The sequence below is a fragment of the Lygodium microphyllum genome, chromosome 15, assembly GCF_053477565.2.
Source record: "Lygodium microphyllum isolate KBCC chromosome 15, Lygodium_microphyllum_v1.1.10, whole genome shotgun sequence".
NCBI classification, from domain to species: Eukaryota; Viridiplantae; Streptophyta; class Polypodiopsida; order Schizaeales; family Lygodiaceae; genus Lygodium; species Lygodium microphyllum.
In genome coordinates this window covers 47,710,666-47,854,844 of record NC_141149.1, presented here as the reverse complement: position 1 = coordinate 47,854,844, position 144,179 = coordinate 47,710,666, and the positions used below count along the sequence as shown (strand labels likewise).

General features: G+C 40.4%; 1 protein-coding gene, 1 non-coding gene and 1 pseudogene across 6 annotated transcripts; 2 read left to right on the top strand and 1 right to left on the bottom strand.

The window, feature by feature from the left end:
• Nucleotides 1-32,252: 32,252 nt before the first annotated feature.
• On the bottom strand, nt 32,253-114,228 carry LOC148024492 (Mitochondrial substrate carrier family protein). 5 transcript variants are annotated; one of them, XM_087694140.1, is made up of 8 exons: nt 114,011-114,228; nt 113,397-113,778; nt 79,054-79,250; nt 60,996-61,143; nt 48,521-48,674; nt 32,894-32,972; nt 32,737-32,791; nt 32,253-32,656 (listed from the first exon to the last, which is right to left on the bottom strand). In XM_087694140.1, the coding sequence occupies exons 1-6, from the start codon at nt 114,064-114,066 to the stop codon at nt 32,950-32,952; spliced, it is 960 nt and encodes a 319-aa protein (XP_087550266.1). In that variant the 5' UTR covers nt 114,067-114,228; the 3' UTR covers nt 32,253-32,656; nt 32,737-32,791; nt 32,894-32,949. The 5 variants fall into 5 exon arrangements, with proteins under 5 accessions (XP_087550266.1, XP_087550268.1, XP_087550265.1 ...); XM_087694142.1 differs by having other exon boundaries at nt 32,253-32,649; nt 48,554-48,674; XM_087694139.1 differs by having other exon boundaries at nt 32,254-32,649.
• LOC148024494 (uncharacterized) lies at nt 50,975-52,417 on the top strand (annotated as a pseudogene).
• On the top strand, nt 62,738-62,842 carry LOC148024493 (U6 spliceosomal RNA). Its single transcript, XR_015693456.1, has one exon. It is a non-coding gene; the product is annotated as a U6 spliceosomal RNA (small nuclear RNA).
• Nucleotides 114,229-144,179: the final 29,951 nt, after the last annotated feature.

The window sequence follows — 144,179 nt, the reverse complement described above, 5'->3', positions numbered from 1 at the left end:
TTGAAGGGCTATTCTCAAGCTAGGAATGAAAAACTCTACTGATAGAATTTCCTCAGTCCCATAGGTCAACCTAAATGGAGTCTGGCCGATAGCCGTTTTATAAGCTGTACGGTAAGCCCACAAGGTTGCCATCAGCTTGTTATTCCAATCTCTATGTGAAGCATATACTACTTTGGTCAGGACGTTTACAATGATCTTATTTGTGGATTGTGCCTACTCATTTTCTTAAGGGTAGTATGGAGAGGATTTTCAATGGATAATTAGAAAGGTGGATAGAAGATGTGCTATCACTTCATTGATGAAGTGCGCACCTTGGTCACTGACTAGTTCAATGGGGCAGCCGAATCGTGAGATCACCTACTCCCATAAGAACTTGGCAGTCATTCTAGCATCATTCTTTCGTGTGCTCTCATTTCTACCCATTTCATTAGGTAGTCTGTGGCCACAATGATATATTTGGCATGCGAATACTGTGTCGTAGAACTAATGGGTCCTATGAAGTCGATCCCCTATTTTTCGAAGGGCTTTCATGCAATGATTGGGGTCAACTACATTTAATCCTTGCAAATCAGGACCTTTGTCTGCTGACACTCGTCACAATGCTTGACGAATCGTGCTACATCGCGAAAAAGTGTGGCCCACCACAATTGAGACTGCAGCACCTTGCGGGCTATCGTGTCTCCACTAAAGTGTCCTCCAGCAATTTCGTTGTGCACCTATGCGGAGCACATTATGCATCTCATGCTCACTTACATATCTACGCAACAACCCGTCTTGCCCTAGCCTATATATAGTTGGCCTGCTATCAACTAATAGGGTTGGATTTGGAGGATAAGTCGTGTAAGTCATGCTTTTTCTATCGGTCGCTCAGGCAGTCCGTGCTCCAGCACTTGGACGATGTCATCTGCCCAATATGGCGTTAGATCAGCCTTGAATAAATCTCTCTCACTGGAAAGGTTAAACAAATGGGCGTCTGGCAATTCATCGATAATGCCTTGTCCAGCGGCCTCTCAAGTGGGGATGCATGACATGTGGTCAGTCATGTAGTGTTGTTTTCCCTTCCGTATAACCACAGAGAAGGCGAATTCTAAAAGCAGAAGGAGCCATCGAGCTATGCGTCCAATAGCGCAGGGTTTTTTTACTAAATATAGCAAGGCCTGATGGTCCACAAAGAAAGTAAAAGGCATAGCCAACAGATAATGCCGAAACTTCTTTAGAGAAAATACCATGGCTAAACCCTCTCTCTCAGTCATCGAGTAATTCATTTCAGTCTCAGTGAGTTGTCTACTAGCAAAGCTCACTGGATAGTCGAGGTTGTGTTCACTAGGTTGGCACAACCGTGCCCCCACAGTGAATTTCAAAGCATTAATATGCACGTGGAAGGTAATGGTCCAATCTGGGGCTCGTAGAATCGATGCAGTAGTTAGAGCCTTCTTTAATTCCTCATACGCTCGTTGGCATACTTCAGTCTACTTGAAGATGATCAACATCTTGTACAAAGGTTTGGCAATCAATGCATAGTTCAGCACAAACCATTGATAGTATCCCTTATGGCCTAAGAAGCATTCAACTCCCTTATAGTTGATTGGGGGAGGAAAATCAACAATAACCCTGACTTTTGAGAAGTCAGTGGCAATGCCATTCTTCGACACCACGTGCCCTAGGATGCATCCATGTTTCACCCAAAACTAGCACTTTAAGGGGTTCAAGGAGAGACGATATAGGTAACACCGCTCAAAGACTGCTTCAAGTTTGTCTAAGTGTTCTCTCCAGGTCGAGTGAACACGTCATCCATGAAGACTTCCAATTCCTTGCGAAGCATGTCTTTAAATATGGTGCACATGAGGCATTGAAAGGTGCCTGGGGCATTAGTCAACCCAAAGGGCATGACTATGTAAGCAAAGACGCCCCACTCAATGGTGAAGGCAGTCTTATGTCTGTCAGCAAGATGCACTTGCACTTGATTATATCCAAAGAAGCCGTCCAGAAAGTTGTAGGCCTCTTTGCTCACCACTCTTTTGAGCATGTCCTCGGTGTATGGCAATGGGTAGTTGTCTCTCTTAGTGGCAGTGTTCACCTTCTTGTAATTGACGCACACTTTAATCTTTCCAATCTCTTCGGCAGATCCTGTGGCTTTCTTCGCTCTTCTGTTTACATGTCCCTACGCTATTTTGTCCTTTCTTCCTTCAACCGTCTCTGCCTTAGGTGGACGGATAGATCCCCCTTGGTGTGTCTAGGCTTGGATGGTCTAGGTATTTCTGGGTCACTATCTGAGGTTACTTCCAAATCAAAATCGAACTCGCCATTTTCACTAGAAAATGTGGTTTCTCCTAGCAGTCGCAGCTCAGAGGGTGACTCTGTTCTAAGTACTGGTGTCATACTTGGTTGTGTTAGTCTTGTTATTCAAAATCTATGGCTCCTATGTGTTCCAACCAAGTGCGGTCACAATCCATGCACATGACCCCTTGCTCTATCTTAAAGACACTCCTTTTCTGTGGCTTGGAGTCTGCTCTGTCAAGATTTTGGGAGAGAAGGAAGGAGTCTCACTTGTAGCTTTCTTGCTTACACAATGGGGGAATACACACACAGGTGGAGGCTGAAAACAGTTTTCCTCTTCTTAGTTGTGTAAGTCAAAAGAACTCAAGTACATAGAAATAGAAGAACCCTATATATGGGTCTCAAAACAAACTCAACTAACTAAGGTGGCATACTAACTGAGCCACGAACTAGAGTAGATAAGGATAGCTGTCATCTAGCTATTATTCATGGGCGGTGTACCAACCGCATCTGCAATTGACAAGTCCGTGACATAAATGCACAACAGTCACCTTGGCATATCACAAGTGCAGCTTGATATCTCAACACTCCCCCTTGAGCTCAATCCCAATTCCTGCACACCAAGCAGGTCTCTGAACTTCCGCAGCTTCTTTGCACCCAATGCCTTCGTAAATATGTTAGCTACCTAATCCTCTGTGCTGACATAAACTAGATCAATAAGACCTAGTAAAACCCTCTCCCACACATAGTGATAATGCACCTCAATGTGCTTTGTTCTAGCATGATAGACTGGGTTATTTGCCAAGTGTATACTGCTCATTTTTTCACAATAAATGACAACTGGTCCATCTGTAGGCTGATGCATATCATAAAGTAGCTTATGCAACCAAACTACCTCACATGCAGCCATTGATGCATCCCTGTACTCAGCCTCTGTGCTCGACAAGGCAACTGTAGGCTATTTCTTGTTGCTCCAAGTGACTACAGCACTCCCAAAAGAGAACACATATCCACTGGTAGATCGTCTATCAGAAACACTACCAGCCCAATCAACATCAGTGTATCCATGCAACTGTATCTGAACCCTAGTCTCATAAAGTAGTCCATACTGCAATGTGGACTTCACATACCTGAGTATGCATCTAGCCGCATCCAAATGCGGTTTCCTTGGAGCATGCATAAACTAACTTACCAATCCAATGGCATAGCTCAAATCTGGCCTGGTAATAGTCATATAAATCAAACTTCCCACTATGCGTATGTACATAGTAGGATCTGCCAGAAGCTCACCTACATCTGCGCGCTCAGCTTCACATTCTGCTCCAAAGGAACTGAAATAGGCTTATAGCCTGTCATCCCATATTTGGACAGCATGTCCAATCCATACTGCCTCTGCAAGAGTCGTATCCCACTTGGTGATCTAATCACCTCAATGCCCAAGAAATAACGCACCTCTCCCAAATCCTTCATCTCAAACTTTTGCTTCAATAGCATTTTCACATGAAGGATATCTTCATCACTATCACCTGTGATAATCAAATCATCAACATAAATGACAAGTAGCATAATACTTTTCTCTGTTTTTCTCACATCAAGTGAGAAATCTGCCTTGGAAATTTAAAAGCCAATAGTGACAAGATAATGTCCTATCTTGTCAAACCATGCTCTAGGTTCTTGCTTCAAGCCATACAAGGCTTTCTTCAACCTGCAAACAAACTCAGGATGAACAGCATGCACATAACCTGGTGGCTACTCCATATAGACCTCTTCTTGCAAATCACCATGCAAGAAGGCATTCTTTACATCCATCTGATGTAAAGACCATTGCTTTGATGCAGCCATAGCAATGACTGCTCTTACGGTTGCCATCCTTGCAACCGAACTGAATGTTTCTTCATAATCAATGCCATATGTTTGTGCATACCCCTTGACTACTAATCTTGCCTCGTATCTATTCACAGAACCATCTACATTGTGCTTCACCTTATAAACCCACTTACAGCCAATTGCATTCTTACCTTTAGGCAAAGGTACCAATTCCCATGTAGCATTTGCTTCCAAGGCATCCATTTCTTCATCCATGGCTTTCTCCCATTTTTCTTTTCCCATGGCTTGCTCAAAAGAAGTGGGTTCTGGTTCCTGTATCACTTTGACCATATATGCATAGTGAATGGCTGTAAATCCATCGTATTTCAACCTATCCACACGATACCTAGCTCTGGTAGACCTAGTGGCTGCTCCAAAACATCCCTGGCTGTAAATCCATCGTATTTCAACCTATCCACATGATACCTAACCTAGTGGCTGCTCCATATAGACCTCTTCTTACAAATCACCATGCAAGAAGGCATTCTTTACATCCATCTGATGTAAAGAACATCCCTTTGATGCACCCATAGCAATGCCTGCTCTTACGGTTGCCATCCTTGCAACCGAACTGAATGTTACTTCATAATCAATGCCATATGTTTGTGCATACCCCTTGACTACTAATCTTGCCTTGTATCTGTTCATAGAACCATCTGCATTGTGCTTCACCTTATAAACCCACTTACAGCCAATTGCATTCTTACCTTTAGGTAAAGGTACAATTCCCATGTAGCATTTGCTTCCAAGGCATCCATTTCTTCATCCATGGCTTTCTCCCATTTTTCTTTTCCCATGGCTTGCTCAAAAGAAGTGGGTTCTGGTTCTTGTATCACTTTGACCATATATGCATAGTGAATGGCTGTAAATCCATCATATTTCAACCTATCCACAAGATACCTAGCTCTGGTAGACCTGCGCAAAGTAGGTTCACTCCCAGGTGCTCTCAAAACATCCCTGGTCTTTCTTACTCCAGGTATAACAATAGAAGGAACACCCAACTCATCATCAATGCTCTGTTCTAAGCCACTGGATTCACTATCCACATAAGAGTGACCTGCATTCACATCAAACATGGGCTTATCTACCTTCTCTTTTCCTTTTTATGATACCTGCATACCACTATCTGCATTGCTTTGAGAAGATTCTCCTGATCTCAATCTGGCTGTCCATGGCGAAGAATGTGAACCACTGCTAGAGGTCGCTCCAGGTCCACTAATATTTTCTGGCTGCTACTGTGAATTCTGTGCAGCATTACCATTTTGTGCATCTACATCATCAATCACATTTACTGGTTTATACCAGCTACTCATCTCATCAAAAACAACATCTCTGCTCACTGTAAACCTACGAGTAGAAGGGTTATAGCATCTATACCCTTTCAACTGCAGAGAGTAACCAATAAAGATGCACTTCTCAGCTTTTGGATCCAACTTGGATCTCAACTCATTTGGCACATGAACATAGGCAATGCAACCAAAAATCTTCAAATGAGAAATATCTGGTTTCCTACTAGTATACCTCTCCTCTGGAGTCATCCCATGTATTGCTGCAGTGGGAGTCATGGTCATTATGTAGACTGCTGTAGCAATTGCCTCAGCCCAATAAAAATCTGGCAAGTCTTTGTCATTGAGCATGGCACGAGATACCTCTCCAATATGCCTATTTTTCCTTTCTGCAATTCCATTTTGTTGTGGGGTATGACTGCATGAATATTGCTGCTTTATGCCATGCTCCTGCAGGAACCTTGCAAACTCATTTGAGAGGTACACTCCCCCTCCATCTGACCTTAGGCATTTTATTTGCAGGCCTGTTTCTTTTTCAACCATAGCTTTAAGAGTTTTGAAATGCCCAAAAACTTCACTTTTCTTTTTCATAAAATACACCCAAACTTTTCTGCTATAGTCATCAATAAAAGTGACAAAATAATGACAGCCTCCAAGAGATGTAGCTTTAGTAGTCCACACATCAGAGTGGATTAGTTCCAATGGCTTCTTACTCTCTTGAACATGTCTAGGAAATGGTTTTCTTGCATGTTTTCCAAATTGACAGGCTTCACATACCTTATGCATTTTTGCAACCTTGAATTTAGGCAATCATGCAACAATATTTTGGACCTGCATTGATTTAAGTCGCTGTACATTAACATGACCAATGCATTTATGCCAGATATCAATATCTGCAACTACGCCGGTCCCATGTGCAAACATTGCTGCACTCAATTCAGGCATGTCGGCATCCAATGTAAACATTCTTCCCTTCTTCTTTCATTTTGCTATTAAGCGACCTTTATTTTTCATATCCTCAACAAAGCATCCATGAGGATTAAATCTGACCTGCAAGCCTTGCTCAACCATTTGACCAACAGAAACAAGATTCTTGGTGATATTCGGGACATGAAATACATCCGACATATATTTCTTTTTCCCATCCTGCATAGACAAATGAATTTTTCCAATCTGCACAATAGGATGTGTAGTAGTATCATCACCAGTTTCCACAAATCCTGGTTTTTCCATTTTCCTTACATCCTCCATCCATTCTGCATGACCTGTCATGTGGTTTGATGCACCTGAGTCAACATACCGCACTTCGTTGCTTTCTTCTACACTTGTCACAAAATTGTTCATGTGTTGCACCATAAACAAATGCTCATTTCTGTCATCACCCTGTCTACTAGAATATGCATAATTCCCTTGTTGCAATTTTCCATTCATGATATCATTCTGCTTTTTATAGCAGTCTTTAGCCATATGACCCATTTTACCACAGTACTAGCATTCAACATTACTGTTTGCATTTTGGCCTCTTTGCCATCCACCATGACCTCTTTGGCTCCCCCTGTCTTTAGAGTTACCACGTCCTCCTCCAAAGGACTGGTTTTCTTGAGTTTGCTGCATATTCTGATTTCTACCACGGCCTCCAGATCGGCCTCCTCTACCTCTACCTCTACCTCTTCCAGCATTTGAGTAGAAGATAGCTTCTTTTGAAGTTCCTCCTGAAGAAGAAGCACCACCATTTCTCTATTCCTCAGAAATTAGAAGAGCAATCAACTCCTCAAAATCAGGAAATCTTTCACGGACGGAAATGGATGTTCGGAACTGTGCATAATCCTTTCCTAGACCATTCAAAGTCACAGAAACTAAATCATCATCTTCCATTGGCGACCCAATGGAAGCAAGTGCATCTGCAATCTTCTTCACCTTCATGTGGTAGTCATTGATGCTCATATTTTCTCTTTGCACATTGTGCAACTCTTGCTTGAGCTGCATTTTCTTGGGCTGCATATTTGTGCTATACATTTTTGACAAAGTATCCCATGCCTCCTTTGGCGTACTTGCATCTTGAATATGCACAATCATAGAGTCTGAAATGCCGATAGACAGCCAGTACATAACTTTCCTGGCTCTCTCATGCCTCGCTTTAAATGCCTGCATTTGCTATTGATTGGGAACATCAGGAAGAACTAGTTCTTCTTCATTTCCTGCAACGAATTTCCAATATCCTTTTCCCATAAGGAAATTCGTCATTCTAAACTTCCATGCTTGGAAGTTGTTCTTGTCAAGCTTTTCAGTGACAATCTGTGAAAGAGAATCAGACACCATTATAGAACACTGCAAAAAATTCTGTCACTGCAAAGAACACAGCTTCAGCCTCACAATGGCAAATCTGCAAAACTGACGAAAGTGGTATTTGACCACACAGTCACTTCCTAGTGACAATTTTTCATCAACAGGCAACAAGGATGATTCTGTAACTCCCAGTGTCTCTGCGCACAGGCATACGATGCGATTTCTATAGTAACTTTTCACCGACTTGTAGAACAATGGTCGCACAGCATAAAACTAGGCCTTTTCCTGAGTGCGTGCAGAAAACTTCCGCCTCCAAAATAGGCCCCGACATGGCCTCAAATCAAAAAAACAGAGCAAGTGAGGGCTAAAGCCCCACTCCCGTAGCATATACTGCCCTCTTGCTACACTACGAAGGGTGTCTCAATCTGAGACAATGCACTCTTGCACTTTTCGGCTGTGCTACCTGCAGAGACTTGCTCCCAAAACAGAAAAATGAAAGCAACACTGGTCCTCTTACCAGAACACCGTGAACTTGGCCTCTGATACCATGTCAAGATTGTGGGAGAGAAGGAAGGAGTCTCACTTGTAACTTTCTTGCTTGCACAATGGGGGAATACACACATAGGTGGAGGCTGAAAATAGTTTTCCTCTTCTTAGTTGTGTAAGCCAAAAGAACTCAAGTACATAGAAATAGAAGAACCCTATATATGGGTCTCAAACCAAACTCAACTAACTAAGGTAGCATACTAACTAAGCCACAAACTAGAGTAGATAAGGATAGCTATCATCTAGCTATTATTCATGGGCGGCGTACTAACCGCATCTGCAACTGACAAGTCGGTGACATAAATGCACAACAGTCACCCTGGCATATCACGAGTGGAGCTCGATATCTCAACATGCTCATATTTGTTTTATTCCTCGTCCCTCAATGTCGTATTCCACCGTGTCTATCTCACCCTCACTTTTGTCACACTGAAAGAACGACAATCTTCATACTCGTCATTGGAGTCATCTTTTTCTGACTACTCATCGTCTCCTAGGTTTTGGTATATGTCTTGTCTTTGATCGGGGACTATGGCCCAATTGTACATGAGGTTTAAGTCATGCACCCCGGTCCATTGCCACCTTGGTTCATCTAACAGGTCTTGGAGTGGCTTGAAGTTTGCTGTTGGATTTCCAGCTAGCTTGCCAGTCAAATACTCTAGAATCTCTTGGAGTTCCCTCTTTTCATTTGGCACTTGGAATATGACAGGTTTAGATCACCCACGAAGGGTTCCTGCCATCATGCAGATTAGTACGGAGGATGTGTCTTTTGACTTGCCAACTGTCTTGATGGCTTGCTCGTATGCCTCATAATCCAAGAATGGCAAGTCGATCGTAGCAAGGACATGCATCTAGTCTCGCTCATCCTCCGGGCATGGGATATACTTGGTCAAGGGCCCATAGGACTTCTTGACCTGAGCGCTACCTTTAAGCATCGCGGAGATGGCATCCAAGTCGACTAGTGAGGTCTTCCAAGTGTCCATCTCTATCCTCACAGCTTTCGTTCTATTGCCAAGGAAGATTAAGCCATCACCCCAATCTTCGATGACTCTGGCATTGCGCATCTAGGGTCGGTCTAATAGGATATCCTAGTGCACTCACTTCATGACAATAAAGTCAACCGAGAACTGGACACCTGTAATTTTCACCAGCCAATTTTTAAGTACCCCGAATGGTTTCACTCTCATACCATTTGCTAGTGTGACATTGAACCTGGCGGTCTCGACAGGTAGGTTTCCCCAAGTCTGAAGCACTACATGGCTTAGTATACTAACCCCCGCTCTTGTGTCTACAATCCCCTTTCTCGTTGTGTCTCCTAGGACTAAGACAGGTAAGACTGCATGCATCTCGGTGCCTTCCCAGAAAGCATTGACATGCAAGGACTTAGGCACAGAGTGCAGCGTCAGACTCGATATTTGTGTCTCTGCATCATGGTCATGCAAGTCTACAGCAGCTTGCTCTCGTGATCCTTCAACCCACTACTTTAGGTCTTGCCATAGGGTGGAATGCTGCCTAAGCAAGTCTTCCAGGATTAGCGTCAAAAGGGTGTTCACTAGTGTGGTAAGGAGGTCATTGGCTACTCGTCTTTCTCCTATTTTGGATTGTCCTGGCCAATGGCCGTGACTGATTTGTTGGCCTATAGCATCAATGCTTTGCCTAAGCGGTACCACTTACGGTGCAATCACATCTCTCGATTTTCATCGAGGGGGTGAGATTGGCGTGCTTATGCTGGAGAGATCTTCGATCTCATCCTCTAGGATGCGCTCAGCATCTTTTAGGTGCTCTTACGCCTCTTTTACCCATTCTTTCACTTTCTCGATAGCCTCTAGTTGGCGCTTCGGATGCGGGTATTGCCCTACCTTAGCACTTCCCTTTTCGGGCGTCCTAGGAGTTGAGGTTTCTGCCTCTGCATCAGTGACCTTCTTTCCAATAGGCAGAGTCATGGCACTCTTAGTTTTCAGCGTGATCTTAGCTTTGCGTTTCTTCTTTCTCCATCTACGGCTCTTCTTCATGATCAAGGCTACATCGAGGTTGCTAGGACGTGGCAACGATATGTCGGCCTGCTTCATCTGTGCTCGGGTCATGACACGCAATGGGATAGGTGTAGCCTCCCCATCAAGGTTCTCGATGTCAAACAACCCCAATAGGACAAATGGCACATTGGTTGAACTTAAGGATGGTTTTCTCTTGGGACAGTCAATGAACAGATGAGTGATTTTGCACTCAAGGCACCTTAGGTTTGCCTTGTCTCTATTTGGTTGCTCCCTTTCAGGACAACGTGATGAGACATGCCTTGGATGACCATACAACATATGATTGGATCATAAGTCTACCTCCTAGGACTCTACCTCGGCCTCTTCCTAACACCATCACCGGTACTAGTTGATAGTCCATAAGGACTGCATTGCCCTCGTCGTCGTGCGAGATGTATGGGTATACATAAGTCTCTTCCTCATTTGGCTCCTCCACGTAGTGGACAAGAGCATCACTCGATGGATGGGTCATGTAGAGACCAAGCGGTCTAGGTATGCCTGTAGGTTTATGTCCATTCTAGGAATAGCCAGTTTAACATTGTTAGACGCAAGAAGGCTCAATGAGGCTCCCCTTATGAAGAATTGTTGGGGTGTGCTCACTAGATATCAATGGCCGTATGGTTGTGAGTACGAAAGTCAACACGGTAATCTTTAGTGCACGACGTTGTGACTGAATCTACCGCAATTAGCGTAAGGTCGTGACCTAGGGTCTTGACACTCATCCAGCAAGTGGTTTCTGCCACATTACATGCATTGGACGTGTGGGCGCATTGGTCATCTCAACATATCCTACAATTTTGCTATCTCCATTTTTACCTCAACCAAGTCTTGGTTTTTCTCAATGGCTTTCCCTTTGTCATGTGCTGCTAGACTTGATTGTTCATTAGAGGCTAATGCTCTCTCTAAACTTCGTGAGTTGGTCTCTTCTGAATTTGATCTCCTAGTTCTCTGCTCTTTCAGCTGGTTGTCTACTCTAATGGCCTCTTCAAACACCCTAGCTAGCGAGTCTTACTGCAAGCTCGAGTTGCCTGCCAAGGCCTTATACAACTTCTCACTTCATATTCCGCTCATAAACATGGTAGACACTTCTCTTTCAGTAGGTCGTTCGCCCATGGGGATTCTCTTGAAGAGGCTCCTCACCAGGGTGACATAGTCGCTAAAGTCCTCTTTCTCTTTTTGCTTGACATTCATCATTCTTACTAGTAGATTGTCAGAGTATTCCGGCTCGGAGAATCTCTTGATGAAGAGGTCTTTGAGGCCGTTAAATTCCACTCCTTCTCGGGCATCTAGACTCATGTACCAAGTCCTACCCTTGTCGCCTAAGCAAAGCCCGAGTACTTGAGAGCATTGAGTCAAGTCGATAAGGCCATTGGCCTCGCAGTCTTGCTCAAATTACTCTACAAAGCTATATGGATCGTTGTGGGGTTGGTACTTCTCAAGTTGCTTTGCAACAATTGGGATTTTATACTAGCCCTTAGAGCCTTGGTTTGCTCCTAATCCTACTAGTAATGATGTCACTACTGCTACAGCACTCTGCTCCGCTACTATGTTGTCGAGCAGTCGCTTCATGAGAAGCTCACTCAATGTCAAGTCTCCTTCTGGACTCTCTCATAGTCGGTCCGATTCCCACCTGCTAGGTTTAGCACCTATTGTACCTAACGCAATTCTGTGTTCTGCCTTCAGCTCCTAGCACGCTAGTCTTGGTTGTATTTCACTATGCCTTGTAGCGCCCTGTGGGCTAGCTTCCGTTACTCTTCCAAGTCTGTTATGATGGCCTCTGTGGTTCTTCCGCAGTGCTCATACCGAGCGTGCATATATTGTAGCCTCTCACTAGCTGTTGAATTGCCTCTGGAAAAACTCCTAAGTCGAGTTCCTCATTCGGCCTGCGGTCTAAGCTTTCCTCTATCATGATCACGCTCTCGTACTCCACCAAGCTGTCGATCATGTTAAGCAAGCTGGTTAGATCCACTTCTCTAGTGCCACTTGCTTGGTCCTACTCTATGCTTTGGTCGTCCGTCTATGTCTTGGGATCTTCTCCTATTGGTGGGTTCCTTGAGGTGTTTATCTGAGTGAGTTCCTTGACGTATTGCATCCAATCCTCAATTTATCTCTTCCCAATGTGTGTGTTCTTTCCCGTGCACTTGTGCTCAATTAGGCTTTCAGCTATCCATAAGTGTACTTCAAGTGCAGAAATTCAGAGTGAGTGAACAAGTATCCAAGCGGCTTATGCACTCTTTCTTCGTTTTAGGCCTGATAGGCTTGTTGACCCACTTATGGCCGTCTTGTCAGGTTTTAGGGTTTCTCACTACGTTGTGTTACCCGTTTTAGGTTTGTTCAGGGTCTTTGGCTCAACTAGCTATCGCTAGGACTCTAGGTCTCGCAATAGCCTACTCAAGCTGCTAAGTGGCTGCGTCCTATGAATTTGCCTATTCCCTGCGCCAGAATCGAGTTCCGCGCATCAGGAGGACTCATGAAAGTTTATGCAACCGCGAACTCTAGCCAAGTTTGGTCTAATTTCCTAAAAATTTGGAAAAATCTTGACTCGACCCAACTCATCTGAATTGCAGGGGCTGAGTGATGGATTCAGACGGGCCGAGGGTCGAATGGAAATGGTGGGCTGAGTGTGTCGCTCGGATAGGCCGAGTTGTCGTGGCCGAGGGCCGAATGGGAAGCCCGGACAAGGTGACTCGGACGGGGTGATTTTGACGGGCCAAGGAGATTAACTCGACGGGCCGAGGGGGTCTATTCGAATGGACCAAGGGCCGACTTGCGAGTGGGCCGAGTGATATGCTCGGACGGGCCAAATTGACTAGTGGGTCGGGTGTGTCGCTCGGATAGACCAAATTGACTAATGGGCTGAGTTGGCCAAGAGTAAGTGGGCCGAGGGCCAATTTTGGGACTTGGCCCAAGAACCGGCCACTCGAACGGGCCAAACGACGCACGACGATAGCAGCGAAGGTACTAATTTTCTCAAATCTTGTGACACATGCAATCATATCATACAAGAGCTTCCAGATCAGTACCAAGGCATAAGGGGAAGGACTTGATATACCTAGAATGTGTGGTAGACTCCATGGCGGCAAGATCGAATAGAATTTCCAAGAGCATTCTCTCTCTCTCTCTCTCTCTCTCTCTCTCTCTCTCTCTCTCTCTCTCTCTCTCTCTCTCTCTCTCTCTCTCTCTCTCTCTCTCTCTCTCTCTCTCTCTCTCTCTCTCTCTCTCTCTCTCTCTCTCTCTCTCTCTCTCTCTCTCTCTCTCTCTCTCTCTCTCTCTCAATGTTGAGGTATGAAATGAGCTCTTCCTTGACCTCTTAGCTCTTAAACCCCTTCTCGGGTAAGGTTTTGATGTCCCCAATCACTCATTTGCCAATATTAAACATCCCAAGCACTCTTTTTTCCATTTTTGCATGATTTGGGCCCTATTTTGACCTAATTTACAATAGCAAAACCTATGCTTTTCCGATCCAATGTCCTAACCCTAACCTATGCTAAATGCAACAAAGATCGATGGCAAAAAACTGAAATGATTTCTCCATCTTTTCCAATCATCAAACCAACAAAATAACCCAAAATACTTACTTGTTTTGAAGATCCAGAAACCCAAACTTCCTACCTATCTCAAGCTCCATTTTGGGGATAAATCCCTTACTTCGATGCTCGATATGAGGCGCACAAGTGCTCAAGCTTGAATCCGTTGGTCTTGACCAAAATGTAGTGGGAGCTCACACTCAATCACTAAGACCCACGGACTGCTTATTGTTTCAAGCGTCTCAAGTAAGCTCTCATGGCTATGTCTCACCTAGCTGATGCGCGGTCGATCCCCTTGGGGTTTAGTGAGCTTACCTTGATGCTGAAATGAGTTGCCTCCTCTCTCGCACATGCTGGTAGCTCCACGATCCTAGATGCTAGCTCAAGCATCCTTAAGCCTTCTCCATCTCCAAGCTCCATCCACCATAGCCACGCGCACGAGGAAAGAGAAGAGAAGAGAAGAGAGAAGAAGAGAGAAGAGGAGATTGTGAAGAACTTCACCCTCTTGATCCCTCACTCCCACACACTCACTCACTCCCTCACACTCTCACACTCCCTCTCTCAAGAGCACACACACAAGCAAGGTGAAGAGAAGAAGAGAAGAAGAGAGGACTCTTGTTAGACACACACCAAAGAATAAGCTTCTCATTCACTTTTCAGCTTTATAAACAAAACCCTAAAATCCCATGGGCACCCATCCCTTTTTACATGACCGGCCATTGTGGCAAGGTCCCTTTTTCTAAGTCCCTCTTCTTGCTTCATGCTCTAAGCCTATACCCATCTGTTCTTTTACAAATGGCACAGGAGGGAGCCTGGCTCTCTTTTACAAGAGTTTTTAGAGTTTTTTTAGGTGCCTTTCATTTAAAATTGCGCTTTTTGCCTCAGCTTAGCTTTAGAGACCGCCTCTACGCCTTTGCTATTTTTCAATCCTTTTTTTGCTTTTTCCTTCATTTTTTCGCCATCTCGAATTGAGGTTAACAAATGAGGAAAAGAGCTTGAAAATTGGTCTTAGAAATTGTGAGTATTATGTGTGAAAAAGAAACTAAGATAATAACTCATAGGCTTATCGATCTCTAGATGAAGTATGTTTTCCAAACGTGCATTTAATCTATAAATCCTACTACTTTAATTTGGAAAAGGGTGCATGGCATGCCTCTTGGCTCAAGGCTCTTTACCTCTTGAATGTTTGGATTCACAAAAATGAAAAATGGCTAAGGGTCTCCTTACATGTAGAATGCATGGATGAGCAAAAATGCAACTCTTCTCCATAGTGATATGTGAATGGAAGAATGACATAGTTCTATCTTGTCACTACCTCACACAAGTGAGAGATCCCTAAAGTGATGGGGTCAATGATATTAAAAGCATGTGCACTTTTTGAAGGCATGTATTTGTCATTGATGTGCAAAAAAGAATGACCCATGTTAAATCATTAGACCTAACCTTTGCATGATGTGACACCTTGATGTGATAGGTGAGTAGGAAATTGTTATTTGACTTTAAAAGGGGCTACCCATTTTTGCACGAAACTACAATTTAATGGATAGATAATGGCATGTGAAGAAGGTGCTCGTGGTTTCAAGTCTTGGGTCCATTGTGTGTGGGTTTCAAGGGTTGCACAATCTGGATGACCACTTTTGTGTGGGTTACTAGATTGCCTCAAGATGCACACACCACTCTTGACCATTGACCCCATCTCTCTCATGTGTATGAGATAGTGATGAGATGATGAGAATAGTCCTCTAGGTGCAAGTTGAAATCCAAAGTTGAACTAATATACTTTAAAAAGGGCAAGGACACATGAAGAGAACCTTCAAGCAACACCTACTAGGTAGTAGAAATGTTCATGAATTTCCAAAGGAAGGCCCCACTTAGGAAGAAAAGGCAATGTAGATCCTCATACAGACTAGGCCATCATACCTTCATTTTACTTTCTAACTCTTTTCTTAAATGCAAAAGTATACATATGTATATATTGAATAAAATATATATGTCATCTATAATGAGATGCAACCAGTTGAGAAAGTTTCTCGCACCTTAAAGGTGGATGTCTTCTTACTTATAATAGACCCAAAACTAATAAAGGGCATCATTCATGTTTTGCCTTTGTCTTCTATAAGTGTTGGCTTCTAGTTGATGCCATTGTATGAGCCAATTTTGTCCATTGAATTCATCCCACAAACTTCCAGCACTTCCTTGTTTCTTTGGAGCCCCACATTATATGCCTAACTATTTCATCCTCTCTTTTGCAAAACAAACAAGATGGAACCACCTTCATCACATTGACATTAACAGATAGAGTAGATGTCCAAATCCTTTTGAACCTCTTATTCCAAATTTTTAGAGAACCTCTAGCCTCATATATTTTCATGCTTCTTGGGTCTTTTCATACCAAAGAGCATTAGTGGCAAAGAAATCCTTATGATTCTACAATAAGCTAGCGCCTTACTTTAGGGAGCAATCATGTACCTCAAGACTCCACCACCCGGTGAATGAAATGCACTAGACCATGCATCTTTCTTTTTTACTTTCTAATTTAAAGAAAAAACTTTGTAACACACTCCCCTTTAAGAAATGGTCATAAAGCTATCCAAAGGTGCACAAGGTTTATAATGAATATAGCTAGGTTATTTAAATTCTAAAGGGCCAAAATATGTAAGGATCGTATGAATTATTAAAAGATGCAACATGCTATGATCATTGCATGGATACAAGAGAGTGATTATCAAGTAAATCATATTAAGTGAGTCATGCATCTAAAACAAAGTGCAAAAGAAAGCAAAAAGAATTGGAAGTGATGTGAACCTTTTTTTTTGAACGTTTGGTTGGGGAAAAGCCATTTTCAAAGAAGTGATGGCTTGATTGGAAAAGCTAAATAAAATTGGTATGTTCAACCTCATTGTAGCTCTAAAAAGCCCCTACACCAACTCCCATATATATATATATATATATATATATTCTTGATTAATATGTATTACTTTTCTACATTTAAAAAAAGGAAGTTCTATATTGTTTGTTAAAGGATTTTTCCAATCCCAAGCACTAAAGCTTTTCTAGTATTCCTATCTCTTTCTCCCACTTCCTATAGAACCACTCATGATAGAGAGAGACCACTTCCTGTAGATCCACTCATGATAGAGAGAGAGGGAGAGAGAGGTCCATGTTCAAAAATATTTAGAGCACCAATATTTGAAAAGGTTCCATTTTAACTAGATTGGGCATGTAAATAATTGAAAGAAGTAGTGATAATGTATCCACATAGCACCCTCACATGTGAGAGGTCTTAATATTGGTGGTCCAAAGTAGTCAAAGAAGAAAAAAGATTATTTCACCATTTAGCTTTCAAGTGCACGTGCTTGATCTTCTTCATAAAGTGCATATTCAAGTGCAAAGGTCTCTCTAATTAGAGTAGACACACACACTTTGTCAACACATGCATCATCATTGTCTTATTAAAAAATTTCCAATGCAAAAGTCAATCTAATGTGATGCAAATAGCTTTGCTTTTATTTTTAAAAAATTCAATAGCTAAATTGATATTTATATTAGGAGAATATTTGCAACTACATCATATAGATGCATCAAGTAGTAAAGCCCAAAAATCAATTAGATACACTCTCTTTTTAAGAGTTTGTGACTAACTTTAAACACAAGATTTTCTTTTTTGAGGGTAGAAGTAGAAGTCCATGGTACATGCTACAAAGATTCCTACTGATGCTAGATTTTTGGTACATATTAATAAGATATCCATGGTACATGCTACAAACATTCCTACTTTTCTAATTCATACAAAAATGGAAAAGCATTCAAACTTGCTTTGACATCGACATGAGTAAGACATAGGCAAGAAGGCTAACAAGGGAATTTATGGCCTCCCACCATTTCCCTTTTCTTATTAGTTGGATTGTCAACAATAACACCTCACAAGATACTCCATGTGTCCCTTTTTTACTATATTGTTTGCAATCCTAAGAAAATTCATGTGTGTAATCAATCTAAGGCTTTAAAGTAAAAGAATGAAAATAAAACTAAATTTGCTAATATTTCAAACATTATTATTTTTACTCCACCAAAGAATTATAGAATTGCCTTTTTGATCAAACAATTAGTAAGAACATGTGACTTATTTATTAGTAATCGATATCATTGTGCATTTTTAAATAATTTGTAATGTATGGAATAGATCATTATCTACTTTCATACAAATGCATTAAACATTTGCAAGCTAATCTAAAAAATGTTGTGGATGAATTCAACCAAGGTTTAAATTCTTTCTTCTTTTTTACAAGACAATTGTAATTTATATTTGAAAAAGAACCGAACCAATTACTTACTAAATGCTTCTTAATAGCCTAATATAAGATATTTAATAGCTTATTAAGTTGTCAAAAGATCGAGCAAGAAATGGTGTTTGACCTTGAATCAAATGAGAAAAACTAATAGTGTTGTATCAAAAGTGGCCTTAATTTTGTCTACCCAAATTTGTCAACAAACCACAACCCTTAAGAGTCAAATCTCTACTCTATAAACAAGAGACTTAGTTGGATCAATTCTACTTCATAAGGGAAGTATGGGATGATCACCCCTAACAATATTCTAATACCCACCTAATCACTTTGCAAGCAATCAAAGGTGAGAGTAGACACTTGATTCAAAGAGAGTAGAGCTATCTCTTTTAGACTTTTATGGCCATTAAGACTACTACTCAATCACACTTCTATCCTTAAAATGGTGTTGAGCTAGTTCTAGCCAACTGAATCTTAGGGAGATCAGAGTCATGACCTAGTAGCTCTATGTAGTGTCTAGGAAAGTCATTTGACTTATCAAATCTATCTAGCCAAAGACTGGTAGTTGTCTAGATTGAGGCATGCTACTTTCCTCGACGGGATTGGTTTAATTATCTAATTAAGCAAGGTCATCATGTGAACGTATGAAAACAACTTTCTTTTATTAATCATTTACATAGGGTTCATTAACAAAAAATTTAAGTACATGAACGAAAACTTCAAAAAATAGTAATAAATTATTTCAAAAGTTTATTACAAAACCATCACTCCCACAAGAGTGGCCAAAATTGTCCCACCTAGAATAAGACCTTTCAACCCTACAAGATTTGGCCATATGTGATTTTCCTGCTTCCATCATTGGAGGGGATTTATGAGCTTTGTGTGACATATTCTCCCCTAGCCAAAAGCCAAGGGGAGAGGATATTTGATAGTTGCTCAAACACCTTTTTGATAGCATCATTTGAACCCCTTTGGATTTACAAACTTAGTTAGTCATATGACTTTTGGGTCTACTTCATATGCACAATTTCATTGCCTTGACCCACTAGGATTAATTTGAGGAACCTATGACCTATCAAACTCTATCAACAATCTAGTGTCCAGTAGAAAAATGTCACTTTGCCATTGAACCCCAATTGAGAGCAAACTAATCTCCCCCTTGGTTCAAAATAGAGCGAGAAACGAAAGAGCATTGAGCTCAACCCATAATGCATAATTTGACTCAAATCCCACTAAAATGGTACTTAGTTGGGATCTGAGACCTTTACCCTAGGTAGTCATTGTTTAGCTCTATTCCTATTTCCTTTATTCAGAAAGCATATGACTTCTTGAGTCCACCCAACTATTGAATGCTCCCATCTAGGGAGGTTCTCACTTTCTTTCATATATATACATGGCATAATTTAATTATGTAAATGAGGAATACTATACACACAATGTAACATGTATATCTAACTTTATTAATTAAAGCTTAGCACATGGTTCATTACACTTTTGTTCGGTGCGTATACACAAAAGCAAGTAAAGGTTATTTACCAAACACTTTTTCTATATGTATACAATCATAGTTTTTCTGAAAAATCTAGATGTATACAATCACAGTTCTTCTCATAAAGAGCAATAGATACAAAAAGATCCATCCTACTAGACAGTTATCACATTGCCCATAGCTAATATTAGGTTGCTAATGCTCATCATATCATACTCATGTGGATTTCTACCTGCTCTAGCATAAGGGGGAACCTTCCACAAGATGACCCCCTATCTAGATATTGATCAAACACCCGTATATAGGCAAAGACCAACTCAAGGTGATGGAGTTTGGTGAAGCCCTTAGGGAGATGTAACATTGATCAATCTAGTCCAACATCTCAAGCACATACTTTATTAGAATGTCTATTGATAGAAAATACATGTAACAGTGATCACTATAGTCCAAAATTTGGAGCACATACTTTAATTAGAATGTTTATTGATAGAAAATATAACAATTATTCTATGCTATGCTAGCAATCATTCATTCTAAGACAAGTTAATACAATGATGGTACTACTTTATTCAATAAAAACATCTCAATTGAATTTAGAAATAGTCACTCCCTAGTTAAATTGCTCAATTGAATCCATAAATAACTACTCAATAAAAAAACACCTTAAATTGGATCCAAAAATAATTATTCTTTAATTAAATTTCTATTTTACTCAACTCTTGTTTAAATTAGCCTTGGGTTCAATGGGTTTTGATTTTTACCTATTCTTAGAGTTTCTAATCTATTTTTCTAGGTCTCAATTATTTACATATGTTTAAACTTTTGTTTGTCAAGTCTTTACAAAATCCTACTGCATTCTATTTCTTTTTTCAAGGACACCCTTATTTCTATCTTAACCATCTAACTAAGTTTTTCCTATCCTAATTCTCATGTTTTTCTAATAGCAAATTCCTACCATGTTGAACTCTTGCCATTTTTTTGAAAAGGTTATTTAGTTTTCTAATAAAATTATTGTTGCATTTTAGTTAAATTATTGTTGTAATCTCATTATATGTATCCCTTTTTTCTATTTCCCATTCGTAGTGCTTGCTAATGTTTTCAAAAGATTTTTTTCTCGTGCTATAATTTTTATTATTTTTGCTACAATTTCACCCCTCATTGATTTATAACATTATCGATGATTTTCGCAATTAGGAAAAGTAATATGATTGTTGTGCCTTATTCTAATGATTTTCATTTCTATTTTGATTTTGCTACAATTTTGGACAACATTTCACCTAACTATTGGTGTTTTTTTAAAAACATTCATGATAATTTTTCTAACATTTTGCCTAGTTACTATTATTTATATCGTAAATTTACTAGTCTTTGGCACCTAATTCTTGTTTAATCATTTATAGTAATTTATTTTAAAATAAAATTAACTATTAAATTTTTAAAGTTAATATGATAGTTTTTCATTTGCTTAGATATAACTATAAACACTTCTATTTAAATTACCTGCCTAATTAATCAATTAGTATTTTTCTTTTGAGATTCTTTTATTGATTCATTCAATATCCTAATTACATTTTTTTCTATCTATTTAACAAAATTAAGTTTTAACCCTTCCAACTTATTACTTAATTTAATGAGAGGAGCATGGAGTGCATTTGGGGCATCTGTGTGCTTCCTTGCATTGTTTGTGATGGATGACAAAACCACAATAGTTGATGGACCCATGTCCACGTAATGGTTCCAAAATATCCACACACTTTCTCAATAGCATTTTAAGTCTTGGTAGTGAAGGATTAGAAAGATAGAGGGATTGGACTCCTAGTGAGATCCTAGTATGTGTGCTTCAATGAAAAAGAGTCTCATTTTCATAGACTTTGCTCCTCTCTCTCTCTCTCTCTCTCTCTCTCTCTCTCTCTCTCTCTCTCTCTCTCTCTCTCTCTCTCTCTCTCTCTCTCTCACCAACCTATATACACACAAACATACATGTACTTTATAGTTTAGAAACTATCATCCAGTACTTACATACTCTTTGTAAAGTTTTTCCCTCTTGATCCTTTAAGCGACTTAGCTCCTTCCCACTCTTTGTGGTACTACCTAATTAGTAGGGATTGTTATTCTACTCATCACACAAGCCTTACAGTCACACACACACACACATCATCATCGTGTTGTATCTAAGAAATATACACACATATGCATACATATACACACACATATACATAGATTAATACTTTACTAATTTTGTTGCCCCTTGATTTGTCCATATAGCCATACCATTATTTGCATTTATTGATATTTTGAGGGTCCAACCCTAGTCCCTAGCTCACACTCTATCGATATCGGGTTGTTCTTACTTAAGTAACCACACACATGTGCACATTAAGTGAGTTATCTTTGATTCCTTTCTACTTGCACTTTCTTAGATAGATATTAGGGCCATCATTGCCAAATGCTTAGACCAACTTTGTAAGGATGGAGGGAATTTGTTTCAGGATTTATGCCTTGAGAGACATCCTCACAAATTGTTTATACACATGTTTCTTTTAACTTTTACATCAGGTACTAGTACCTGACACACAATACTTTCAACCCATAACACCATGGGATGTGTATGTTATGACCTTATGCAATGTATACTTAACACTAAAATTTATAACTTGTTGAATGATCAACTATGTAAACAAGTATGACTCCTGGTTATTGTCTTTAATAGATTCCTATGATGCATTTCTAGGTGTATGTATTTTGGATTATCTTCTCTTGCACATGGGTCTTTCATTTATATCATCTCATGTCCTTCCTACCACTAAGACATGATAAAAAATGGAAATTTTTGTAATTTTTCACCTCCCAAAATAATGTTGAGGTCAATTGATTTCACCCCATAGTGAGTTACTTCTTCCTCAACCATGATACCCATGAGCTACCAAGTATAAAGTAAAAACACTTGTGGATATATGAGTATCATACAATCACATGGTGGATGCACATGGTTAAAACTACGTGTTTGTTGCTATGTAGACCAATATATTATGCGCTACATCATGTATAACACCTGATATATGGCCTACGAACTGATATTCGTTGCTTATAAGAGGCTAATTTGGGCCACCTAATCTTTCACTTTCCCCACTTGTCAAGTAAAGATCTTGATATGCTAAACTAACCTTGAATCATGCCTTGGATCTAGGGATACCTAGAAGTGGCATCTTCTTTTTATGCACCAACATCCACCTCACATCTCTCAACTAGGTATAATGATAGTATAGAAACTTATAAGGACACTAGTCATACAGATAGTCTCACATAATTTTCCATATGGAGATTAATCAAGCCTTAAGGGGGGTGGTAGACTGTGAAGCATCTCTTGCATGATATTACACAAACCATGAGATGAGGTACTTTCAACATCGACACAATCAACTATGTTTGGCCTATGTAATAGCGATAAGAACTTTGATGGTGGGATGATTCTTTGATTTTTTCCATGGAAGGAATATGATTTTGTTTTGTGTTGTCTCTATCTTGGCTACACAAGAAAAAGCCTATGAAATGTCGTACGATTTTTTCATTGATTCTAAGTATGTACTGAAGTATAAAGTTTTTGTTTGCATACAATTGGTCTACTTGCCAATCATTTCTTGATTGATAGGGTGTATGCAAGTAAGTACTCACAAGGTCAGTTTTGCGATGATACCAAAGAAAGATAAGTTGAAATTGCATCACATACTTGAAGGTGTTAATGGAGTGGCATGTTTCAAGAAATATAAGTTGAAACTGCATCACATACTTGAAGGTGCTAATGGAGTGGCATGTTGCCCTAGACTAAGATAAAAGGCAAGTATCCTATTAGTACGCATGGATTTTGGCTTACCAAGCTCGCCTATTTTAGTGTACGCTTAGCGCGATCGTGCTATATGCTTTTTTGGGACATGCAAAATGTCAATCTTCTTTGGATCATCTCAAATGGTTAGTCTCATCATTTTAATGAATAAAAGTTGACATATGACTTCATTTGCATCATATTATCCCTATTGTTATATTGAGATATAAAATCGGCATGGATATATGACAACATACACTATATACAAATGTGTATACTATAGAGCTAGACCCCACAAAATGAGTAGCATATATTACCTAGTGGTTATGAAGCCATATAATGTATTCTATATGACAATCAATTGATGCTCTAATGTCATCCATATAGTAGGTCCACTTGCATGCACACGTGCATGCGCACCTATGCATGCACACATGCGCACGCACACACACACACACACACATACACACACATCTAGGAGCAACATATATAAGACATGCACACTGTAGAGTATAATTCTTAGTCTTGAGAGTTGACCAATTGCAGTTGCATCCCTGTAATCATTTACAAGTTTACCGCTCTTTCACACTCTCAATATGTCTTAAATGGGTTCCTTAGTCAATCTAAAAATCGCATAGATAGCTATAGCTAGTGGATTGGTGTGGATATTACCCTCTTTTACACTATGTAAAATGTTTAGATATTGATTAGAAACTAATATCCAATCAATCACATCTATACTGGTACTCAATTTCACAATACTAGATTCAAATAGTCATAAGTAAAATATTCATGCACCTAAATTACTATTGTTTGATGGCCTTCTACCCTGTTTAACTCATGGCTCTTATATCAACTTATTATGCACATAGTTGCACCTTGAACAATAGCTACCTCCTTGATATGTATGCCAATTGTGATTTACACATGTATAGTATAATTGAGATACAATATTGTATCAATAGGTACACACTGATATGTATGCCAATTGTGATTTACACATGTATAGTATAATTGAGATACAATATTGCATCAATAGGTACACACTGATTAACTCCAATGCAATAGTATCCATGAGTGGCTATTAATTAATAGTATTTCCTTGAGTTCCCTTGGATAAATGGACTTTTCAGTATCATGAAATGATTAGTTTTGGAGATATACTTATCATAAAGTAATTTAGCCCTTTAGTATGGTATAGCATTACTCCTTCTTAATTCCAAAATTTAAAAATTCTAACCCACCTACACATTTTCGAGTTATCATACATTAGTACTTGGGTTGGCCCTTGCATAATACTAGCTTACACATTCCTATTTATCATGCATTAGTACTTGGGTTGGCCTTTGCATAGTTCTAGTTTATCTGTTTTCTACTTACACACTTCTATGTGGTTGGTCTTTCTTAGAATAAGGTCTATGAGATAGCTATATATACTCAAGATATTCTCTTACATGGCTTCATGTGTACATTTTGGTATATCCATAAGTAGCTATGATCTTCAAGTTATAGAAACTTAGTTAGCTGTGATAGATACACTTGATTAGAAGTTGTATAGATTCTACAATATGATTTAAATTGATGTTTTGGTACCTTAATTTCCATTTTCCATAGCAAAGCTGGCATAAATCCTTAGGATTGGCTTTCTAATGTCTTTATAGGTGCGATCAAGATAACAACCAGGTCCCACATCAACACCTGCAATACACATTAGGTGGTCAGGTTCAACTAGACCCTTCACCCACTCATGCCTAGAAAGACTACTCGCAAGGACAACCATTGACAAAATGCAACAATTTTACATCCTTATATTTATTTTAGCGAAAATGTACTCTTTATCTAGATTGTACCCAAAGGGTCTTTATGAGATTGTAATTTTTAATTAATTTTTTATCTCCATTTTTAGTTTTAACTTTTTATCTATTTTTAATCTATATGGCATTCAATATGTTTGCTATGGTTACTTAATGTTATCTTTAATAATTGTTTAAGCTTCTAAATTACACTTTTTATTGTATCCAAATATATACTAACCATTATAATTCTATATTCAACTTAATCATATTAATTATAGTTTTATTTTTGTGTTATTTTCTCATAATATTATAGATGTATTAATTAGTTTATTTTCATAATATTATAGATGTATTAATTAGTTTATTCTTTTGATTTAGTCGATAATTTATTAATTTTTAAATAATATATATTATTCAAGTTTTGTTGAAGAGAAATGTTACCTAAAGACACACTTTCGCTATCCTTACTAACCCTTGACCATATTAGTATCATATAGGTAATTGAAAATTTAATAAATTATATCAACACATAAAACTCCCAATCTAGCTTTTATACTAACCAACTAGTTTTTGCAAAAGCCATGGTCCTTTTAGATCTAAGCTATTCAAAGCATTACTATTATATTTACATAAGTAACCTAAATTCTAGCTTTGCATTAGCCAAGAGGTTCTTATGGATTCTATGGGCCTTCTAGATCCTAATTTTTGAAGGGTTATTATTATTATTTTAGTTTAGTGTCATTCTTCTTCTGTCTCGTAATTTGTAGGTGTATTATGAAAAATTTCATAGTAAAATTCCTTAGCATATGATGAGGTACTTTTTCTAATCCTATACTCATTCTAATCAGCATTGGATTTAATGTGCTATATGATATGACACCTTGACACATCAAACATAAGGATACACATATTCATCTACTATTGATCCACTTCTAATTTACTATTGGAATGGGGTGGGACACACACACACACAAACAATCACTTTGACTATGTCTATTTTATTAATTGTTATCCTTAATTAATACACACTTTAGTCCCTAGGATGTGAAAACATATAGACACTCTCTCCCACATGGATATAGTGCTCTCTCTCTCTCTCTCTCTCTCTCTCTCTCTCTCTCTCTCTCTCTCTCTCTCTCTCTCTCTCTCTCTCTCTCTCTCTCTCTCTCTCTCTCTCTCTCTCTCTCTCTCTCTCTCTCTCTCTCTCTCTCTCTCTCTCTCCTACACACATGTACTTTATAGTTTAGAAACTATTGTTTTGTACTTACGTATTCTTTGTAAAGTTTTCCTCTCTTGATCCTTTAAACATGTTAACTCCTTCCCACTCTTAGTGGTACTACCTCACTACTATGAATTGTGATTTTACTCATCACACAAGCCTTAGAACCATAAACATAAACACACACATACACATGTAGTCTTAGAGCCATAAGCACACACACATCATTGTGTTGTATCTAAGACATATGCACACATATACATACATATACACACACAAATACATAGATTAATACTAATTTCATTGCCCCTTTGGCTTATCCATGTAGCCATATCATTATTTGTATCTATTGATATTTCATCTCACATGCTCATGCCATATCAAAATCAAGTTGTTCTTGCTTAAGCACACGCATCCGCACACACACACTAAGTGGGTTATCTATGATTCTTGTATTAAGTGGGTTATCTATTATTCTTTTTACTTGTACTTTTTTATATAGATATTAGGGATATCATTGCCAAATGCTTGCACCAACTTTGTAAGGATAGAGGGAATTATTTAAGGAGTTATCCCATGAGACATCTTCACAATTGCTCATACATCTGCCTTCTTAGTTAGGCCTTTATAGCGCGCGCGCGCGCGCGCACACACACACACACACACACACATAGTGCCTACCTTTACAAGAACCCTAGAGGGTAATATAATCCTCCCTAGCCACCCTAAAGTTATTATTCAAATCCCCTATTCAAGAGCTATTTAATAGGGCATTAGCCTTTACACACATTCCTCTTATACATCTTCACTTTCACTATTAGAGGGGCATTAATTGTGATGCAACACATGCACACACATGTTTTCTTTAACTTTTACATTAGGTACTAGTGCCTAACATGCAATACTTTCAACCCATAACACCATGGGATGTTTATGTTTTGACATTATGTGATGTATACTTAACAATAGAATGTATACATTGCTGAATGGTCAATTGTGTAAAGAAGTATGACTCTTAGTTATTATCTCGAATAGATTCCTATGATGCATTTTTGGGTGTATGTATTTTGGATCAACCTCTCTTGCACATGTGTCTTTCTTGACATTTATATTATCTCTTATCCTTTGTACCACTAAGACATGATAAAAAAGGCAAAAATTTGTACTTTTGCACAAGACATGATAAAAAATGTAAAAATTTGCAATTTTGCACCTTTCAAAATAATATTGATGTGGATAGTGGATACACATTGTTAGAACTACATGTTTCTTGCTATATAGATGAATATCTTACGTGTTACATCATGTATAACACCTAATATTTATGTTGCATGATATCCATAGCTTACAAGAGGTTAATTAAGTCCACCTAATCTTTCACATTCCCCACCTGTCAAGTAAAGATCGCAATAGGCTAAATTAACCTTGAATCACACCTTGGATCAAGGGATACCTAAAAGTGGCATCTTCTTTTTATGCACCAACTTCCATCGTTGCATCTATTAAACAAGTATAATGAGAGTATAGCAACTTATAAGGACACTAGACACATAGATAGTATCACATAGTTGTCCATACAAAGACCAATCATTCCTTAAGGGCAGTGATAGACTATGAAGCATCTCTTCCATGATATTACACAAACCATGAGATAAGGTGCTTTCAACATTGACACAATCAACTATGTTTGGCCTATGTGATAGCAATAGAAATTTTGATGGTGGGATGATTCTCTCATTTTGTCCACACTAGTATCTCTTATGTTAGGAAGGAATACGATTTTCTTTCATATTTTCTCTATCTTGACTACACAAGAAGCATCCTATGAAATATCATAGGATTATGTCTCTAATTCTATGTACTAGGATAAAGCTGTTTTGCATAGAATTCGCCTACTTGCCAATTTTTTATTGATTGATAGGATGTATGCAAGTAAGTCCTTGCAATGTCAATTTTGTGATGATACATATATGTATGTATGTGCACACATACATACACACACACGTGTGTGTGTGTGTACATACATATATATATCCTTTCTTCCTCTCCCTTTGTCTCCCTATCTATATTCTCTCTCTAACTTAAATGAATTTAAATCATAGTGATGAAGTGTGCCAAATATTCTTAGTAGTTCACATCAGCCATGCACTCTCTAAACTTCAACAAGAGAGATTGATTCATGCTTATTTTGGATTGAATTTATAACCTATCTTTACTATACAATGGAAGACAGTGGTGTGAAAGACAGTGGATGCGTAAAGGCATATACCGCGTTATCAACACTAATCATCTTGCTTACATCCAAACAAAAAAAAAAAAAAAAAGCAAAACCACTGGATGGAAAGTCTTGAGGTTATCTACTTATTTATTTTTGAAGAATCTAAATCAAACCCAAGTTGCTCCTACCATGAAAATTATTATAAAGAAGGCTATCTAGACATTCCTTCCAAATATAGAATGTTGTAAGTCTTTTGTTAAGCCTTCTTGCTATCATACTATTAATGTATCAGACTTCCATGGATAAATCTTCATGATGTAATGCCTTTGGCTACTAAAAATAATTTAAATAAAAGATTATTTTCTCTCTCTAATGTGTACAAAAACTAAAATCCTTAAAGAAATCTTAAGTTAAAACATGGGTAAGCTTTATGACACATATTAAACTAGCTAACCTTCGGAATTTGATGGGAAAAGAAAAGAGGTGAAAACTAATATAGAAGTTTGGATTGAGTCTATGGAATACTATTTCCGAGTTGTAGGAACAAGTACCCCAAACCAAGCCATGATGGCCAAACTAAAGCTAATAAGAAAAGTGTGTGTTTGGTGGAAACAGTGGTACAAAGACATTAGAGTCTCAAACAATGTTGCTACATGGGAACTCATAAAAGAAGCTATGAATGGAAGGTATCTTCCACCTTCCTATCGCACCTTGAAAATGAACAAGGTTTCCGAGCTTTACTAGCTTAAACTGAGCCTGAGCCTAGATGCATATTCGCCCATAACTCTTGAGAAGTATACTCCGACTATGGATATCACCCAACATGTGGCGAAGTTTTGCCAAAGGTTAAATTCTCCCTTGGATACTCAATTGAAATTTATGTGACCGAAGGATCCCCAAGACACTCTTCTTAGAGCCAAAGCTTTGGTTTATTCAAATAAAAGTCAACCCCTTAGAGATAGCTATATCTCAATGTGCTTCGAGGAAGAATCAAATGATCCAAAGTACTATGGAAAGAGGTGCCAAAGTGCAGAGAGTTAGACCACATCCTAAGAAAATGCCCTATTCATGATGTTTCCATTGCAATGAGCTAGGACATATCTAAGCTAATTGCCTTGAATTGGATCAAGAAGATAAGAAACCAATAAAGAAGCAAAGCTATACGAGTTTAGTAGTTAGTATATTATAAAATTTAGATAATGATGAAGACCTCGAGCCCATTATACCCTCTGAAAATTAGTAACCCTAGAAAGATCCTTATATGATGCATTAAGACTTAGATTTGAAACGGACCCTACTTTTCTAATGAATTTAGTCACAAGATATTGCTATAAACCTATATTTAAATTCATAGTATCATTTTGAAGTTAAGTGTGTGTAGTACAATGAAAGCATAGTGGGTCCTAACCCATAGGTCCTACAATATAACTTATCACAGAGAAACGACAATCCCAATTCTCTCGAGATGAGGACATCTTGATTCCTCTAAGGGAAAGAAGATGTGATGACCTTAATACACATGTTTTGACTTTTAAAAAGAGAAAAGAAAAATGTTGCCACATGCAAAAATGCACCATGATGTCATTGTCCTCATGCTTCATCAATGTCATTAAGCATTGCTTTATCTCCGTCATCTTTCTCGTCATCGTGATCACGAAGGATGGCTATCATCCGCATTCGCTAAGCCTACATAAAGGTTTAATCGATGGAAAAGGCATTGCACGTGGCCCATAAAGGGCACTATGTAATTGAGGAGAGAGATGAGAGCTAAAGACTATAAAAGACTTAAGCCCATATGCCTTAGTGACTATTCATTACTCAATTATTTTTATGCATTTACGTTGGCGCACACGCACACACGCGCACACACACAGAGGTAAGCTAGTAAGTGGGAGATAGAGGGATAGAGAGAGAGATAGTAGGATGAGAGTGAAATAGAGAGAAAGATAATGGTACAGAAGAAGATAGAGAGAAAGATAATAAGACAACAAGAGAGAAAGAGATAGTGCAAGGGAGAGATAATAGAAAGAAAGGGGAAGATAGTGAGAGGGAAGAACATAGAGAACGATATAGTGAGAAAGAGATAAAGAGAAAAAGAAGGATCAAAAAAAGAAAAGACCTAGAAAGACCACCAAATTCCAAGAATCAACTTACTCATAAGAATCCATTCTCACAAGCAATATCAATTTGTTTTCTCTTGGATATCCACTATCATTACGTTCATGATTATCCTCTTCTCCTAGCCAAGATACTCCCTTGCTTTACTAGACTCTAAGTATCCCATTGTATCTTGCCAAGCTTTACTTCAAAGATATAGAAGTTTGGACATACTACAAGGGTCTAAGAAGGATAGAGCAAAGAATGTGTTCAAAAAAGTTTGCTTACTACGATGACTCCAAAGAGGTGGAGAGTTGGAGTGGGATAAAAGGTTGCACATGTGAATGAAGTCCCATCTATAACAACTTCTATTTGTACCATTAGATAGATTTAAAGTAATTTTGATTAAGTAGATTGATTGGTTAGTTGGCTATTATTACTACTTGCAACAATGAAGGGTAAATAGTAGTTTCTATCTATCTATCCTTAAATTATTGTGCATTTAAGAGGAAATGAATAATCTATTAGAAACTAATCATGACTATTCCTTAAAGGATGTAACCACTAAGCATAAAGTTCGACGCCTTGCTTACACATGCTAATGCGATGTGTGCTATCACATTGCATCATTTAGATGAAAGCTTATGACATTTGAAAAGTATAAAGAGAATTTGAGACATCGCATCCTAAACACTATGATTGCACTATTAAGGAAAAATACGTTGTGGATTGTATATTCTCTATTTTGGTTTCGATGAAATGCTATAAAACATGCTTATTGCTTTGAAAGGAGACGATTTCCTAGTTAGAATAGACTGATTGCCTTGTTTATGGATTTTGAAAAATGAATATTGTGTCTACAAGGACAGATTCTTGGATATGTTCTAGCCCCCTCCTAAGGCTAGTGGCAGAGTCCTTCACCAAGGGGAGGGATTTGTCCACAACAAGTACTAGGACTAGCCCCAGATGCAATAGGTCTCTCCATAGGAAGAACATTAAGCTAGGAGGTGACTTACGGTTGCTATAAGGGCTCTTGCTATAAATTCCTTGGGTGTCCAAGACTAGCCAATTCCTTGCAAACCCGAGATGGTCTTCCAAGAAGACCCTATTTCTAAATAAGAACAAATTGGTGGATTATACTCGTGCATACGCATCCAAGTACGTTGAATACAAGTCCTGATGTAAGGAGCAAAATATGGACACAACATTGTATCTTGAAGATGTGAATAAATATTCTATCGATAGAACACTACACATGGTTCAACCCTAGTATAGTCCCATTGTATAGTTATTTTCAGTATTGTATGTTATCTTTACCTTACTGATGAGATGACATTAGACATGGATGTACTCTTGATTTTGTCTCATAGGCCACATTGGCCTTATGTAGACGTTAATATTTCTTTCTTTCTTTTCTCTCTCTCTCTCTCTGTGCCTAAAAAAACCAACAAAAAAAAATCCAAAAAGGAAAAAACAAAAAAACATCCTATTTTTTCTTTAGCCAACTGAAGATCACATCAAGGAAATAGGAAATTAATCATATAGATGTGAATATACCATGACAGGAAGCCCTGTAAATGAGGAATCCAAGAAACATCAGTTGCGTCTCACCTATAGCCCAAATCTCTTGGGTTGGTAAAATCATATTTGCCCATTAGAAAAAATAATATGACCAATTGTGCATTATCTAGCATTAAACAGGCTTCACGATCCGCACAAGTAATCATGGCATGTTAACTGCTGAGTAGCCAAGAATCTCCTTGAATCAAGAATTTGTTCCAAGGGTTCTGAGAATGACCTCCAAACCTTTGTTTTGAGGGTTTTCTTAAACAGCTGTCTGATGTATGTGCAGAGAATTCTCAAAGACAGATCCTTTAATTCAAGGTTTTTTCAGGCTCAAATCCTGCAAGCTTCCAGGAAGTGAAAAAAATAAGATAGGCTACCAAATATAGGTGCAAAAATCCTTTGCTACATTAGAAAATACGGTTACCTATGGATTGAATGGCTTGACCAAACTGTCCTCCATAATAAAATAGTAGCAAAGACTGCAAAATTTGTTGAAATTGCCTCAAGTCCATATATGTGGCTTCATGTCCATATCCACTAACTACTCCACAGTAAAAATAGATTTGAATCTAAAATGTTACCAAATATCGGAAGATTGCTTCCATGTATCATTTACATTTGCATTACTTCAAGCCCCTCACTGCTTTGCTGACAAACGCTCTGTAGAAATGTATGCAAAATCCGAAGTCAGACAAGAAGATAGCCATATTAGTTTACAAGAAAACATTAAAATGAAGCATAAAATTAATCGTGGTTTAGAAAGCTTTTCCACGACAGTTTCTTTGCTGTGCACAGTTCTCTAGAAAACAATAGAGTCCTTCCAAACCAGCAGCCCTTTTAGAATTTTTTCAAAAGTTAGTATATCAAGAGGCCAAAGTTCACTACTTCATTAAAGAGGTGATGGCTGCTTTTTCATATGTCGTATACATCACTTCAGCTTCTTTCTTTTTTTCTAACAAGGTTAGTGTCAAAAAGGCAAACCTTTTTTCTGCCAACAGACTGCAATTGCTCTTAGTGCTTTTTAATATAAGAAATAGGAATGTCATGAAAAAGTTACATGGAGGCTTCAAGTTAAGCCATAGCCTTTCAGGCTAAAAACAAGCTACACACATTCCTAGAATATGAACTCATTAGAATAAGCTATGAGACTCACCAATTTAAGGATATGCAATGCCAACAAAGGACCTCATCAAAAGGTATTTTCCAATTACATTTTACGATTTTAAAACATTTCATTTGGTATGTATCAATGCTCTAACTTGTAGATCCAAGTAAATCCTTTATTAATTAAGTAGATGATAGTGATTGTTCCTTCAGGTAGCAAATTCATCATCTCCTACTTTTGAGCCATACACTGAGTTGGTAAGGAACACTAGAAACTGTGTTCAGTAGGGTTGTCCACCTCCAATGGACAGGATAGATAGTCCAATAGGGCCCATTCCATCCAGCTCGTCCAATGCTGACCACACTTGTCCAATGGGTTCCCTGTCCAACTATTGTGCAGGTCAAAAGTGCCTATGGGAGATCAAAACTAACTGTTTTGAGACTTTTTCACCTCCCTCCACATGGTCATCCAAAAGTGACCGTTTTGGAGACTCTTTTTCATCTCCCTTCCACATGGTCATCCAAACATCTCTCTTTTCAACCTCACAAACAATACATCCATCATCTCTCTCTCCATGAAGGATTTTGAATGAATGAATAGAAGTATCTATAAAGGGCCTTCTCACCAACTAAGGGACTTAGAGACAGTTAGGTAACAATACATCCATCATCTCTCTCTCTCTCTCGGATTTTGAATGAATGAATGAATAGAAGTATCTATAAAGGGCCTTCTTACCAAGTAAGGGACTAAGAGACAGGTAGGAAACAACACAGGAAGCCAAAAGTTTATAAAAACATATGCCTGCAGTAACAACAGAAGACAATCATATGTGAGCACATGCGGGGTGGTGCAGATAATTTCCATCCACAAAACAACCACCTCTTCAAGGATCACACTAGTAGAAACCATGGAACTACCTTCCCACAATACTAGTCCTGGAACATGGTCGACATGTTCAAGAAAATGAAACATTGGACCTATCTCAACCAGGCAACAAATAAAGGGAAAATCTCTCATGCATAGCATCTCTCTCTAACATAATGTTAATGTACCTCAATGTGTTTCGTGCGAGCACGAAACACAGGATTTCATGCTTCTGCAATAGCACTGTAACTATCAACAAAAAGAATGGGTGTAGGACCCTCCAATGGTAAATGTAGATCAACCAACAATCTATGCAACCATACACATTCCACTGTTGCGGTGAAGGCTGCCTTGTACTCAGTCTCACAAGACGATGTAGCCACTATAGGTTGTTTTTTGCTTAGCCATAAAATGCATGAATGGTCCAAAAAGAAACAATGCCCACTAGTAGAATGCCTAGTGTCTACATCAGCAGCCCGGTCTGAATCACTGTAAGCCTATAAGTATAAGTCTCCCCCCCTAAAAAATAGAAATGCATATGATTGAATACCTTGCAATTATCTGAAGATCCACTTAACAGCTTGCCAATGTGTGGTTTGTGGGCTATGCATATATCTACTCACTTGAGATACCACATACTCAATGTCAAGACATATGTTGCAAAGGTCAATAAGGCAGCCAACAGCCTGGCTGTAAATTGCAACGCCATGTATCTCTTCGACATCATGAATAGACAGCTTTAGGCCTGGCTCCATAAGAGTGCACATAGGTTTGCATTCTTGCATATTAAGCCTATGTAACAACTTATCCACTTACTACAACTGTGACATGATGATACAATGGTAATTTTGTTTGAACTGAATTCCCAAATAGTAGCGAAGACAGCCTATGTTTGACATAGCAAATGCATGTTTTAAATCAGCCTTAAAATCTGCAATTTTTCCCTCTATAGGTCCAATGAGTAGCATGTCATCCACATAAAGAATGATAATCAGCAAGTTCCCCCCAAACCCCCCCCCCCCCGGTTTCATTCTTAATGTATAGAGTGGAAGTAGTTGGACTATTGTTGAACTCTTTGCTAGTCAAGTGTGCATCAATTTTTTAGTACGATGCATGAGAAGCCTGTTTAACACCATAAAGACCTTTATACAACTTGTATACCATGTGCTCTTTCCCTTTAATCTCAAACCCTAAAGGTTGGGACACACAAACATCCTCATGCAAATCCCCATTCAAGAATGTTGTTTTAATATCTAACTAGTGTACTTTCCAACAAAAATGTGCAGCCATCACAATCACATATCTCACCATACTCATATGGGATGTAGAAGCAGAAGCTTCCTTATAATCTATATCTTTCGTCTGTGCATAGCCTTTTGCTACCAATTGTGCCTTATCCCTATCAATTGTACCATTAGCTTTATGTTTGAGTTTGAAAACCCACTTTGTGCCAATGGCCTTTTTGCCACGTGGTAGATCCACAAGATCCCATATAGACTTAGTAGCAATGGAGTCTAACTCCTCTTGCATAGCCTACATCCAATGTACATCTGCTGAGCTTCGTCCAAGGAAGTAGGCTCATCCTCATCCAACAATGAGCTCATAAACACATGCTCATCACAATCATCTACTTCCATTATATCAGCCAAATGTGCCCCCCTGCATCATGTGCTGCATGCCTATCAGCCCTTCTAAGTACACTAAGGTGATGGGACATCCATTTTACTTCTTGGAGAGTTTGTAACAGCCATCAAAAGATTGTTTTTGCTGCATTTACAGCAGTCCTTTCATGCTGAACTACTGCCTCCACTACATGTGGCAAACTCTCATCAATACCCTACTGTTCGGGAGTATGTGGAGCAGCCACTGCTTGCTGTAACAGATCTGTCCTGCCATTTACAGCAGGCATGAACTCCTAAGAAAGTGGTTAAAGGCCTTCAAAAACATCACCATTGTCATCTGTGGCTAGCATTTGAAATTGGTCGTGAGAAAATGCTGCATTTTCAACAAATATGACATCCCTGCTAACAAACACCTTCTTCATGTGGGGGTCATACATGCATTTTACAACCTTATCATCAAGCTTCCCACAAAGGTATTCCGGAGCATGTGCGTAGGCTATGCAACCACATACCTGAAAGTAGTCAACTTTGGGTTTCTTACCATGCCAAGCCTTGAATAGTGTGATTGTCTTCAAAGCCTTTGTAGGTGCCCCATTCAATACATGATTGGCACCATAAAGCCCTTCTAACCAAAATTTACGTGGCAACCCCTTGCTTTTTAACAACATACAAGTCATTTCCATGAGAGTACAATTCTTCCTTTCAGCAACTCCATTTAAATGAGGAGTCATTCTAACAGTGGCTGGATGCATAGTGCCACAATCCAACAAATATGTCTCAAATGCACAAGACACAACCTCCCCCCCTCTATCAGTGTGAAGTGTCTGCACTTTTAAACTAGTTTCAGCCTCAAGCTTTGCCACAAGATGTTTAAAATGCATGAATACATCAGATTTAGCTTTCACGTCATACACCCATGTATACCTCGAGCAGCATCAATAAACGTAACAAAATAAAGGTGATCCCCAAGTACAAATGTCCTCAAAGAACCACAAACATCAAATTGAATAAACTTCAGTTTTCAGACAGCATGCATTGCACCATCCTTTTTTAAGGCAAACCTATGCATCTTGCCCAAAATACACCCCTAGCATGCATGAGGAGCTAGAGCCTCCACTTGAGGCAATACATCTACCATATGATACCTCGTAAGGGTCATCAAACTCCCAAAGCTCCCATATGATACCTCGTAAAGATCATCAAACTCCCAAAGCTCATATGTTCATAAAGGGCATGCCAAAGCTCCACATTCTGCATAGCAAGTGAAAGACTAGTGACTGCCAAAACATCATGAGACTGTCGGTCAAAAGATTCTAACAAGAATAAACCTTGTACAAGGTACCGAACAGCCTAAGTGCATAGTTCATCTCTCTGTCTCTGACAAGACATTTGTCATCCTCAAAGATGACCTGAAAGCCATGCTTATTGAAGGCTAAAATAGACAAGTTCTTTGTAATGCCAGGAACAAATAATACATGTAGAAGTATGAAGTTTAAACCATCTATAGCATCAATGGTGATTGTCCCAATGCCACAAACATCATTGTTGTTGTTCGCGCATGTGGCACACTTTCCAATAGGGGCTAAATGCAAAGAAGTAAACAAACACTTCCTAGAAGTAATGTGCTTTGAAGAACCACTGTCAAAATACCATGTTTGTTGTATTTCAACAGCACTAAATGCTGAATCAGCCATAGAAGAATCATAACTACATGTGAAAAATGCATAATCCTCCTCTACCAAGTTGACTGAAGCATCACCATATGCTGATTTGTTGGCTGATGCATCTTAGACAACCAAATTGGAGTCTCTCTTCTTCTCCTTGGCTAATCTCTTTCAGCACTCATCAATACAATGGCATGGCTTCTTGCAATAATGACATTTTCCTTTCTTTTTAGACTTACCTAAGTCTTGGACAGCCTTGTTTGATGTCTGCCTAGCATCACCCTTTTGCTGATTTTTTGTATTTTGCTTAGCTTTACTCTTGCCTTTAAACTTGGAAAGCATAACCACATCACCTAAATGCAATGCAACATTCTTCGAAGCCTGCTCCTCTTGCAACAAGAGACCTTCCAACTCCACAAATGTAAGGGGCTGTCCCCCCCCCTTCCCCCCAACTGACCATCAAAAATGTGTGAAAACCAAGATATGACTGTAGAAGAGAGTTCACCAATTCAGCATCCTAAATAATCTCATCAACATTGAGCAACTGCTCATGCAATCTTGTATATAAGTAAAGTGATCTGCCATGCTATCACCCTAATTCATGTTTACATTTGCCAACTCTCTACAAAGATACGAGACCCTAGCCTCATTGTGGGCAGCAAACATACGCTCAAGTATGTCCCACGCTGATTTTGAGATCTTGCAAGACCGAATGTGCAAAATGATGGCTCTTTTCATTGACAATGCTATCAAAGAAGATACCTGAGCATCCTTCAAATCCTATTTTATTTGATCCTCCATAGGATGGGAAGGAGAGGCAACACCAACAGCACCAATTACTTGTCCTCAAGTGTGACACTAAGGTATCCGAGGTGCGAAACCTCCTGGTCACTGCAAGTCACCTGTAACATAGTCCCACAAGTCCTTTGCGACAAGAAGGTTGCAAACCATAAAACTCCACAATGGGTAGTTGGAGCCATCAAGCTTGTCCTCCTGAGTGAGGACACCAAAATGCTGCTCTAATCATTGTTGCCATGACATGCCATGCTATCAAGAATGAGTAAGAAATCTACAGCCAAAAACTTTGATGCTGAAGTATAGTGTGTGTACTCCTCAGAGTACTAGAAATCCCTCTGGATTATCAAACAAGTGCCAAATTGTCACACAAATGCCAAAGTGTGCACAATGTCACCCAAAATAGCACTCTACCACAATAATAACAGCAATGCATTGTTGTATACTGCTGTAATACACCTGCCTCATAAAGCGTGCCCAAAACATTACAAATTCCAGCAATTTAAATGCTAATTCCCACCAAAATTTCTGAATTTCCCTCAAATTTACTATTCAATCTAACTGTAACAGCAATTAAATGCTGTTGTACCACTGATTTTCTATCTTAGGATGTGTGTACAAAACTTGGGACCCTTTGGGTCAAATTTGATGGCAAGTAGGGTGTTGCAAGCAATGCTATTTGTTACAAAGGAGGTGCTGGAGACAATGGTGACATGGGTAGATTACCAGGGCGGTAGCGCGCTGTAGGAGCAAGCCACAAACAGTGGTGGAAGGAATATGCAGGTGGTGCAATAGCTTAGGTGGTGACAAGCAAGCAGCGTCACTCTACAGGAGTAGGTGCCAAGCGGGTGGCACAATCCACAGTAGGCGGCTCACAAGGCGCAAGGGCGCAAGGCAGACAAAGAAGAGAGTGGCAATTGAGTAGGCACAGGCACACATGGTGCAAGCGGAAGATCTTGGCGAAGCAGCACTAGCTGACAGTGGTTGTTCTATGTGTAGAAGTTGCTCTGATACAAGCTATGAGAACAAGACCAGCAATGGAGAAGAGAGAAACAAGACAGTGATAGTGAGTGAGCTACAAGAAGAACATACAGTATACTTGTTGAACTAAACTCAAAGAGTGAAAGTACAACCTAGTTTAGGTCATGAGTTAGCTAACCAGCCTTCCACCAACTAACTAGAGTTAGGCTAACTTACTCTAGTTCCTAGTGTCACTAAATGTCTAAAGACACTAGGTACCTGGTACACACACTACATTGACACTTATATAGGTGCCCACACCAACGGAAATCATTGAGCATTGGCCAAAATTACCAAATTTTGGCACATATGCCTTGCCATTCATCATGTTTGAAGCCAAGTGAAAGCTTGCATGCTAGAAGACTTAGATGTGAATGAAGGCCATAGGTAGATCATGTGAAGCTAAAGTGCATCTAAGGGCGAAATAGATAGATTGCTTAAGTGAATCTTGCAGATTTGAAGTCTTCTAAAGAGGACGAAGCCTGCACGCAAATGGTCTTGTCAACTCTTAGACATGGTGGGAGTGTAAAGATAGATTGCTTAAGTGAATCTTGCAGATTTGAAGTCTTCTAAAGAGGCCGAAGCCTGCAAGCAAATGGTCTTTTCAACTCTTAGACATGGTGGGAGTATAAAGAAAGCAGGCGATAGATTGAAGAACATTAACAAAGCAGGGAGACGTCCACATGGGCAAGAGACCCCACTCCAAGACGAAGGTGAGATGGAAAGGAAGAAGCAAATATATCTAGCAACAAAGTAAAACGGTTGCTTTGCCTTGAATTGTGACGCTGCACCATCTGAGCAAACCCAATGTTTTGTAAAGCTGAGTCCCTGGTGTCTCAGCCATTGAGCACGTACAAGAAAAACATGGTGCACAAATAATGTATCATGTTGTTTATCGTGTGAGATAAAAAAGTGCATAGTCTTCTTTATTGCACCTAATGCAATGCAAAAATAAGTGTCTTCTTTATTGCACCCGATGCAATGCAAAAATAAGTAATCATGACAAAAATAGTGACATGCTTAGTGTACTAATGCATTGACCGAGTCACATTTTTCTCCTTGAAGTAGTTCTCTGTGAAGTCCACAATAGAGACCACCATCTTATTCAGAAACAAAGAAATCCAATCGATGGAGGAGTGGAATGAGCAAGGAGATACTTGAGTGGGCTAGAGTCCCATTACACAACTCATGTGGGTTACCACCCAACATGCCAATGATTTGAGCAAGGAGACACTCGTGTGGGCAAGTCTCCCACTAATGATGAAGAAGCAAAGAAGTGATGGAGCGGATCCAACACAAAGCTATCCACATGGACTAGAGTGGGCTAGAGTCCCATTACACAACTCATGTGGGCTACCACCTAACATGCACGAGTATAAATAAGGCGAGTAAGGCGGGCCAAGGGAATGTAGACTCATCATTCATGGACTTGGAATAAGTGTAAACAAGGCAAGCCACAGCCCTTGGAAGGTGACTCCTTGTTGTCCCCTACCCGCGAAGGCCCCCATATGGCTGTCTTCTGCAGCAAATTGATGTTCTCTCATCAAAAAATGGACCAATAGCTCTCTCTCTCTCTCTCTCTCTCTCTCTCTCTCTCTCTCTCCGCCATAGTCCACACACAGACAAGGAGTACTAATTGATTGAGCCGTTCAACTTAGCCGATCCAGACGTCCTAGGCCTCGACACAGACACCGACGACACCTTCATAGGCGGATACAGGGGATTATTGCTTGGGCTAGAGCTAGGCCCTCCAACCCACATGAGATTGTACCATTTGGAGCTCATTGTTACTAGATAGAGCTCTATGTTTTACACATAGCCATAGTTTCCTTTCTTATTTTGCTTTGTGTTATATATTTTGCCCAGACAGTTGTACCATCATACACATGATTGTAACTCATGGTCTCATAGATCATTTTGGCCTTTTGTAGACATTAATATATCATCTCTCTCTTTTTTTCGTAAATAATATATCATCTCTCTCTCTCTCTCTCTCTCTCTCTCTCTCTCTCTCTCTCTCTCTCAAGTTGTAAACTGATTGAATGGCTGAGACCCAGCCCCCAAAAACGTTTTCTCAGTTTGTATGGGCATTTTTGCTGAGTGGCAATCTTCTAAACCCATTTTTCAGCATTATCCTACCATTTAATCAATTTTCAGAATTAAATAATCCTGAAAATTAATTTCACTCCTAACCCTACCCAAAATTAAATGTGCCCATTCGTAATTAAATTAGCTAGGCCATTTGCAACCTAGAGTGGTCCACAACCTCTATTGACCTTAAACTGGCATTATATAATTAATTAATGCTAGACCCTAGTGTCACCACCGACCCTTTTTGGCGAAACCACTACCCTAGGGCCCAATCTGATACCAACCAACCAACAGAAACCAATCGTCATAGCTTATCACAACTTTTGCTTTTGACACCACTGCATCCTTGAGGTCCTTAGCCTTTTACTATGGAATAACTACCATGTACATCACGTGTGCTAAACGACCATGCATATTTGATTAATAACTTCATCAAATGTGATCAGGTTGTTTTTTACAATCCACGGCAAGAGGTGAAAAGCATTTTCAGTGAAGATCACATCTCAGTTGACAATAACCTTACTTGTAGAGGACTGACAAAGGTAGTATCCTTTGCGTTCAGCACTATATCCAGTAAATATATAGCGAATGGCCTTATCATCCAACTTGTACCTTTTCTAAGAAGGCACATGAGCATACGCTAATAATCCAAAAATCCTCATATGGGAGAGAGAAGTCTTTGAGCCAATCCATGCCTCATAAGGAGTGATGGTACATAAAGCTTGTGGAACACCTATTCAAAACATAAGTGGCCCATAGAATAGCATCAAACCAAAAAGAATTAGGTAAATTCTTACTCTTCAACATGCATCTTGCCATCTCCATGAGCAACCTATTCTTTGTTTTGGTACTCCATTTTGTTGCGGGGAGTAAGGGACAATGCATTGATTATGGATATCTCAAGATGCAAGATACTCTAAAAACTATTTGGAAAGATATTCACACCCCTGTTGGTGTGAAGGGTCCGATTGTGAAAGCTACTTTGGTTCTCCACCATGGGAATAAAAGACTTGAAGCAACAAAAGACTTCAGGCTTAGATTTCAGCCCATACACCCAAGTGAATCGGGATTTGTTATCAACAAATGTGACAAAATCTAGTAATCCACCAATGGATTTGGTTCACATAGAAACACAGAGATCACTTTAAAGAAGATGCAAAATAGATGGAGAATGAACATGAGAGTCCTTAGGAAAGGGAAATCGATGCATCTTACCAAGTAAACATCCTTCACAAATGTGATTCAATGACAAGTGAATTTTTGGAAGATCCTTGACCATATCCTCTGACTGAAGCTTCATCAATGCTCGATAGTTTTATGTGGCCAAGCCTCTAATGCCATAAATGTGTATCATGAAAAGATTCCTTTGCTAATAAGGCACTATCAATAGGATTTTCAGCAAGTTGTTGATCATACATATCAAGACGATAGAAACCAGGATTGTCACGCTCGATGGCGTCCGATTAATACCATCCAATACTAGTACGGTACTAATCAGACTAATAAATCTTGGACCTACGTCCGATGCTACATCTGATGAAAAAAATTGTACGTATAAATTTAATACCTAAACTGAATGTTGAGACTCAAAAGTAATACACTTTAAACATTTAGAGACTTTATACTAGAAGAGCTTGAGAATAAAGAGGATGGCCGATGGAGAGCTTGAAAAGTGGAGGCAAAGTGTAGATATGGCGAAGGAGAGCTTAAGGGAGTGGGGTTAGAGAGCTTGAGGAGAGAGAGTTTGAGAATAGAGAGCTTAAAAGTTGAGATTGAAGTTTCAATTTGAAATTAGAAAGGGAAAGAGAGAGAGAGAGAGAGAAAAGAAGGAAATATTGCTAGAAGGGACGCGAGAGAGAGAGAGAGAGAGGGGTATGTACAAGTGTGTTGTGGAGAGGAAGCGTAAAAGACACCTACAATTTTCCCCAAAAGTGACCCCAAATGGTCACAAACATGCACTTGAAATAGTCGGACCATTTCCATCGGACGTGATCGATGTGTCATGTTGAGCGGATAGCAAAGCGAAGGGCACGGCTAAGAGAAATGGAGGTTGAGCAAGCGTGAGCGAGAGAGAGTGTGATAGCTGAAGAGTGAGTGAGCGGAGTGAAAGTACGAAATCGATAAGAGTGTACCAACAATGTGTTGGTACACAAAGAATAAATTGTATTTATACTTACGGCATGTAAAGGGTGCATTCACATGTACTTTACACCGGGGGGGTTAAAACCGGGATGTGAACCTCTAGCTAACCAACTCCCACTACTCGAATGCAATGCTCGTACTGAGCTTTACCTAGACTTCTAGTGAGAACATCTGCAAGGTTATCTTGTGTTTTAATCTTAGTCAATGTGATTTGACCATCTTCCAAAATTTGTCTGATGAAGTGATATCGCACATCTATATGCTTTGTGCGTAAATGATACATAGCATTCTTAGCCAGATACACAGCACTTTGTCCATCACATCCCAAAACTGCAGTACCCATAGACATGCCAAGATCATCTGCAAGTCTGCTCAACCAGATAGCTTCCTTAGAAGCTTGAGTAGCTGATATGTATTCAACTTCAGTGGTACTCAATGCAGCAATGTTCTGCAACTTCGAACACCAAGAAACAGCTCCATCAGCAACTGTAAAGACATAACCGATGGTGGACCTACGAGTGTCCAAGTCACCTGCCATGTCTGCATCACAATAACCCTACAAACTAAGTGCACCCTGCCCATAGCAAATACTTTTTCTTTGTGTACCCTTAAGCTATCGAAGAATACACTTGACAGCCTCCCAATGCGCTTTGCCAGGATTTGACATAAACCTGCTAACAACTCCCACTGCATGAGCAATGTCTAGACAAGTAGCAACCATAGCATACATAAGAAAGCCACAAGCTGATACATAAGAAACTCCCTTCATAGCATTTGCTTCCACGTCATCTTTCGGCCTGTTGGCTTTGCTAAGCTTGAGATAAAGAGGTAAGGGTACCCCAAAAGGCTTAGCTTCAACCATGTTAAATATGTCCAGTACTTTTCCAATGTACTTTTCTTGAGATAAAAACAGCAATTTCTGCATTCTATCCCTACGAATCCTCATGCCCAAAATGTGCTCTACATTCCCCAAATCTTTCATGGAGAAAGCTGATTTCAGCTGATTTTTTAGAGCATCCAAGCTAGTCTTTCTTTTCTCGGCTAGCAACATATCATCCACATACAAAACAAGTATGATGGGGCTACCATCTGTATCCTTTTTCATGTACAAGCAATGATCTGCATGGCTGCGTGTAAACTCATGACACAGCATAAAAGTGTCTAACCTTTTGTACCACTGCCATGGTGCTTACTTCAGCCCATACAAGCTGCGTTTTAGCTTAGCCACCATCTGCTCTTTTCCATGAACTACAAAGCCCGCGGGCTGTTTCATGTAGATTTCCTCATTAATGCCACCATGCAAGAAAGTTATTTTTACATCCATTTGATACAGCTCTTAATCCAAAACAACAATAAAAGCAAAAAACACACGTAAAGTGGTCATCTTCACAATGGGTGAGAAGACCTCTTGGAAGTCAATCCCTTTCTTCTGTGCATACCCTTTGGCAACCGGTCTTGCCTTGTACTTGGGTTTCCCATCAACTGTCTTTACTTTGTACACCCATTTGTTTGGAAGTGGCTTCCTTCCCTTGGGCAATGACACAAGATCCCAAGAATCATTTGCATATAGAGATTTAATCTCTTCCTACATAGCTAACTCCCACTTACTGACTTGGCCTCTTTGTATGTAAGAGGCTCACCCTCATCTATAAGCATCACATAATGAAAGGAGGGGTCAAACCTATGTGGTAGCCTTCTTACGCATGTAGACCTGTGTACCCAATGATCAACATTTTCAAAAATTGGGTCTACATCTGGAGGTATATTACTTTCAGCATTTATTGGCTACTGTAAGCCATTTTCAGCATGCTGTTCATGCTGTACAGCACCTTCATTTTCATTTCCAGCCCTTACATTTTCATGTTCAGCAAGCCTATCTTGCTGTCCATGACCTCCTTCTCCTTCTATTTGCTGTCCATCATCATTTGGCTCAAAAATAACCGGCTGATCATCAGTTTCAGCCTGTGGTATAACACCATGAGACTCATTTTCTAAACTAATAGGTGGCTGCAAACTTTGAAACTTCACCTTTTCCAGATCTTCATTAGAGGCTAAAGTGCCTTTCAGCAATTTTGCCTCATTAAACACAACATTACGGCTGCAAATAATTTTCTTGGACTGAGGTAACCACACTCTATAACCAAATTCACCCTCATCACCATAGCCCATGAAAATGCCTTTGGTGGATCTTGGGTCAAGTTTATTCCTCATCTCATCCCTAACATGCACAAAAGCATCACAGCCAAATATGCATAAATGGTCATATGAGGCCAATTTGCAGGCCAAACCTCCTCAAGGATGCCATTATTTAAGGACCTATTTGGAGAGCGGTTGCAAATGTGAACCACGGTTTTGAGTGCTTCTCCCCAAAATGCACGAGGGAGATTAGCAACGGATAGCATGCATCGCACTCTTTCACATAAAGTCCTATTATATCTTTCAGTCACCCCATTTGAAGAAGGGTTGTAAGGGGCTATAAGCTCCCTCTTAATACCATGTAAGTCACAAAAGAACTTGAATTCAATTGATGTGAACTCACCCCCATTATCAGTTCTCAAGCATTTCAGCTTTCTACCTGTCTGAGTGGTCACAAATGCATGAAAAGTTTTAAAAGCAGTAAACACTTCACTTTTCTTTTTCAACAAGTACACCCAAATCTTCTTGGAACAATCATCAATAAAGGAGACAAAATATGCATCACCACCCAACGATTTCACGGGTATACTACATACATTAGAATGCACTAAGTCCAAGACATTGGACTTACGAGAGACACCAAAGTAAAATGAATTTTTATTTACTTTTCAAACTAACACTCATTACAAAAGTAAAGTTTAGAGCCTTTTCCATCAACCCTCTTCAGAGAGGTAAGGACATTGTCCATTTTGGCTTATATGGCCTAATCTCTTACGCCATAACTCCAAGTGGCTGCAAATTTCAGCAACTGCAAGAAATTTGTCATTCAAGGCTTTACAAAGCAAACAATACAAAGTGTCCTTCTTGGTTCCTTTTGCAATCAGCATGGACCCCTTTTCACTTTCCACAAACCACCACCAAATAGTGTGGTATAGCCATGCAAGTCAAGCTGACCAACAAATAGTAAACTCTTTCTAATGCCAGGCACATATCTGACATCTTTTAGCACAAGCTCTTGACTATTGTCTAAAGACAAGTGTATTGTGTCAATCCCATCAATGCTACAAGCAGGTTATTTCCAAGATACACCTTTCCATAACTGCTTGCATTGAACATAGCAAAACACTCCAAGCAAGGAGTGTTTTACATAGAAAGAGGCACCAGAGTCTACAATCCAAGTCTGAGTGACATCATCATCAACCGACAAGAGTGCATCAATCACATCAGCCTTGGTAATCTACATATCTTGCATGTGACATACAAGGGCAGCATAATCAGCTGCACATAATACATCAGCCTCTGTATCTGAAAGCTCCTCTATGACCACACTAGAGGCCACATTGGCCTTTTCTTTGCCTTTGGTTGTCTCCGATGCATCTGTCTTTTCTTCCTTCTCTTTATCTCCTGCATTCTTCTCTCTCTCTTGTTCCTTCTTGTAATACCTGCAATCATCCTTCATCGAACAAATGTATCTCTTCTAGAAGTTAGGAGTTGGTGCCTGTATTACTCCAGAATATTGTACAGCCAAGGGGTGAATATCTATATGTCCATGCAAAAATTTACCCAGATTCCATACCATTATTTAACAATTGCCAAATTATATGTATGTTGTTATCAAGGATTTTCCTTCAAGGAGCCAAACTATACTAACAAGAGTATCAGCCCTGACATAATAATGTTACTGGCCAACTTGGCTTCATGAATTATCAGGCAGCTCGCATCATCCTTCATCTAACAAATGCATCTCTTCTAGAAGTTAGGAGTTGGTGCATGTGTTACTCCAGAATATTGTACAGCCAAGAAGTGAATATCCATATGTTCATGCAAAAATTTACCAAGATTCCAAACCATTAATCTGATGCATATTTAACAATTGCCAAAATATACATATGTTATCAAGGATTTTCCTTCAAGGAACTAAACTATACTAGCAAGGGTATAAGCCATGACATAATAATGCTACTGACCAACTTGGCTTATCCTTCCTGCTATGCAATGCACATATCCACAAGAAACCCAAGCCTTACTGGTCACACATGATAAAGGCATACGGGGATTGACTCAAATATTCCACAGCTGCATTCACTCCATTTCAATTAAAGCCTTGTCCAATTACGATGCTTCATGTGCATCCGTAATGTGAGTGGCCTTAGTAGGCCTGAGAAGGTGTATTACATAACTGTGTAGTGGGACAGGATGTGTAGTGGAACTAAGAAAGCACTGATGCTCTGACTAGAAATATAAGTCCATGAACCATCTTTTTTACAATCCTGGTTTTGCAGTCCAACTACTGTTAACTGGAACTAAACAATCTCACTGATGCTCTGACTAGAAATGTATGTCCATGCACTCTCTTTTTTACATTCCTGATTTTGCAGTCCAGCTATCTGTTACCTTCTGAATGATGCGAACATCTAGACACATTGGGTTGGCCATGTGCACATTCACATGGAGTGTTATCAAGGACAAAAAAGTAAATTTTAGAGCTGAAACGCATGTAGGACAGGATGTCTGGTGGAACCAGATGCTCTGGCTAGATATCTATGTCCATGAACCATCCCCTTTACAATCCTGAGTTTGCAGTCCAGCTATCTGTTAACATCTGAAAGATGCGCACTGACAAGCATACATATTACCTCGAGCTGACAGGTATGCATATCACTGAAATGGCAGCTTCACATGCACATTTACACACAAACACATACAGATATACCCCACTGAATAATTTCCAAAAACTTTATGAAACCCTTTTGCTTGCCAACTACTTACTCAGAAACTCATAAGATACAATCATGCATGTACCCCATGCTGATATGCTCAGAAACCGTGGTCCGAGTCCCCTGTACAGCCCCTTCGGTCCATCTTCTTTGAGCAGTGCTTTCACTGTTGAAGTGATAGTTGGTTTACCACCTGTATCAATCACCTGACACACAATATTAGCTTCACAAAATGAATTCAAATACCTTGAAGAAACCATTCACAAGTATGAAACACTGGGAAGACAAACAAATAAACAGCCCCTTAGTTGTAAACAGCTATCTTGGCACCATCCACCCCCTTCATGCCTTCCATCTTTCTCTTCCTTTTCTTCTCTCCTACCACCTCCATCTCACATACCCCTCTCCCAAACTATCCCCAAACAAAAAACAAAAGATGTCCCCTCTTAGCAGCCTTTCATCATAACCCTCTCCCAGCCCACCCCCAAACCACAGAAAAAACCACCCCCCCTTCTTCTTCACACACAAAGAGAAGAAGGAGGGAACTTTCTGCAATGTCTTTAGTTCAACCAAAATCAATTAGTGGCTGGTTTTGCACAAGCCAGAGTTCAATAGCTGCTACAATGCCAGCCTAGAAAGTTGACCACCGGTCAAATAGATTCATCCAAGAATGGATTCCACAATATCTTTTGCATTTTAAGTTTTGGGAATAGTTTCACAAAGGAAAATCTTGCAATCCTTGATATTGTGGCGAACCATAACAAGGTTGATCAGACACTGTTTCTAAGGCCTGCAAACATCGGCCTTTCATCTTACTGGATCAATAGAGTTTCCATGCTTCACTGGTTGGTGAATGGCTAGATGCTCAATAGTTGTCCACATGAGATGGCTTCTTCTAAGGATAGTTGTCGATTTGAAATGGTTGTTACATCCTTGGACATCCGCATGGGTGCTAGCAGCATTGCTCACAAAGATCATAAAGTGACCTACTGCAAATGCACTAGGCACATTTCTATGTACCTCGAAACGGCGTTTCGGCAGGTCCGAAACGGACTGGCCGTTTGGGACCAGGACGGAAACGGAAGCACGTCGTTTCGGGATCCTGCGGCCCGGCCCCGTTTCACATGGTTATCCAGCACCGAAACTCATTCATGATTCTCCTTCCCCACTTCGTGTCACTCACGCAACTCTCGAGTCTCGCCTCGGCCCTCCTCCTCCTCAGACCTGCAGCAGCCAGCTCCCGCCTCCTCTTCCTCTTCCTCTTCCTCTTCCCCTTCTTCTTCCTCTTCCTCTAAGCTCTTCTTCTTCTTCTTTCGTCTTCCTCCTCCTCCTTCTTCTTCTTCTTTCTTCTCCTCCTCCTCCTTTAATCCATTACCTAGGTCCTGACTCCTAAAGGCTAATCATATCATGGCACCGGACCCATATTGGAGGCATGTCACTCCAATCAAGGGATACGAGGGCTCCGGTAGATCAAAGAAGTGGCAGTGCAACTATTGTGGATTGGAGAAATCAGGGAGTGTAACGCACGTGAAAGACCACTTGGCTTGCGTTCCCAACAAAGACATCAGGCCTTGCGCAAACGTGCCAGCAGAAGTAACAATAAGTCTCCATCTTTGGCGCTGAAAGCGTATGGGTATTGAGCTAGAAGAGGATGAATCAACACCACATGGGGCTAATGAAGCACAAGTGGGGCAAAGAGAGGCTAGTGGGCCTAGTGGCGCTAGCCAAATTGGAGGTGCCAATGGCCCATCAAAAAGAAGTGCATCCATATCCGTATCGGGTCCAAGTGCAAAAAGGACCCCGTTGCCATCTTCTAGTGGCGGTGGGCAAAAGGGCTCCTTGCATGGTGCAAGTGTCCATGCAGGACTTCATAAGCAAGCAATTGTAGAGGCAACTAAAGAACTCACACGCTTATTTATTCGGTGTGCTACCCCTTTCAATGTAGCCACTACACATCAATGGAAGAAGACAATCAGGGCAGTAAGCCGCATAGGGTGTAAGTGGGAAGGTCCATTCGCAGATGCATTACGCACATGAGCTTCAAAAGGAGAAAGCATCCATAGAGGCTCAATTGGAGCCCTTGAAGGAGACATGGGTGAAATATGGATGCACAATATTATGCGATGGATGGTCGGATATGCGCCGAAGGAATGTTTACAATGTTTTAGTGTCTTCATGTAAAGGCACCATGTTCATTAAGGCCATCGATGCCTCTATCTCAGGTCTTACCATCACAGGAGCTTTCATTCGGGAGCACATGCAACAAGTCATCATGGACATAGGAGTCCAAAATGTGGTGCAGATGGTGACAGATAATTGAAGCAATTATGTATCTATGGGACGTATGCTTGAGAAGGAGTTTCCTAGCATAGTATGGACTCCATGTGTATCCCATTGCCTTGACTTGCTTATTGAAGATGTTGGGCAAATATCTTGGGTGGATGACATTTTCAAGACCGCATCAAGCATGGTAAGATTTGTGAAGAAAATGCCATCTGTCACAAGCATGTTTCGAGCCAATAGCACACGAGCTATTAAAGCCCTCCACCAGTCGATTTGCTTATATGTTTATTGTATTGGAGAGGTTGATATGGGTCCGTCCAAATTTGATACGGACCATTGCATGCCAGGAATGGCTCATATGGAGAGAGAGAGAGAGAGAGAGAGTCTCCAAAGACTCTTTATTTTAGGCGCAATATTTTAAATGAGTTGGTGGGTTGAGGCAGAGGCATTGGTGAAAAGTCTCACTCCTATTTACACTATATTGCACATCATTGATATGGAGGGGAGTACTTTGGGACTTTTATATGAGTATATGGATAAAATTGGCGAGGCCTTGCTTTGCAACAGCTTTTTGCCCCAAGACAAGTAAGTTTTTGTTTAACTTTTACACATGTAATTATTTGGTATTAACAACTCCTTGATGATTGATCGTTATTCTAACTTCTAAGTTTTTAGCATATTTTATCTATAGGGTTGATGAGATTCGTGCAGTGTGGAATGAACAATGGGATTGGTTCCATAAACCAATCCATGCTATCGCACATATCTTGCATCCCCTTTGGCGTAGCGAGGAGCAATACACTAGCGAGGAGTTTAAGGAGGGCTTCATGGAGTACATGAGATGCCTCACAAGGGATGATATAGATATGATGAGAAGAGTAGAGGATGATTTGCTGACATTCCGCAATCATTCTCTTCATTTTGGCCGACCCACAGCTAGGCTTCCAGAGACACAACTTCAGCCTATCTCTTGGTAAGAGAAATACGGCAATTGTGCTCCTACTTTGGTATGTAACTTGTGACTTTTATATTTTGAATCTTGATTATCTAATGCATTATGCAACCTAGGTAACAAGTTCTGTAATCTATTGCCCACTCAAATGTTGATTTTCGGGCATATATATTAGCAATTGCCAATTACTTAACCTCAACCTCTTAAATTTAAATAGAAACGCATTGCTATTCGGATCCTCTCGCAAGATTGTAGTTCAGGGCTTGTTGAGAGGAACTGGAGCACATGGGCCCTCTTCCACACCAAAAAGAGAAACAAGCTCACAATTGCCCAATTGGAGCATTTAGCGTTTTGCCATTGCAATCTCCAGCTTCTTGAGAGGACTGCTCTGTCCCCTGAGCCTTCACAGGTAAATTGGCAATGATTAGTATTATGTATAATTAACTTTTTAACCTTGAGTCCTTGATACTTGACATTGCTAATTTGCTTGGAAGTTGGATTGTAAATTGTAATATGTATGAAGTTTGAATATTGAACATATTGAATCTTCTCTCATATGATATATCTTTGTCTCATTCACCTTTACAGGTGAATGTTGACAAGATTGATATAGAGAAGGTACATGACATTTCGCAGATACCACAGGAGGAGCGGGATATCTACTCCATGCTCTGTAAGGAGCTATTGACACCGGTGCATGAGACTCGTGCATAGAGGAGGGTTAGAGTGAGGGCCACACGTAGTCGTACATCACAGGCAAAGTCAGAGCCAAAGTCTGAGGATAAGGCTGAGGCTGCTTCATCAACTTCTCAATCAGGGACCTCGGAGTCGAACGAGGAGATGGTGCACAGATCCTCAAAGTCCGGATGACTTGTGATATACAGGAGTCAGTTTAGCAGTGCAGAGTCCAAACTAGAGTTGTCGATTATTCATGGATATTGATACTTATAGCCTCACTGAACTTTGGAGTTTTGACATATAATAGATTATTCATATAACATAGTTACTATCATTGTATCTTGATCCCACTTATTATGCATCTTGATTCTTGTTTCATTGTTCTTAATGTCAGTCTTCACTACTCTTTAAAGTTTAGATCATAGATTATTCATGAGTCATAAATTCTAATTCAATTTGTTGCCTTATATTTTGAAAATTGAGTCTTAATTGTGTTAAGTTGTCTTAAGTTTCAACCATTGAGTGCTCAGTCTTGACTTCTCAATCTTCACTCATGAGTCGTGACTCATGACTCGTGACTCGTAAAATATATAATGAATCATGATTTTAATCATATGATATGAAGACTCTAAGTTTTGTATGAAATTTGAATACATGTTGTAGGTATTGATATATTCACATACCCACATATTACTGTATTTTTTTCAGTGAATAATCCGAAGCGCCGTTTTCCTATTTCCAAAATTTGGCCAAAACTCCGGTTTTTCCCGTTTCTGTTTCCCCCGTTTTCAAAACTCCCCTGTACTATGGTACATTTTCAGGTTAGAGTAGCCAAGTCTTATTTATAGGACTCAAGCACCATTTTGTTCAGATCATTGTGTGCTCATCACTCTTGGACTTAAGGCATATTGGCCAACACATCCGCAGGTGCGGGCTTTGGAATACATGGTCATGACCCAATTCATTCTTGGCCCTAAGCTCTAAGGTGAGCCCATCAAACCTATGGTTGCGAGTTGAGTTTGATGTCCATTCCCTTTATGTCCTATGTCATATCTCATGAGCAGGTTAGATCCTAAGGGGACGTTTCATCAATATTTTTTCCACAAAACATGCACAAGTAACAACATATCATAACGAAACCAAGGATATGTGCCCTAATCACTAAGAATTGCATGCAAGGTTGATGGTTTAGTGCCTAATCAAAGATTGCAGTTGCAAACGTGAAAGCACAAACCCAAAACAACATGGCTTGTATAACAAAACAAGAGAGGATACCACTACAGAACAGAAAAGAGACCTGCTATTTAAAGACTGAAAATTAATATTTAATTATGGATAATGCTGGAAAAACCATTTGGGAAGGCTGCCACTTGTCAAAAATGCCCATACAAGACTAAAAAATATATTTAGAGACTTAAGAGAGGCATTTTTAGTATATTCTGTCTACAAGTAAGAGGGAGGAGATGCTGCTGATCTGATTTGCAACCGTTGGAGGACCTTTTGAGGCAGCCAAGGGCAAGAGAAGACCAATCAACAGCAAGTGACAGCATCTACAAGATGTTGAGATAGGGCAACAACAGTAAATGACCGATTTTCTTCAATTCGTTGTATCTACAAGCTGTTGAGACAAGGTAGCAACGGTAAATGACACATTTTCTTCAATTCTTTGAGATGAAAGTCTGAATTTTCTTTGTCCTCAACATTCTCTCTCATCTCCCAGCCTTGCTCCGAAGATTACAGCATTGAGATCACCAGAGGCTGAGAAATTTCAGATTTCTCTACTGTAAACCCTAATCTGCAGTAGAAATTAGGATTTAGCAACAACCTCGGCAAGTGTGCCAAAAATTGGAAGCTTCAAGACTTAGATTCAAAAGGGCTGAAGCTATTTTTAGCCTATTCAAGAGGAGGGACCAGCAATTCATTAAATTTGGAGCATTTACAATCTCCATCAACGCAGGTGCAGGGCAATTGATTGCTTGAATCAAGGGGCAAATCAGATTGAAGACTTATTGGTCATTTTGGACAGCAAGGGGGGTTGGAATTTCGAAAGGGGTTGGGAGAATGCCATTGTACATCCACTTCTTCTTGAATTAAGTTAAATAAATACCGAAAGGGGTGCAAGTTTGGGGGCCAACAGGATGTCCAATGTCCAAGATTATACGGTAAAGTGTGCATATCAATTTTGTGAATTTGTTAATTGCTATAAATAGTGCTTAATCATGTTATGTCCTATCCGAGGAGGAAGGCTGGTCACATGGTTCCATTGCCGAGATACCACTCAATCCCTTGATTCGATGGGCCTTAGACACCTGATTGTAAGCCAAAGCTTTGTGCTAGTAATGATTTTTAATCTCAGCTGAGAAATTACAACAATATGTCTTCATACAGTGAGATGGACTCAAGCAGTGATAATGCCTCTCAATATGAACATTCACATGGGAATGAAGGAAATGCAATGTCTGACCTTGGACAAGGCTCAGACCATGGACAACAAGCTGAAAATGTTGTTGTTGGGCAAGATGCACAGCCTTTAGGGCATAGGAGACTGATGACCAGCAAAGTGAAGAGGAATTTGATTACCAATTCAAGAATCGGAGGAGGACAGCAACAAATCTCTTTGCTGAATTGGTAAAGGATGCTCAATTTACCCAAGTTTTGAATGCTCCAAAGAAGGATAGCAAAGACAAGAAAAAGAAAACGTATTCTACACCTTGGGGACAACAAGATACACCGAAGATAATGCCAAAACCTTCATTTGAAACTCCTAAATATGCTAATGAATTAAAACAATTGGTACCTACGGGGCAAGGAATACAAATACAAGGCCATCACAGAAGTGCCAATCCAATGGATTTTGGACAGCCGGGCATGCATGCTATGAAATGACAGCCATGACATTTTGATGGAAGCACAATTTTTCATGCTATGATTGGACAAGGACTGCATACGGGAATGTATGGCACAAATCCCTATGGTATGCAGCAACCAATGCATGGTGTGCAAGGTCCAATATATTCGGATATGGCTGAAAATATGTAAATCCCTATGTATGGCAACATTGGCTTGATGCCTAGGGCACAAAGTAGCATGTTTGGTACTACATCTGTACCCCCAAATGCTTATGGGGCTCAAGAAATGAATGTTGGTCATGCAAATGCTCCGTTTGGCATTGGTTTTTATGTAAATTCAGAAAATGCACCCTTTTTGCAGCAGCTAGTGTATGACAACTTCACACCCAAAGGGACAACAAAAGATTATGATGAGGGTGGAAAAGCAGTAAAGTTTGAGCCCTTCAGTGGTATACAAGATAGGCTAAAGGCTTTGACTTTCATTCAGCAATTTAATGCAGCCTATTCAAGGGGAAACTTTACGAAGTCCTCGAAGATTCGAAAGGCAGCCACTTTCTTGAAAGGGAGTGCATTATAGAGGTGGTCCACTCTTTTGATGCAAGGTAGAGCATTGTCAACGTGAGTACAATTTAAGCAAATGTTTGCATCGAATTGGTTAACTAGTACCTTTGAGATGGACATCATGACAGCTTGAAATAGGCTAGATGCTAAGGAATGTAAGAATGTTGTGGCTGATGTACTGTCATGTAAGCTACAAATTTCAATCATCAGCATGGTTTATCACACTGAGTTGGATGCCATGAAAGAGCAATATATTGCCGATTCAGACTTTGCTAATGTTTATGATCAGCTTTGCAATGGCCAAAGCCATGAACACTTTGTGTTAAGAGATGGATTTCTGATGATGCATGGACAACTATGTGTCACAAAGCAGTTAAGGCCTAGAGTTATCACTTAAATTCATGCTCCTCCGTATGGAAAACACAGAGGTATTGATGCCATAGTCAAGGCAGTGGAGCATTTCTTTTATTGGCCAGCTTTGAGGCATGATGTAGAACAATTTCTTAAGACATGCATTGTATGCCAGAAGGTAAAGCATGATAGGCAAAAGATGTCAGGTTTGTTGCAGCCCTTGTCTATTCCAGATAGGCCTTGGCAAAGCATTGCAATGGACTTTATTTTTCAGCTTTCTAAGACACCTACAAGGAATGAGGGGATATGAACTATCATTTGCAAGTTTAGTAAACAAGCCCATTTCATTCCGATAAGGAAGAAAATAAAGGCTAATCATATGGCACGATTGTTTTTGCAGCACATCTTTAAGCATCATGGTATGCCAGAGTTCATCATCCTTCCATCCACAGACAGATGGTCAATCTAAGGAAGCAAATTCCACAGTGTTAGATCTTTTGAGATACTATGGTTTAGACCACAAGACACAGTGGGAGCAGTATTTGCCCTTGGTTGAGTCATAGTTGTCAGATACGAAAGGTACGATACGGTACGGTACGATAAAATACGATACTAAATGGTACCTTAAGATTTTATAAGACACGGTACAATATTAGTACAACAAAAAAAATAACTTGCTTATTTTGGACAAAAGATAATAGAATAGATATTTCAAGTCTAAATAACAATGCTATTAGAGTATATAAGATGAGTACTTGAGGGTAACATGCCAAAACCTAATGCGGAATGCGCAACATGTGCTACTGCTACCTACAACTTATAACTACATAGGTAGAAGTGGATACATCATACATGCATGATCATACAAATAAGAGAAGTGTGGACTTGAGAGAGAGAAGGTTGAGAGAAATTGTTTGGATCTCAAATAACCTAATCTCATGGGAGAATCATATTAATATAAGGAGCATTTAGCTCGCCCCAAAGTGCAGTTCGAATGGGAAAGATGCATCCATTAAGTTGGTACCTTATGGTACTAATACGTAAGGTACGGTACCTAAAGTATCGTATAGTATCAAACCTTTCGTACGCGGTACTAGTGTAACTAGAGAGAGGAAGAGGCTAGCGAGAGAGAGAGAGAGAGAGAGAGAGAGAGAGAGGCTTGGAAAAGAAATAAGAAAGAAAGAAGAATTAAAAAAAAAAGGAGAAAGAAAAAAATAAAGTTATAGACTTAAAGTAGAGTGGCCAAAAAGTGCCCATTTAAAGTAGAGTGGCCAAAAAGTGCCCATTTTTTCGCACTAAATCGTACAGATACGTACAATATCGTACCTTACGGATCAGTCCATACTACGTACGGAGACAACCCTAGGTTAAGTCTGCTTACAACAACAATGCATAGTTCTACAAGTAAAGCTCCCTTTGAGGTGGTTGAGGGTGGCAAGAAGGTACCACCTATTCTGCAAACTAAGGATAAGATCTTTGAGACTGATCATTATGTGGAAAACTTGGATGTAGCCTATGCAAAGATAAAATATGTACTTCAGAGATCGCAAGAAAAGCAAAAGAGGACAGTTGATCACCACAGACGTGCTTTGTAGTTTGCAGAGAGTGATTATGTATTGCTGCGTTTTGAAAATGTAAGACTGAAAAAGATGAAAGGAAGAGAAAGATTGTATCCGAAGTTAAGTATAAGATACTATGGGTCCTTCTAGGTGTTGGAGAAGATCAGCAATGTGGCATATCAGCTGAAATTACCTCCACATTGGCGGATACACAATACCTTTTATGTCAGTTTGTTGAGGCCTTTTCATGGTGATGTGCCAAAGAATATGTTTGCTGAAATTCAGCCTGAGATTGAGAAGCTAGATGAGATTTTGATACCCTAGCACATTTTGGCACATAAGGAAAGAAAAGTCAAAGGTAAAGTTTCGAGGAGATACTTGGTGAAATTTTACAATTATTCACCAATGGATGCCAAATTGATGGAAGAGAATGACTTTGCAAACCATCCCCAGTTGTTGCAGCTTTACCTAGATGCCTTTCAGTTAGAGCCGACTTTAGTTTTCCATATGGTTCAACAGAGCAAGGGTCCGCAATATTGCCTGATGCTCAAGGGGGAGGTAGCACTTCCACTCCTCCAGTTATGGACAACTCTCGTATGTAGTGGATCACGGATGTATTCAGCATGCATCCAAGGTATTGTGTTGACAGTATGTTTGCCATGAGGTCACTACTTACTGTACTAGTCACTGTGAGATGTATATAGATGAGTATGAGTTTCACCCCGACAGTGGAACTATACTTTTGCATCAGCTTATGATCAATTTAGCATGAGTTTTGCCTCAATTTTGAGACAAATTCTAATCAGTTTCCCATCAGTTTTTAATCAGCTTGAGAATCGTTTATGGTCACTTTTGGAATCAGTTTTTGCATTGATTGCTAGTCTGTTTTTGCAATGAGTTTGTGATTACTTTGAGATCACACTTGCAACAGTATGTGATCAGTTCTCAGATCAGCAAGTGATCAGTTTATGATCAGATTATGCTCAGTTTTCAATGATTTACATCTGATGCTATGGACAACAACATATGTTATGATGCCATTGATGTTTTAGCCATGGTTTATGCTTGGTTATGCTATGCTATGGTTTGGTTTTGCCAGATGAGTTAAGCTCATGAGAAATAGATATGTCACATGATAATCTAGCAATGTTTTTAAGATACTTTGTGAGTCTTATGTTATGTTATGATTGGTTGGTAATTTTTAGTGTGTGCTGGGCATATGAAATGGTTGAGCAACAGTGCGCAATGTTGTGTTAACTATGATACCTTGTGGAAATTCCAATCCACTATTTTTCTTTTGATGCATCTAGCAGTGCAATCGAGGACGATTGGAAAGATTTTAAGAGGGAGGGATGTCATGAGGACATGTATTTTTGAAACCTCACTTAACATGTGGATTAATTTTTAATCACATGGTTAAGTAAATATTGCACATGTGAGGTGTAATTGGAGTTTAGAGTAAATTTACGAGCCCAAGACCCGGAGAAATTATGGGATGTCTAAGGTAAAAGTTGCTATAAGTTATGCCGCACAGGTGCTTGGTGGTATTTGATGTCAATTGTTGGCCTAGGTCATTCATTTGGCCATAAGTGTCAGTTGGTGACACTAGGAAAGTGGTATTTAATGATGCCTAACGCTAATCCGATGGTCAAAGATGACGCAAGGTCACTCCAGAATGAAAGTTGCCTAGCCAATTTAATTATTAGCCAGTCAGATTATTTTTCAGGGCACCAAAATAATTGTTAGATTAACTTTCAGTATTTAAAGACTGAAAATTAATATTTAATTATGGATAATGCTGAAAAAACCATTAAGGAAGGCTGTCACTTGTCAAAAATACCCATGTAAGACTGGAAAACGTCTTTAGAGACTAGAGAGAGACATTTTTAGTATATTCAACCTGCAAGAGAGAGGGAGGAGATGCTCCTGGTCTGATTTGCAACCATTGGAGGACTTTTGAGACAGCCAGGGATAGTAGAAGACCAATCAATAGCAGGTGACATCATCTACAAGTTGTTGAGACAAGGCAACAACGGTAAATGACTGATTTTCTTCAATTCTTTGTATCTACAAGCTGTTGTATCTACAAGCTATTGAGACTGGGCAACAACAGTAAATGACACATTTTCTTTGGTTCTTTGTGAAAAAAGTCTGAATTTTCTCTATCCTCAGCATTCTCTCTCATCTCCTAGCCTTGCTTCGAAGATTATAACATTGAGATCACCAGAGGCTAAGAAATTTCAGATTTCTCTCCTATAAACCCTAATCTGCAGGAGAAATTAGGTTTTAGCAGCAGCCTCGGGAAGTGTGCCAAAAATTGAAAGCTCCAAGACTTGGATTCAATAGGGCTGAATCTATTTTTAGCCTATTTAAGTGGAGGGACCAGCAAATCATTGAATTTGGGGCATTTTTCATCTCTATCAAAATGCATGAAGAGCAATTGATTGTCTGAATCAAGGGGCAAATCAGATTGAAGAATTGCAAGTCATATAGGACAGCAAGGGGAGTTGGAATACTAAAAGGGATTGGGAGAATTCCATTGTACATCAACTTCTTCTTCAATTAACTTAAATAAATATTGAAAGGGGCGCCCGTTTCGGGGCCAACAGGGTGTCCAATTGCTGTAAATAGTGCTTAATCAAGTTCTTTACCACCCTATCCGAGGAGGAAGGCTGATTACAAAGGGGATAAGTACGGTCTCTGCAATCATTTAGCAGCAGAAGACTCCTCCACCATAGATTATATTGGCCATGTGATCTCATACCATCACTTCTAGAGAGGCTGTAGGGAAAATCCCAATGTCATTCCAAGAGATGAAAAGTAAACAAGAGGCCTTCCTAAGCCAAGCTTCTTCCTAGATCAAGTGGCACTACAGGCCACTTGTGTGGCTCTCTCCACATAACCCCCAAAAGTCTGTTGTGTAACTTGCCATAACTTCAAACATACTTAACATCTACAATATTACATTTCATTAAATGTTTTAGTAACCAATGGTATTCAGAAACAGATTGCCTAACATGCTCCAGCTCGTAATTTAACAGCTGAATATTGTATGTGGAAGAGAAGATTTCTGGCTTGCTCCTATTGAATTTGCAAGACCCATTTAACACTCCCGGAGTTTACAATATAACTGTTTCCAGTTTTCTTAGCAGATAGTAAGGTCTACATTGCTCTTCATTGCCACCACATGAGTGGGTTAAAGTACACCAAGATTTTGCAGCTGGTATGCTATGAATAATAGTTGTGTAAATAATAGGTGCCTGCTTCCCACAGTCAACATGGTGGTCACACTACCTGAAGACGTGTTTTGATTGTATCCATTGGAGTAGTCAGTATAGATGCTACTCCACCAGCCAAAACTCCTCCCGCAGCCTGAACAGCAACAATTTCCCATTTACTTGGCTTTTGGGAATCATTCTCAACCAAATTATATCCCAAAGCTCTGCAAACAATACAGATTTCACAATGAAAACCCAAATCTGCACCATAGAAAAAGAAACTAGATCATACTGAAAATTTTCAATTCCATGTCTTTTCAACTCAAAGTCTCTACCATCTAAACAACCTCACTCGATTTATGTATGTGTGTGTGTTACATATGTGTGCACAAGTGCACATGTGCACGGTTTGATCCTTTCTGTATGTGTACATAAACAAGGCTCCCTTAGTTATTGAGGTATACATGATTAAGGCTGAAAGCAAGGGCAGGCCCAAAAGAGGGACATTGACCAAAACGGACCAAACAAGACCAACTCACCAAAGTAACTAACATGGAATAGAGCTCCAAATGTCCTTCACTGGATCAATGTAGGCTCACAACTAGAAGATGACCAGGACAACTAACACCCCCCCTCAAATCCTAGGTGCACCTAAACTCCCAAGGAGTGCAAATGAGGAAGAGGTGAAGGTAATGGAGGAGCCTTTGTGAAGATGTACACCACATTTTCCTTTAGAAGACAAGGATCCAACTCCAACTTATCATCTTGGATCTGCTCCTTAACATAGTGATAATGAATCTCAATGTGCTTTGTGCAAGCATGAAGCACATGATCCTTGGAAATGGCCAAGCAGCTCTGACTAGCATAATATTAACCATTGGCTGGGCTATGGAAACCCCCGCCCCCCCCCCCCCACATGTGCATTCTAAACTTTCAACCAACATATGGACATTGTATAAACTTTCCATGATAATGCTATCTTGTTGATTTTAACTATCCATTATGCATATCTAGCCCACACTTCAAGGCACTAATCCTTCTATGTGTGATTCAAAACCTAATATGTTTGAGTTCAACTCGCACGCACCCAGTCAAGTCATATAGGTGAAAGCATGTACTATCTTTCTTCTAACCTGCTACATGGATCCACCATAACATGTGACTACTCATCAATGGCCAACTCTAATGCAGTTTTCTAGATATGTTTTATTACAAACATAATCACAAGTGACACGGAATAAGGGTGGTGACAAGGACATGACGTAACAAGGACAGCCAAAAGTAGGAGACTAGGGACAAGGGATAAAAATGGTATTAAAATATATATTTTCAGCAAACTCCGACTTTTAGGTCTCTCCTCCGTCTTCCGATGCTACCAATAGTCATCAACTTGATCCAATACCTTCACTGATGCTTTGGGCTACATGTAGGGATTGATCAATCCACATTGTATTCAACATTGCATTCTTTTGGAGTTCAATGCAAATTTATCACTTCCATTCTCTTCTTTCATTGCAGCCTTTCTCTTCCCTTCTCTCTCCATGTTTGTGTTCTTTTGTTGCACATTCTCACAAAAACTTGGTTTACAAGTTGAAGTTGGTGACTTGGTGGCTCAGCCTTGGCTATAAATAGTTCAACATAGAGAGAGAGAGAGAGAGAGAGAGAGAGAGAATTTATATTAACATTTACAAAAGGCCAAATCGGCCTACAAGACCAAAATGTTACATCTCAAAGTCTAGGAATTTTTGCAAGTCCCAAAATAGCTATCATCTAATGCTATGATGAACTAAATGGGGGGAGAGAGAGAGTGAGACCTTTGACTTTCTTTGGAGACATCTAATAAAATTGGAACGATACAAAGGGCATTACCATGGCCCTTGCCCAAGGATGAGACACACAAATTGAGAAATTATCATTTTTTTTTAAGGATCCTTTGAGTTTTGGCAGCTTGGTTGTGGGTATGAGTCATGAATGATCCAAAGTGACAAGCTACAAGACAGGCTACCAACAGAGATGACAAGCAAGGAGGCTTTAAGCAGACTAGAACCAAGAGAAAGTTACTACAAGTAAAACATGCACTATGGAGAATTTGATATGTGTATCTATTCATGTTTTGCAACTGTATGATTAAGTCCATTGGTTCAAGACCCGCCATCCATTGCATGACTCATGATGACATTATTTATCTAGGGATGTCAACTACAAGTGCACATGCAATTGATAGTATCGATCCTACTACACATCTCGTTGACTCCTTTTTAGGTTCTTTTTGGATGTATATGGTAACTTGCCATTCGAGGTTGATGTTATCGATTCACGTTCTTTGGTTGATTCTATTCAATAGGTTCCACCTATTCTTTCCTTAACAACAACATTCCATAGGGGTCTTCCATCACACATGATACTTTTCTATTTGAGACTAGTGATGTTGAGCATTCTTCATTTGTAGCCATTTCTTCCATTGGTCAAATGTTAGAAGTAGATTTTGTCTACTTAGAGATGCTAATGAGAAGTTTCTTAGCCACCTAACGAGACTACTTATCAAGCATTTGATGATTGTTTCAAGGATTCATCCATCACACAGATTCTATTTATATGTTCAAATGACATTTTCCTTCCCACAAGATCATCTTCAGGGCACTGCAAGATTCTTTCATTTTATTGAGGGCAAGGCACTAGAAGTTATCATAGTTAAGGACGAGGTTATCGCAATTGAGGACAGTTTAGTCTCACAATGAGACATTCAAACTCCAAAAGGGGTAGTTTTTGTCTTAGACAGGACATCAAGAAATCTAGGTTCCCTAAGAGCCACTCCATGAAGAGCACGAGTCATAGTTACCTAGAACAGGGAATGGGAACGGGGGGAACCTCCACAATTGGGAAACGGGAACGGGGGGAACGACACATGTCTTAAGTGCCCCAAATATGTCCTGCATGACCCAAATTGCCCCAAAGAATGTTTTCTAATTGCCCCAATACCCCTCAATGCTTGAAATTGACCCAAATGTCCCAAAATTGACTCGATTACCCCCATAGCTCCAAATTGCCTTGAATTGCCCCAATTATCCCAATTTCCCTTGAACTTAGACAATATAAATGGACAAATACCTTGGAATTGAGGATAGGCTGAAATTTAATTGTGATTTGCAAGAGTTGATAATGCATCAAATTTGAACTTTGCATGGACTCCTAATTAGCTTGTGGGTTGTCTTGACACTTTCAATCTTCAACCTAAGAGAGAGAGAGAGAGAGAGAGAGAGAGAGAGAGAGATTAGTGTATGCACATTAGGCAATGGAGATGGGTGAACATGTGGTAGAAGGAGTGTGACCCAAGCAAAAAGAAAAAACCGAAAAAAACATCAATTTATGGTCAACAAGCCTGGAATGGCAGTTCCAAACAGGGAATAGTAGGGAACAGTAGGGAACGACCTTGGGAACGGCAGGGAACGTTCCCTAGCCATTTCACCTCCTTGGAGGGTTTGGAACGCGTGGCCGTTCCTACAGGCCGGAACGGCTATTCCTTGTTTCTATGGCACGAGTAGAACCAAAGAGAGTATGCACATCAATTGAGGTGCTGAACAGTGAGAGAGTGTGAGAGTGAGAGTCGACCGATAGGTATGTACCAGTGTGGTACACACAAAGAATAAAAGAGTGTATTTATACTTAGGGTACAATACACTTGCACCTACTAGGGTGAGTTCACATGTATGAAGTAATATATACACAGAAGAGCGCATAAAGGGCCCTTACACCTAACAACCTCCCACTTAAAGGTCCGAAGCGAATCTTTAACCAACTCCCACAAGTCTGATGCAATGCTCATGTGGAACCTTTGCAAGACTTTTAGTGAAAAAATTTGCAGGGTTATCCTGTAATTTGATCTTAGTCAGGGTGACTAGACCATCATCCAGAACCTGTCTGACAAAATGATACCAAACATCAATATGTTTGATATGTACATGAAAAATTGCATTCTTAACCAAACATACAACACTCTAGCTATCACATCTAAGTATAGGTGTTTTGGTGGGCAGCCCAAAATCCTTGACCAAACGACCAAGCCAAACTATTTCTTTTGAAGCTTCAATGGCTGAAATATATTCAGCCTCAGTGATAGAGAGTGCTACAATTTTTTTGCAATCTAGAGCACCAGGAAACTGCCCCACCCGTCAAGCTAAAGATATACCCACTAGTAGACTTGCGAATATCCAAGTCACCTGCCATGTCTGCACCACAATACCCATGTAGATCTAACATACCCTTGCCATAGCAAATACATTTTCTTTGTGTACCCTTAAGGTACCGTAAGATCCATTTCACTGCTTCCCAATGTGCTTTGCCAGGATTTGACATGAACCTACTTACAACTCCCACTACATAAGCAATGTCAGATCTAGTGGCAACCATAGCAGACATAAGTGAACCACAAGTTGAAGCATAAGAAACACCCTTCATAGTACTGGCTGCCTTATCATCTTTTGGGCAATCTGCTATGCTAAGCTTAAGATAAGGTGGAAAAGGTACATCAAGAGACTTAGCATCAACCTAGAAAAACGATCAAGTACTTTGCTGATGTACTTTTCTTGTGAGAGAAATAAGAGTTGTTGCAACCATCACAAAAGTTAAGCTTTGAGTTTTTCACATCAACTCTTCCAAGAGAAGAGAGTGCCTGCAAGCCCTTTTGGCTCATGTTTCCAAGACGCTTGTGCCATAACTCCATGTGTGACTGTACTTCAGCAACTGCAACAAACTTTCCAAAAAGTGCCTTGCAGTAGAGATAATACAAAGTCCCCTTTTTACCACCTCTAGTGACTAGCATAAATCCTTTATATATTTTCCACATACCACCGCCAAAAGTAGTAAAGTAACCTTTGTTGTCAAGCTGCCCAACAAAAAGTAAGCTCTTCTTGATGCCAGATACATATCTAGCATCATGAATAATCAATTCCTAACCATTTTCTAGAGCTAGGTGTATGGTGCACATTCCTTCAATATCACATGCATGATTGTTGCCAAGGTAGACTTTTCCAAGATTACCTTTTGCATAAGTAAAAAAACACTCCAGAGAGATAGAGCTACATGAAAAGAAGCACCGTTGTCAACAATCCACGATTGTGACAAGCCATCATGATCTGACAACAAGGCATCCATCACATCTATTTTAGTGATATACATGTCCTCCACTGTCATAGCAAATGGATCTGAAAATGCAACCAGCAAATCAACATCTTTATCATCTTCAATTTCCTCAATAACAACACTAGATACCACATTTGCTTTTTTTTCTCTTTAGGAGTAGAGTTGTCATCCTCGTCATTCTTTTTGTCTTTTGCATCAGCATGCTTCTTGCATTCTTGTCTCTTTTTAAAGTACCTGCAATTGGGCTTTTTATGCCCTTTGTAACCACATTAATAACAAGTTACATCTTGTTATTTTTCCTTGCTTTTGCTGCGATTTTTGTTTTTATTTGTAGCATTATATCTTTTTTCAGTTCTTCCTCTTACATTGTAGGCTAATCCACTATTTTTCCCACTTGCCTTGCATCTAATCTCTTCATTTAGAATAGAACCACGTACACCATCAAATGTCAAGTTGGGGTTATTGCTCAATGACACAACCAATGCTTCCCATGAATCAAGCAAGATCATCAACAAGAAGATAGCCCTCAATTTAGGATCAAAAGCTAGCAAACATGAATCCTATAACTGACTCAAAATACCAATGAAAGCATTCAAATGCTCTGAGGTAGGCTTAGACTCATCAAGCTTCAAGTTGACCAACTTCCACATGAGATGTACCTGATTGACAGGAGTTGTATTCTCATAAGTAGTCTTGAGTTTCTCCCAAACTACATAGGCAGTATCAAGCCCCTTTATATCAACCAAGATATCATCTGTGACGGCCAATTTAATGTAAGTAATGGCCTTTTTATTCATTCTAGCCCAATCCTCATCTGACAAAGCAGCAGGCTTATGCCCTTATAAAACATCATCACAATCCTTTAGAAAGAGAATATCCTGCATATGATCTTTTCAAAGATCAAAACCATTGCCATCGAATTTACGAATCTCAAAGAGATTCTTTGTGTCAGACGTAGGTGCACTGCCAGCCATCTTCAGCAATATACAACTACAATAAAGGGCTAAATGCTTTCAACCAATAGCAAGGTTGCTGAATTGTAACAGCAAGTACACACTCTTTGTACTTCCAAGGTGTCCAAGAAGCAAATGTTTAGCTGCGATTTCAGTCTCAAGTACTGATTACAACATATACATGAATCAAAACTCATAAATTTGCATTAAAGACAGCTCCCACCTCAGTAATACATCACTGAAATTCCCAAATGCAATGACCCAAATGCTGTATTTACCACTGTTTTACTGCATAATGAGTATTCAGCAGTACATGTACCAGGAAAAGCTGCCCTTTTTCAACATTTGAAGCATCCAAAACTCAAAAGACTCCCACTCAGCAGTGAATCTGCTGCAAAAATTTCACTATCCAGTCTCAAATCGACTCAAAATACATCACTAATGTGAAAAGCCCCAAAATTTCTGCAATGAATCTACTCCAATTGCATCAATACATCTTCCTAAGCATCAAGTACAGACTAATGTCGCAGAAATTTCACGATTTCTGCAAAAGCCCCGAATTTCGGGGTTCAAGAGTTCACAATTTCCAAGAAATTGGATCAAACAAGCAAAAAATTCACTTGCATCTGAAAATCCCCAAAATTTCTAAGACTCGTTCACTCAATGTCTGCAATTTATGGATCAAGAAACACTAACACATGTGTCTGGCACCAAATCTAGGAAAGGCCCCAAATTTTATGAAGCAAATTGGCACAGATTCATGATATATCCTTGCTCACATGAACACCCGCATGAGGGGAAATAAATCAAACTGAAGATTTCTAATTTTAAGAAAGAAAAAATGAATATTGGGGCCGTTGACATGCCTTCATCCGTGCGGCCACGTGACCTGTCTGTCGTTCATGGAGCCCGACACCCTGTCACCCATCACGCGTGTGTGTCTAACACACGCCTCCTCTAGTCGCCCGACACGCCGCAGTCGCCCGACACACAGCAGTCTTCAGTCACGTAGCAGTCGCCTATCGACTGTCCGCTCGCCTGCCCCTACCGCAAATCTGTCGCCTATCACCTACAACTACTTCCCCTCACCTACGACTGCTACCTCTCACCTGTAGCTGTGGCTATCACCTACACCTGTCGACTATGAGTGCTAGTTATTTCCTACACCTGTCAATTGTTGAATGCTAGCTATGCCTATCAACTACAAGTGTTGCTTGTCACATCTACCAGCTTGGACCGTCGAGCTTTGATACCAGTTTGAAGAGCACGAGAAAAAGCAGAGAGAGCATGCACATCAATCGAGGTGTTGAAAAATGAGAGAGTGTGAGTGAGAGTCGACCGATAGGTGTGTACCACTGTGGTACACACAAAATAAAAGAATGTATTTATACTTAAGAGTATGATACACTTACACCCGCTAGGGTGAGTCCACGTGTGAAGTAATATATACACGTGAGAGCTCGTAAAGGGCCTTTACACCCAACACTCCACTCCTTGAAAAAGACAATCTTCACATGGGTCCCAAAGGGACCCACCTAAAACCAAGTCCCTAAGGGGGCTATCCTAGTGCGGCTAGGGGATTTGCAATAGCTAGATAACATCTTTATTCCATTTTTGCAAGTTCCACATTTTCAAGCACCTGACTTTCTAGCCATTTTGGAGAGGTCATACTACTCCATATTTCCAAAGGATTCACTTGACATTTAAGGATCTTTCTCATGATCAAGACCAATATAATCAAGCATTCCACTTCCAATGCAAGGATTTGCTAGATCTAGAATTAGTACAAATATTCTTCCGCATCACGAGGCACACCAACCATGAGTGGGTTGTATATGTTCTCTTCTTCCATGCTCCAATTCCACAGCACCTTCTATCAGACAAGAGTTAACTCCTCATTTGGAAATCCATGTTCCAATCACCACTTCTTCAATTCGAGAGGAGAGTGAAACCAACCTTCCTTCTTGGATAGGGTGATTAGAATCCTAATTAAGCACTAATTACAACATGCATAAAATTTACATAAACTAAAAATGCACATTTTACCACTTTAATCTTGGACATTAGACATACCACTGCCTCGAAACTAGAGCCCCTTGGGATATTTCATTATCTTATATTGCAAATGGAAGAAGGACAATTAAGATCCTCTAATCTCCTCTGCTAAACCAAGTGCCTCTTGTTGTCAAAGTTGACCTACAAATTGCCAAACCAATTTGCCCCTTGGTTTGCATGGGGATTAACCTTCACCCTGCTCCTTGACAAACAAATTCAACCCCAAATCTAAAATTACTGTTGGCCTCTTAAATCTCTCTGAAATTCCCCAATTTCATCCACTGAAATTCAAGTCCTAGGCCCTCAATTCTAAGCACACATCCCGAGGCGACTGTCAAAACCCTAATTTCTACCCTAAATTAGGGTTTAGGGGAAAGATTGACTGAAATCTCTTCCTGTGATGGCTCAAACTGCTGGAAAATGGTGAGATAACTTAAGAGATGGTTGGGGGATGAGAGAGAATTTTTAGAGTTTCATCGCAAGAAACGCTAAAAAGCTACTAATTCCCTGCTCAAACAGCCATGGAAGCTGTCACCTACAGCTTGGGGCCCCCAAAAAGATTGCTACCTCCACCTGTATGCTGTCATCTATATCAAAAGGACTTTAGGCTGTTGTCACCTACTCCTGTAGGGCTCCAAATTCTTAAAACATGTTATAGGATAAGTCCATGGTGGCTACAGAAGATTGTTGCCCCCTCCTGGATGTTGTCATTTGCACCAGAAGGACCTTGGGCTGGTGTTACTTGCTCCTAGAGGGCTCCAAACTGTTATTACATGCTATAGGACTAATCCATGGTAGCTACAAATCACATTAGCAGCCTCTCCTTGCTCTCTAACAACCTCCTCCTCTCTCACAATGGTCGGAATAGACTTCCACCTGCCTCTAAAAACGTTTTTTCCACGTGCGTCGACAAATTTTTGTCAGAGTAAAGAAATGCAGAAGTATATAACCAAAACAAAGAGTGAGTAAAGAGAGAAGAGAGAGAAAAAGAAACAATGAAACACAGAAAATCTACAATGAAGAATGGTATATAAGGAAGCAGATATGTACACGAGCGCAAAATGTATGTCTGCGTATGTCTCCACCTCGAAGATCTCACACTCTATGAACCCCAAGGTAGTCTCTGCGATTAGCAATCTAGAAACCTTAGATCAGAACCATGTAAGAGTGCTAAAGCCAAGCAATAAATAGCCTACCAAAAATTTAAAAAAATATGATGTCACTTGTATTAAACTGCACATGCACTATCTAACTATACTGCCACACTACCATGCATCCTGCACTAACTGCCACCTACTGACGTCACCTATATGGCCAGACTACCACATGTAACTACAGAAAATTACTCACGAACTGCTTGTCCAGGGAATACCAAGCTCTAATATCCCCTCTCAGATCTTAGACAAGGCAGAAGGCTGAGGGATCTGGAGTATTGCTGAAGTAAAGCCTGAGAAAGCACCTTCGTAAACATGTCTGCAAGATTGTCCTCTATAGTAGACCAAAGCAATAGTCTCACCCAAAATCTTCTCCCAAATGAAATGATATTGGATCTCAATGTGCTTTGTCCAAGCATGGAACATAGGGTTCCGGTGTCGGAGGGGTTTCAGTCGAAAGGTTGTATCCACCAGGGATCAAAGAGAAAAGAAAGTAGAGAATAGGAGATAGAAGAGAAGAAAAAGAATAGACAAGAGGTACACAAGATAAAGACAAAGCTCAATGAATCAAAGCACTATGTATTGATAGAACCTGAGAATATAAACAAAATCCTTGTCTAAAACTACTCAAAAGCAATCTCCAAGCATTAGATCTCTTGGAGCTCCCTGGTAAACCAAAAAGGTGCACCAAACACCAGCTTCTTCTCTGCTACTCAGATCGCAAATCTGATGGTTCCATTGGCTCTGAAAGGGAGGTAAAACCCTAGGACATCTAATCAGAATTCTTCCAGATTACTCCTTTTTCTTCTCCCCGTTCAGAGTGTTGTTTGCTGCCTAAAAAGTGCAATCACACCCCGTGCGATTTCAAAAGCCCCTTCTTTTTGTACGAGATCTCCCAAAACTGACTGAAAAGCTACTTGCTTTTTACATGTCACTCTGTTCTAGAAGTTTTCTACATCTTTTCAAGATATTTACAAGAAATAATATCAAAAATATCAAAAATAGACTAAACTTGTTCAAAAATCCAATACTTTGGAACTAACCATACTATGGACACTAGCACTAATGACTAAGATGACATTGACTCTCTAGATTAATAAGAAAGCCGTATGATGATGCACTCGAGGGTTTTCACACTCTATCCGCGCAGCGGCAAGATATCCACCCCCTCTGAATCTACACATCCTCCAGTATATGCCAAAGTCCTAGTTGTCACCAGATTCTGACTCCTCATCATCCTCTACAACCATATCCTTTGCATGGTCACTACTTTCTTTTAGTTTTGGCAACTCATAGACAGTAGATTCCCACCTCTTGAATAATTTGATTATTTTCCTTGCTACCGAAAGTTTTATGGCTGTCCCATCCAGCTCATTTAATCCATAAGTAGCATTATAAAACACATGTCTTACCACATAGGGTCTGAACCATCATTTGGAGACTTTACACATGGCACTATGCTAGTTCTCTAAACTGTTGTCATAAACCAATACCCAATCCCCATCTTGTATGGTTCTTGGCCTCAATCTGTATCTTTTGTCCACCCGTTTCTTGTTCTATATCCTTGCTGTCGTTAACTTTACAATTGTTGCCTCTATGTCTTTTGTCTTTCTTTCCAATAGTCTAATACGTAAGGCCAACAACTCCCCTCGATTCAACTCCTCTTCTCAAGGTAGCACACTCCGTGTGACTGTCATCTTGTCTATTGGTATGATAGGTTTTTAACCGTATATCAATTTAGCAGGAAAACTCAAAATCAAAATCAAAATCAAAAGCAAAATCAATCCGAGGAATCACAAGGAATATCCCAATCTCTCAAACCTGGGTGGCAGAATGTACCTAAAAAGAATAGGTATTGTCAACATTGTCAAAAGGCTGGCCATTTTGATGACAAGTGTCGACCAAAGGCAAGAGGCACAACATCAAAACCTAAGTCTCAGACCCTCGCCCCTCAGTCGGGCAACCCCTTGTAAGGGAGGCAGGGTGATGGCAAGGGGCAGTTTAAAGGTCAAACTCACATTGCCACTGCACAGTCATCTCAGTCCACAACATTCTCAACTCCAAAGGGCTTGTCTGACTGGTTTGCAGAGGGCCACATCGTCTCCATAGAGACATCAAATGCTCGTCCATATCTATGAGTTGCCTCCCGACAAGGTTACCACAAAGGCCCACTCGACACAGCCAAGCACTTCAGCTCCTGTTTGGATTGTGGACAGTGGAGCTACACATCACATGACTCCTATCGAGAACATCTTCCGTACCCGAGCCCCTGCAGTCGAGCGGGTCCGCGTAGAAAACAACTCCTAAGGTTGCGTCAATTTTGCCATTGATAAGGGTCCGGATCTGGCTACGCTAGACAATGTATATCATGTCCCTCAGCTTGGGGTGAACTTGTTATCTATTCAACAGCTTTGCCAATTGGGGCAAACAGTTTTCTTTACAGCGACCACAGTCGAGATGCTTGACTCTCTGACTAGTTTAGTGATTGCTCGCAGTGAGGCACAGCCTAATGGCCTATACCACATGACACACTTTCTGACCGAGTCGACAGCCGAGGGCTCCGTGTTCCATAGCTTCCAGGCCTTAGCCATCTCTCGGAAGCCTATGACCAATGAGCACCTTTGGCATTTTTGCTTAGGACATCTTGGTTATGACTCACTTTATGAGTTGTCACGCCGTGAGCTGGTTGAGGGCCTTCCAGCCTGAAGCTCGCTCGAGATGTCTGTAAGCTTGTCAGCTTGGGAAGCAGCACCGTATCCCATTTTCTCAGCAGTCCTCTCATAGAGCTGAGGCGCCTCTTAGATTGATTCATGTTGATCTTTGTGGGCCGACATCCACTGCTGCCTTGAATGGCGCACTGTACTTCTTTTTTATGGTGGATAATCATTCTAGATACTTGTGGCTGTACTTTCTCAAGCATAAATCCAATGCTTTCATGTACTTTTCTGCTTGGGTGCTGCTGGTTCATAACCGAACTGGTCGTCGTGTCGATTGCATGAGGAGTGACAACAGTGGTGAGTTTATCTCCCACGAGTTCTCCGAGTTTCTACTGCAACATGGCATTTCTCGCCAACTCACCTCTACCAACTCCCCTTCTCAGAATGGAGTTGTAAAGCGTAGGAACCGAACAGTCATGGAAATGGCACGCTCTATGCTGTTCTCAGCAAAGCTTCCTGAGCGCCTTTGGGTCGAGGCTGTTAACACTTTAATATACATCCTTAACCGATGCCCGACTGTAGCTCTTCCTCAGACGACCCCGTATGAGGCATTCTTTGGCTCTCAGCCTGTTATTTCTCACTTCAAAATCTTTTGGTGTCATGCGTATACACACATGCCTGATGACAAGATAGGAAAGCTCACTCCCCGAGCTGATCTTATTTTTGTGGGATATTCCTCTGAGGCAAAAGCCTATCATTTGTTCGATCCTCGAACAAACAAGATGATAGTTAGACAGGATGTCGTCTTTGACGAGAGGGATATTGTGCAATCTTCTGCACCGGATACCGATCCGATTCCTTCTTCCACATCATCGGAGATCGTACCTACTGAGCCTAGTCTACTTCCCGCTCCTAACCTTCCAACAGATTCTTCAGTTCCTAGGCCCCCTTGGCGCGACCTGTTACCTCGCTCGTACCAATAGACCTTGCGGGATTTGGGAATCCTACCACCAAATTCCACTACGAAGGGACCTGGAAGATCTGCCCAGCTTACTCCCCAAGCATCATTTGCATCGCTGTCTACAGCTGATTACATAGCGCATTCTGAGTCAGATACATAGCAAGAGGCTCTTCAGCACCCTCAATGGCGAGCGGCCATGGAGAAGGAGCTCGAGAGTATTGACCGAAATGCAACTTGGACATTGGAAGATCGTCCGAGCCACAAGAAAGTCATCGGGACAAAGTGGATTTTTAGGACTAAAATAAAAGTTGATGGGACTTTAGACAAGTACAAGGCTCGCCTTGTAATGCAAGGGTTTCGACAAAAGCATGGCATTGATTATGAAGAGACCTTTGTCCCTATTGCATGGTTGACTTCCTTTCGATTGCTACTCGTGCTAGCCGCTTACCACAGTTGGCCGATACATCAGATGGATGTCAAGAGTGCGTTCCTAAATGGTTTTCTCGAGGAGAAGATCTATATGGACCAACCACCAGGCTTTCCTTCTGGCAACCCGAGGAATGAGGTATTCCGCTTGCATAAAGCTCTTTATGGGCTGAAGCAAGCGCCACGGTCTTGGTTCCATAGGTTGGATGAGTTTTTACAGACTCATGGATATCATTCTACCCCTTATGATCCGAACTTATATATTTGATCTACTGCAGGAGGGGTTAGCTATATCCTGCTATACATTGATGACTTACTCATCAGAGGTTCAGATTCTGCTGCCATAGTAGAAATTAAGGCTAAGCTTCAAGCCACATTTGAAATGACAGACCTTGGTTTGTTATCCTATTTTTTGGGGATGGAGGTAGTTCGTTCTGGGGCTTGTATTGTTGTGTACACAACAAAAGTACGCACTTCAGCTCGTGGATCAGTACACTAATGATTAGACAAGGCCAGTGGCCACGCCTCTTGATCCTACTATCCACTTGTCGAAGGATACCCTAGGATAGCCCTTTGATGGCCATACCTATCGCTCTGTTGCAGGAAAACTTCTTTGGTTAATTCACACTAGGCCAAATTTAGCTTACTCGGTTAGCATTCTCAGTCAGTATTTCACAGCACCTAGGATATCACATTGAACTGCGACAACTAGAGTGGCATTGCCCTTGCGAGCAATCCAATCATCAAACTATTGAGAAACCAACAGTTTGCATTTTTGCATTTCTGCGTTTCGCATTTAGGGTTTGCAGCCCCAAAAAGGGGTGCCATCCTAGATAGACTGTGCCTATTTATAGGGCACTCTCTCATTGATTCACTACAGCTGATTCATTCAGTCCATCACCTCTTCTCTCCAGCCTCTCCACTACCCCCACACCCCTTCGAGAGGACATTGCGGTTCATGGTTCATGGCTGTCTTCATCATCTTCCTTGTTCCCTTGTTCCCTTGTATCACATTCACTCCATGATTCAAAACTTCATAATTACATTCATCAGAGTTACTTCTCTCTTCTCTTCTCTTCTCCATGGTTGTCGAGTTCACTCCGTGTTCCTCCCCGCAAATCCTACTATCTCACTGGTACGTCATCTTTTGACAACACCATGGACACGGCATGTGGAAGTCCACTTTCACTTTTCCAGAGAGCAGGTTGAGCTAGGCACTATTCGCCTAGAGTTGGTGCCTTCATCAAATAATTTTGCAAACATTTTGACCAAAGCGGTCAACCAGCCGGTACTTTAATACCTACTACCTAGGATCAGCTTGGGTACACCCTCCTCTACTTCTTCAGCTTGACGGGAAGAGGGTGCTTCTCTCTTGCTTTCCCTTCCAATTTGAGAGGGAGCAGCTTCTACTCTTGATAGTGACAGTGATGATGCTTACATTTTTTAGACATTACATTCATTTATTCTTTTGTATTATATTATGGACATTTGTAACTTCATCTGCACTGTCAAGATGACATGATTGTAAAAGGGCACTTGGACAAGTGAACAATTCCCCTGTGAGGGCACTATCCAAGTAGCACCGTTGCACAGCATATTGCATGAGCATGTCATCTTGCAACTCCCTTTGCATTACCCCATGCATTGGCATTATGTTCATGTAAACATGCATCTGTGCGCTTTTATCCCTCTTCAGTCTTTTGGAGTGGTCGACTCTAGGATCCACCATATTCGTGACATAACACATGGCAATTCTCCTAAAAGGTAGTTTCCCTACCCTTGCTTGCTTGCTTACTTTGCTTGTCTTGCTAAGCCCACCATCATCTTTTTTGCCTCTGCATATATTCACCACATGATTGGCACACACACACAATTTTATTATCCTTAGACACTTATCCTAGTCAATGAGGGATTGGCTTGCTAGTTTCGTGAATGACTTGGGCTTAAAACTCTCTTTATCCTTTCCTATCTATCACTTAATTGGCCGCTTCCAAACAAAAAAACAAAAAAACAAAAAAAAAACCAAAATACAACCCACACAGTCCATTGTTATATCCATCCACCTTTGTAGGACTTGGTAGGCCCTTGGACAGCCGACGTGTACCCTTGGTCCGATGCCCTGGCCTCTCTAGGGTGATCACTTAGACTCCCTTGGTAAGATAACCATCGCCTTTGTAGTCTTGGTAGGCCACCAAGCAGCCGACGCGCACCCTTGTCCGATGCCCTGGCTAATTTGGAGTGGGATGCCTTGGGATAAATCAAAATTTAGGCTGGTCTACTTTTCTAGCCCTATTTTGGGCTTGAGAGGAAGTGTGCTAAGAAATGCACTTAGTCACTTAAACAACCCCAAAACATGCTTATTTTAGGCTTATTTTAGCCAAAACCCTAAAATGGGAAGCGGATAGAGAGAGTTAAGTGAAAGAGGATCTAGAACCCTAATTTTCTATAAATTGACAGCCAGCCTTCCACTCTCCCTTAAATCTCGTTTTTGCAAATTTCAGGTGTTTCAGCTTGTTGCCCACACCCCGTTCGCAGAGGGCATCTCAACCGAAGCTGTCCATTGCTGTCTCCATCAATTGGCGCCTAATTTACAGCCCTCTTCACGCAATTTGAAGCTGATTTCAGTTAGGCGACTACTGTTCCTGTGCACACCTACTGCCTTACAGCCTGCCACATCATCATAGTCCTGCTGTCTACGTTTTCAATCTTTCTCTCTCCTGTAGGCTGTCTTGCCTGCGTTTTTAGTCTTTCTCTCACCCGCTGCCTGCGTTTTTAGTCTTTCTCTCTCCTCACTACTGTCTGCATTAGATCCAGCTTCTCACTGTTGCGTTTGCTGGTGTTTGACATCCGGAGGTTGCCTTACTGCGATTCGAGATCTGTTCGGAGTACGACACACTCTCCAGCTCATTACCCCTACCCTAATCCTTGAGATACAGGAGTTCAAGTTTCAGTATTCATTCACTACATAGTGTGTTTACTGCATGAGCATCGTATTATTCAATAGTTATATCACTTCATTTATTCACTGTGTTCATTGTCTCTGAGTTACCCTAACCCTAACTGTGTTCTTTTATCAGTCTGTGCTTTATCGTACAGTTTCTATTTATGTTTCTGTGTTAGGGTATTTCTTAATATGTGTATGTCTCCACCTCGAAGATCTCGCACCCTGTGAGCCCTAAGGTGAGTCTCGATCAGCAGTCTGGAAACCTGAGATCAAAACTATGTAAGAGCACTAAAGCCAGGCAATAAATAGCCTGCCAAAAATAGAAAAAATTATATTGTCCACTGCATTTAATGCAATCGACTATACAGTCCAACTGCATAGGTACTGTCGGACTGTGCTACCAAACTACCACGTGTCCTGCACTGATTGCCACCTGCTAATGTCACCTGTGCGGCCAGACTGCCACATGAGACTGCAAAAAACCACTCACGAACTGCTTGTCCAAGGAATGCCAAGCTCTAACAATATTACCATGTGGCAACCTTCTAATTCCATTTTTCAGTGTTATCCAGCTTTTTAAATTAATTTTCAAAAAATTAATTGTGAAAATTAGTTTAATAATTGTTCTAGTGCGCAAAAAATTAATTTCACCAACCAATAATTAAATTGGCTAGGCCAATTTGTTTTCCAAGTATCCCTGAGTAGTTATTAGCCCTTAGACCGGCATTAATTAATTAATTAATGCCTAATCTCTAACATCGCCACCAACATTAGCGGCCAATAAATTGGTCTAGGCCAAAATATGACATCAGGTACCACCTATAGGCATAACTCATTACAACTTTTGCCTTTGGCACCAACTGATATCTCAAGGTCCTAGGTCCCACACTATGAAATAATTGACTTGCACCTCACATGTGCAAGTCACATTAGCACATTTGATTAACTTTTAATCAAATGCTAAGCTAAGCAATAAAATTTCACGTCCTTGTGATAGAGGGCTTTCAGTTTTGCCCTTATCCATTAGTTTTGCCCTCATCCATTAGTCTGTTTATAGGCTTCCTCAGTTAAACTCACTATCACTCATCTTTCATTATACACACATTCTGCTCATTTCTGTACAGAGTAGATTCGTATTCCTCTCCACTTTCCATGTCCCTCTCTTCCTCTTTTCTAATGCAACACAGCTTCTTTCCTGGTTTCAGAGTTTTCTTTCAAGTGGCAACAGAGACTGGAAGAACAGCACTGCAATCTAGAACAGTTGTAATAGCTGGACAAGGCTGTGTTTTAATGACAAAGATGGCATAGCAGCTGATAACAGGGTTGCCAGGCAGCAGGGGCTGTTGTGATGATGATGATGATGATGCCACCAGGAGCTAAAGCAGTCATAAACAGCAACAAGGGAACGTGTGGTAAGATGGACAGTTAGCATGGAGAGGCTCATCATTGATGATGAAAGATAGATGATTGAAGTATGGATGATGTGGGATGAAGAATGCGAGCAGTAACCTTTTAGAAGGCATTGATTTGGCCCTGTCTTGATTCCTCCAGATTAGCATTTTGTTTGGCCTTAATTTAGCCTTTCTTAACAGTGTCCACATCCAGTTCCCACTGTTGTTTCGTGTATCTATATGGGGACTGAGTTTATATCACAGAGGACACCAGGGCAGCTAGCCACTGAGGTATATGCTGGTTAGAAGGTAACAGAACAACCACTAGTGATGATTATCTCCCACACAATCTAATATGCACTCCCATACTTCCCACTTGCAAGTTCAGCAACAAAAAGAACATCATTGACACACATTTGATCCAAGCATTTAGTTTGCAAGCATCTGTGAGTACCTCCAGATAAGCTTTTGACTAGCACCATAAGAACCCCACCATACTGCACTAGATGGAGAATATGTAACAATAGACATTCCAAACCCTCTATATAGTCCACGAATTCCATCAGCTTTTACAATCTTCCGTATGGCATCAATTCCACCAGAATATCTTTTAGCTTCATGTGTGCCTTGAATCATCAGCCTTTGGCTAACCTACAAACAAGAAATTGTATTGTGAGCTTCACTTCAAAATTACAAGAAAGCTTCAGCATTAGTAACTATTATTTCTCACAATTCAAGTTGTGCATTCATGGATGTCTATATGCTACTGCCTGACATGGTTGTATGCATCTTTCAAACATGTTTACGACGAGTACATGAAACATTTTTGGGACTTCCCTCAATCTTGCACATAAAGGATTAAATTTAATTATAGATGATCCCAATGAGAATGATCTGGCCCTGAAATACATACGATGATCCATTATCTAATCTACTAATCAATACGGCCGCATTCAATAAGTGTGAACAAACTAAACAAGTACCTAAAAGACGACCTAAATTATCATAAGTTACACTGCAATTCAGCACAATTAACACAAAGTTGGCAATCACAATATTAGATGGAAGCTCTCAGTAAATCATACGATATAGCTAGGTGAGACATAGAGATGTGATCACAAGAACCTACCTAAGAACAAGGATGAAGGTCAGATGAAAAAGCTGAGTTGATGAAGGTACAGGCGCATTGGGACAAATTGAATGCCCGCATATGTTCTTTCCTCTCTCTCTCTTGCACTCCAGCCGACATTGTTCACATCGAGCATGTGACTGTGGCTCAAGACATATGGCTAGAGCTTGATCAAATTTACAATCGGATGACCGTGATGAAGTGTCCCCAAAGGTTCAAATGAGGACTTTGGGTCCTAATAAGTGTTCTTCTATGCAGAAGCATGTTAATAAGCTTTGGCAATTGCAGATGCAGGTCCAAAACATAGGTAAGGCGATTACCTCAAAGGACATGGCAAATAACTCTTCTTTTTTAGTTACCGCCCCGATGCAATGCATTTTACTCCACCTTGATTGCTTCAGGGTGTACAGAGAATCTTCGTTGGAAAGAGTTGGTTGGTTACTATGGGTTTGGACCAAGAGGAGAAATTGAAAGGACAAAATGCTTCCAAGTCAGAGGCATTGACAAGTCAATCCTCTCCGAAGAAGGGGAAGGACCAAAAGGAGGAGGACAAATCAAAGAAGGACAAAGAGAAACATTCCACTTGTCACATCTGTGGCAAGACAGATCACTGGAAGAAGGATTGCCCCGACAAGGAGAAGAAGAAAAAGTCTTCAAAGGATCCATGAGCGGTAGCTATACCCTCATCAACTGCCTTTTCCCACTTGGAGGTGATTGAGGCATCGATCCCTAGGGCTTTTCAGCATTTCTCACAATGAAACTTTGAAATTTCTCTCTACAGCATTCTCTCTCATCCCCCAACAACACTCAAGTTATCTCAGCATTTTCCAACAGTTTCAACCATCAGAGGAGAAGATTTTAGTCAATCTCTGCTATAAACCCTAATTTTGGATAAAAACTAGGGTTTTGACAACCACCTTGGGATGCGTGCTCAAAATTGAGGGCCTAGGACTTAATTCCAGTAGTTGAAATTGAGAAATTTCAGGGAGATCCAAGAGGCCAACCAACCAATCTCAGATTTGGGGCTAAATTTGTTTTTCAACGAGTAGGGTGAAGGCCAATCCCCAAGCAAACCAAGGGGCAAATTGTTGGCTTGCTGGTCGATTTTGATAGTAAGAGGTAGTTGGATTAGCAAAGGAGGTCACAGGATCTCAATTGTACTCCATCCATTTGCAATTAAAGTTAAAGAAATACCACAAGGGGTGCAAGTTTTGGGACCAACAAGCTGTCCAATGTCCAAGATTGTACGGTAAGGTATGCGTTTCAGTTTTGTGAATTTGATAATTACTGTAATTAAGTGCTTAGTTAGGTTATTTACCACACTATCCAAGAAGGAAGACTCGTTTCAAGGTTTCATCGTCGGGATACCATCAATTCTCTTAATTTGGTGGGCCCAAGACACCTGATTGAAGGTCAGACGCTTTGCTCTAGTGCTGAAATTGTATTCAACTAAGCATTATAGCAAGAATGTCTTCAACTAGTGAGATGGAATTAGCAGGGATGATACCTCTCAATCTAAAAATTCATAAAGTGTTGGGAAAAATGCAACACATGATCTTGCACAAGGCCCACAGCATGGACAGCAAGCTGATAATGTCGATTGAGACCAAAATCTGGGTCCTTCTAAGGCTTTAAAAGTTGATGATTAGCAAGAGAAAGAGGAATTTGATGACTAGTTTAAAGATCAACTAAGAAAGACAACTGAAATGTTTATGCAATTAGCAAATGATCCTCAATTCGTGCACTTTTTGAACCCATTAAAGGAGGGTGGCAAAGGCAAGAAAAGGATATCGTCTTCAAGAGCTTTGGAACAACAAAACACACCGAAGAAAGAGACAATACAATAGCATGATGTTCCAAATGTGGGTAGTGAGTATAAGCAAATGATACCAGCGTGACAATTGATGTATATGCAAGGCCAACTTGGAAGTGCCAATCCAATGCTTTTTGGACAGCATGGCATGCATGCAATGATGAGGCAGCCATGATACTTTAGTGGTGGCACTAGTTTCCATGCTATGGTGGATCTGTTAGACAGATCATAGCCTGCACAGTCAGTCGGACTGCCACGTGGCAATCCGACTGTCTGCAGCCCAGTCGGCTGCATTTAATGCAGCCGACTTGTTTCCAGGCTGCGCCCTGTTTTTGGCGCCCCAGTTCGTGGCAATTTTCGACTATTTAATAGTCGACACTTTCAGCAGTCTGCACACTTCCTCTCTGACGCAGATTACAGACCGGTGACGCGCAGTCTCTGTCTCTGTTCACAGATTTCAGACAGCAGACAGTGCAGACTGCAGCAGACTTCGAGGTGGACAGCAGGTCACATCGTCGAGGTGGAGACACGCAGTCCAACGCACTGCGCCCGTGTATATCTTTGTATTCAGCATTCTTTATACAGCAGATCTTCATTGTCCACTTTCTCTTTCTCTCCCTTCTCTCTCTGCGTTCTCTCTCTCAGTACTACGCTTCCGCACCGCTGCACTCTGACATGGTATCAGAACAGTTTTTGAGGGCTGACTGGGCGCAGAATCAACCTGAAGAGGAGTTTCCATCGCGACACAAATTTGCGTTTTTTGCGTTTAAGGGCAGACAGGAGGGCTGCGCCTTGGAACAAGGCTGAAACGAGTGTGGGCGCACAGGAAAGGAGTATAGGTGGTGGATTTGCTGCTGTTTACTGCTGTTTGACGCGGAGGAAGTTTGAGTTTTCAACCTAAAAGTGCAGGTTTTGCTTTTTCATCGCCTCCGGCAGGTGAAGAAGCTTCAGGACGCGGAAGAGCCTTAGCAGGCTGAGTTTACCCAGTCAGAGGGGGCTGCTTTTGCGTTTGAGAAGGCATTGCAGGTGAAGATGTCTACAAAGATGGACTTGGAGTTCCAGGCGATTATGGACCGGAAGGTTCCTGTCTTACCGGCTCTTCCTACAGATCAGAAGCTCGACGGCGACAACTACCGCATTTGGCGCGTTATGATGTTGGCTATCCTTGAGTCCTATAATTTGGCAGAGTTGGTACAGGAGGATATTGACCGGCTTTCGGTAAGAGATGAGTCCAAACTCTCTTCCGATGCTCGTGCGGAGTTGGCCAGGGCCCAGTCTCATTGGGACAAACTGAATGCCAGGATTCGATCCTTTCTCTTTCTATCATGCACTACAGCCGTGATCGCTCACATCGAGCACTTGACGGTGGCTTGGGAGATATGGCTGGAGCTTAATCAAATGTACAATCGGATGACCCTGATGAAGAGGGTTTCTTTGGAGGTACAGATGCGGACCTTGTCCGTAAATAAGTCTTCTTCGCTACGGGAGCACATTAACAAGCTAAGGCAGCTACAGATGCAGGTTCAGAATGCGGGGAAGCCGATTTCCTCCGAAGACATGGCGATCACACTATTGTCCCAGTTGCCGCCACGATTCGGTACATTTTACTCTGCCCTTATTGCTTCAGGGCGAGAGTCTACTCTTCGGTGGGAAGAATTGGTTCCTATGGTCTTGGACCAAGAGAAACAGTTAAAGGGACAGAATGCTTCCAAGTCGGAGGCGTTGACAGGTCAAGCCTCTCAGAAGAAGGGGAAGGACCAAAAGAAGAAGAAGGGGGGTAACAAGTCCAAGAAGGACAAGGAGAAGGACAAGGACAAAGACTCCACATGTCATATTTGTGGAAAGACTGGCCATTGGAAGAAGGATTGCCTTGACAAAGACACGAAGGACACCAAGAAGAAGGATACCAAGGATTCTGGAGCGGTGGCTGCACCCTCATCAGCTGCATTTCTTCATCTAGCTGTCATTGAGGACGCTTCACCGAATGCTTCTGATGCTGCGATGACGGCTCCCCAAGCTCAAGAGTGGATTGTTGATAGTGGTGCCTCACGGCACATGACTCCTTCATCAGATGTTCAGTTTCTGTTGCAGGTCGGGGTAAGATGCAGCTCATTCCGGATGGACGAGGTGGCACCCATACCTCAGAGGTTTTGCATGTACCAGGATTAGGGTACCATCTCCTTTCAGTTCATAAGATTTGCTCCCTTGGTCTTTTGGTGGAGTTTGACAGTTCTACTGTGCAAGTCCTTGATCATGGATCGAGGAAGGTTCTCTCATCCGGATATGAGGAGAACGGCATTTACAAACTGAAGTCTTCCACTGCCCTCTCTACTCTTCTTCTTACCTCACAGTCACAGTCTGAGTTATGGCATGCTCGGTTTGGTCACCTGAATTATGACTATCTTCGGAGGGCGTCACGTGGACAGCTTGTTCGAGGGTTGCCGGATATAGTGGTGAGCCAGCAGCCATGTGTCTCCTGCATACGGGGGAAGCAGCATAGAGATGCCATTCCCCACACAGCTTCGCGGCGGTCTACTTCACCGATGGAGCTAGTATCTACGAATCTATGTGGCCCTATGAGGAATGAGTCCCTGCGTGGGAGCTCGTACTTCATGCTGATCGTGGATGACTACAGCAGGATGACATGGGCCTACTTTTTGGCACTAAAGTCAGAAGCTTTCTCGCACTTCAAGGATTGGCTTCTCTTTGAGGAGAACCGATCAGGCCGGAAGTTGAAGACCTTGAGATCCGACAAGGGAGGTGAATTTGTGTCTAATGAATTTGCTCGGTTTTGTGCAGATAGAGGAATTCACCAGGAGTTTGCCAATACCAATACTCCTCAAGAAAATGGTATTCTAGAACGGAAGAACCGCAGTGTGATCGAGATGGCGCGCACCATGATGGAGCACCGACAGACCCCTCAAGTTCTGTGGGCCGAGGCTGTGGCTACTGCTGTCCACATCCTTAATCGATCCCCTACTTCGGCCGTGGAAGGGATGACTCCATTTGAGGCTTATTTTGGGACGAAGCCAGATGTTTCTTACTTTCGGGTCTTTGGGTGTGATGCCTATGTTCATATTCCCAAGGCTCACCGTGATAAATTTGAAGCCGCTTCTCGAAAACAGGTATTTGTTGGCTACAGCTCCCAGTCCCAAGGCTATCGACTGTATGATCCCGTCAAGCGGGATGTGTACACTAGCCGTGATGTGCAGTTTGTGGAGGTTCCGGCTTCTTCAACGGGTGAGGAGCATCCCGTTCTTGGAGATCCAGGGGAGAGTTGGGCTCCTTCTACAGTTCCACTGGAGCCCGTGCCTTTTGATTATGATTCTGTTTCTGACACAGAGTCTACTGTTCCACCGGACACCTCTAAGGAGTTACCACCGGTGGATATTCCAGAGTCTTCTGCTGATGGAGAACGACGAGGGGAGGTTTGGCCTCCTCCTCGCTGGGCCCGTGACACACTTCGTGATTCAGGGATCGAGGGGGTTCCTGAGGAGTAGGGACCGCAGGATGGTCCGCGGTGGTCACGGAGGCACCAGGCGCATTCTTCGGAGCTTGTATGCTCCAACTATTGTTTGATGTCCCGTGTTATGCAGGATCGAGAGCCCACCTCCGTGAAGGAGGCTTTACAGTCCGCCCCATGGAAGAAAGCTATGGAAGCTGAGTTGGAGGCTATTGAGAGGAATGGCACTTGGTCACTCGTGCCACGCCCCCCGAAGAAGAAGGTGATTGGAGTCAAGTGGGTCTTCAAGACCAAATATCTCAGTGATGGTACTTTGGATAAGCACAAGGCTCGCCTTGTTGCTAAGGGTTTTGCACAGCGCCCAGGGATTGACTGTCATGACACCTGACAGGATCAAGGACCACATATAGGGGTATATAACACAGCTCCATATCATATGCAGCAAACAATGCGTGGTGTGCAAGGCCCAATGTGTCCAGGTATGGCTGATAATAATACATAATCCCATGTATAACAATGTTGGCATGATGTCGGGGCACAAAGTGGCAAATTTAGCAATGTATCTATGCAACCCGCTATGTTTGGGACTAATGGTATTGATGTTGGTTGTGCAAATGCTCCGTATACTACTGGTCATGAGGAAAAATGTTGCTAGAAATGCATGCAATGTATGGGAAATATATCTTGGTATGGTTCATAGTATGCGAATTCCCATACATAGTCACATTGCAATGGTCCAAGGTATGCAATCAAGAATGTTGTTATGAAAATTTTAAATAAGCTTTGGCGCATATAGCATGGTTAAACAACAGTGGACAATGTTGTTATGAAAATTCCAATGTAGTATGCTTTTCCTTTAGCACAATGCAGTGAAATTAAGGACGATTACAGAGATTTCAAGGGGGTGGTTTGTCACGAGGATGTAAAATTTTATTGCTTTGCTTAGCATTTGATTAAAAGTTAATCAAATGTGCTAATGTGACTTGCCTATGTAAAATGCAAATTAATTATTCACAGTGTGGGACCTAGGACTCCAAGATATCAATTGGTGTGAAAGTCAAAAGTTATAATAAGTTATGTATGACAGGTACTAGGTGATAGCCAGTGCAAGATTTGGACCTAGACCAATTTATTGGCCATTAATGTCAATGGTGACATTAAAAACTAGGCATTAATTAATTAATTAATGCCCGGTCTAAGGGTCAATTACTGCTCAAGGATACTTGGAAGACAAATTGGCCTAGCCAATTTAGCTATTGGTTGGTGAAATTGTTTTTTTGAGCACTAGAAAAATTAGCTAGATATTGTTAGAAAATGCAATTAAAGGCTACCACTTGGCAAAACTTGCCCATACAAGTGGGAAAAGCGTTTCTAGGGGCTGGTGAAAGTCTATTCCAGTCGTTGTGAGTGAAGAGGTTATTAGAGAGCAAGGAGATGCTGCTGATATGATTTGCAGCCACCACGAACCAGTCCTACAGCAAGTGACAACAATTTGGAGCCCTACAGGAGCAGGTGACAGCAGCCCAAAGTCCTTTTGGTGGACAGCATACACAAGGGGGCAGTAGTCTTTTTGGTGGTCCTAAGCTATAAGTGACAACCTCCCCTAAGCTATAAGTGACAACCTCCATGGCTGTTTGAGCAGGGTAGCACTAGCTTTTTAGCGTTTCTCACGATGAAGCTCTAAAATTTCTCTCTCTACAACATTCTCTCTCATCCCCAACAACTCTATCAAGTTATCTTCGCATGTTCCAGCAATTTCAACCATCATAGGTAGTGATTTCGGTCAATCTCTGCTGTAAACCCTAATTTAGGATAGAAATTAGGGTTTTGATAGTCGTCTCATGATGCGTGCTCAAAATTGAGGACCTAGGACTTGAATTGCAACAAGTAAAATCAAGGAATTTCAAGGAGATTCAAGAGGCTAGTCAACCAATATTAGATTTGGGGCTGAATTTGTCTTTCAAGGAGTATGGTGTGTTAGCAGATTAGTCAGCTCATGGTTGAGTCTGTACTTGTGGTACAGTAGACTGGGCTCCGAGATTATTTAGGTATTTTATTTGCCATTGTTTATTGAGGTTTGGGCATTATTTGCAGCCAGTCGGCCAGCATTCAATGTTGACCGACCACTCATATTTTAGGCATTTATTTGTCCTATATATTGTCCGGCTCCCTCCTCCACCATCTCATTCATCACTTGACAGTTTCTGGGGAGAGGGAGCAAGTGTCAGTGCCTCCACAGCCGGTGACTCACATTGTATCTGTACTTTCTCATGTCTTGATATATGGATTCCATTTCCCGAGCATACATCTGAGTTCTCATTTGTATTGTGATCTTTCTTTTCTTTCCTTTTGTCTTGTGTTCAGCAGTTTATTTCAGCACATATTTATACTTCCATTGCTACACCACTTCTGACATGGTGAAGGCCAATCCCCAAGCAAGCCAAGGGGCAAATTGGTTTGGAGGCTTCCTTGTTGGGTATGACTCACGCCTACGCTCACAGAGGAGTATCGATGATCCCCGATAGGACATTGGGGTTTTACTCTCCTTATGAGAGGTTTTCTTCCCCAAGTTATATTATTTTTTATTTTATATGCCTATGTTAAACAGTTTGGGCACTTATCGTACACCTATCGTGTTTTATAGCTTTTGGATGTGAACGCACATTAACAACCCTACGGTTTAAGGGTTGTACTTTGTACTTGCATTACACTCTTTGATAATTACATTGGGAGTCATATCTTTACTCTCTTCACTGTCAAGTGTGTACTCTCAGCTAAGCTTCAATCGTCCCCTTCTCACATTTGGTATCAAAACTTTTCAGCACAAATTCAGCTCAAGTTCAATTTATCCTCCCTCCCTGTCCAATTCTGCACCAGGTAGCACCTTCCCCATTTCCAAGATCAGCTTGGCTGCCCTTGGGCCAACTATCGCCTCCTCTAGTCCTCATTGCAGGCTCCTCCAGCCCGCTTGCTACAGCAGTCGTGCCACTAGTAGAAGCACCAGTGCCACCAGCAACAACGCCAGCAGCCATCGCGCTGCCTCCAGTGCCTCCTCTACCTTGGCCACCTACACCAACACTGTCAACACTTGCTCTAGCCCGCTGCCTGTACCTCAACCGCCTGCATCCTCTGCTCCAGCTCGTCCGTCTCCTGGGCACCGCCTGGTTCCCTTCCCACCTATCCGCCATGCCCGCCAGCATACCACTGCTCCACCAGTCAGTTAACTCCAGCAAGCCATAAAGGAGCTTCTTGCCCGGGCAGTCTCATGTCTTGGACACACTTCTAGCAGTGATTTCTTGGGAAGCGAGCCAAGAAATTTGGGGCTTTTTGGTTTACTGCAGGCATTGGCACATGTACTACAGGTTCAGTCTGAAATAGACTGAAATTATGCATTTTGGACCACAAAACTTTAGGCTTCTGTATTGATTGTGTTGTTAAGAACTGTTTATGCATTGGACAAAGTGTGCATTGGACAGTTTTGACAAAGTGACACATATTTGGCAATTACAGCATGGTGCATGCTGTAATTTTTGGAAATTTCCAGATTTCCAGGTTGTTCCAGTTTTAGCTCTTGCTCTTGTGCTCTTTGAAACAATACCATTTGCTATATCAAGGAGAAAGTGATGTGTTCACATATGTATCCAAGGAGGATAGATTGGATGGCAATAATTATTCTCTATGGTCTTTCATTATGAAGAATGTATTGATTGCAAAAAATCTTTGGGATTATGTTAGTGGTGAGAAAGTTCGTCCTAGAGTTGTGGCTCCTGCAACACCTCCTACAGGAGAGCATGGTCAAAGGCCCACTCCATATGAGCCACTTCCCAAGAGATCAGCACCACAAAAGGCTTGGGACACACATGATGCTTAAGCATTGTCACTGATTGCATTGGTAGTTCAGCAATCTATAATCCCGCACATACGTTCTGCAACTTCTTCATGTGAAGCATGGCTTAGACTTGAGCAGATGTTTGCTGGAAAAAATGAGACGCGTCTCTTTCTAGAAGAAAGAGCTTGAGAATGTAAAGATGAATGAAGATAATTCCATGTAGAATCATCTTAACAAAATTCAGGACTTGCGAGAGCAGTTAATGAATGTAGATGAATAGTATTCAGATGTACGATTGATCACTACTCTGAACTCTTTGCCGCCCTCTTATTTGACCTTTCATATGGCCCTAAATCTCACCTTGAAAATTTCTCCGCAGCTAATTACCTTTCTTCACTTAGTTAGTTTTCTCCTAGAAGAAAAGCAAACAAGAAAGAACAGTGGGGTGCATGTAATAGCCTCCAAACAGGCTTTTATAGCAAGGTAGAAGAGCAAGGGCAGCTAGTCTAAAAATGCTCCGCAAAGTTCCGGAGGTTCAATCTTCAAGTACTTCACAGAGCAGCAAGAAACAGGGGGCATGCAAGCCAAGAAGGGCAAGTAAAAAGCCAAGTCATTACATCACGGAATGTAAAAAACACATTGCCAAGGAGAAGAAAAAGGAGTCAAGGATGTTTGTTTTTTATGCACCTTCTACTGCAAAAGAGTCTGCATCTTTTGTCATAGACTATGACTATTATATCTACACTTGCACTTATGACTCTTCTTGGACTAATAGAGCATTTAACTCTACTAAGGATGCTAGCACTTGGTTCTTTGACAATGGTGCTTCTAAGCACATTACATCCCGCAAGGATTTATTTTTCTCTATTATTGCACCTCTTGTTGGCAAATCTATGCAGCATGCCTACAGTGCATCTTACCCTGTTAAAGGTGTTGGGGAGATTGTCTTAACATCCATTGATGGCTCTACTCTTCGTTTGTAGGTTGCATTATATATGCTAGGCATAAAGAAGAAGTTGTTGTCCATTTCTTCTTTAGCAAAGTGTAAAGCCTAGATCTTCTCTATTTGAACTAGAGACGGATATTGTTTTGGATTTCTCGTGCTTGACTTAGTGTACAATTAGGCTAAAGAGTTCAAAAAACAGGATATAGGATCGATCCTAGGGAAGACACATCTTACTAGAAAAGCATATGGTGGGTGAATTTTTTTTCATGTAGCATTGCCAGTGGTTTATTGCCCAATTTATCATTGTAGATTGTATAGGAACAATGAACTCCTCATCTCCTCATGTTGGTTATGGCCTCTACTATTCATTGTACTTTTTAGTACAATCGATTTACGAGTTAGATGCTTATTCGACTGATAGATCAATCTATTTAGCATGTACTCTTACTCCTGCTATGTCACAGGCAAGGTTATTGCATGCTCGCATGGGGCATGTCAACTATGGAAGTTTGATACTTATACACTGTACTCAAATGCTAGTAGCTTACCTCTCTTGGAGAGACCTCCTGAGCATATTTGTGAGGGATGCATTTTGGGAAAAATGCATCAATTATCGTTTCCTCGTTATGTTATTTTAAGGCAACCGCCAGATTATAGCTTGTGTATGCGAATGTATGTGAACCTATGCAAACAAAGTCACTGGGTGGTGTGAAGGAAACTGCTAGGGTTTGCACTAAGGACACACAGAGTGTACGACCATGACAGAAACACAAAGAGACAAACACAGAGGGCAAAACTCAAACCCTAAACGCAAAACTCAAAACTCAAACCCTAAACGCAAGACTCAAAACTCAAACACAAACAAAAGAAGGGAGAGAGACAACACAACTCTGAAGTGAATGAATGTTGTAAATGAATGTAAGAGTGTACAGTGTGCTCAAGGGCAAAGCAATGTCAAAGTGTGACGTCCACCGAAGACGCGGATCCCAAGTCTATGACCACCAGTCGTAGTGTAGGAGTGTTGAATAGTGAATGGCAGCAGGCTGGTCACCAAAACACAGGAGTCTGAAGGCTGGAAACTGGTAAACACAGCAGTGTACCATCGATCGAAGGCTGAAACTGTGCAGAGTGTATTCTAAACAGCAGGCTAAAACAGTGTGTGAGAGTGTCAGGGCCTACAATGCTGAAAACGCAGGCTGGCTAACCCTGGAGATGATGGACAGTAGTCTGGGACAGTCTGGAGTAGTCGCCAACAGCTGAGAGATGTCGCCTACAGCAATGGACAGGCTGAAGATAATGTGGCTACACTCAATGATGGCTGGACAGCAAATGGAGGCGGGCTACAAACTAGAAACTGGGTGCTAACAGCAACAAAGGATGTGTGGGCTAGTGTAACCTACAAACAAGAATGATAGCTGAATGGGGACAGCCTGTCTATTTATAGATGTGAAAGGGCGTCCCCAAAAATTAGGGTTTCCACTAAACTCTCTCGAACCGCTCCCTGTTTTAGGGTTTTACTCTAAAACAGCATTTTTAGTGTGTTTTGGGGCTGTTTAAGAGGCTAATCAACAAGTAATGCATATTTTAGCTCAACACCCCCTCTCAGACCCAAAACTGAGCTGAAAGGTTAGGCCAGCCATTGTGATGTTTATGTATCCCAAGGCATCCCACCCCAAAGCAGCCAAGGCATCGAACAAAGGGTGCTTTGGGTGGGACGCCTTGGGGTACATAAACATCACAATGGCTGGCCTAAACTTTCAGCTCAGTTTTGGGCCTGAGAGGGGGTGTTGAGCTAAAATATGCATTACTCACTGAACTCTCTCAAACCGCTCCCCGTTTTAGAGTTTTACTCTAAAAGAGCATTTTTAGTGTGTTGATACCATGTGAAGGAAACTGCTAGGGTTTGCACTGAGGACACATAGAGTGTACGACCATGACAGAAACACAAAGAGACAAACGCGAACACAGAGGGCAAAACTCAAACCCTAAACTCAAACACAAAAATAAGAAGGAAGAGAGAGAACACAACTCTGAAGTGAATGAATGCTGTAAATGAATGTAAGAGTGTACAGTGTGCTCAAGGGCAGAGCAATGTTGGAGTGTGACGTCCACCGAAGACGGATCCCAAGTTTGTGACCACCAGTCAGAGTGTAGGAGTGCTGAATAGTGAATGACAGCAGGTTGGTCACCAAAACACAGGAGTTCGGAGGCTGAAAATTGATAAATGCAACAATGTACCACCCATCGCAGGCTGGAAACTGTGCACAGTCTGCTGTAAACAGCAGACTGAAACAGTGTCTGAGAGTGTCAGGGCCTGCAATGCTGAAAACACAGGCTAGCTGACCCTAGAGATTATGGACAGCAGGCTGAACAGCAGTCTGGGACAGTCTGGAGCAGTCGCCAACAGCTGAGAACGGTCACCTACAGCAATGGACAGGCTGAAGATAATGTGGCTGCAGTCAATGATGGCTGGACACCAGATGGAGGCAGACTGCAGGCTGAAAACTGGGCGCCAACAGCATCAAAGGATGTGTGAGCTGGTGTAACCTGCAAACAAGGATGATAGCTGAATGGAGACAGCCTGTTTATTTATAGATATGGAAGGGTGCCCCAAAAATTAGGGTTTCCACTAAACTCTCTCGAACCGCTCCCCGTTTTAGGGTTTCCACTGAACTCTCTTGAACCGCTCCCCATTTTAAAGTTTTACTCTAAAAGAGCATTTTTAGTGTGTTTTAGGGCTGTTTAAGAGGCTAATCAACAAGTAATGCATATTTTAGCTCAACAGGTGGATGTTATTATTTTGTCACCTTCATTGATGACTCTATGTTCAGACCGAGGGGGGAAATACATATCTTCCGTGCTGAATAATTTTTTGAAGCAGAAAGGCATTGTCCATCAATATCAACAAAATGGGGTTGCAGAAAGGAAGAATTGGTCACTCATGGAGATGGCTAGATGTAAGCTAAAAGCTAAGAGCCTACCACATGGCTTTTGGATGGAAGCAGTAATGCATGCTTGTCATGTTTTGAACGGGTGCCCTACCAAGGCATTAAAAAATGTTATGCCTTTTAAGGCTTGGAATACTTAGAAACCTTTAATTGGCCATTTTCGTACTTTTGGGTGTCTTGCATATGCTCATATTTTCAAAGTACTAAGAAAGAAGTTGGACAGCAAGGTTGTTAAATGCAATTTTGTAGGGTACAGCACTGAGAGCAAAGGATATAGACTGTATGATCCTATTTCCAAGAAATTATTTGTCAGTAGGGATGAAAAATCAGAAATATCCCTTGCTGGTTTTGATACATATCGGCTACAAATGATATGTTTGAAAGGCTGCTACCCATTTCTTTTGGAGATATAGCTAGAGCTTCAATAAATGAACACAATGTTCAACCAGTTGCTGCATTGAGCAATGCAGAAATTCAGTCTATGGATTATCTGAATATTCAGCAAGATGCTGAATTTGAGGGTTCAGTACACAATCAAGAAGCCAGGCAGATGCCTAGATGGTACTTGCAAACTATGAAAGATAGTCATTTGGATGCTCCTATTGCTGGTCATACTAGAAGACAAGCCCTTCTACATGATCAGGCTAATACAATGGATTTGGTTATGGTAGCACATACACTTGATGATGAGGAGCCTAAATGTTTTGAGGATGCACAACAAAGTGTGCATTGGATGACAGCAATGCAAGCTGAATTTGACTCTATCATAAAGAATCAAACATGGGATCTAGTGACATTGCGTATTGGGAAGAAAGCCATTGGTATAAAGTGGATCTATAAGCTAAAAAGAAATGCAGATGGATCCATTGATAAGTATAAAGCCAGGCTTGTGGCCAAAGGCTACACGAAAAAGAGAGGCATTGCCTATAAGGAGACATTAGCTCCTAAATCCCGTATGCCTACCATTCGATCTATGGTTGCTTTGGCTGCATGTCATAGTTAGACTGTGCACTAGCTTGATATTAAGACTGCATTTTTACATGGGGAACTTCAAGAAGTGTATGTACAGCAGCCCATTGGTTTTGCAATTGAGGAATCCTAACGCTTGGTATGCAAGCTGAAAAAGGTATGGTTTGGAGCAAGCTCCACGAGCTTGGTATGCAAAAATTGATGCCTTTTTACTCAACCAAGGGTTCATTAACAACTCATCAGAGTCTACTCTTTACATATGCAAAAAGAGGGGATCCTTGCTGGTCATAGGACTCTTGAACTGCTTTATGCCAAGGGGGAACCACTGCAACTACATGCTTACAATGATTCAGATTGGGCTAGTGATTTTGATTCACGTCACTCTATAAGTGGAAACTATTTCTTTCTTGGCTCATCTTGCATCTCTTGGCTTAACAAGAAACAATCCATTGTTGCCACATCGTCTTGTGAAGCTGAATACAAGGCAGCTTTCACTACCACAATTAAATGCGTATGGCTAAGATGTTTGTTGGCTAATCTTGATGTATCTGTCACGAAGCCTACTCCTTTGCCACTCACAATCATAGTGCCATTGCAGTGGCACGAAACCCAGTGTTCATGCACGCACGAAACACATAGAGATCCACTATCACTTTGTCAAAGAGAGACTACATGCAGGAGATATCAGCCTTGTCTACTATCCTACCACTAGTAATGTGGCAGACATCTTCAACAAAGTTCTTCCTCGTGACAAATTTGAAGCATTTCGCAATGTTTTAAATTTAATCTCCTTTGGTGGATGATCCTTGTATACTAATAACTTTTCACTCCAGGGGGGTTGTTGAGCTAAAAATGCATTAGCTTCACTTAAATAGCCCCAAAATATGCTTAATTAAGGAAAAAACCTTGTTTATTTAAAAGAAATGCATTCCTAGAGAGTGTCTATATTCCATAAGCACAAACCCACTTGGGAGGGTCCAAACTTTCTCTAAATAGGTATGCTACCCTCCATTCAGCCTTAATCTCTTTTTTGCACGTTTCAGATGTTTTCAGCTTATTGCCCACACCCTGTTCGCGAAGGACATCGCAGTTGAAGCTGACCATTGCTGTATACAACAGTCTAGCGCTTGCTTCCAGTCTATCACACACTGTTCGGAGCTGATTTCAACATGCTGACTACTGCTGCTAGTTTTTCTTGCATTTTTAGTCTTTCTCTCTCCTGCAACCTACATTTATTGTTTTCTCTCCTGCAACCTGCGTTTTTAGTATTTCTCTCTCCTCATCTATGCTTTTAGTCAATCTCTCCTCACCTATGTTTTTAGTCTTTCTCTCTCCTGCACTGCCGTTTGTATTAGATTCAGCCTTCTTTGACTGCGTTTTCTAGTATTTGACATCCCCAAAAGACTGCCTTGCCGCAATTTGGGATCCGTTCGGAGTATGATACACTCTCTAGGTCATTATCTCTACCTAGATCATTGAGATACAAGAGTTCAAGGTACAATATTCATTCACTACATAGTGTGTTTGTTGCATGAGCATTGTATATTCCATGGTCATATCACTTCATTCATTCTCTGTGTTCATTGTCTCTGAGTTACCCTAACCCTAACTGTATTCTTCTATCATTCTGTGCTTTGTCATATGGTGTTATTTGTGTTTCTGTGTTAGGGTATTTTCTTCACATGGTATCAGAGCCGAGTTCTCTAAGAGAAACCTAGGCCTTGATCTAAAAGCTCTACACAAGAAGCAATAACAACAGAAGGACAAATGACTTCGAACACTACTTTTACACCACTTCTCACATCTGAGCTAAATCCATCGAGGAACAAGTCAGAGTGGGCCTCACAGCTTGCTTCACAAGCTTCCAACATGGCCAGACAGACATTGGACTATTATGGAGTTCTACAACCTTATGAGATCACTACAACTAAGTACGATCTCATTTTGATACATAGAGCCCAACAGCAGATAGAAGATAAGTTTGAATTTCATCCTTTAGATTCGATGCACCGATCTACTGACCATACAAGAAGGGCAGAATCTCCACTTAGGATTGGTCATCTGCAAGTGGAAACTGGCATAGAGTACACTCTATTACCTTCATACTTTCTCTCCGGTGCCGGATATGTCTACCATTTTAGATTTTGTTCATGATGATTCCCGGTATGGATGATTTTCATGATGAAGGACGTATGCAAAACCATTTCTACTGGATGAGTAATGAGGAAGACAGATATTTATTTATGAACTCAAGACTAGGTAAACAATTGAAACAAAAAACTGTGGGTACTCCTTCCTCTTTTTTTCCTTCAAACAATTTTGTTTTCAAAGGTTAAAATGAAGTAGGTGCATCTTCATCATCATTTTTTCCATTTAATGCATTAATGAACAAAGGAAACCCACATTATTTCCCACATCTACATCTATCACAAATCCAATTAATCTCCCTCCTATCCCACCCTCTTATTCCATTGCCACATCCTTTCACCCTCCATTAAGTGCACCGCATGTTGCCTCTCATATAGGATCACATGTTCTTTCATTCACCACCGGGGAGTTCTTCAAACTTAGACACGGCCATTAGGACCTCATCTCGTCCTTAGCCGGGTGGTGTTCCACCTTTTTCTCACACACTTTTAAAATCATTGCAACCTGGGTATTCCCCCCAGTCTCTCCCGAGTGTGGATTAGTTGGTGCCACTGTTTGCCTCCATGGCATTACCTAGTGGACCCTCTGGTCATTATGATGTGTCCCAGCCAACATTTGGAGAGGGCTTACGTATCCCAGTGCCTCCACCTCCACCGCCACCTTATGGAAACATTCATGTTCCACTGCCTTTGCATCAATCGGCACTCATTGGACACTCAGAGCCATGTCTGCATCACAATAACCATGCAAACTAAGTGCACCCTGCCCATAGCAAATATACTTTCTTTGTGCACCCTTTAGGTATTGAAGAATACACTTGACAACCTCCCAATGTGTTTTGCCAGGATTTGACATAAACGTGCTAACAACTCCCACTGCATGAGCAATGTCTAGACGAGTAGCAACCATAGCATACATCAGAGAGCCACAAGCTGATGCGTAAGGGACTCCCTTCATAGCATTTGCTTCCACGTCATCTTTTGGACTGTTGGCTTTACTAAGCTTAAGCTAAGGAGATAAGGGTACCCCAAAAGGCTTAGCTTCAACCATGTTAAATCTGTCCAATACCTTTTCAATGTACTTTTCTTGAGATAAAAACAGCAATTTCTGCATTCTATCTCTGCAAATCCTCATGCCCAAAATATACTTTGCATTCCTCAAATCTTTCATAGATAAAGCTAATTTCAGCTGACTTTTTGAGAGCATCCAAAGCTAGTCTTTCTTTTCCCGGCTAGCAACATATCATCCACATACAAAACAAGTATGATGGGGCTGCTACCATCTGTATCCTTTTTCATGTACAAACAATGATCTGCATGCATGGCTACGTGTAAACCCATGAGATAGCATAAAAGTGTTAAACTTTTTGAACGACTGCCGTAGTGCTTGCTTCAGCCCATATAGGTCGTGTTTTAGTTTACACACCATCTACTCTTTTCCATGAACTACAAAGCCCTCCAGTTGTTTCATGTAGATTTCCTCATCAATGTCACCATGCAAGAAAGTTGTTTTTACATCCATTTGGTATAGCTCTAAGTCCAATACAGCAGTGAGAGCAAAAAACACACGTCGAGTGGTCATCTTCACAACAGGTGAGAAGACCTCTTGGAAGTTAATCCCTTCCTTCTGTGCATACCCTTTAGCAACCAATCTTACCTACTTGTACTTGGGTTTTCCATCAACTGTCTTTACTTTGTAAACCCATTTGTTTGGAAGAGGCTTCCTTTCTTTAGACAACGACACAAGATCCCAAGTATCATTTGCATATAGAGATTTAATCTCTTCCTGCATAGCTAGCTCACACTTACTACTGAACTTTCATGACTTGGCCTCTTTGTATGTAAGAGGCTCACCCTCATCTATAAGCATCACATAATGCAAGGAGGGGTCAAACCTATGTGGTTGGCTTCTTACCCATGTAGACCTATGTACCCAATGATCAACATTTTCAAGAATTGGATCTACATCTGGAGGTATGTTATTTTCAGCATTTATTGGCTGTTGTAAGCCATTTTCAACGTGCTGTTCATGCTGTGCAACACCTTCATTTTCATTACCAGCACTTGCATTTTCATAATCAACAAGTCTATCTTGCTGTCCATGACCTCCTTGTGCTCCTATTTGCTGTCCATCATCATTTGGCTCAAAAACAACTGGTTGATCATTAGTTTCAACCTGTGGTACAGCACCATGAGGCTCATTTTCTGAACTAATAGGTGGCTGCAAATTCTGAAATTTGACCTTTTTCATATCTTCATTTGAGGCTAAAGTACCTTTCAGCAATTTTGCCTCATTAAACACAACATTATGGCTGCGAATAATTTTCTTAGACTAAGGTAGCCACACTCTATGGCCAAATTCACCTTCATCACCATAGCCCATGAAAATGCCTTTGGTGGATTTCAGGTCAAGTTTGTTCCTCAACTCATCTCTAACATGCACAAAAGCATCACAACCAAATATCCGTAAATGGTCATATGAGGCTGATTTGCCAAACCAAACCTCCTCAGGAATGCCATTGCTTAAGGACCTGTTTGGAGAGCAGTTGCAAATGTGAACTGCGGTTTTGAGTGCCTCTCCCCAAAATTCATGAGGGAGATTAGCAGTGAATAGTATGCACTACACTCTTTCACATAAAGTCCTATTATATCTTTCAACCACCCCATTTGAAGAAGGATTGTAAGAGGTTGTAAGTTCCCTCTTAATTCCATGCAAGTCACAAAAGGACTTGAATTCAGTCAATGTGAACTCACCCCCATTATCAGTTCTCAAGCATTTCAGCTTTCTACCTGTCTAAGTGGTCACAAATGCATGAAAAGTTTTAAAAACAACAAACACTTCACTTTTCTTTTTCAATAGGTATACCCAAATCTTTTTGGAACAATCATCAATAAAGGAGATAAAATATGCAGCACCACCCAACGATTTCACAGGCATACTACATACATCAAAATACACTAAGTCCAAGAAATTGGACTTACGAGAGACACTGGAGTAAAAGAAATTTTTTATTTACTTTCCAAACTAACACTCATTACAAAAGTCAAGCTTAGAGCCTTTTCTATCAACCCTCTTCAAAGAGGTAAGGACATCAAGTCCTTTCTGGCTCATATGGCCTAATCTCTTATGCCACAACTCTAAGTGACTGCAAATTTCAGCAACTACAAGAAACTTGCCATTCAAGGCTTTACAATGCAAACAATACAAAGTGCCCTTCTTGGTTCCTTTTGCAATCAGCATGGAACCCTTTTTCACTTTCCACAAACCACCACCAAACAGTGTAGTGTAGCCATGCAAGTCAAGCTCACCAACAAATAGTAAACTCTTTTTAATGCTAGGCACATATCTGACATCTTTCAACATAAGCTCTTGTCCATTGTCTAAAGACAAGTTTACAGTGCTAATCCCATCAATTCTGCAAGCATGGTTATTTCCAAGATATACCTTTCCATAACTGCCTGCATTGAACATAGCAAAATACTCCAAACAAGAAGTTACATGGAAAGAGACACCAAAGTCTACAATCCCACTCTAAGTGACACCATCATCAACTGACCAAAGTGCATCAATCATATCAGCCTTGGAATTTTGCATATCATGCATGTGACATACAAGGACAACTGCACATAATATATCAGCCTTTGTATCTGAAAGCTCCTCTATGACCACACTAGAGGCCACGTTGGCCTTTTCCTTGCCTTTAGCTGCCTCAAATGCATCTGCCTTCTCCACTAGACATACGTCTAATTTCTTCATTTAAGATTGAACCCCTCACCCCATCATGTGAGAGATTGGGGTTATTGCTGAGAGAAACCACCAAGGTCTCCCAAGAATCAAGCAGTGTCATGATCAAAAAGATCGCCCTCAACTTATCGTCAAAGTCCAAATTTGCATCCTTGAGCTGATTTAAAATGCTTGTAAATGCACTCAAGTGCTCAGCTGCATGCCTTGACTCATCCACCAGGCAGTGTCATGATCAAAAAGATCACCCTCAACTTATCGTAAAAAGTCCAAATTTGCATCCTTGAGCTGATTTAAAATGCTTGTAAATACACTCAAGTGCTCAACTGCATGCTTTGACTCATCCACCCACATGTTCACCAGCTTGCACATTAAATGCATCTGATTAACAGGTGTGGTGATCTCATAGGTAGTTTTCAGCTTCTCTCATATTGCATAACCTGTATCTAAGCCCTTAATGTCTATCAAGATGTCATCAGTGACACCCATCTTAATGTAAGCCACAGCTTTTTTGTTGACTATGGCCCAATCTGCATCAAACATTAGTGCGGGTTTATCTTCTTGCAAAGCATCCTCACAATCCTTTAGGAACAATATGCCCCACATACAGTCCTTCCAAAGGTCAAAGCCATGACCATCAAACTCTTGATGTCTGAATTTGAATAAGTTGCAGCCATTTTATCACGAATACAAGAGTAAATGCCCTTGAATTGCAGAAGCGCAAGCTAAATCAGCAAAAACACTACTATTCTTCCTCAAACAGAAATAAATCTCTGTTGTTTATACATGAACCAGCCACCACATGGGCAAAGTGCAGAAATTTACCAAATTCTGCACAAATCCCCAAAATTTCACGTCCAAAATTGCATAACGTCACAGCCAATCTAACCCAACTGAGCAAAATTTTACCAATACATGAAAAGCCCCAAATTTCTGGGATCCAATGTCAAGAAATTTTACTCAAAGGAGTAAAATCCTAACAAATTTAGCAAAATCCCCAATTTAATTGAGGTCACCACATGCAATGTTTGCGATTTCCAACCTAAATGTCACTACCAAGTACAAGCAAGATCAAATCCGAGAAAAGCCCCAAATTTCCAAGCTCAAATTTGCACAAATCTGAGATATGTGCCTCCAATGCGTGACCTTCGATTAGAGGAAGGAGTTTCAAAAAAGATTTTAAAGAAAATCATGGTTTTTTTTTTGAAAAAGAAGAACCATGGAATGACGGGTCCGTTGACTCATCAAGACTAACGGCACCTAATCCGGCCGCGTGGCTCTCGTCAACTACCGCATCCGTCATGCACGGCGCATGCCTCGTGGTGGTTACGCTGGCATGGTCACCTCCCGCCGTTGGTCACGTCTACCAGTCGTTTGGTCCCCTGCTGTTCGCCCGTCGACAAGTCCACGACTAGTCTACCCTGTGCCCAAACTGTTTGCCTACCACTACCCCATCATTCAACTAGTCCCTCGACCTACACGCCTAAACTGCAGCTGTCTGTTGGTCGTCATCTTTGTCAGCTGATCCCGTCAGATCTCGGGAAGCGTGCACTCTGTGCTCTAATACCAATCGTTGGAGCTCAGCTGTGGATGTGCAAAAGTTGGAGTGAGTGAGAGAGTGTGACGGCTAGTAAGAGCAAGAGAATAGTGAAAGTACGATTCGATATGAGTGTACCAACAATATATTGGTACACAAAGAATAAAATGTATTTATACTTAGGGCACGTAAGGGTGCATTCACATGTATAGCGTATACTATACACGGAGATTAAACGGGCCTTTATCCCAACAAGTGACATACTCCTGCTGTGACAAATAAAGAAGACCCTTCCATCTATCTCTTAGTATACGCATGCGAAGATTGTGATTGGCCTCACCAAGATCCTTCAAATCAAAGCTATTGTATAAACTCTGCTTCAAGGAGTCCAAAGCATGAACATCCTTGTCTGCAACCAACATGTCATCCACATACAAAACCAAGAAAATAAGGCTGCCATCTGTTACCTTCTTGGTGTATAAGCAGTGATAAACTTGAGAGCGATGAAATCCCTGAGATTACATAAACGTATCAAATTTATGATACCATTCTTATGGTGACTATTTCGGCCCATACAAACTCTTGTTGAGTTTACATATCATGTGCTCTTTTCCTTTGAAGTAAAAGTCTCAGGCTGCTGCAAATAGATCTCCTCATGCAGATCATCGTGTAAGAAAGCGGTTTTCACATCCATCTGTATGAGCTCCATATCTTCAAATGCAACTAAGTCCAAGATGGTTCGCAACGTAGTCATTTTGACTATAGAAGAAAAAAATTCATCAAAATCAATTCCATGTTACCCTTTAGTAACCAAGAGTGCCTTGTACTTTGGCAAAAGAACCGAAAGTGACTTTCATTTTGTAAACCCATTTGCATGGTAGCACTTTGTGCCCTTTAGAGAACCGCGATCTATCAATATGACATAATCAGCCACATAGTTAACACTAGGAACGAATGTATTTGGCTGTCTTTGCACTCTGGTCGACCTACAAACCCAATGGTCAAGATTTGTTGGTTGTTCAACCTATTCAAAATTAGCATACCTCAAAGATGGCAAATAACCCAAGTAAGAAAGCACTTTCATTCCAATTAGACTCATGTGTCCGAACCAACTGTGCCACAAAGAAACACTTGGTTGCTCAGTTATAGTGACTACATGGTCACGCACACTAGATACATGCAAAGGATACAAAGTATCACTAGCAAGTGCCAAGAATTCTTTAAATGTATCTAAGGCCTCGTCTTTGCAATGGATTGGATAAACCCATACTTTGCGTGTGGCATCATCAACAAAGGTAATGAAGTACTTCTTTCCCCTGAAGATAATCTTGGCATTTGATATACATCTAAATATACCAACTCTTAAGGGTGAAAACTTTTGAGAGATTTTTTATGTGACGTTTGAGCATGTTTACCATAAATACAATGATCATACTATTCAAAATCAGCATACCTCAAAGATGGCAAATAACCCAAGTAAGAAAGCACTTTCATTCCAATTAGACTCATGTGTCCGAACCACCTGTGCCACAAAGAAACACTTGGTTGCTCAGTTATAGTGACTATATGGTCACGCACACTAGATACATGCAAAGGATACAAAGTATCACTAGCAAGTGCCAAGAATTCTTTAAATGTATCCAAGGCCTCGTCTTTGCAATGGATTGGATAAACCCATACTTTGCGTGTGGCATCATCAACAAAGGTAATGAAGTACTTCTTTCCCCTGAAGATAATCCTGGCATTTGACATACATCTAAATATACCAACTCTAAGGGTGAAAACTTTTGAGAGCTTTTTTATGTGACGTTTAAGCATATTTACCATAAATACAATAATCACACTATTCAAAATCAGCATACCTCAAAGATGGCAAATAACCCAAGTAAAAAAGCACTTTCATTCCAATTAGACTCATGTGTCTGAACCAACTGTGCCACAAAGAAACACTTGGTTGCTCAGTTATAGTGACTACATGGTCACGCACACTAGATACATGCAAAGGATACAAAGTATCACTTTTGAAGCCCTTAGCAACAATGCGAGAGCCCTTACAAATTTTCCATTTGCTATCCCCAAAGGTGGTGTAATATCCTTCATCATCTAGCTGCCCTGTGCTTATCAAGCTCTTCTAGAGTTGGCGTACATGTCTCACATTATGTAAAACAAACATGGAGCCATGCTAAAATTCCAATTTCACACTGCCAATGTCTACAATTTTACATGCATAGCTATCTCCCAAGTGGACAACACCACGTGGACCACCATTCTAGTCAGAAAACCACTCATGATATGTGACATGAAAGGACACACCTAAATCAAGTATCCAAGTGTGCATGTCATCCTCAAAATCTGCAATCAATGCATGTGCACTCAAAGAAGAAGCAAAAAGTACATCACCGTCACTATCATTCTCATGAGTGACTACATTGGCCTCTTCTATTTTCACACTCCTCTTCTTTGCAGGCTGGCTGTCCCTTTTCTCGGCCTTGATATCTTCAACGTTCTTGTTTTTTCCTTTCTCTTTCTTCAATTGAAAACAATCCCGTTTGTAGTGCCCTTTTTGCCACAATGATGGCACTCCACATTTTTGCCACGAGACTTGCTGCGTGCCCTATTTTCAAAACTGCCCTTTTGCTGAAATATGCCTCTAGTGTGCAATGCATTAGAAGACTTGTTTGCTGAATTATTTTGCGTATTGAGTTCTTCCATCAGCAAAGAATTCTCTACATCAAAATGTAACAGTTAAGCATTCGAGTTACTCAAAGCTGTCCTGAAAGTATCCCAACTTTCAGGCCAAGTGCATAGCAAGAAAGTAGTCGTGAACTCATCATCAATATGGAAATCCAAAGCAATCAGCTAACTGAACATTGAGTTGAACTCGTTCAAATGTACAAGAGCTCAATGGTAGAGCGGACAAGCTCATCCAAGTCATCCCACTCGTCTTGTTCCATATCTGCTGGTTTTATTCCCTTTGTTTTGATGGGCTTCACGTGTTTCTTTTGCACCAAGACATTGTAGCACTATTTTTGCCATATTGCAAAATTATGTGCACCCTCAAGTTTCTTGACGTGCAAAAGATTGCTGCTGTCACTGTTTCCAACCATTTATTAACTAAATAGTCACTGTTTCCAGCCATAATTTGCAGTACCAAATTAACTAAATAGTCACCAAAGGCAAGCCCAAATGTCACACAAGTAACCACGGTACACTACAAGTACCAACCAGTAATGAAAATCCCGAGATTGCAGAAATTTCAGATCTGCAAATAGATTTTCAGAATTTAAGAGTGTTTGTTGTTGCACTCCTCAAGCAATTACTGACACATTTAGACCAAGGCACCAATTACATGTGAAATCCCCAAATTTTCACTGCAACTTCTACTCCAAAAGCATTCCCAAGCACAAATCTGACAATTTTGATCAAAAGCCCAAATTTTTAGAAGGTAATCCCTCCAGATTGATTCAATACATGTACCCAAGTGCATATACCAAACAGCTGCTACACAAATTGAAGGGATTTTGCAAAAGCCCCAATTTTCTAGGGTCTAAAATGCACAAATTCTAGTGAAATTGAAGAAATTCCACTAAAATGTGAAAAGCCCCAAATTTTCTCAAGCAAATGTGCACCAAATGTGCAATTTCTGAGTTGCATTGTCTTATCCTGCGTTGAAGTCCCTAGATCCGAGAAAAGCCCCAATTTTCTTGGGCAAAATTGCACACTACGCTTATGCGTGTGAACGCCGGCAAAGGGGAGATTGAAAAATGGTAGAAATTAAAGAAATTTGAGAAAGAAGAAAAATGCACCTATCCTGGTGTTGACCAAGACCTGCCGTCTCCCAATGACCTGCTTCGAGTCGCCCGCCTGGCGCCGCCTAACGAGCCGACCAGGTGCGACGCCTACACTACCTATCCCCGTCGAACCTACTGCGTGTGGCCTGTGACCTATTGCCCCGACTAACCTACTACCTATTGATGGCATGTGACCTGATGCCCCAACAAACTTGCTGCCTGTCGACCTGCCGCCTGTGGCATAGACCTGGTTCATCTCCTGTTGGTCATGCACGCCACGTGTCGAAGTGTCAGTTGCCCGCCTATTTGCTCGCATCAGTCACCTGCTCTGATACCAGTTTGATAGCCTTGCTAAGATCGAGACTGAGTGATATACAGACTAAGTGCAGGAAGAAGCATAGAAAAGAGTGAGCAGCAGGAGTGAGAGCACGACACAATCAATATTTGGTACAATGATAAGTGTACCACTTTTAGGTTTAGATAATATATAAGGTACAAGAGTGTAAGGGTGTGTTCACACCTGAATACCGTAAAAGGCACAGTGAGCCTTTATTCCCAACATAGTTCTCAACTCAACATTTTGACTTAGTGTCAAAGCGATGGGCACACTTGACTGACCGTTATGCGGCTCGAGATAGGACCCATCGAATAAATCTTGACCATGAACTTCAAAACTTCAAAATATCTGACCAGGATGACTTGAAAGTCAAGTTGGCTGAGTATCGGGGTCTCCTTGCCGAATTCTCCACTACACGGACTCCTAAGTCCTCTGACGATCATGTCACATTGTTTCTTAACAAGCTGCCGCATAAATACTTCAATTTTGTGCAGCAAGCGGTTTCTCTATCCAATTTATCCATATTCTATGAATTTGAGTGTCAGCTATTGCATTATGCACGGCTATTCGATCAGTTTCACATGAATAAACCCTTAGAGGGAGCTCTTGTTGCTCATTCTCAGAAGGGGTAGCAAGGGAAGGGTAAACAAAATCAAAATCAAAATCAAAAACAAACAGGGGAATCAAAAGAAAACTCCCAATCTCAACTCAAACTCGGGTGGCAAAATGTACCTAAGAAGAATAGGTATTGTCAACAATGTAAAAAGGTTGGCCATTTTGACAATGAGTGTCAATCAAAGGCAAGAAGCACAGCACCAAAACCCAAGTCACAGACTCCCGCCCCTCAGTCGGGCAACCCCCATCAGGGGGGGCAAGGTGATGGCAAGGGGCAGTGGAAAGGTCAGACTAACACTGCCACCGGTTAGCCATCTCAGTCAACAACGTTCTCAACTCCAGAGGGCTTGTCTGACTAGCCCATATCGTCTCCGTAGAGACATCCCATGTGAGTCTCATCCACATCTGTGAGTTGCCTCCCGACGAGGTTACCGAAGAGGCTTCTGTACTCGAGCTCCTGCAGCCAAGCGGATCCATGTAGGAAACAACTCCTCAGTCAAGATCTAGGCTCAAGGTTGCGTCAATTTTACCACTGACAAGGGTCTAGATCTGGCTTTGTTGGACAATGTATACCATGTCCCTCAACTTGGGTCGAACTTGTTATCTATTCAGCAGCTTTGCCGGTTGGGGCGAGCAATTTTCTTTACAACAACCACAGTCAAGGTCCTTGACTCTCAAATTAGTTTAGTGATTGCTCACGATGAGGCACAACCTAATGGCCTATACCACATGACCCATTTTCTTACCGAGCCGACAACTGAGGGCTCCATGTTTCATAGCTTCCAAGTATTAGCCACATCTTGTGAGCCTACAAACAATTAGCGTCTTTGGCATTTCCGCCTAGGGCATCTTGGCTATGACTCTCAACTGAGCTTCGATCTTTCCCTTCTCACACTGCTAGTCAGTTTTGACAGCAAAAGACAGTTGGATTAGCAAAGGAGGTCAAAGAATCTCAATTGTACTCCATCCATTTGCAATTAAAGTTAAAGAAATACCACAAGGGGTGACAGTTTTGGGGCCAACTGGCTATCCAATGTCCAAGATTGTATGGTGAAGTGTGCATTTCAGTTTTGTGAATTTGTTAGTTGCTGTAATTAAGTGCTTAATTAGGTTATTTACCACCCTATCCAAGAAGGAAGGCTAGTTTCACTAGGTCGAAGCACATTGAGATTCAATAACATTTCATTCGGGAGAAGATCTTGGATGAGACCATTGATATGGTTTACTGCAAGACAGAGGACAATCTTACAGATTTGTTTACAAAGGTGCTCCCTCAACTACTTCTATGACAGCACTCTAGATCCCTGAGCCTTTTGCCACGTCCAAGATTTGAGAGGGGGTGTTAGAGAGTATTCACACCTTGGACTAGCATTTCTCAAGTTACCATTGGTGCAATCAGCTCTCTCGAAGATAATCTCAAAGGGCATTATTCATTATTTCTATTAGTCAGTAGGCGTTTGCAACAGCACAGTGTACAAACAGTTTGTCAAACAGGAAATGCTACCATGTGGCAGCTAACAAACTGATCTCTAATTATTTTATTCATTTATATTGTAGTCGGCAGTTTTTTATTAGGTCGGCCAGTTTTTGCTCACCGACTACATTATTTTACTACCTTCTTATTTAGACCCATTTGGCAACTTGCCCTACACAGTTGTATTCCAAGTGCTGGTGGGAGAGATTCAACTCAAGGAGATACGGCTACGACTCTTGTATATCTACCCTCTTTGTTTCAACATTCATTGACTACAGATTTCTACATTGTGTTCATTTTCTTTCAGTCTTGCCTATATGCTTCCACATTTGTTGCACTCTAACAAATTTGCCCCTTGATTTTCACCCAGGACTTGCTCTAACTAGACCCAGCTAGCCAAATGCTGTCCCAAATTTACAATGGATTGCTAATTTCAATATACAATGCCTTATCCTATTGGCATGGATCTCGAGGTGGCTAGTAAACCCTGATTTTTGCATTATCCAATCGTTTAATTAATTTTAAGAATTAAATAATCTTGAAAATTAATTTTAGCCTTTCAAACCCTACCCAAACTTAAATGTGCCCATCCATCATTAAATTGGCTAGGCCATTTGCAACCTAGAGAGGTCCCTTACCTCTATTGACACTTAGACTAGCATTAATTAATTAATTAATTAATTAATACCTGGTCTCTAATGTCACCACCGACATTAGTGGCCAACAAATTGGTCTAGGCCAAAATTTAAGACCATGTACCACCTAGTACCCATCAAGCATAACTTATTATAACTTTTGCCTTTGGCACCAACGACTGATATCTCCATGTCCTAAGTTCTACATTGTGAAATAATTGACTTGCACCTCACATGTGCAAGTCACATTAGCACATTTGATTAACTTTTAATCAAATGCTAAGCAAAGTAATAAATTTCACGTCCTCATGACAACTTACTTACAATGCTTCAATTCCCATGTGCTGCACCAACCATCATCTACTACCACAACCAAAATGTGATTGCACTAGCTGGTAACCCAATCATTACACCTCGAGCGTGGCATGTTAGCGTACATTTTCTCTTCACCAAAGAGCAGGTCGAGCTAGACACCATTCGCCTAGAGTTTGTGCTTTCATCAGTTAACTTTGCAAGCATACTAACCAAGGTGGTTAACCGGCCAATGCTTTAGTACTAACTACCCAAGATCGACTTAGGTTCATTCTCCCCTACTTCAAATTGGTCGGGAGAGAGTGCTTCCCTTTGCCTTTCCCTTCCAATTTGCGAGGGGATGGCTTTCTTATATTGATGGTGACAAGGTGTTATTTACAGTCTTTTCAAACATTATGTATGTTGTCTTTTGTATCTTCATCCGCATCATTAGGATGACCATGATTATAAAAGGGTACTTGAGCAAGTAAACAATTCCCCTGCAAGGGCACTATCCAAGAGGTACTGTTGTATAGCATTTCGCATAAGCACAAACACATATGCATTGTGTGCATTGTCTCTTGCATAAATCCTCTGCATTGGCATTCTGTTCTTGTAAACATGCATCTGTGAACATTTATCCCTTTTTAATCTTTGGAGTGATCAACTCTAGATCCACCATATTCATAGCGTCGCACATGGCAGTCTCCCTTACTTGCTTAGCTTGCCTAGCTTGCTTACCACACTTTTTTTGGCCGCTCCACATACCCAGTACGATTGTTTCACCCACTCAGCATATTTCTCTCATCCTCCACACCCAATAGTGATAGGGATAGTGTTGTTTATTTTGTGAAAATATTGGAGCTAACCATCCCTATCTCCTTTTGGAACATTGTTACTCAATCGATCGAAAGCTTTTTGGAAACCCTCACTTAATGCTAAGTCCTTTGAAAAACAAAACAAAAACCCTTCCCAAAAAAAAAAAAAAGTCTATTGTGTTTCTATCCACCTTTGCGAGATTTAGTAGGCTACTGGAGCGTCCTTTGTCTAATGCTCTGTCCTCTCTAGGGTGAACAATTGGACTCCCTTGGTAAGATAACCATTGTCTCTATAGTCTTGGTACATCATTGGGCAATCGTTGTGCACCCTCTACCTAATACCCTAGTTACTTTGATTCAAGTTTTGGGCCTAAGAGGGGGTATTCAACTAAATTATCATTAGCTTTCATTATACAAACCCAAAACTCAAGACGATTAATGGATTTTAACCATTTATTTTAAACTAGGAGCAGTTCGAGAAAATTGCAATGTCCCACATGAAAACCCTAATTTGTGAGGCCCTAAACTGCCTATAAATAGACAGCTTGCCCTCCCACTCAATTCAATCTCGTTTTTACAATTTGCGTGTGCTAGAGCTTTGCTACCCACACCCCATTCACGGAGAACATCTCAGCTAACACTGCCCCAACTTATCTACTACCCATTGGTGCCTATTTCCAGCCATCTTTTTGCTAATCTCCCCTCCTACTATTGTTGCTTGTTGTCCACCACACAAAGCATGCTGCATTTACACCAAGCATCACCAATTAATCCAAGACACACCATCATCTGTATCCGCTACCTAGTGACCTTCATCAACTAGTAGCAACATCATTCGAGCTGTCTTTTCACCCAGAAGGTTGTGTTTGGTCTTCCTCAACTATCGCAATTTTTCTTTCCTGCATTTTGACCTTCCTCGTGCTCACCTGCCTATTGCCCACATCCTACAAGCTATGTTTTCAACTTTTCTCTCTCTTCTACTTGTCTGACACAAATTTGGCATATGTACTACTACATTTGCTGCTACCAAGAGTCTTTGGAGGCTACCTTACTGCCTTTCGCGATCCGACTGAGTACAAAACACTCTCCAACTCGTTACCTCTACCTCGATCCTCAAGATACGAGTTTGAAATATAGTATTCATTCACTGCATAGTGTGTTTGCTACATAAGCATTGTATTATCCAAATTCATTCATTCCAGATCATTCACCGTGTTCATTGTCTCCAAGTTACCCTAACCTTGACCGTATTCTATTATCAGTCTGTGCTTTGTCTTATGATTGTATTTGTGTTTTCTACGTTAGGGCATTTCTTCACAAGTCATACGGATCCTACAAAGGGTTAAGGCAATATGCTCATGGCCACATTTGAGGAAGGTGCATGAGATCCGCAGTTTCATGGGTCTATGTTCCTATTATATGAAGTATGTGCGTAACTTAGCTAAAATTGCATCTCCACTGTATGCTTTGCAAAAGAAGGATATGCAATTTAAGTGGACAGCAGTGGAAATTTCAGGATTTGACATGTTGAAAGGAAATATGACTTCAGTTTCTATGCTTATGTTACCCAATCTAAGGAAGTCATTTGTTGTAGGTATACATGTGAAAACAACATACGGGCTCTTTTAGTCCACAAGACAGCTAAGTAATGGCATATGATAGTCGAGTTCTCCATGGTGCAAAGAGGAATTTGCAATTTTACGAGAAAGAATTGCTTGCTGTAATTCATGCATTTTCACTATGGAAACAATATCTCTTAGGGGCTGATTATTCGGTGTAGACAAGCCATCAAATACTGCACTACTTTTTGACATAAACTGAGTTGTCTAAGAAGTACACGAGATGGGTGAACCTCTTATCTATATTTCACTTTCAATTTGTGTAATAGATGGAAAAAAGAAGGTAGTGGTTGATGCATTGTCTCATAAGCCTCAAATTTTGACTATTAGTATATGATATATCACACTAAATTGGATGCTATGAAAGATCAGTATGCTACTAATTCGGAGTTTATGCAAGGGGAGGTCTGTCATGAGAGCATGACATTTTAATGCTTTGCACTTCGCATTTGATTAAGAGTTGAGCAAATGTGCAAAATGTGACTTGCACGTGATGTGTACGTTAGTTATTTCACAATGTGAAACCTTGGACCCCAAGATATCAATTGGTGCCAAAAGTAAAAGTTATAACAAGTTGTACTTGATAGATACTAGGTGGTACCCCGTGCCAGACAATCATCTTGTTCATTTTCACTGGGCGGCACCTTCTATGTGTTGGATGACATCATTAGCTGCTTAGCAACCATCTTCAGCAATTCTTCTTTGATACACGAATGCTCCAAATGTGCATTTGCATCTAGGCGGTGTTACGCTAAAAATGAGCATTTCAATTTAAACCTTAATTAGCTCATTTTAAAGCACGCCCAACACTCAAAATGATACAAGGTCCCTGTGTCTCATAAGCAAACCCCCAAACTTTGGTCGGTTCCTCATCTATAAATAGAAGGGTCGGCATAGCCATCAGCCATCCTTGTTTTGCAAATTTACCCTCTCCATCAACCAGCACCCTATTTCCACTATTGTCCATACCCCACGTATAGGTCACCACCATTCATGTTGTTTTGTCTGCATCAGCTGAGGCCCTTGTTTGTTGTTGCTGCCCTAACTTCAAGGCTGAGATTCCAAGCTGTTGTCCTTGACCAACACCTATTCCAACCTATGCAGCTGCCACCTAGCCTGTCCAGAGCTTCCAGCAGTCTTCCACATCAACATACAGCTGTGTTTTCAGTCAACAGCTACCATCCAGCCATTTGCCACCTTCCAAGGACTGTCGCCTAGTCCATGGTAGCTGCATGTGCAGCAGAGCAAAGTTTTCCAGCTTCAGCCCTACGTTATTTGTCCTGTGCAGGCCACCCTGCTGCCTACTGCCAGTTTCACCCTGTCCAAACTCTACTATCTGCATTTGCAGCAGCTGATCCCTTCCAAAGGCTGTCTGCTTCATTTCAGGATCCATTCAGAGTACTACATACTCTTCTGCTCATCTTTGCCCCGGTCCAACCAATCCTCATGGTTCATTGTATTCACATTAGCATAGTGTGTTTGTTCATTCATTTATATTTTGTCTGAGCAGTTTCACCTTTGAGTTCTACTCTTTCCACTATGTTTTTATTGTACACGTTAAGTCTATCTTCTTTGTTTGAGTATTTCTTTACGTGGCCTGTTTTATGACTGTTTGCAGCAAATTCAACCTGGTTTTCTATCCCAACCTTGTGCCACCCTCTATTTTCAGATCTCAACTTCCAAAGCTGCATTTTCTGGACTTTTCAGCCCCGGATACTCCCCGACTGATCTACTGCACATCAAGTATTGCTGAACAACAGCAAGGCAGACCCCCTACAGGCTGATATCATCATCCTACAACTCATTTTTACATAAACAGCCTCTTTTCTTATGTTTTACAAGTTCTCTTGAAGGATACAGATGGTAGACAAGTATGATTGGTAGGATCATGTGGATCAGGAACACAAGGACCGTTGAAGTGACAACTTAGGCTGAGAACAAGAAGAACAACGTTCCAATCGCGGTGACCATGAGGATCATTGTGAAGACTGCAGGGATCAAGACAGAAATCATGATGTGGATCGATAGACAGACTGTGACTAGGTTCCTTCCCGACCGCCTTCATATCATTCTATCCCTATTCCACCTTTTGTGGTGGCCACCAATCCACAATTGGCGATTAGGGCACCACTAGCTCATATGCCCATCTGACCCTCTCCCCGCTTGCAAAAATCTAGATGGCATAAATTATTCTCTATGGTCATGCAAAGTTGAGTGCATCCTCAACACTTTTGCCTATGGGATTTTGTCACAATCCCTCATCCCTGAGCTACTATGGATCCCCATATTGGAGTGATTACGGACTAAGCAACTTTATGGGATCGGCTCAATGGCATAGCTTGCTCTTTCCTCTTTCTAACTTGTACAAATTATGTGCTCATGCATGCCAGATGTATTCACATCGCTACAAAGGTCTGAACCTCTATGACTAGCCTTAATTTGTTAGCATGAATTAATGAAATTCTTTATAGTGTGTTTTGGCTAACATGGAAGCAAAATTGTTAGCACAACATGCATGTCATCAAACCATTTTATCAGCAAAATAAATTGTGACATTTACTGCTGGAAAGTGTTGTGAATGAGCATCCCAATTTTCTTAATTGTGCAATTTTATGCTTCATATTAAGAATTGTGCAAACGATGATGTGTACCAACTAACTGTACCAAAACTTTATGATCGGGTTGAGGTCATACCACATCTAATGGGACAAAAACCGCTTGAGACAGCAGAGAAGAGACAAGACCAGCAACTCCATTTGCTATTGCTGCCTGAGTAGCTTCTGAAATATCCAGCTTCTCTGTCACCTTCAATGTAGCTGCCTTAGTTGTCTCCAAGCTAGTTAGGAGAACCATTCTGCTAGGGATTGCTCCAACTATTACTGTTGCAAAACCTCGATAAAGACCTGGGACGCCATCGTGCTTTAGTATGCTCCTAAAAATGGCTGGACCGGAGAGCTTAACATCCCCCTTTGATGCAACTTGTAGCCTCGTCTTCACTACAGAGATGGGATACAAAAGTGTAGAGACGGCTGAAAAAAGGCCAGCGCCTACAACGTAGAACTTTGTTTTGTCCAGCCTGCCAGGAAAAATCGTTCATTGGTGAACATATGGGTTTTTCTATAGGAATTGTTTGCGTAGGCATGTCAGTTTGCTTGTGCGGATCAATGTGTAGATAAGGATGCAGAAGGCACAGTCGCGTCACTGTACAGAATGCCTAATGCAGACACTACGAATTGGATCGTGATGAAAAGGTATGCCTTTGAATGCGTGTAAGATGCCAAGAATGATGAAGCGGGGGCTAAAAATACCTGTCCCATCCTATTTCTGGTTGTGAAGCTGTTTGATGCTGAGCAGCGGTCGCCATTAATCCTTGATTCTTCCTGTGAATCCTGATTTCCTTCGACGCAGAGACTATTATTTTTCCTTTCCCTGCGTATCGAAGTTGAGATTCCCCCGCCCTTTTCTTGTAGCTTAGCCTACCTCATAAACTGAAACGTGATAATTCGAATCTTTGGTCGAGAGAGCGTCTTTAGTAATGGACTTCGTTTGCTCTTGCCTTTTCGGTTGTTTATTAAAGACTTGGTTTGCCTTTGACTTTTTGGTCCTCCTTGTAAGAGGACCGGATTGATCAAAATTTATTAATAAAAGTCTAAGGGGGAATTTTGAAGGTCTAAAGAGATGTAGTGTTGTGGCACTATTTAAGATACTTTTTAATTATGTTTACAATGAGAGTATAAAATATGCTGAATCTTATTTTGACCCTCAATGTTTTGAAGCTGTTTCAAGAAAAGTATTGATAGAGAGAGGGAGAATGTTCTTTTTTTTGTGTAGTGTAGAGAGAGAGAGAGAGATTGATTATCTACATTTCTATATCTCTCTGCCTTCTTTTGTATATCTATCAAGGAGCTTAATTCTTCCTAGGGAGAAGATCAGTATATTGCACAAGATCTAACTATGCTCTCTCTCTCTCTCTCTCTCTCTCTCTCTCTCTCTCTCTCTAGTGTGGCAGGTGGCCATGTGCAATTCAGCTCTATGCAGCCGCCCACCCGATCATGGTTCAAAGAGAGAGAGAGAGAGAGAGAGAGAGAGAGAGAGAGAGAGAGAGAGAGTGTGTGTGTGTGTGTGTGTGTGTGTGTGTGTGTGTGTGTGTGTGTGTGAGTGAGTGAGAGAAGGAGACTATTAGAGGAGAGGGTGGATCCTCCAGTTTGGTATCCATTTGCTAATTTGTAGCTGAGAGAGAGAGAGAGAGAGCAAGCTACACCCTTGCTAATTTGTAGCTAAAAGAGAGAAAGAGAGAGAGAGCAAATGGGTGTAGCTCAATTGGTTAAATTGAATAGGGTGACCACCCAAAGGTCTTCAATTCAACTCTTGCATTTTGCACAGTCAGTTAGTATAGGTGTTACAAAAATGGAGAATTGAACATGGGTCAATGGTTAATAAAAACAAGTGGCTTATCACCAAGGTAACCTCAGAAAGAGAATTGAAAACAAGGCAAATCCTCCAGCTTGCTATGGACTTGATGATGATGACGTGTGTGTATTTTGTGGGGGGGGGGGGAGGAGGAAGATAGAGATAGAGACAAAGAGGATTAACAAAGAAAGGGTGGATGTTGGATGGGGAAGGGCAAGAAGTGAGCTTTTCGAGAGAGCGTTTAAGCGAGCTTTTCTAGGCAACTTCCATTTCTTGTTTCACATATTCCACTTATTCCTCCTATTCTCTTGTGCACATATCAAGTACCGCTACTGCCCCTACTACCACCACCATCTCCACCACCACCACCACCACCACCTCTACCGCCACCTCCACTGCCACTATCACGATCACCTCCGCCGCTTCCACCACTATTGTCCCCTCCTATGTTTCTCCCCCCATGTTAATTAAGCTCTCTCTCTCTCTCTCTCTCTCTCTCTCTCTCTCTCTCTCTCTCTCTCTCTCTCTCTCTCTCTCTCTCTCTCTCTCTCTAGTCAACCCACTCTCAATGGTATTTAGACGCACGACTTCGAACTCGATCACACACTTTATTGATCAAGACAGGTGCATGGAGTGGACAAGCAAGAGAAATGACTTTGATATCCCTTTACAGGGGCCACTTCACCAGTTTTTTACCACTACTCCTATATCGAAGTTAGGGGCTCTCATCACCTGCATGTTATGCTTTCGGGAGAACCACACTACATAGATCGTTCTTTCACTGTAGCTATCCCTTTCCTACCATGGGGGAGGAGAATCATTGTAAATTTGGAAAGGTCCCATGGGTCATAATTTGGCCTTCCGTGGACAATAATAAACTACCCTACTCTACTCTATTCTCTCTTGGTGCGCTCACAAAGACACACACACACACACACACACACACACACACACACTCTCTCTCTCTCTCTCTCTCTCTCTCTCTCTCTCTCTCTCTCTCTCTCTCTCTCTCTCTCTCTCTCTCTCTCTCTCTCTCTGTGGAACGCGACTCCGTCTCGCCTCACAACAAGCTTTGAGGAGCACGACACCTCGGCGTCGCCAGTTGCAGATTGAAGCTTCCCAATCACAAGAGTCTCTCTCAACGGCCCTACTGCTGCCTACCGTTGGTAGCAAACCGGTTACACAAGTTTCTGGAACGCGACTCCATCTCGCCTCGCAACAAGCTTTGAGGAGCACGACACCTCGGCATCGCCAATTGCAGATTGAAGCTTCCCAACTGTCGGCTATCTCTGAAGGGACACAAACTCAAAGCTCCTTTAAGGTCCTGGAAAAGTGGATTAGGGCAGCGCATGTGCAGGTCAGGCCAAGACAGGCGTAAGAAGTCAGGCTGAGATCGCAGCCAGGGAGGGCTCTGCAGGATGGAATGATGCACAGCAGTTCACAAGACAGTTCGAGCAGGCTGTTTACAGATAGCGGAGGCCAGAGCTTGAGAAGGGAAGAAAAGACCCTGCGCTGGTCTGACGAGAGGTCTCAAACAGATCAAACGGCTATTCACAAATAGACGAGAGCAGGGCTCAAACAGGACAGAAGAGACCCTGCACTGGTCTGACGAAGGTGTCATGCAGCACAAGAGGCAGGCGACATGCCGCTCGAGCTCCATAACGTGGAGCTTCTAATCAGCCAGGCTATCAAGGAGGCGAAGAAAGATTTCAAGAAGGATGCGGATAATGCCTTGAACCAAGAAACCCGTCGGCTCCATAAGAGGATCCGGCGGACTGGAGGAGATGGTGAAGACACTCACGGAAGAGAAGAGGGATCTCAAAACCAACCTGGACAAGCTACAAACAGAAGTGTCACATCTACGAGAGGCAAGAGAGGACGCGGATTTCAAAGCGGACCTCCGAGAGGCTATCACGAAGGAATGCCGAGAGGACCTCCAGGTATGCATTAAAACCGAAGTTGAGGCTTCAAGAGAGGGATGGGAGGAAAAAATCAAAGCAAACATGAAGGAAGAATTAGAAGGGAATAAGGAGGGGTGGATTGAGGTAGTGAAGAAGAACATTAAGACGGAGGTCCAGGAAGAAAATAAAAAGGAGGAGGTAGTCCGGGTTCAGGAGACCTTGGAGGAGGAGAGGCTCAGGAACGCGTGTAGATTGAACGTGCGTATTACCGGGCTCCCCGAAGGGGCCTCTCCGAAGGAGGACGCACGCGGGCTATGCACCCGACTAGGGTATACAAGCATGCCCTTTACTCAAGCATGGCGTGCAGGATGAGATACTACCAAGGTCAGAGCTCCGATATTACATATGAGCACACCGGAGGACAGAGCCACTTTCTTTCGAAAGCGAATTTCGCTCCGAGGGATGACTGGGGCTCCCATCTTCATGGATGAGGACATGACTCAGATGCAGATTGCACACAGATGAGCATGCATGCCACAGATACTCCAAGCACGTAGAGAAGGCCGTAAGGCCTTCTATCGAGATGGCCGGATTTTTATAGATGGATGCCCCACCAAATAGGGGGGCGTGGCCTATGAGATGGGGCAGAGGACTATACAGGAGATCCCGATACGTGTGGCAGTTTGGAACTGCAACGGCTCCCTATGGTCACAACCAGACAGACTTGAGGAGATTTTACCCGACCATGATGTTATATGCCTCATAGAGACACATGAGAGCCCAGAGAGAGGGCTTCCACGCATTACAGGATTTGAGTGGGTATCTGCATACCGGGCTACTACCAGGCAGAGTACATCTAGGGGCTCAGGAGGGGTGGCAGTTCTATTCCGTCAGGGGATACAAAGACATATCCAGTTAGTGAGACGAGATGAGGAGGCCAGTTACATATGGATCAGAGCACAGATATCAGATGAGAGATGGATCTATATGGCAGTATGCTACTTTTCACCATGAGGGTCTAGATATGCTACTATGCAGGGTGATATTCAGGCCAGAGATTCCCCCTCCCCTTATTCACAGCTCTCAGAGGACATTATTCTGTATTCTAGTTTGGGTGAGGTCTTCCTTATGGGGGACTTCAACAGGAGCACACAGAGCCAACAGTGTGAGAGTTTTGATATGGAGCAGCCAGAGATCATGAGAGCATTAGACCCTGAGGAGTTGGGGATCAGTCGAGAGTCAACAGATACTGGGCCAAACGCCACAGGGTATGGAGGGCATTTACTTGAGCTTGGTAGTAGACATCATCTCGTTATTTATAACGGGATGGCACGATGGCCATATTCAGGAGGTCTTACATGCTTCCCACATGGGGGGGGGGGGGGGGGAGGGAGGCGAGAGTACTGTAGATTATCTACTCGGACCGATCAATGGGATGCATACTATCGAGTCCTTCGGCCTTGGGAGACTTCCACTCGGTGCCGATCACACCTTTCTCAGTTTCTCACTCCTCACCTCATTACCATCACCACCTGCAGATATCATACCCCGCATGCATACTACCATACACTTCACTCATGAGCTCTCACATGTTTACTCACAGCATCTGGAGGAGCACATCACGTCACTTGATCCATACGCACCCCTTGATACACTGACCACTGATATCACACGCATTCTGCATGATTCTGCTACACTCAGTTTTCCACATCACACATACACGCACCCCCCTCAGACTGGTACCATGCCACAGAATAGGTGGTATGATTATGAGTGCAGAGATCTACGTCGACAGCTACGCGATTTGGAGGCCAGAGGAGAGATCACACATAGACAGGCTCAGAGATGCATGCACCGCTTGACCCGCCGTAAAAAGCGGGAATGGGAGGAGGAGATATATTGGGATATATACCACCTTCTTATGAGCAGAGATTGTGCAGAGGCATGGAGGCAGATCAGAGAACCACGCTCACCCACATCGATACATCACCCTGCAGTATGGCATGGATATGCACACAGTTTATATCATGTACCCGCATAGCCGCTGATACCCACACCATGTACACCGAGACCGGGTATTTCATCATTTTTCACTACTAGTATGGTGAAACATGCTATCTCACGGTTACAGCATGGCCGCGCTCGAGACCAGTTTGATCTTCAGGTAGAGCATATTATATATGGCAGAGACACATTTGCTCCACTCATTGCTCACCTCTTCAACCGTGCATTGTTTGAGGGGTTCCCTGACTCGTGGACAGAGCACACCATTGTATCTATCCACAAGTCAGGGGATCCTATGGATCCTAACACGTATAGGACCATCATGATTGGGCCAGTTTTAGCCAAACTTTATGGCACGGTGATGGAGGAGGAGCTTAGCATGCTGGCAGAGAGAGAGTGCATGCGCATACCCGGACAGGCAGTGTTCAGACGGGCATTTTCTACCATAGACCACATCTTCACTCTCCGTTGTCTGATCGACCAGACACGAGTGAAGAAACAGAGATTGTATTGTTGCTTTGTGGATTTCCGCAAAGCCTTTGACATGGTTCCGAGAGAGAGGCTTTTCAGACGCCTACTTGATCTGGGGGTGGATAATGACATGATGTGGGGTATTTATGCACTATATGAGCGGGTTACTGGCAGAGTCAGATGTCCGGGAGGTATATCAGATCCCCTTGTGAGCACCATTGGTGTGAAATAAGGATGCCCACTCTCACCGACTCTATTTGGGCTATACATTGATGAGACAACAGAGTTTATTCAACAGTGAGCCGGTGGAGGTATAGATCTCAATGGAGCCACAGTTCATATCTTACTATATGTAGATGACATTGTATTGGTCTCAGATTCAGCTTAGGGATTACAGCAGCATTTATTAGCATTGGATGATTTTTGCATACAAAGAGACATGACAGTGAACCTTGGTAAAACCAAGGTTCTTATATTCCATACATCAGCTCAGATACGCAGACAGAGTATTTTCATGGCAGCAGGAGGGAGTATTGAGGTCACTGGATCATATGTATATTTGGGAGTCACCTTTACAGCAGCTTCAGGGATTTTCTCGATGACACAGGCAGCTCGTGACCGCCTCACTAGAGGATACTCAGCATTGGCTCTTATGGAGCGACAGTGTCATCAGGCACATTTCCAGGAGCCCCGCACCAAGGGGTGGCTCTTTGATACTCTAGTCACTCCAGCACTGATGTATGGAGCAGCTATATGGGGGCCAGGCCTTGCTGATTATGTATGGACATTGATGGAGAGACCTCAGGTGATCATGATATCTAGATTGATTCGCAGCAAGGCCTCAGTCCCACATGACATTGTGCGAGCAGAGCTTGCCACACCGCCCATGCTAGTCGAGGCATTATTTCAGACAGTCTGCTTCCTACACAAATTTCAGGATATGGACAGAGATCGCATTGCATACAGAGCATATATGGCATCTCAGGAGATGGCTCGAGCGGGGGATACCACATCATGGTATGCACAAACTAGAGCTTGGTTTGACAGACATGGGCTGGACATTGATAGACTCCCACCTCTTCTATATGATACTCAGGCTCCCACTTACACCCTCTCTCTCTCTGAGAGGAACAGAGTCATCAGACAGGAGATATGGCATATTTATATACAGAGGACATGGGTCAGCCCTGCACAGCCACTGCCATCGAAGATGGCACATTATTATACACAGTTCTTGAGCATATCAGAGCAGGGATTCATAGAGATTCCGAGATATATGCAGATCTATATGCCACATCGATTGAGAGTTCGTATTGGACAGCTCAGGGTATCATCACATCAGCTTATGATTGAGAGTGGCAGAGCCAGTGGCATCCCACGGGAGGAGAGGATATGCCCCCTTTGCAGATCAGAGGTGGAGAGTGAGGAGCATTTTGTTCTCAGATGCCCGGCATACTCAGAGTTGAGATCTAGATACACATTGAGCAGCTCACTTCAGGGATGTATGACTGATATGGATCAGAGATCATTTGGCCGTTTTCTGGGAGAGGCATGGCACATCAGAGAGGAGAGCACACAGCGGGTCCCAGTCAGAGAGGGGCCCACCCAGACGACTATTACACAGTTCTTTCAGACAGACATAGTGAGAGCTACTGTACCAGCCTCCAGCCAGACCTCCGGGCTCACACTACAGCAGGCTGAGGACCAGCGTACCCGACGCCGCATGAGGATCCGTGGGTTTCGGACCCCACAGCCACATTGACAAGAGATCCGGAGGATTCTTGATCTACATCGACAGTAGACTGAGATCCGACGACACTCGACACATTGGATCTCAGACCTCCAGTTTGCTCTTTCTCCACCGCCGATGTACCACATCCTGCATTCAGGAGGGATCACCTGCTATTAGCGACTTGACGACTGCTACTACATCCCAGGATAGTATATCTCCCTGCATCTGTTACATATACACATCGCACCACTTTATCACAGCCAACAGTTGTTCCCCTATCACAGCCGACATTTGTTCCCCTTTTGTAGCCATTATCTGGAGTACCAGAGCTACATACGCATATACACATACACGACACTTATCACACTCACAGCACCGTATTTTCAGTTTCCAGTTTTTAGCTTTTCATTCAGCACTTTTATTTTGGATAACTGGACCTCATTAGTTGTATCACAGTTTGTCTCATAGGCCAGTTTTGGTCTTTAGAAGACGTTAATATAACTTTCTTTTCTTTCTTTCTCTCTCTCTCTCAAATAGCAACCTCTCTCTCTCCCCTCTCTCTTACACACACACTCTCTAAATTAGCAACTTCTCTCTCTCTTCCCCCTCTTAATTTTGCAAGGGTCATCCATCTGTTTTTCATAACCTTCTTATTATTACAAGGGTCAAGGGTTTGCATGAGGTAAATTATCTTAGACACTTTTAACTATTAATATTAAGACAAAAAGAATATCACATTGTTATCCCATATGCATATATACATTCGCATACCTCTCACTTTTATGTGAATGATTTGATATTATATCCCGATATATTACTTCCATTGTGCACACAAGCAAAACTACATTGCACATATTTTCACTACTTTCAATCGAGTATTATTGTGTGGACTTACTACAAGAGGATAGGATTTCAAATAGTTTGTTACACTCACTTCAATAATGTGCAATATCTATTGTTTTTCACTTTGTTCGAATAGTTAATATATCAAGACAACAATATTACCTCATTGTTACTCAATCCATTGTGCACATATACATTCATATGCATGCATGTTTCTACACTCCACCCTTCCCTAGATATTTTGCACGTACTCTGTTTACACATCTTGTAGTATTGCAATAGAGTGAATGCCTATACACAATCTCCTTCACTTGCACATTCCTCTCTCTTTCTCCTCTTCTCTCTTATTCTCATTTTATTACAAGTTGTTAAAAAGAATCTAATAAATCTGAAAGTACATATTCATCATGCACATCAAATATCAATTGAATTCCATTGTTGGGGGGTGGAATTGGTGATCCCTAACAAAGTCTAGGACTGAACCACGGAAGCACGCTAGCTTGGTCAAGTAGGGAAGCATGTGCTCCAGAAGGATAGTGTCCATGGGGTTTCTCTCAAATAGGGGTGGGTATATAAAGGTGTTGGGTGGGTTCATTTGCATCTTCTCCATGCTATCATCCACAAATAGTGTTGTTGTTGGGTTGAAGTGCAGCCAAACAATGTTGTCAAAACATTTCATGAAAAGGGGCTTTGTGTAACTCCTTCTGGCAGAAGTTGTTGTGGGAGTTGCTTATACACTCCTAAAAGCATAATATGAGATAGTCATACAAAGTAGAAGCTTATACACACTCATTCAAACATTGCTTTATTGCTTAAAAAACACACTCTTTCAAACATTGCTTTATTCATATTGTCTCTCTCTCTCATCCCTCTCCCATCACTCTATTACTCTCTCTTCCCATGCTCTATATTCTTGGAACTATGGTTTGTTTTTTTGCCAAAAAAGGGTCATTGGCAGCTCCTTATTGGGCGAAGAAAACCCACAAGTTCAATTAGGCGAAAAGTTATCCTTCGCCAAGAATGGGTTGCCATAAAAAAAATTTGTCCAATAAGGGGCTACCGACGACCCCTTTGGTGAGAAAAATTTACACATACCACATGTCCTCTCTCTCATCACCCTTTCTCTCTCTCCCCCATCTTGGGTATCCTTCAAAGGGAAATTTGTAATAGCTCTTTAGAAATAGAGTCACCTAGTCTTTTTATTCATGTTAGAAGGTTTGGACAATCTATTTGGCTACAATTTTTTCTAATATAATGATAGTAGGATAAGTAATTGTTAATATAATAGGTAAGAACACCACCTATTGATGGGTCTTGTTGTTCTTGCAATCTTAATATCTTGAAAAATGGCCTTGGTCTATTTGTGTAGCTCTTCCAATAGCATTACCTTAGAGGCTTCCACCTAATGGCGTGGTTAGAGAAGTTTAGAGAAGACAAGAGGTCTTGTTTATATAATTTCTTGAAGGGGACATTTTTTATGCTATGGTATAGAAGGTATTACATGCAAATTTCACCAAGACTCTTTCGACCCTTGTGGCTCTTTTCCAAAATAAGCCCTAAGTATATCTTTGACCTCTTGGTTTACTGACTCCATTTTCCCATTAGTTTGGGGATGATAAGTAGCAGTAAAGCATAGTTGTGTCTTGATAGCTTGGGCTACTTTTATGGGTAGATTACAACCATTAGGATGGAAACATAACCTCCTTACATGTTGGAAAAACTTGCCACATTAGTCCATATTGGAGCATTGCCACTTCATCCAAGTTATGCTTAGGGGATGCAACATGCTTAGCATTTTGATCCTTTCATCTTTGAGTCACTAATATGATAAGCACTCTTTGATGCAATGGAGCAAAACGCACTCAAAGCCTAGCCAATGGTAAGTCTTTCTTAGTGCATTCATGGTCTTGGTGTAACCCAACTGCCCAGATTCTAAGCTATCATGAGTCTCTTATGAAAAATATTGCATATCTTGGTCCTTAGGAATCACTAATCTATGATTGAAATCTACAAATGCTTCTCTTTATGGGAAGGATATGACTATTGAAGAATAACTAATATGTCTTGGTGTAGTTGATCATCATGCAAGGTATCCTACCTTACTATGTCTAACATAGGATTATTGGGCATGGAGATTGCATTAACAAAAGCCTTCTAATTCAAGTATCAACCACCACATTATCATTTCTTGGTGGTACTTAATGTTGTCATATTCCTTAAGAATGCTTCTATCTTCTTTCCTTCATAATGAGGTTTGGCTAGGTTAAGATCCAATTGATCCTTTTGTGGTCTACCTCACTAGTGAAAACTTGTCATCAAGAATATAATGCTACCATAAGTTGAGGATGTGTGTGGTCTAATATCTCTAACTCATGAATAGCATAATTATCATTACATCACATGTAAGCTATAGGTCCTTCCTCCTTGGACCAGGACACTACCATAGTTAAGTTCATCAACATCAAAAACAAACTTTGAACCATTGATATGTTTTTTCTTTTGAGGAGAGATTTTGGGGCTGGGGGCGAGGGGGGGGAAGAAGGTTCCTAGCGCTTACCTGATCGCGCTACGTTGGCCTACCCACACACGTCCATTCAAGTGCCCGCCAATTTGCCCGCTCGCCCATTCTCTCTCTCTCTCTCTCTACACACACACATGTATATAATTTTTTAAAAAAAGCAAAAAATGTTAATTAATTTCTCATAAATTGAAAAATTCATTAACTAAATAATTAATTTTAATTAGTTAATTACTAATTAATAATAATTTACTTACTAATTAATTAACTTATTAATTATACTAAACAACTAATTAGTTTAATAGCTCTATCAAGTCAAATAATAAGGAAACAAAATTAATTATGAACTAATTAATTAATTATGAACAAATCAACTATTAAAAAATTAATTAATTAGTAATTAGTTAATCAAGTAATTAATTGGTAATTAGTTAATTAGTAATTAGCATTTTACTAATAGTAATTAACATTGGTTAATTACTAATTTAACAAATTTACTAGTTAATAGTAATTAGATAACTAATTGGTTAATTGACTAATTACTAATTAACTTAATAAGTAAATTAACTTACTAATTAATCAATTAATTATACTAAATAACTAATTAGTTTAACAACTATTGAGTCAAATAATAAGCGAATAAAATTAACTATTAACTAAATTGATAAATTAACTATTAAGTATTTAATTAATTATTAACCAAATTCACTGACTAATCAATCTATTGATTAATTAAGTAATTAATAAAAATTAAGTAATAGCTTTTTTGAACAACTAAGTAATCAATAACTTTTTAAGTTTAATTATTTAATAAGTAATTATTTAATTAAGCAACTAATTAACCAATAAATTAATAACCATTTAATCATTAATTATTTAATAAAAACTAACTAATTGATTAAGTAACCATTTAATCAATTTAAAAATTAATTATTAATTAATTAAATTGTTATTATATTTTAGATTTTTTATTTAGTTAAATAATCAATTACTTAAAATTAAAAAATAATAAATAACCAATTTATTTAATAACTATTAAGTTAATTACTTAGCCAACAAAATTACATATTGATTGATAAGTTAAAATTAATAATTAATCGCTTCAAATTAATAACTAATAATTAAAAAATAATTAGTAATAACTAATAAATATTTATTTTGAAATTAATAAATAAATAATTATTTATTAATTAGTTAAAATGACTTAAATATATTTAATTAGTTATAAATTAATTTTTAACAACTAATAAATATCTTGTATTCAAGTAGTTATTGTTAATGGTAATATTATGTATTATTTTATTTAAAAATATTAAATAAGTTTATCACATAATTATTTAATAATTAAAATTATTTATTACTTAATTAATTAATATTAAACTATTAATTATTTAATATAAATAAAATAATATTTACCAAGATGGTATCATTTAGTTCATTGATTAGTTAATTAGTGTATTAGTCAAATTATATTAATTAAATTATTAATTAATTTCTTAATTGATAATAATTAGCTTGTCTTTTAGTTCATGTATATCAGCTAGTTAATTGATTAATTAGTTATTATAGTAATCAAATAGTATGAAGTGAATAATTTATATATTAATATTACTTAATTTTTTTAAAATTTATATATAATAGTTAATTATTTCATTTAAATCAATGTGTTGGTATAATAATACTAATCAATCAATTGATATGATTGTACATTAATACGTTAGTTATATGGGATTTTTTTTTTAATAGAATAAAGAGAGAGTGCAAGTGCATGTGGATTAGGATCGTTCTGCTTGCCGATGCCTGCATCTATCTTAATTATTTGGGTTTAGGATCTAGGGTATATGAGAGAGAGTGTGCATGTGGGGGCTAGGATAGCTGATAAGAGAGAGTGCATGTGGATTGGGATCATTTTGTCGCTAAAGAAGGGATCGCCAACTGCCCAATATCTGGTGTAGAAAAATAATGCAGTTAAATCAATCCCTTGGTAAAGGCTTCCACCACTAATCTCGAGGGAAGTTCAGTGCCTTGGGTTGCCCATGATGGCATAATAACTTTTGTATGAATTCACAACCAAGGCAATCAACCTATCATCAACAACTAGAAAAACACTCCTTTTTCCATATCATCAATCAACCAATCACTTGAATATCCCATAAGAGTCAATCCCTACTAGGAAGACCATCTCTTTCTTGAAACAATAAGTCTTATTTTTAAACATGCCAACTCAACAAACCAAATAAATGTCCTTGAATAAAATCTATAAAAAATACGTCACGTGGGGTGCTTGCACCTTTGTTTTGGGGCATCATGGAGTGGTTTAGCTCAAGAGGAGAAGCTAGCAATCAACATGGAATGCAGCACCGGTTCATGTGGTTTTGTAATGATAGTGTGCACCATACATGGAACATTTGTTCTTCCATTCATCACGCACTGCCCAAGGTTCCATAAGTATGACCAGTGGCATGAGGCACTAATTTGACCGTAGAAGAAATCCATATGTTGGAGAGTGGTGGGTTTGTTTTACAAAAGGCAGCACAAGAGGTGGATGTTAATGAGGGCTTGTGTAGATATCAGAGAGGTATTTCACAGGCTACAAGGAAAGGATAGACTCAACGTTGGCTCTAGATGCAAGTGTGAAGGGCCACATAGTGGTGAAGCCCTTGAAGCATGAGGTTTTCAAACTAGAGACAGATAACTCAAGTGTCATGTATGAGTGTTATGATGTGCACATTGCAAAGAATCCAACATGCAATTTTCGGGATTTCATGGACTATGCTGCAAAAGGAAAAGCATATTTGGCATGCAAGCACCTATACTATGTGTACCTCCAAGTGTTTGGGATGGATGCAAATGCCAACATGTTTATACACCAACCCATATTCATTGAAGAAAACTTGCACATTGTATTTGGAAGCTGAAGAACTTTTCCAACACCACCTATATAGTGACCAACACTGCAATGCCAATAGTACCTCTTAGCACAACCACATTTTATTTTGCTAAGAAAGTCACCGTTATACAATCCAGTTGGATGGCAAGCCTTTGGTGACCTTGTCTCTCTTAATTTGACAAGCAAAAGCACTTTTGAATCTAGAGTTAACACAATATAAATGTACATTTGGATTGCTTGTATGAAGTATCTTGTATCATATTTGTTGGGGAGAGGGGGGGAAGGGAGAGAGAGGGGGAGGGGAGGGAGCTATCAATCCATTGAAAATTAAAGTTCTAAAAACATTGAGTGGTGACCCAAGCATTCACATTATGAGAGAGAGAGAGAGAGAGAGAGAGAGAGAGAGAGAGAGAGAGAGAGAGAGAGAGAGAGAGAGAGAGAGAGAGAGAGAGAGAGAGAGAGAGAGAGAGAGAGAAGGTAGTGGTGGCAATTGTGAAGATGATGGGGATAATGGTAGTGGTGGTGGAGGTGGCAACAGTGGTGGTAGCGGCAGAGATGGTGGTAGTGGTGGTGCAAGTAGCCCTGGTGGTGGTGGTGATAGTGGCAGCAACAACAGTGGTGGTGGTGGTGGCGGTGGAGGAAGCTATTGTGGTGGTGGTGGTAGAGGTAAAAAAAATCAAGGCGTGGAATAAGTGGACTTTGTGGAACAAGAAATGGAGGTTGCTTAGAAAAGCTCGCTTCTTGCACGCACTCATGTTGGATAAAATGTCATTTATGGCTTAGAGAGAGAGAGAATTAAATGAAATAGATTTTTGATGTGTGCTTAGAGAGAGAGAGAGAATTAAACGAAAGAGATTTTTGATGTGTGCTTAGAGAGAGAGAGAGAGAGAGAGAGAGAGAGAGAGAGAGAGAGAGAGAGAGAGAGAGAGAGAGAGAGAGAGAGAGAGAGAGAGAGAGAGAGAGAGAGAGAGAGAGAGAGAGAGAGAGAGAGAGAGAGAGAGAGAGATGAGATGGGGATTGAGAGGGAGAGAGGGGGAGGGGAGAACAATAAGAATAAGGGGAAGGAGAGAGAGAGAGAGTGGGGACTTAATTTTTTAAGAAAAAAGAGACTAATAAATAAGTAAAATAAATGTATTTTCTTGTGTATAAAGTTTTTATCTTTGGCTAGCAAGCAAGTCATTAGGCAAGGTTTGATTTTAAGTTTCTTTACACATTTAATTTTTTTGTTGTAATTTTAAGTGGTTTTATGTATAGTATTTTTGAAAATATTTATTATTGATAAGTTTGTAAGAGGTCAAAATAGATTATTAATAGGTTTTTTTTGTAGTATGTATTTTTGCTTATACAAATGAGCATAGTTATAAGGTTTAATTTTTATTTATTTTTTGGTGTTTTGAAATATTCTCTTAATTTAAAATATGTGTGTTCAATTAAAATATGCAAAATTTTATTCAATGGTTTGTATTAAATATTGTGTTAATGGAAAATTATATATTTATGTTAGATATTGTGTTAATTTAAGACTAAGTGTTTTTTATGTTGTATATTTTAGTAAAATAAAGATTATATAATTAATCTTAGATATTATCTTAATTAAACATTAGATATGATTTTTAAAATAAAGTTGTGTGTGATAATTTTTTCAAAATTATACTTCTTTTTGTTATATGTTTGTAGTTAGAATTAGACGTTTCCTATATAAGATGTTGTTTTTAAAATGAACATCAATTTTGTTGAAAATTTAAAGTTTAGAAAAAAAAAAGCTTAGGTTAGATACATTTTGGATATTTCTATTTTAAATGTTGTATTAATTAGTTTTTAGATGTTATGTTTATTATATGTATTTTTAAAATAAATAATAATATTAGTTTTGAAAAGTTTAATTCTATGTATTAAGATTAGTTTTTAAAAAATTTGAATATTTTTTACAAAATTAATGGTATTTGAGATCTTTGTTATTTGACATTTAGAAATGGTCGATCTTGAAGTGCTATTTTTTTGAAGATGTCTATCTAAACAAAATATATTGAAGTCGTGCTATTTTGTAAAAAGATTGCATTTCAACATTGAATCATTAGAAAGACAAAGTTTTTCTTTTAGTGTTATATGTCGTCACATGGTTTTGACATATACTTTTAGTATTAAGTGATGGTTATTGTATTAATTATTCACATTAAGTATTTTTAGTATGTGCCTTTTTTATGATGTTAACTAAATGAACATGCAAAGAAATTATTAATAAATGGAAAATTTAATTGAGGTAAGATGTTTTATTAATTTTCAAATAATTATTATAATTTTTTGTTATTTGCTTGTATTTTGTATTGAATACTTGAATCAATTTGTTAAATTAAAAATAACAATATTGTTGAACATTAGTTAGAGTTAACAATATTTTTAATTCTTTGATACTTGATATCTTAATGCATGTTTTATAGAATGTATTTTTGTCTAAAGTAATATATTTTCACATTTTTATGTTGTTAATTAAATAACATGCAAATCAATTATTAAAAATAAAAATTTTAATGTTTAAGATTGAATATAAATTGCCTAATAGTAAATTGAAGATAAGTCATTTAATGAATTTTAGATATTTTTTACAAACTGATGTTATTTGATAATATTTTTTAGATTAAGTAAATGAATCATTTGTTAAATTTAAAAAATATCATTATTTAATGTTAGTTAGTGTTTTAATTTACAGAGTGATGTTTTTTTATACAAAGTATTTGTATCTAAAATAATGTATTTTTTATATATGCCTAGATATTTTATATAATGTAATTTGATTCAAAAAATACACCTTTAGATTTTTTAGGCACTTATTTTTTATAATTTTTTTTGCATTTAATTAGTTTAAAATGTCATCTTTATTAGTAGATGTATTATATTTATATATGGGTTTATAAGTTTACATTTTAAATGTAGAATGCTTGATAAAACCAATAAGTAGATATAATTATTTTATAAGTATAGTAGTAATTTTTTATGAACTATACATTAATTATTATTTTGATATGTAAATATGTGAACCTATATATTATTTATTTTAAGAATTTGTTATCATTCTAATCAATATTATACTTAAGAAAATTACAAGACTTATGTAAAATTTTAATAAGCTTATTGAACTTGTATTATAAGGATGAATATTACATTTTATTACAATTATTCTTAACATATTGATATAAATATATTTGGATATATATTATTTTATTATAATAATTGATTTACTAACATTTAAAAAAATAATAATTATATATTTTTTGAGATGTGAAACCTTTTTATTGTATTAAGATGTTTGAAAATGATATTGTTTACATTGATTGTTATCATATTGATGGAAATATAGCTACTACTATTTTGAAAAAAGTGTATATAATTACATATTGAAATTTTTTCTTATTTATATAGTGCATTTTATATTCTTATATTTTTATTTTAAATAATTTTTTCAATATACGTTTGTTTAGAATTAAGCTATTAAAATTCTTATATAGTATTTCTTTCTTTATATGAGAATGATGAAAATATAAGACTTGCTGCAGCTAATGACTTTATGTTTACTAAAGTTAGCATAGGTTTTGTTGACACTAAATAAGATAAGAAAAATTGATTTTTATATTGATCACTCATGCATTAACAAGAATATTACTGCTATTTGAAAAAGAATATACATAACTAGTCATTAAAGAACTTTTTGTCTCTTTTTATGTAAACAATGTGTAAATAAGATCAATATGTAATGTAATGATTTTTTATTTTTTAAAGGACCATACCTTATTATATTGATAGATTTAATTTACCCAAATAACTTTTATGAATTGACTTAAACTATTTTGAAAGTTTGTTAATAGAATAAATTATTATGACAAATATATTATATGATAGTAAAAATGAACTAAATTTAAATATTAGAAAAGTTTTTGCCTACAAATAGAGTTATTTTTTTCTAAATTCTAATTTTGATAATAAATAAACTTCTATCAATCTGTCCCTTCTCCTTCTAGTCCATTTCTTAAATGTGAGAGTGAGAGTGCTTATGAGAGATGGAGTTCTTTAATGTGAGAGTGAGAGTGCTTATGAGAGATGGAGTTCTTGAGTGAAAGTGTAATAAAGCAAATTTAACCTAGGCTTAGGAGCTAGACACATTAATTAGGGTTAGCTATAAATAGTGGAGTATGGCCAAATGTGGGGACCTTTTGATCATTTTGAAATACAACTCCTTGTGGAGCTCTTGAGGTCACATCCTCCCACCATTCATGGAGGTGCATATCCATGTTCACCCTACTTGGAGGTGAGTATCCTTGTCCATCATTATAGAAGGTGAGTATTCTACAACAGCTTATCATCACTTGATTCTCAACATACCATCTATTTTCCCATTTGTACATCTCATATGGAACATGGATCTTGTCTATGGCAGTAGCATTACTTGTTATTGTCAGCATTAGATGTTAGATCTTGTGTATTTTCTTGTATGAGATGTCAGCTTTATTACAGAAAGAGAAATCTCCCTTTCATTCTTGAACACTTCATCATTCCCTTATCTTCTAAAACTTGCACCTTAAATCTTATTTGGAAGGTCATCTTAAGGATTGGATAGTAGTTTTTAAGAATGATGTTGTTAAGTGCCCTATAGCTGGTACACATATGAAAAGTTTGATTCTTTTTCTTGATAAGCAAAATACCAAATCTAAAGGGTGAACTACTAGGTCATATGAGTGCTTGATTAATGAGCTCTACTTTATTGTGCATTCCCTTTCGTAATGCTTGGCTTTAGCCTAAGCCTTAATTACAAATATCTCTAAGATTATACAATGTGTATGGGAGAGAGCCCAACATAGATTTGTATTCATCACTTTCACTTCTATATTTACATGCTTTTCTTTTGTTAGAATTATAAATATCTAAGAAATATTTTACATTTTAAAATAGATGAGGTTAAAGTACTTCAAAGAGTTATGGGTAGTAATTTTTGGCTCCCACTCAAATTCCAATTTTAGTAGTTTCTACACATCTTTCTTAGCTTCAATTTATTCTTCCATTCTTCATATTTTCCATAAGCTCCTTTCTCCTTTCCATTGACTTTTGCAAAAGAACTACTTTAGAAAGATCATGCCTATTTGTTATAGGACTTGATTAAGTACCTTCTCTTTAGTAGAGGATTTAGAACTTGCAAGGCGAATCATAGAACTGTCCATTATACATTTTTATGGGGTTGAATTGATGAGTATTTTGGGGTTCTTTATATTTTTCATTTTCTTAACACAATTTATTACCACTTAATTATATATCTTTAGATACTACAATAACTTGTTTGTAATCAAGGTATATGTTCTTTATGACCTCTAATACGAACATTAAAAAATATAAATTAAGACTTATAAAAAGATGGTTTAATGATTATAAAGTTAAATGTAGTATTTGAATAATCAAAGCTTTTTAATAGTATTAGTTGAAAATATTGTGGGATACTGTTTCGATGTTCTTATAAGCTTGAAATTTTTATTATTTTAAGGTATTTTATATGTTTGATTTTTTGCATACAATTGATTAATACTTAATTGATATCTTCAAATACTACGATAATCTATTTTTAATAAGAAAATAAAAATTAAGAATATTCTTTGGGTACTAATAGTTTATTTTTTAAATAAGATCTACTAATTTAACTACAAAAAATATGTATTGATAAAACTACTGTCAATCAAAAAAATCTAGGGCTAAATGGACCTCTTATTTTATATAAAATCTTAATATGTGCCATATCATTTCACAAAGATGTGCTTTGATGATTGAAGAATTACTTCCAATCCAAAGAATAATTATTTTTGAAGGAGTATTCAACAATTATAATTTAAAAAAACACATATTTACAAGAGCACTATCTATTTAAAATTTTTGTTACAAAATCTATCTTTTGTTTGTATATAATATTGTAATAACTCTTCTACCAAGTAATAAATTTATTAATTGATAATATTTTTGTTGATAAATATTATGTGGGATTTTCAACATATGTGTTTAATTAAGTCGTTTTTACATAAAATCACAACTATTATCATTTTGTGCATGCACGAAAGAATGATGACTGTGCTCCAAATATAAGCTTGCATACCAAGATTTAAGAGAAAATGTGGTTTTGTTTTTGTAATGTGGATAATTATATTATCAACATGTTTAGTAAATATTTACAGCATCACGTGCAGAAGCAACTAGTCCTTAAGTTCATAATGAAGGGACCTGAGAGGAGAGAAAAAGAAGTGAGAGAAGACTGGATGAGAGAGAAGATGAGTGTAGAGGAGAGAGAAAGACATGAAAGAGATGAGAGAAGCCATAGAAGCTGTGAGAGAGAATACATATTTGCCAAACTTTCAACGTTATCTAGAAAGATCAATTTTCATTTAGCTATGTCCTAAATGCAATGCTGATTGTTTTTCTCAAAATTTTATTCTAGGCAATGCAAAATCATAAGTGCAATTTTTATTTCATCTTTTAGACATCGAATTATATTTCCACGCACTTAATTTATGTGTGTCTTATACATATTTTCCTATACAATTTTTTGTTGATTTAATACATTGATTATTTCATGATATTATCTAAATGTTTTTCCATAAATTATTATAAAATTCATATGTGTCTATTTATCATTATCAAAATAAAATAGAGATAGCCACTTTCAAGAAAAAATTATAAAATATTCCCTTCTCCAACAACGTCTACCATTCTCTTATATTGTATCCTAACATGAATGCTTTTGTCCTTAAAAACAAGATTAGACTTATTACAATGTATGGGATAGGAGCAAGATAGAGTGCTATTCTATTTAGACATTACAAGGTATAAATTAGTGGGGAATCCAAGAATCTTGAATGAATAAAAGAGCTATGGTCAAGTATGTTGTATGTACATCAATGGAAAATGAGAAAATCTAATACTTTATAATGAATCATTGGTGAAATGAGACCTACAAATAAGAAAGTACATGATGTCTACTACAGGACCTTGCTGTAGTAAATATAAGATAACTTTTAGTAGGAAACTCCAATCCGTGTATACTTTACATCAAAATGGAGTGCTTTTCAAATTCTTTAAGCACATGTATGTTGTATTTTGCTATCCGTAGTGTAGAGTAAAATTTTCCTTAAAACATAGAGTTGTTTGTAGCCTATTGTTTGAGTTGGAACAATGCTAAGAAAATAGAACTCTCTTATGTGCAACAAATTGATCAACTAGACCTGCAAGTTTATCAATTTTAACCTGCATTTGAAGCCAAGTTTGAGAAAGAGAGTTGGAACTATAAGCCATAACTACATTCATCTGGCATGTCATGTGTTAAGAGAAAGCTTTTAATATAATGTTGAAAACACATTGCTACAATCTTAAAGGTCGATAACTATGTATTCCCAAGACGTTTGTGTATATATGTTTACATTTGATTAATCATATGAGTTACAATATGCTATTTACTTGTGCTAACACATTGTGCACCAAGAAAGAAGTAGGCTAGATTATAAAACATTGGCAGTTACAAAAAGATGTAGTATTAGTAAAAGTTGCTGAAGGCTTATAGAGTGAGGCCTTAAGTGATATCAAGAACCTCCATCCAATTTTGACATTTTCACGAGAGGTAGGAGCTAGTGATTGTCCTAACAAAAAGAAGTATTGTTGGAAGCAACTCATTGGTGTAATACACCGATGTCCCGCATAAACCCTCCCTAAGTTTAGGGAGAAGATGGCAATCAACTACGTGGAAAGGGGAAGGATGGAATCAATGATGGTAAGAGATACTGACGTGGAGGAGGAGGTTGAGGTGACAACGTGGTGGGGAGAGACGACGACAGTGAGGGGAAGGAGAGTGGTGACGAATATGAGGAGGGGGAGGCCACGGGCTTACTCCCGCTGCCATGCAACCTAACAAGTGGCAGATGGGGTGGGGGAAAATACACCACCAATTCACGTCCTCTCTACCCAACCCCCCCACCCCCCAATCCTAATGAGGGAAATAGGAAGCCTTAGAGGAGGCCACCGCACGTTGGAGAAAGAAAGGGAGAGGGTGATAGAGAGGGAAAGAGAGAGAGGGGAGAAGAAGAAGAAGAAGAGGGAGAGAGAGAGAGGAGAAGAAGAGGAGAAGAAGAAGAGAGAGGAGAAGAAGAGGAGGGAAGAAGAAGGGAGAAGAATAAGAAGAAGAGGGAGAGGGAGAGGGAGAGGAGAAGAAGAAGAAGAAGAAGAAGAGAGAGAGAGAGAGAGAGAGAGAGAGAGAGAGAGAGAGAGAGAGAGAGAGAGAGAGAGAGAGAGAGAGAGAGAGAGAGAGAGAGAGAGAGAGAGAGAGAGAGAGAGAGAGAGAGAGAGAGAGAGAGAGAGAGAAAGAAAGTTATATTAATGTCTTCTAAAGACCAAAACTGGCCTATGAGACAAACTGTGATACAACTGATGAGGTCCAGCTATCCAAAATAAAAGTGCTGAATGAAAAGCTAAAAATTGGAAATTGAAAATATGGTGCTGTGAGTGTGATAAGTGTCGTGTATGTGTATGTGCGTATGTAGCTCTGGTATTGAGAGAGAGAGAGAGAGAGAGAGAGAGAGAGAGAGAGAGAGAGAGAGAGAGAGAGAGAGAGAGAGAGAGAGAGAGAGAGAGAGAGAGAGAGAGAAAGAAAGTTATATTAATGTCTTCTAAAGACCAAAACTGGCCTATGAGACAAACTGTGATACAACTGATGAGGTCCAGCTATCCAAAATAAAAGTGCTGAATGAAAAGCTAAAAATTGGAAATTGAAAATATGGTGCTGTGAGTGTGATAAGTGTCGTGTATGTGTATGTGCGTATGTAGCTCTGGTATTGAGAGAGAGAGAGAGAGAGAGAGAGAGAGAGAGAGAGAGAGAGAGAGAGAGAGAGAGAGAGAGAGAGAGAGAGAGAGAGAGAGAGAGAGAGGGTGACCGCACGTGCTTACCTCCCCCCCCCCCCCCAATCTAAAAGCCTAACCCCTCCCGTCATGATAGAGGGAAGTCAGCCCGCATGCCATCTCTCCAACGAGGGAAGGGGAGAAAGAAACTTACAAGTCAAAGTATGGCCCCAAAATGGAGGATGACATGCACCAATGGAAATCCCGCATCTGGCAGTGGAGCCATCGGTCCAGGTGATACCGTCAACTCAAATGCAACGTTGGGTACGATTAAGCCATCTTTGAATACCCAGGTATTAATTGTCTTCTTCCCTATTCGTGAGTCATAGACTATTTCACTTTAGTATGCGCAAATAGCTTGAACCTATTCCTATCATTATAATTTTGCCTTTTCGATTATTCCTTTTAACCCAACTTAGTTGCATACGGCCTATTTGTTGATAGAACTATTGCAAGGAGGAACTAGTCAAGGGTTATGAACGGTATAGTTGCTAGAAGAACGACATTAGAAGATTGTGCATACAAGTGCTAGGTTAGGGCATAGTCAAGGGTTATAACTAGCATAATTGCCAAATGAATATGACATTAAGAATTGGGAATAGAAGATTCTAGTTTAAAGTTTGGATACTTCAAAAGTACTTAGGCTAAGAGCCCAAACATTAAGAAAAATAACTAGATTCTAGCTCAATGCAAGGTGTGTCAGAGTCTAGTTACCTGAAATCATCTCGCCCTTATCTTATCACGTATTTACACACCAAGTCTATAACATGTTGATATATGAGAATAATTTTCCATTGCTTCATGGCTTGACTAGGGCCTAATACAAGAAATTAATCATGAGGATTGAAATTGAGATGTCCTAAGACCTGTCTGTTAATTACAACTTCCGTCAATCCAATTCGGGGTTGGGTTATCGATCAATACAAGTGATTAATAGAACTTATGTCTTGTATGGTGTTTGAAACCTTAACATATGCCTTAGTTTGCAAAAGGGAGTGTTAAGTAAATTTTACATGGAATCGCTCTTGACCCTAAGATGGAGAGTAAACATGCGATGGAAAGTTTATCGCGACTATTCTTGCAATGTTTGGAAAGGAATACCATTGTTAGTTGGTTGATCAAATAACGTCCTAAATGCTCTTGCATTAAATTGACTATTGGAATGTGATTTGGATGATTATTCCAAGTCTTTGTATTTGGTGGTAAATGCATGGCAGGGGTTAGTAATGACAAGTTTCCATGGGGAATAAAGGAATATTTTCTTAGAAGATGATATTAGGCTGATTGCCTTGATTGTGCTTGGACAACTGATAGGCGGGCACATTATAGTTGGTATCAGAGCCAAACTTTGTAATGATACGTGATTGATTAATGTATGGTTCATAGACATATCCTAAACATGATAACCTAAATGGTATGGCTTGATTGCTAGCACCTTCTGCACCCACGAATGCTGATATGCAAGAGAAGAAATTCCTTCTCAAGCAAATTAAGGCACTCAAGTTTGATGGAAAAGGAATAGACGTCATAGTGGAGATGGAGATATGGATTGAGTCGATGGACGATTATTTCTCTACTTCGAAAACTATTCCTATCAATCAAGCAATGATAGCCAAACTTAAGCTAGTTGTCCAAGCTTGGTTATGGTGGAAGCAATGGTGCAAAGATCAAGGTATTTCTAAAGCCACTGTTACTTGGGCTCAGCTGAAAGATGCGGTATGTGGACGATACCTTCTGCCGACCTACAAGACTTTGAAGATGAATGAATTCTTCAAGCTCGAATAGCTAGAATTAACCTTGGAAGCCTATTACTTGAAGTTTATAACCCTACTAAAATACACACCCCCATGGATATTGCACAGCAAGTATCCAAGTTTTGCCATGGCCTAAATGCTCCTCTAAACCATCGTCTGCAATGCTTCCAACGGACTTGGAAGATGCATTACTTCGAGCAAAGCCAATCATCTAAGAACTTGGATCAGCTGGCAATTATAACAAAGATGTTTCCCGAGATCAAGGCAAGAGATGCCATACGTGTGGAGAGATAGGGCACATCCGTAGGAGATGTCCCTACCATCAATGCCTCCATTGCAATGAGCTAGGACACGTCCAAGTAGGCTGCCCTACCTTAAGTCTAGAAGACATTGAGCCTCCAAGAAAACGAAGCTACACCAGTGCAGTCTTCGGATATATAGAGGAATCAGATAAAGACGAAGACTTAGAACCTACTACACCACTTTAGGATTATTGGAAAACCTAGAAGTTTTATCAACATATAATACAACTTGTAAACCTTACTCTTGTAATTATAGTTAACATGAGTAATATGAGTTGCATCTATTTTGAGCCTAAAGCTAGCAAATAATTAGAGATACTCAACAAGGAATGATAGTTATAACTTGTAATGAATTTCTCTTAAGTCATTTCTTCTCAACTAATATGGATTGGGTCTTACCAAAATGTCAAAGCTTGGAAGTATTCTTTAGAATTGCAAGCAAAGTCGATTGACCATGGATCTCAGTCCAAGTCTAAAAAGAGGACAATTCGAAAACAAAGTTTTCGAGATAAAGGACCACTTCGATCCGCTAAAAGGATCCTAAGGCAATTTGGTCTAATGAAGAAAATCCTGCCAAAAGGACAACCAGGAATCTTGTGACCACAAGTGATAAAACTCCGCGTTGATTTTATTGCAGGGAGTTAGGTCATTTCAAAAGGGAATGTCCAAAGCACCCTAAACATCAATGCTCCAAGTGCCACAACATTGGGCATAACCACGTCAATTGTCCCAACACGACTCAAAGAGAACTTGAACTTACAAGGAATGAAATTATACAAGCTTGAGTGATCCAGAATATACCAAATACCTAAGAAAAACCTAGAGGATATCCATGAGATGTAACTACAATAAACTCTTCACTTGTAATCCAGCCTTGGATAGATCTAATACAATAAGTTGATGTTTCAAAAGACCACATGTTTATGAGTAATTAGAGTAGCGCAGGGGATGCGTGATGGGTCTTAACCCACAGGTTCCAAGCCCCATTAATACTCATCTTCCCTAGTATTTCTGAGATGAGAACATCTCGAGTTCTCTAAGGGGGAGAGGATGTAATATACTGCTGTCCCACATAAACCCTCCCTAAGTTTAGGGAGAAGACGGTAGTCAATGACGTGGAAAGGGAAAGGATGGAATCGACGATGGCGGGAGATACCGACGTGGAGGAGGAGGTTGAGGTGACAATGTGGCGGGGAGAGACGACGATAGCGAGGGGAAGGAGAGTGGTGATGAATACGAGGAGGGGGAGGCCACGAGCTTACTCCTGCTGCCATGCAACCTAATAAATGGTGGGTGGGGTGGGGAAAGAGACACCACCACTTCATGTCCCCCCCCCCCCCCCAAATCCTAATGAGGAAGATACGAAGCCTTAGAGGAGGCAATGGCACGCTGGAGAAAGAAAGGGAGAGGGTGATAGAGAGGGAAAGAGAGAGAGAGAAGAAGAAGAAGAAGAAGAAGAAGAAGAAGAAGAAGAAGAAGAAGAGGGAGAGAGAGAGAGAGAGAGGAGAAGAAGAGGAGGAGAAGAAGAAGGGAGAAAAAGAAGAAGAAGAGGGAGAGGGAGAGGGGAGAAGAAGAAGAGAGAGGAGGAGAAGAAGAAGAGGAGGGAGAGAGAGAGAGAGAGAGAGAGAGAGAGAGAGAGAGAGAGAGAGAGAGAGAGAGAGAGAGAGAGAGAGGGGGAGGGAGGAAGAGAGAAAGAGAAAGAGGGTGACTGCATGTGTTTACCCCCTATCCGCAAGTCTAACCCCTTCTATCATGCTAGAAGGAAGTCGGCCCACATGCCATCTCTCCAACGAGGGAAGGGGAGAAGGAGATTGACAAGTCGAAGTATGGCCCCAAAACAGAGGATGACACACACAAATGGAAATCCTGCATCTAGTAGTGGAGCCATCGGTCCGGGCGATACCGTCAACTCAAATGCAACGTTGGGTACGGTTAAGCCATCTCTGAATACCCAGGTTGTAGAGGGAGCTCACACTCAACCGCCAAGACCCACGGACCACTTATTGTTTCAAGCGTTCCAAGCGAGCTCTAATGACTATCTCTCACCTAGCCAATACGACGTTGATCCTACGAGTGTAGTGAGCTTACCTTGATGCCAAAATGAGTTGCCTCCTCTCTTGCACATGCCGGTAGCTCCATGATCCTAGATGCTAGCTCAAGCATCCTCAAGCCTCCTCCCTCTCCAAGCTCCATCCACCATAGCCACGCGCACGAGAAAAGAGAAGAGAAGAGAAGAAAAGAAGAGAAGAGGAGATGGTGAAGAGCTTCACCCTCTTGATCCCTCACTCCCACACACTCTCACACTCCCTCTCACAAGAGGTCACACAAGCAAGGAGAAGAGAAAAAGAGAAGAAGAAGAGAACTCTTGTTAGCCACACACCCAAAGAATGAGCTTCCATTCACTTTTTGAACTTTATAGACAAGCCCTAAAATCCCATGGGCACCCATCCCTTTTTTACATGATCGGCCGTTGTGGCAAGGTCCTTTCTCTATTTTCCTATTCTAGCCTTATGCCTCTAGCCTACACCTGTCTAATATTTTACAACTGGCACAGGAGGGAGCCTGGCGCTCTTTTACAAGAGTTTTTAGAGCTTTTTGAGGTGCCTTTCATTTAAAATTGCGCTTTTTGCCCCAGCTTAGATTTAGAGGCCGCCTGCATGTCTTTGCTATTTTTCCATATTTTTTTTGCTTTTTCCTTCATTTCTCCACCATCTTTCTCTGCCATCTTGACTTGGGGTTAACATTAACCCCCTCTGAGAAGGGCCAGTCCCATGGCACTTCTGGCTGCTGTTGGGGAATGGTAGGTAATTGGAAAATTATTCAGGTGAGGGTAGGGCCACATGTAGACTCGGGTGCTTGTGGAATCTTGGTAATGATGTTTGTCGGAGAAGCCAATTGGATGCCAAGTGGATGATGGGGGCCTTCAAAGTTGGTGGTTTATCACCTTTTGTAATGCTTGAAAAGGAGAAGGTACGGTGCGCTACCTAAGGGGAGTGTCTACCTTATTGTGTGGTGCATCGTGCTCGTGCTAGTAGAATGGGGAGGTGGATCTAACCACATGTAAGCCTGGGTGACATCCCACACTTGAGGACCCCATTCGTGCAAAGGGAGGTGTGGTGCAAGTAGCTTAGGGTGATAGGTCTAACAATAGGTGAGTGTTGCCTCCCTAGGTATGTCTTGCCCTTGATGGGCCCTAAGTATGAAGTGGGGGATTAAAGGGCTAGGGGGTTAGGAGCAGAGCCGACCAAATGAAGCCACTGGGCATGCCTAACTTGAGGACCCCTAGGTGCATTGATCATGTTTTATGTGGTGTTAAGTGCTTCTTCAAGTGAGTCGTTTTTTCCATGTCTTCGTGTGATGTTCTTCTTGCTTTTCCTTTCATGCTTTTCTTTTTCTTCTTTTGCTTCTTTTCCTTGTGTGATGTTCTTCCATAGGGGTTGGCTTTTCCATGTCCTTGTGTGATGTTCTTTTCCTTCCGTGCAAGGTTATAACTGCCAACCTTTTTCTTCTTTTTCTTTTGCTTCATGTCCTTGTGTGATGTTCTTCTTTCTTTTCCTTTCATCGTCTGAATTAGGTGGAGAAGGGGGTCAGATGGATTTGCTCAAAAATTGCCAGCTCTGCACGTATCCTTTAAGATTCATGTGAACGTGGAGTGAAGTGGTGGAGAGGAAGGGATGATTACATTTGGTGAACTGGCTGTCGTTCATGTCTTCCAGGAGAGCTAGGCATAAAGAAGGGAGGAGGCTAGCCCTCATCATCAGGCGCGCCATGACACAGCTGTCGATGACATTAGGATCAAAGAAGAGGGGAGGCATGCCACATTCTTGCGGAGTCGGGTCCTGCTTAGGTAATAATTTAAGAAGCCTAAGATAATTACATGTAGTTATGAAAGCTGGATCAGGGCAAGAGGAGAAGTTGACAAGGAAGCGAGTCATGGAGTCATCCAAGCTTTCCGAGTTGAAGATGAGGGCGTATTCAAAAGAGACAACATTAGAGTTATAGATAATGGGAAAATCATATCACATGGGTGGCATCAAAATCCACTCCTACTCTACGAGGGTACGCCATAAACATGGGGTTGTTCCTCTCGTAGGGCAGGGTGTTGCAAAAAGCCATCTAGGCGAGCATGCTGATGTCGCACACCCGTCTCCTCCATAGGGGTTGGCAGTTATAACCTTGCATGGAATGTGGCACTTCAAACACTTTATTTTTCCAGAATTTGGCTTCTTCAGTTCCCCAAAGAGTGGGGTTCTTCTCTCTTTCTTCTAGCCACTTCTATCCTAGTCGGCTACCAATCCCAATCACCTCTTCCATCACCTTGAGTGGTAAGACCCTCCGCAGGCTATTGGGCATGAGAAAGCTAAAAGTGAATGGCTCTTTTTCTCTTTCCTGTCGCTCCCAAACTACCAACTGTGCGTGGAATCCTACGAGAATGTCATCAGGGCATGGTGGGAGAGGCATGGACGACTGCACGACTGGCTTGGCCCTTAGCTGCTTTCTAGTTTCTTCTACTAAATTTTTCCTTCTTTCCTTGAGCGCGGCTTGTCTTTCTGTAGATGTGTCGATCGGTTGTTGCTCTTGGGAATGCGGCGAGGGGGGCTGTGAGATCACCTCTTCTCTAAACCTTCCCATATCAAATTGAAGTTCAGCTTCATCCTCTTGCCAGTCTCCTTGTTGTGTTTCCTCTTCAAACCCTATCGCATCAATTTCCTAGGGGGCTAGGCTAGCCAATAACAGGTACTTTCGTTGATCATTCAGGCTCAGCTTAACCTCTACAGGTTGGGATGGCATCTGCAGCCCTGCGTGCAGAGCTCTGCATGCGATACTGAGTTTCTTATTAACCAGCTCCAATGACTCTCCTTCTGGGCGGGTGGCGTCCATCAGTGTATTTAGGAAGGCCTTTTGTTGGGTATTAAAGGCTACCTGGGTGACTTCTGCTTTGCTCTCTGCAAGGATCTTCTCTTTCTCTACCAAAGCCAGGCACCGCGCCAGTGTCTTCACCCCTCTTTCATTTTTCCTTGCCCATTCCTCGACTCTCTTCTTCATCTCTTCCATGCTCCCACCCTGCCTCTGGACCAGGGACAGAGTTTTTGCTCTTGGTCCTTTAGCTCTTTGCTCATGGTTTCCTGTTCTTTCTTTCCTTGGTCCAGCTTGTCGATCATGGTTTCAATCTCTTTCTGTTGCTGCTCTAACTTCTGCTTTCTTTCCTCATCCCTGGCGGTAAACTCAGTCATAAGCTTTTCGATATGATCGGTTTTTGTAGTCAACTCTTCATGTTGCACGATTAGCAACTTGTATTATCTTTGCATCTTCATGAGTTCCTATGTTTCATCCTCCAGTTGCTGCCTCCAGCCCTCTTCCTTGTCATCCTTAGCCTTCAGCTCCTGTTTGAGATCAGAGATCTCCCTTTGCTGCATGGCTATTACTCGGGTCTTTTTGAGTTGAAATGCAGCCACTGACTCTTTTTTTGCCGCCAACTCAGCCACAACTATATTCCTTTCCTTCTTAGCCTTCTCCAATTGAGAGAGCAACTTGGCGACGTACTCATCATAATTAGTTGGTGGCATCATTGTTGCGTGGATGGGAGTAGTCGAGGCCTCCACTTTCTGGCACTTCAAATCCTGCCTTGACTCGGCATCCGTGGCCGACCTTTTTTGCCTTGTGGCTGTGGTCTCGGTGCTCTTCTCTTGGGCCAATTCTTTGTTAATAAAGTACTGCATCCACGCTACGAAGTTTGAGACA

Bases quoted from the DNA above. Each gene is read 5' to 3' on its own strand.
- LOC148024492 (XM_087694140.1), bottom strand. From the start codon at position 114,066: ATGGCGACCGCTGCTCAGCATCAAACAGCTTCACAACCAGAAATAGGA. The intron at 113,779-114,010 runs GTATTTTTAGCC...TTTTCCTGGCAG, and splicing joins CCAGAAATAGGATGGGACAG to GCTGGACAAAACAAAGTTCT. The intron at 79,251-113,396 runs GTATGACCTCAA...TCTTGTTTGTAG, and splicing joins TTTTTGTCCCATTAGATGTG to GTTAGCCAAAGGCTGATGAT.